Consider the following 120,824-nt stretch of genomic DNA (forward strand, 5'->3'; position numbering starts at 1 on the left):
ACTGTTGGTGTACCGTGCACCCTTCTGCCCAACAGTCTCCCTGCCTGAGCTGACAGAGATCATCTCGGACCTGGTGTTGAGGACCCCCAGGATGTTGGTCCTGGGGGACTTCAATCCCCATGCTGAGACTGGTCTGACTGGGGCGGCTCAGGACTTCATGGCCTCCATGATGGCCATGGGACTGTCTCAACATGTCACAGGCCCGACCCATGAACGTGGACACATTCTGGACCTGGTTTTCTCGACGGGGCAGGAAGAGGGTGATCTGAGGGTGAGGAATTTATGTCTGACACCCCTGTCATGGTCAGACCACTTCCTTTTGAGGTTTGTGCTCGAGAGCGGCCTTTCCCTCTGTAAGGGTGCGGACCTGATTGTGTGGGTCCGCCCCCAGAGCCGGATGGATCCGGATGGATTCCTGAAGGCCCTGGGAAAGTTTCCGGCTGACAAGACTGGTGCTCCTGTCGAGGCTCTGGTAGAACTATGGAATGGGGAAATGACCAGGGCTATTGACACGATCGCTCCTAAGTGTCCTCTCCTGCCAGGCAGAGCCCACTCTTCCCCTTTGTATACACCTGAATTGCGGGCGATGAAGCAGGCCGGGAGATGGCTAGAGCATAGGTGGAGGAGATCACGGGATGAATCTGACCGAACACACTTAAGAGCCTATTATCAGGCCTATGCTGTGGCGGTCAGGGCGGCGAAAAAGAAATTCTTCTCTGTTTCCATTGCCTCCTCATAATGCCATCCGGCGGAGCTGTTTCGGGTGGTACAAGGGCTAGTTCGTCCCGGCCCTAAGAAAGATCCAGTTCCACCCTCGAAGGCCCGCTGTGACAACTTTGCCAAGCATTTCAGGGAGAAAATCACTCAGATTCGTCACGAGCTGGACTCCACTAGTGATTCAGAGGCTTCTGGGGAGATACCAATGTCGCCGTCTGGTCCAAAATTGATGGATGAATTTCAGTTACAGCGGCCTGATGATGTGGACAAGGTGCTTGGATGAGTACGTCCCACCACCTGCCTATTGGTCCCTTGCCCATGTTGGCTAATTAACGACCTAGTGAACTCTCAGAAAGTAGTGCGCACGCGTAATAGGTTCATGAATAATAACTGACATACCTCTCCTAGGTAATGGGCTCATCAGCATGAACATGGGACTTATGAGTGGGAGGGGAAACATATCAGGGAGTGGTATGATGGAGGCGGACGGAGAAGACTGTGATCTCTTAGTAACCCAGCAAGTGGGAGGAAAGAGGCAGGGTCTGAAGCCAGGAAAAGGGAATAAAAGACAATGTCTTCTGTGAAAACGGCTCGCTACCTGTGTGGTGGGCTTGGTACTTTGCCTCCCGTATCGTCACTGCTTGGAATTTCAGTTCTAACACAAGGGCCCTGGGAATTCTCCACCCTGTTTGTGGGCAGAAAAATTTGGACGGATCATTTTCAGTGTAGGAAAGGAAGCTTCCTTCTTCCCCCATAAGAAAAGCAGGTTGCTTACCTGTAACTGATGTTCTTTGAGTGGCCATCTGTGCAGTCACACATATGGGTGCTGCGCCTGCGCAATGCCTTTGGCCAGAAGATTGATAGCTAACGGTTTTTGGCAGGAAGCTCCCCTCCCCTCCCCCATGGCCTATAAAGAGTGGAGCGTCCGCCATTTGTTCAGTCTTTGACGACCGAACGTGCGCCCCCTTGTGGAAAAATTCTCAGTATGAGATAGGAAAAAGGGATCGGTACCAAGAAAAAAATGGGAAACTTTCGGTACCAATGAATGAGTCCACTCACCAACACCGAGCGGGGCCGGCGGGTGGGTTGTGTGACTGCACAGATGGCCCCTCGAAGAAAATCAGTTACAGGTAAGCAACCTGCTTTTCTTCATCGTGGCCTCTGTGCATCACACATATGGGTAGATTAACAAGCTTACTATCAAAGGAGGAGGGAAGGTGTCCTCATTGTAGGACGGAGGAAAGTACAGCTCTACTGAAGGAGCAGTCCCGTCGGGCTCGAACATCGAGACGGTAGTGCCTGGCGAAGGTGCAAGGGTTCGCCCAAGTAGCGGCTCGGCAGACGTCATCGATCGGAACTCCGGATGCGAATGCAGAAGACGTAGCGACAGCTCTAGTGGAATGGCCTCGGGGAACTGTAGGCAGTTCGAGCTTAGCTAACTGATAGCGCAAGGTAATAGTGTGGACTATCCACTTAGAGAGCCTTTGAGGAGTGACTGGGTCGCCCTGATCCCTAGCCGAATATTTAATGAACAGTTTATTGGATCGCCGAATAGACTCCTTTTGTGATTGATAAAAGGCTAAACAACGCCGAACGTCGAGGGAGTGCAAAGAACTTTCCAAGGGATTCGACAGCGATGGAAAAAAGGCAGGCAGTACAATGTCTTGTCCTGTATGGAAAGTTGTAGAGACTTTGGGCAAGAAAGATGGGTCGAGACGTAAAACGACCTTTTCTCTGTGGAAGTTTGGATAAGGAGGGTCGATGCGGAGGGCGCAAAGCTCACTGGCTCTCCGGCCTGATGTGACAGCTACAAGGAACGCCGTCTTCCACGAAACTAATCGGAGATCCACAGTCGCCAAAGGTTCAAAGGGGGCCCTCATAAGCCTACAGAAAGGCTCCACGTGGGCATAACCGGTCTAATTGATGGATTAAAGTTATACAGTCCTTTCAAAAATCTCTTGAGAATAGGATGAGAAAATAGGGGTGATCCGTCAACTAAGCCACAGTAGTAGGCTATTGCGGCCATATACACTTTAATAGAAGACGGCTTCAGTCCGAAGTGATGCAACTCCAGAAGGAACTGAAGAATTTGTTCAATTGATGAGACAAGTGGGGAGAACGAATGAGACTCGGCGAAGGCGGAAAACTGCTTCCATTTAGCTGTATATGACTTTCTTGTGGACGGCTTTAGAGCAGCGTTGATAATATGCTGAATCTCAGGGTGCAAGAGTGTTGGATTCGAATTCGACGGGGTCTGTCTCGAACCGGATGGTACAGAGAGACTGTGGCAGTGAGAAGCACCTGCATGGTTGGATTCGAGAATCGGAGCCGAAGCGATCGAAGTGATCGTCGATACCGATGAATTAATAGAAGCTGTAGGATTCGAGGCTCTCGAATCTGTTGCCGGCCCCAATGGAAGGTCAATCATCGAATCTGCCATGCTGTCGGGTTCAATGAGAGCAAGTCCGGGTGACGAAGTGTGCCGTCCATTTGCGTTATAAGATACGGAAGTGTCGGAAGATGAAGAAACTCCCCGCGGGAGATGCTGAGCAGTTTCGCAAACCACGCTTGGCGTGGCCACTAAGGGGCAACTAGTATCCCTGATGCATGGTTGCTCACTATCTTCGCTATTACCTTCATCAGAAGAGGGATCGGAGGGAAAGCATAAAAGCTGATGTTGTCCCAAGGGATCATGAATGCGTCCCCTAGGGATGCTTGTCCGATTCCTGCTCTCGAACAGTAAGTCTCGCACACCCTGTTCTGTTGGGTAGTGAATAGGTCCACATCGGGAAACCCCCAATGCCCGAACAGGTAGTTGCGCATGCGAGGATCCAGTTCCCACTCGTGAGAAATGAAGATGTGCCTGCTGAGAAGATCCGCATGCACGTTGTCTGTGCCAGCCAGATGAACGGCCATCGGAGTAATGTGTCTCGGAATGCACCAGTCCCAAATCGTCATAGAAAGCCTGGCTAAGGTCGGTGACTTCGTCCCTCCTTGCTTGTTCAGATAAAAAACGGTCGCTATATTGTCTGAAGTTATCTGAACGATCCGATGATGAAGGAGGTCTTCGAAAGAACGAAGGGCTTTGAAGACTGCCAGCAGCTCTAGGAAGTTGATATGATTCTTGGACTCTAGACGAGTCCATGTTCCCTGGGTAGACAGGCCAGAGCATATCGCCCCCCATCCTAGGAGAGACGCGTCGGTACTGAGAGTTATCGAAGGAGGTTGCGCCCTGAAGGGGACTCCCACCACAAGATTGGTCGGCTTCAGCCACCAGCACAGGGAGTGGAGCACGGAAGATGGGATCCGAATCCGTTTCGACTGCGGGTCTCTTTGTGGATGATACACCTTGTTGAAAAATAATTGTAGTGGGCGAAGCCGAAGTCTGGCATGTGGAACTACGGCAACTGTGGAGGCCATATGCCCCAGGACCCTCTGGACAGATCTCGCCGTAACCGTTCCCTCTCGTCGAATTCGATGGATATGGCGAGCTAGAGTCTGCTGTCTGTCCTGAGGGAGGAAAGCTTTCTCCAATGTCGAATCCAAGCAGGTTCCAATGAAGGTGAGCGTCTGTGTCGGAAGAAGAGAAGATTTCTCTGTATTAATACGTAGACCCAGACTATCTAGTAAGGCATGGGTTGTATGGATGGTGTCTAGTAGTCCTTCTCTGGATTGCGAGACTAATAGCCAGTCATCAAGGTACGGGTAAAATGAAGGCGTAGGAAGGCACAGACAGGAGCCACACATTTGGGAAAAATTCTCTGAGCTGAAGCCAGTCCGAAGGGTAAAACTTTGAACTCATAAAGTTGGTTTGCAACAGCAAAATGAAGGAAACGCCTGTAAGTTGGATGAATTGAAATATGAAAGTAGGCGTCCTTCAGGTCCAGTGAGGTGAACCAATCCCCTCTCCTTAACAACGGCAAAATGTTTTGAAGGGTGGTCATATGAAACTTTCTCGTTATAATAAACTTATTCAAGTCCCGTAAATCCAAAATCGGACGTAGACCACCGTCCTGCTTGGGGACCGTAAAGTATCTGGAATAGAATCCGTGGAGTCCGTCAGATGGGAATACTTGACGAATCGCTCCTTTAAGGAGAAGTTGATGTATTTCGTCGAGAAGTACCGGCAAACATGAAGTAGACCGGATCGGACTCGATGGAGGGATGAGGTCGAATTCTATTCAATAGCCGTGTTGAATGAAGGATAATACCCACCGGTCAGATGTGATGGACTCCCAAATGGGGAGTCGGCTTCAGAGCCAATCCCCAGATGAGAGGGGGGTGGGTATTAGAGGAGCATGAGGAGTGGTTCGCCAGTTCCGTCAGCACTGTCTCCGATCGTCGAAACGACGGCGGCCCTGTTGGAAGCGCTGTTGGGGCTGAGAGCAGTGGCGCTGCTGCTGTTGTTGCTGGCGGTGTTGCGGCAGCTGTCTCTGTTGGTATGTCTGCCTGTAGGATGGCCGATTCCAGGACCACTTACGTCTGCTATGTGACTGGATCTCCATCCTGCGCGCCGTCATTCTTGACTCGTGTAGTTTCTTGAGTTTATGGTCGGTACGTGAATGGAAGAGTCCCGAACCATCAAAAGGCATCTCTTCTATTCGCCACTTCGTTTCCTCCGGGAAATTACAACTCTGAAGCCATGGGTGTCTCCGGAGGGAAATGGCACTGACCAAGGCCTGGGAGTCATTGTCCACGTGGTGACGTGCCGTGGACAACTGCTGCACCGCAACCTGCATGGCTTCTTTGATCAGGCCCTTCGCAAGGTCACCCTGGTGGTTTGGGAGGGTGGAGGCTACGTTGTGGAGGTGCTGCATAATAAAATATTGATATCGCACCAACGTCGCCTCGTGGTTAGAAATGCGAAGTCCTAAGCCCGAGGCAGCATAGACCCGCCTGGCCAGGGAATCTATTTTCTGGCCCTCCTTATCCCTCGGCGCCGTATGTCCCCTTGCCTCCCTGCCTTGCAAGGATTCGACGACCGCCGAGTTTGGTTTCGGGTGCTTTAGCAGGAAGGGGATGTCTTCTTCCCTGACCCTGTACATAGATTCATATCTCCTGGACGTCGGTTGAGGATGTGATGGTAGGTCCCAGGGCTGTGTCATCGCCTGCCGCAGGGTAGTTATAAGTGGCAGAACGATAGAGGTCGATTGCTCCCCGTGGACGACGTCGTAAAACTTGTCCGTAGACGGTCCCGGGCGCTGGGCAGCGTCGATGTCCAGGGACTGGACAAGCCTTGACATCAGCTCCGCGAAGGAGACGTGTGACTCATCGGGTGACGAAGGATCCTGGGATGTCACCACGACGTCCAGGGAGGTTGAGTCTACATCAGAGTCATCTGAATCAGCACCATAGTATGGCGGGGCAGAAGATGATGACTCTGCCGGTGATAAGGAGCGGCTGCTTCCGCTTTGCAGGGATCGAGGCGGTACCCTCCTCGAATCCACAGACTGCAGTTGGTCACGGGGTGGAGGTGAGGATTGTGCTCTGGGAGCAGGGTAGTATCCCACAGAGAGCGGGTCTCCCCAAGGTTGGCAGTAGGGACGACGCCAACTCTCTGGGCGTTGCTCTACTGAGCGGCTCCACCGATTCCCTGGTGGGGACAGGCCAGCTTCTGTCTCCAATGTCACCGTGGGCATCGGTGTCGGTGACCTCGCTCTAGGAGGGGAGTCCTGGATTTCCCCATCCGAGATAGACCCCCGTAGAGTTGGAAGGGGTGCTGGAGGGAGGTCGACTGCACGTCGGGGAGACCCCTGAGGGGTGACCCACATAGCCTCTTGAAGGATCAGTTTGGGTGGGGTCGGTATCGTAACTGCCACCGGTACCGAAGGGCCCGTCGGCTCCGAGTCCTGATTTTGGGAACGATCCGTAGACTTAGCCTTCTTTGGAGGCTTAGAGGCCTTTTCCTTTCTGGCCTTCTTATGGCCTGCCGGCTTCTCTTCGGCATGTTTGCGCTTCTCATGCCTCTTTTTGGTGAGGCAGAGGGGGCCAGCGAAGCGGACACACCTTCATCCGAAGGGCGTGAGGGTGGAGCCACAGAAGCGGAGCCCGGTTTTGGGATAGAGATGAGCGGGTCTGATTGCATCAGGGCCCTATCCCAAAGGAGCCTCCGAAGCCAGTTCTCGTGGTTCTTCCTGGCCTGCTTAGAGAAGGCTAGGCAATGAACGCTCTTATCCGTCCTATGCCCCTCCCCAAGGCAGAGGAGGCATAGGTCGTGCTGATCAGTAGGTGCCATTTTTGACCCGCAGTCTGCACATTTGTGGAAAGCCGCCCGCTGCGCCATTGCAGAAGAAGGAAGAAAGAGAGATAGTGCAGAGGGTAAGCATATATTTTTGGTTTTGTTTTTTTTAGATCGAAGAAGAAATGAGAGAAAACTACACAGAATGGGAAACGAAGTAAGGGGAAAGTAGTTTAAGGGCAATATATAAGGAGAGAACCAAGAATAGCCAAAGCGAAAGTCGAAAGCAGCACGAGGCACAGCGAACGGCGGTCGCAAAGACTGAACAAATGGCAGACGCTCCGCTCTTTATAGGCCATGGGGGAGGGGAGCGGAGCTTCCCGCCAAAAACCGTTAGCTATCAATCTTCCGGCCAAAGGCACTGCGCAGGTGCAGCACCCATATGTGTGATGCACAGAGGCCACGACGAAGAGATGGGCTTTCTCTTTTGTTCTTTTAGCTGTGAGGGCTCTTTTAGCAGTTTGGCCACAATTCTGTGCTCTTTATACTGGCCTGGATTGAGTGTGGATGGGAGAGACTGCTCAGACGATGATCTCCCACCCATATAAATGGTGGAAAATGCTTTTTAGGCAATGGTGTGAAGAGGCCTGTTTTTTTGCCAGGGGAAACAAGAAGGAAAATCCCCATGATGTCCCCAGTTTAAGCAGGTGTGTCTGTATGGGTATTTGGGAGTGAATCCAGTGGAGTCCCAGCTCCAGCCTCAGTGATGCATTCCAAGGTCAGAGGTGAAGTCCAGCTGTAAGTGCCCACCCTCAGCCCTTGCAGCCACTGTGGTTCTTTGCGCAGCAGCCAAGACCCCGGAGTTGCAACTCAGGGCTGGTTGCATTGCAGGGGTGGATATCTGCCAGGATACAAGGATTTGCAGCTGTGCCAACCCCACTTTCCTGTGAGCATGTTGAAAGACCCGGTAATCAAAATGTGTCTCTGTGTGAGGTGGGAAAAGCACACAGGCAGTTCCTCCTGCATGTGTGAATGGATTCTGGCAACTCTCTGCATTCAAAGAGTTGTGGGCAGCCACACTGGATGATACTCCTCTGATTGCTTGTGGTTGTAATTTTATGAATTGTGCATTTTCAGAATGCTTTAGCTATTGGGCAGTAAAGTTTTGGTGAAGTTTTCATCACCAACCTCTAAGAAATGTTAGCTTGGGTTTTATAGAGACTAGTCTTTGGACTGACCAGGGTGATGGCAGCTTCGATGGAGCCAAACCATCGGTAGAAAAGATAGTTGGTGTGAAGATGGAGCAAGCAGGAGGTCTTCGAATAATCCAAGCTTCTGCATGGCAAGTTGGTTGCCTGCAGAGAAAAAAATGCAGCAGGATAGGTGAGAAGGCAAACACAGAGACTGTAGGTGCATACAAAGAGTCCAGATGGTTTTCTTGACTTTGGCCAGCGTTTTCACACCTGGTATGATAAATACCTCTAGGAAGTCCAGAAAAAGGACATGAGTATGACAAATCTCCCATCTTTCCCACAACTGGCATTCAGAGATAGAGTGCCTTTGACATAGGAGGCTCAGTTGAGCTCATGAGACCACAAGGGTCAGGATCAGAAGGGATGGGGCTTGACACCATGAACCACTCCAACAAAGCTCAGAATAAAAGTGCAATGGGATAGGAGCCCCGAGTCTCAGTCTCCCCCCCCCGAATAATCCCATTTCTAGCAATGATGGAGAATGAACTCTCCTCTTTCCCACCATCAAAAAGGAGCTGCAGGAGGAAATGACAACTAGGACTGTGGGAAACGCCTTCACCTTTGCTGTCAGCTCCAGCTGGGTCTCTTGAAAATGCTGGTGCATTCTCTGAGCCAAAGAGGCTGATTCGGGGCTCCCCAAAGTTTATGGTCTAAGAAGTCAGAAGCAGAACAGTGTGGCAGTGAGAAAAGCAGTTGCTCTTGCAGTGCATCCCCAGGGCCTCCTGAGTGGGAGGCGCAGGAGGAGGCAGGCTTGGAATGTGGGCGAATTCCAGATGTTGGGAGGAGGGAAGCAAGGCCTTGCTTCTCTCAAGGCCAGGCCTCCCCCAGTGCTTCGGAATAAGTTTCTGGGAATAACCAACATGCACCGTTACCGGGAGGGGTCACTTCCTGGATACAGGCAAGGCTGGTACAGCTCTCCACCCCATGACGTGATGTTGACAGAGGCTGGCAATCCAATTGGAAGATTGGTGTTCAAAGGGGGGGGCACGCAATTTCCAAAAGGCACTTCCTAAAAGATGGGGTCCAAACACTGCCACAAGGACCTTTCCGTTCAGGTCCTTCTCTGCTAGCCCTCTCTGAAAGAGGTTAGATCCAGGGAAGGCCTTCTCAGGCTCTGGAATCTCCTGCTCAGAGAGGTGTGATTGGCACGGATACTTTATCCATTTTGGCACAAGGTGAAAAAACTTTTTATTCACCCAATATTTTAATGGTTGATTGGTTTTTAATTTATGAGAGAGAATTCTTTTACAGTATATATTAACTGTTGTTTTGATTATGGACTGCTTGTTTTGATTTCTGTAAGCCATCCTGAGACGCTTTACGTAAAGGACAGAATATAAATATTATATGGGAAATTTGTTTTATCTAGTGCTGTCATGGACTTGGTCTTTTGTAAGCTGTCTAGAGATCCATTCTCAGATACAAGAAGAGGTATAAGTGTTCTAGATAGATAGATAGATAGATAGATAGATAGATAGATAGAGTTCTTGGAAGTATATGTTGGCAACATACAGGTATGTGAGGGGATGTCACACGGAGGTGGGTAGACACCTGTTCTCCCCTGCAGAGGAAGGCAGGAGGTGCTCCAACGGAGCAAAGCTCAGGGAACCCAGGTTCCATTTGGATGCCAGGAAGCACTTCCTGACAGTCAGGACCCCGAGGGTGTGGAATGGGCTTCCATGGGAGGTGGTTGAGGCCCCATTGGTGTGGGCGTTCAAGGATAGGCTGGGCATACACATGGTGGGCATGTTGTGAGCAGGGCCAGCTGGTGCGGGAGGTCAGACTAGATGGCCTGGGAGGCCCCTTCTGACTCGCTCTGTTTTCTATGTTTCTATGTTTCTAAGTAGATACTAGATTGGGTTCAATGAACTACTCTGTGCATGCTCAGAGATTCCTTCTGTGTGCCTGTGCTTCTGGGATACTCTTTGGTCAATAAAGAACATTTTGCAGGAAAGGTCTGTGGCTTTGCACGTGCACAGGGAGGAGTCCTTGCTCACAACGGAATGCTATGAGGGCTTTGCAGGAGCAGGGCAACAAGGGATGGGCCAGCATTTTATAGGGGGCCTTGCCCAAGTGGACCCATGCCCCATTGATGCATGTGGGAGCTGCAATTGGAGCTGGGCAGGTTGACAGCCTGACAGATCTGAGCACAGCAGTCCCCGGTGGCACCCCATGTGCCAAGGAGTAGCAGTGGCAGGGCTGGATGGGAGCCATTCTGTAAATTCCCCACAATGCTCCTCCAGGTAGCTCAGCTGCTAGGTACTGTGGGAAATTAAAATGGTGAGCTTCCATTTGGCACTCCAGTTCAGAGACTGAGGGATGGCTGAGTGCAGGAGTCAGCTTGTCTGTCTCCAGCAGTGCTTTCTGGGTAGCATCACCAGTGAGCATTATGGGAAACTCAAATCAGAAGCCTAGAAGAGGAGAGATGGGGTGGGCATCTCCTACTGATGTGACCAGCCCAAGCTAAGCTCCCAGCTGATTCTCCCTCTGCCCAAATTGAGACCCCACCTACAAACTGGTGGTGCAACATGCCCACAGCCAGAAGGGAACCTCAGGTCATTGAAGACCCTCAGCACCATGTCTGGCTCCCCTTCGATGGCATAAATCCAGAATCCATCCCATATGCTCAATGGGTTGTCTACTTTCCCCAACAACAGAAGGATGCTGTTGTGGTCAGAGAGTTGGAATGGGAATGGAGGGGCTTGGGTTCTAGTCCCCACTTGGCCATGACGTTTATGGGATGATTTGGGTCTGGCCCTGATTCTCAGCCTTTCCTACCTAACAGTGTTGTGAAGATAACAATGGTGTGTAGGAAAAAGAGTGTGTGTCCTGCTTTGGGCTCCTTGGAGGAAAAGAGAGGATATAGATTTTGTATTGTAAGAATAAAATGGTGATTTACTCTATTTCTGTTCCGTTTTTTATGAATTCAGAGCAGTTCTGTCATTGTTAGTTATACAAAATAATTCATTTGGTCGACTGCAGGCTGAACATGAGCCAGCCGTGTGATGCGGTGGGCAAAAGGGCGAACACCACCCTTGGTTGCATAGCCAGAAGTGTGGCTTCTTGATCAAGAGAGGTATTACTACCACTCTACACGACTCTGGTGCACCCGCAACTGGAGTATTGTGCTCAGTTTTGGGCCCCTCATTACAGGAAGGTTTTAGCCAGGTTAGAGTCAGTGCAGCGTAGGGCCACAAGGTTGGTGGCCGGTTTGTGGGGGATGCCGTATGAGGCGAGACTGAGGGAACTGGGTCTCTTCAGCCTGGAGAAGGGGAGACTCAGAGAGGATCTGTTGGCGACATACAGGTATGTGAGGGGGTGTCACACGAAGGTGGGTAGAGACCTGTTCTCCCCTGCAGAGGAAGGCAGGACGTGCTCCAATGGAGCCAAGTTCAAGGAACCAGGTTCCATTTGGATGCCAGAAAGCACTTCCTGATAGTCAGGACCCCGAGGGTGTGGAATGGGCTTCCACAAGAGGTTGCTGAGGCCCCATTGGTGAGGGTGTTCAAGGATAGGCTGGACAGGCACATGGTGGGCATGTTGTAAGCGGAGCCGACTGGAGCTGGGGGTCAGACTAGATGGCTCGGGAGACCCCTTCTGACTCGCTCTGTTTCTGTGTTTCTAATAAATATATAAAGGAGTCACATCCTCTGCATCTGAATGTTACTGGGCTTGGGACGGCTGTAGAAGATGCATGGATGTTCCACAAGACTTCAGCATTCCCAACTCCAAAGAAAGTTTTTCTAGGTATTGAAAAGCCAAATTATTAATGGAGAGAGAAAAGGGTTAGGAATTTGGGAATGCTGGAATCACCTAAGTCACTCTTGTGGTGGATGAGTGAATGGCCTGGAAAAGTCTGGTTGGCGACAGGCACTCCAGCGGTTTCGATATAGTAAGTACCATTATTCTGCATCTGGATAGACCCTTCAAAAATCCTCCAATGATGGAGCCATGACAGAAGGAGCCTGGCTCTCCTGTTTGAAGAACAGAGCTGTTATGTTTTCACAGGTTGGGCTAAAAAAACCAGAATGCTGACCCAAAGAAAGATAAAATTCTGCAAGCTGCACTTTACAGTTGAACTATGCAAGGGAGGATGTAATTTTCATGAGGAATTCTGCTGATGTTATTAATCAAGAAAGGCAAAGTGGCATGCAAGTAATTGTCCACCCTGGTTCCTGTGTTTATGCCAGTCCTTGCCCAGGCACGTTCAATCCCATGCCATCTGTCATAAGGACTAGAAACATGGTTTTTCTAAAAGAAAAAAAGTGCATATGTTCCAATTTCTACATTCTGATATACATTCTGATCAATAATTATTTATTAAAATATCCCTATGTTCTTTTTCAGCCAGTAAGGTAGTGTTTAAAACAAATCAAAACCTGCTATCTGCTTAAAGCAGAAAGACAGAACATATATGTATGAAACCTGCAATTAGGTCTTCATTAACAACAATGAAATGCAGAGCAAACCAAGAGTATTGTCTATTTTTGTAATGGAGACTCTTTCTAGTGGGATGCTGAAAATATTGGAGACCTACAAAATCTGGGTTCCAGTCCCCATTTGGCTGCAAAACTCATTGAGTGGCTTTGGCCAAGGCACTGCCTCTCAATCTAACCTACCTTACAAGGTTGTTGTGACGATAAAATGGAGCTATGTAAGTCACACTGGATTCCTTGCAAGTGGAAAAGGCCACAGTATAAATGCAGAGGAATAATAAAATAATATCTCAACTGCTTGCCAAAAGGCAAACAATTACTGGATTTGTCTGACCCCCATAGGAAGGGAGTTCTGTAAAGTGGGTGCCCTCACAAAGAAACCCCTGTGGCAGGTTTCATTCTAGACGGGAGGTGAGGAGAAATAGAGAAGAAATGAAAAGGGGTGGGAGAGATGGTCAGGAAAGACAGATGTCTTCTGCTCATTTTTGTTTGTTTTGAATTTTGAGAAGCAGAAATCTTCCCAAATGCATAGGGTTTTTGTTTCTCACCTTCCAGGTCTCCAGAGTAAATGAAAGAGGCACCCACAGGCACTGAGGATCCCTGCTGATCTTGACATCCCTTGCAAAACACTTGCGTCCCTCCTGAAGATGCTGCAACACAGCTATTACAAAAATGTGTTGTCAACTCGTGGATCTTGTCACTGAACTCATTTGCAAGCCAGCACGGCATGGTGTTGAGGGCGGTGGAGTGGGACTGGGACAACCCAGGTTCCAGTCCCCATTCAGCCACAAAGCTTGCTGGGTGACTTTGGGCCAGGCACTGATGCTCAGTTCATGCAAGCAGCCTGGGTTCCTGGCAAGTCGGGAAAAGGCATGGAAGTGTCGTAAGAGGCACCACTGCAATTGTGTAGCTTTTGAACTTTAAAAAAGAAGGAAAAGTTGTAGAGGGGCAAAACACAGTTCGGGTTGGCGAGTCAACTTTGCCCCTTGACTTAGATTTCTGCAAGAAGCACAGTGTCATATTTCAGAGTATCTCTCTGTATATATGTAATTCCCTGCATGCAATCCCAACAGCTGAATCACATTCTTGATCCATCTGGTGGAACATTCACTGCACCAGTGGTGTTTAACCTGAGGTCAGTGGACCAGCTGCAGGCCTCTGAGTTTCTTTGGTTGGCCCTTTCCCCTGGTCATGCCTTCTTCTCCACCCCTCCAAACATGTGATCGTTCCTGGGCCTCTCCTTTGGCCTTCAGCCCTTAACCACCACTGAAATGCAACTCCTGAGAGCTTCTCAGATGCAGAATTGAGCCCTCTGGGGTGAATGAGGTCCTGTAGCCCAGTTGTCAGCCTGGTGCTTCCCAGAACATGCTGACCCACACTCAAGATTTAAGTATGAGTTGAGTATGGGTTGCCATTGAGCTGTGGCTTGTTGAAATACAGGTTTTCATTTTGTCTCATCCCAGTGAGATAACAGGCCACGGCAAGAAGTTCATGAGGCAACAACAAGCCATGGCTTCTCCTCAGGGGTTGTTCGTGGTCAACAAGCCAGGGCCCTCAGGTGGAGATGGATGAAAACAACATACCTTCTGAGATATGAAACAAGGTGAACAGGGTGATAATTTTTTTCTCTTAGTGTTTAATGTCTAATGTGGAAAACCCACTGGATATTTATTTAGGAAGGAAGGAAGGACGGATGGATGGACGAATGGACGGACAGATGGATGGGCAGATCCTCCATTCAAAAGAACTGCTGTAGAAATGCTGCTGGAGTACCGTTGATAGGCTTGGAGTTCAAGAAAGGGTCTCTCATCATCCTCCTCCTTCGCCTCTTGTCCAAGATGCTTCTGTCATAAGAAAGCAGCTCATGGTACTTCACAAAGGCCCTTCGATGCCCGGCCTCATCGGCTTAGGCAGAGAGGGAGAGAAGTGAGTGCACATGACCCTGAGCGACCAGCAGGCCTGTGGAAATTAGCTGGCAAATTAAAATCAAAGACTGTATTCAGCCACCAAGATAACCTCCACTCCAGGATTGGTTATGAGAGGTTGTTGAACCATGGGTTATTTTGTTGTCTGAATGCAGCTGAGATGGCAAACCATAATAAACAATCCACCATTCTCACCCAACAACCAACTGTGGGTTCTTTCCAGAGGTTATTTGTGGCCAACAAATCATGGCTCATTAGCAGGTCTGGGCTACATTTCATTCACCACCCACAGCTCTGCAATGATGCAGTTTCAACCTCTGAGTGTGATTGTTGTGTTGTGTCCTGATCTGTGCTTCTCCCTCCTAGCAGGCATAGTCTCACCAGCACTTCTTTGCAAACGTCTGTATTTTACATGCGAATCTCTGAGCATGCCCAAAGTGGAATGTTGAACCTTCTCAGACATTCTTTACCCAAAGCTTTCCTTATGAACCCTTCTGCATCTCTCTCTCAGGGAGGAATTGTGGCAGAACTGGGCATACCGCCTCTCCTTTCATTGTGTCCCCAGCTGGTCCACCCTGCAATGGTGAAGACTAACTATCGGGTCTTCCTGATAAGGGGATGCAAGTGTTGTGAGCCAGGTGCCCCTTCCCAATGAAAGCAATCACTCCAGCAAATATGACCAACGTCTTTATTCTAAACAGCTACAAACCACTATGAACACATACAGAATAGAAAGAGAATAGAAAGTTGACCTTTTGCTTGACTAACTTCACCCCACGCTTTGCTTATGAACCCTCAAGAGCACACTGCTTTTTCATTCCCTTTTGGCATTCTACAAGTTCCCACCCAGATTCTGTTGCCAACACCTTTGCCCAGAGCAATACGAATATTCACAGACACTCTGTGATGTCACAGCAGCATAGCCAATCAGTGAAAGGTGTTCAGCAACAGGGCTGGCTGGCTGGCTGGCCTCCCTCCCTCCCTCCCTCCCTCCCTCCCTCCTTTCCTTCTTTCCTCCCTCTCTCTCCCTCTCCCTCCCTTTTTTTCTTTCCTTCCTTCTTTCCATCACAAACACATGTGCAAGGACACCTGGGTCTGGTTTGCACAAACCATGGCTTGTTTATGCTGCACTCTGTGCTGGGCACCATTTGCCTAGTTACCCACTGTTCACAACATGTCTGACCATGGTTGGCATAATTTATTGGAGTCAGAAACAACCCTCAAATAACCCATAGACTATCATTGGGTTATTGGAGGGTTATTTACCTCTCCAACAAGCTGTGCTACTAGAGTTTTGACCAAACAACTGCATCTAAATGGATGTTTAATTAGGCAAATGGTGCACCCAGCACATACCGTGGCTTTTTAAAACAAGATGCATCAGACTACTTTCTTGCTAGATTCAACAGTTGGCAAACATTTCAAATTATGTAACTCAAGCCAAGCTATATTCATAAGCTGAAGCACCATAAGAAGTTTGAATGAGAATAATGTCTAAATGGTTTTGTCAAGGATTAAAAGATTCAGGGCTCGCAGAGGGAAACATGCATAAATCTGTATAAAGTACCCAGGTCAGCAGAGAGGAAGTTCTTTAACTTCAGGGAATTAACAAAACGAAACAAAACTTCAGGCAGAGAGATTCAAAGAGGAGCAACAGGAAGTGAAGCACATGTGGGCCAAAACCCAGCTAATCTGGGGGCTCAGATCCTCAGGGCCCCAAAACCTTTATATCAACAATTGCCCATGGACAGTAGGGTAGAAGCACGGGGTCTCAAGCCCTTATGACCCAAGACCCATTCCTAATGCCAGCTTTGGGAATTGCTGATAACATTGAGGTCTACCTTTTTAAACTCAAGCTTTGAATATAAATTCCCTTGCTCTGCCTGCCAATTTATGCAGCCCCTGTGATGGCTTGCCAACCTTTTAAACACTTTTAGATTAATAAACACAACCTGATGCCAGATCAAGCAGCTCTGAAAGATTTTGGACTGAACACCTCCAATGGTTCTTAAGTAAAAAGTTACAGCAAACCAGTTGTGTGCACATACTGCAAGAGTAATATAAAAGTTCTTCACTTGGTTCGAGTCAACAATAGATTTCTGACAATGCTTCAAAGGACAATAGCAAGTCACCAAGAATGAAAACAAAAATCCTACCTGTGCCAGTAGTTTGACAAACACACACATTCCAAAAAGGTACATAAAGCATCATGGCTCTAAAGAAAGAATTCTTGCTCCCCTAAGGTGTGTCAGAGCCAACTGATTCCTCACTGGAAGACATGCTTTGGAGAACAGGGAGGCCTGTGCCAACTTATTTGTCTGCCTCCAAGACTAGTAAAGGCTGAGCCAGGTTGCATTCACTTCCACAATGCCCACCTTTGGGGTGGAAAACCCAGAAAACAAAGGTTTCTCTTACCAAGTGCTTGATTGTCCTGCAAACTGTAGGTGGGGGTTTGCAAGTTTTTAATGCCCCTCCATACCATCCCTCTGAGAGCCCTTCTGCTGCCAATCTACATGTGCCTGCACTTGGCATTAGAGCCATCCGTGAAGAGGAAACAGGCCTGGGCTTTGTGGCTGGATGAAAGAAACCTTCGCAACAGGATACCACCTGCCTTTGGAATACTTGATTTCACTTTAGCAATTACCCAGATGCCTCCCTGCTTACCCCACAATTACTGAGACTTTCACAAGAAAATATTTCCATGAAGATTCAGTTCTAAAGAAAATTAAAGCCTATTAATTGTCCCAGCAACTCAGCTCTGATCAGGGAAATGGGGATCTGATAAAATATTAAGACACCTCATCGTGGCTGTGGCCGAGACTCAGGCTGTGGGTTCAAGGGGAGGTTCAGACAATGCTTAGCTGACCCCTTTCAGCCTGTGCACACCTCACCTAGAGAACATTTTCATGTACCATCCTTTAGAAACACCTCATGCCCAGCGGTAGTGTGATTATTTTATACATTGGTCTTAGAGGGTCCCTTGGATGGCCACGTGTAGTATATAAAACGCCAGTATCCAATATTGTCACCAAGCTTAGCAACCCAGATTTTACAAACCCGATGTTCCAAGCACACCACATTTTGCATTTCCATGACTACAGGAATAAAACAAAATTAGCTCCACTACTCTGCAAGAGCTGTGGGGCCCTGGACTGCATACACGCTTCATGTGGAAAGTAGATGAGATGAAAGATGGCAGCAAACAGGAGAAGAGAATAGTCTGTCTACAAGCCACGATGTGCAAACGAACTGCAGTTCGGGATGGCCTCTGCATGGTTGCATCCAGCTGCGTTCCCTTCAGGACCAGCCCAGAGCCCAAATCTCAGGTGGGCTCCTTGGAGGCGGAGCACCTTCCTGCTGGCAGCCGTATACACAGGAAAGAGAAATGTGGGCCCTGATAAACTCCCAAACCTCCTTGCCCAGCCCAGTTCTGAGCAGACCTTTCAAGGTGCTGGGCCTCTGTATGCCTTAGGGAAGCATGTTGATTCTACTACATGTACACAGGCCAACTTGTCACTGACTGGCATGCACTGGTGCCGTAATTTCCTGCACACAGAAATTCTCTGCATGGGAAAAGTGTCAAGTTTCTGAACAGACTTCAGAATCAATGGCTAGGTAATTGTAAACTGTTTATTTATAGAAAATGGAATGCCTCATAAAAGAAACATGTTTTATTTTAAATGGGGGTGAAGGATGAGTGTGTGCACGCGCATGTAGGGGTAGCACATGACAGAAACACATTACAAAAAACTGAATGGCTTCACACATTATGCTAGGAAGTAAAACAACGAAGGTTAACTTGAAAAGTCACAGTCGGTCAGTAGTGTGATGTTTTTCTTCCCGCATCTGTTGCCATTTGTACAGTTAAAAAATGCTAAAACATTCAATAGCGGCGGCTAAACCGAGGATCACTGGGCCTGCTTCCCCTGTCTTGTCCAGAGAAGCCTTCTCCATGTGAGGCCTGGCCCTGAGGACCACTCTGCATGAATCCTCCCCTCCTGCAAACAGACCACAAAGAAAGAAATCTGTGAGCGAACCTGTCTTGACATTATAACCGTCCAGGGGTCAAAGCTGCAACAGGTCCTGGAGCTGGGGGCTTTCTCTGGAAGGGGTTGAACTGGGCACTAAAGGAAGGCACTGCAGAAAGAAAGGGCAGCAATTCAGGCCAGGATGTAAGCCAGGGCAAAACACGTGCTGCTCCCTGGCTCAGAATCTACATTTTCGGAACAGGCTCACAGGTATGGGCAACTGTGAAGCTCCACAGAGCTACACTCCCTCTGCTCTGCTCCCCCCACCTCTGGACTGGTTTTTGCACTCCCCTTTTCCTCCAAGGAGCCCCTCCCCCTCCTCCCTGTATTCTCTCAACCCTGTGAGGTGTGTTGGCCGGAGAGTCTGCGACAGGCCAAAGTCACCCAGTGAGCTCTATGCCCAAGTGAGGATTTCAGCTTGGGTCCAGGTCTCCACAGTCTTGCTCCAACACTCTAACCATCCCAGCACACAGCTGGAGGCAAACTGGGTAACATTCTGAATTTTTCCTACCTTGTTTTTTTCATCGCAAGTTCAAAAGTAAAAGCGGCCCAAAGCAAGCTTTCAAATTGTACATTATTCTCCTGCCACAGGTCAAAAGCAATTAAAAGAAAGCTTTTACTAGCAGAGACTAATGATCACTATGGAACAGGGCATGGTTTTTTGCTCTTAAAAGTGTGGGGTTTAAAAAGGAATGATAATTGGAGTGTAGACAACTTGGCCCATCCTGGTTCCATGGCCTACCTCCCTGGGAACAAGGGACAAGAAACTTCCATCTGGTTAACATTCGACCAGGACACAAGGTCACACAGGGAGTTTCCTACATCTAACACTGCCCTAGGCCTCACTGGGGCCTGTGAAGGAGGACTTAGGTAACACAAGTAAAAAGAAGTAAAGAACTCCTTGTATGCAGACAGTGTTTTCCCGAGTGGAGGAGGAAGGGCACTGGAGCAACGGCATCTGATGCGGAACAAGGAACAGCTGGTGTTATTCTGAATGCAGAAGGCAAGGCTGCGTCATACCCAGACATTCCACCTCGCTGCATTATGTGGCCGCGTCTCCCTCGGGTCCCACCTGGAAAGAATGGAAGAGTTTTAAGGACATGCTCCTGTTACAAATCCCAGTTGTTTTAAAGGCAGGGCTCACTGTTCTTCATATCCCCTGAAGTAAAATGGACGAGCAATTTGGCTCCAGAAACAGGGGACTGTGAACCAACACATTTGGCCCTAAAAGGTGCAGGGAGGCACCCCCCCCTTTCGAACAAGGACCCAGGGACTGGCTTATATAAACAGAAGCCGTGAACTACCCAGGGAGCTCTGGTTATGGAACACGATAAAAATGAAATATGGATAAGCCTCCTCCAGAAATGGAGACAAGGAGAAGGGTGAGTGCTGGACTAGAAAATCTTACCTCGCCACCGCTCATGGTCCCGCCCCATGGCTTCCCCATCGCTGTTGCCTTGCCAGGAGCGATCTGGATGGCCTTCAAATTTTCTGGTGTGATCTGCCCAGTCACGCCCATCACTGCAAAAGAAATGATCTATAAGCACAGCCTTTCCCTCCCTGTAGAGAGAATCCCCACAAAAGCACATACATATTGTAGAATATCTTGTCACCGGGAGCACGTGATGTTTCTACTTTCCAGTTCCCCCAGCTATATTTCAAAAAAATGTAATTGCGTGCACACGCACGTGCACACAGAGGGAGGGAGGGAGGGAGGGAGAGCGCGTGAGCTGTGAGCAGTTAGTCCATTAGCTGCAGCATGGAAGTGGGTGGGGGTGGATGGGACGCAGACACACACTCATCTACTCGGCAGCAAGACTGCTGAGGCCCCTTTCCCCAAATTGATTGTCTCACCAGGTCATTACAATAATTTTAACTATTTAAGAATGGATGCTCAGCTGGCTTCCCACTCCACTCCGTTTCTGCCATGCCATTTATACTGAAAGCCTAAGGACCTCCTTGTTTATGACCTGCATCAGGTATTCTAGGAGCATTTTCAGCTGAAGAGTATGGAGAAAATTTTTTTCCCCATTGGACTGGTTTGATGAACCAGAATAAAAGACGATCAAGACTAAAAAGGTACCACAGGAAATTGTGCACGTTTAAAGAAACCCTTTTTAAAATGCATCCCATCATGTCTTGGCAAAGTCCCAGATATTGTGCCAACCACCATCACCACACCTGGGAGTAGTTCCACACTCAGCCCAGCCTGCTCCACTGCACCTTTGACAAGACATTTAAGAAGCTGCCACATGAAAAAAGCACAGCATTTTTAAACTGGGTATAGCACGAGTGTATTTTTTTTTTAGTAGCATCATGTTTGTGCTCATGTTCTAATTTATTTTGGTGGTTCAATACAGGCAGCCTTTGCACACGACCTGCCCCAATCTTTTTCAGACCTATTTAGGTAAGAGACTTAAGCACCACAATGGGCTGACTTACCGGGACGGTGGGGGCATCCCTCGACCCTCGCTCATGCGTCGATCAGAACCATAGTTTCCCCAGCCATCCCTTGAATGGCGATCCGGACCTCCATGTCTTTCATCAGTGTAATGCTGAACAAGGAGACAAGAATGACATTTATGCAATGGTTATCCACCAGATAAGGTGTGCACAGAGGTTTGCACAGCGGACTCAGAGCATTAAGTGACAGAGAGCTGCTCTCATTTCCTTCTCTGGAGAGGCTGTACAGAGGTAGGCCCATTCCTGCAAGGTCCTCATCACCCGAAGAGAAAAGCATCAAAGCTGTGAGAGATCTTACCAGTCCTTGGCTACTATTACAGAGGTGGAAAATAAGAATGGCTGGGGGGTCTGGGAACTTGAAGGCCACCTTTGCCTTGAAAGGTAAGCTGCAGTTCAATATGGAGGAATCTACTCTGGGTGCTGCTGACAGTAAAAAATCCAAGAGCAGGGTCTTTCCAGTGGTGATGCTGATGCCATGGAATGGCCTCTCCAGAAAAGCCCCACTGGCTGGACTCACTGGCTTTAAAGGCCCCTTCCAACTCTACTCTTTCAGGATTTGCCAATATACTGAATACTCTCAGGTGCTGGCTGGTACTGACTTGTGCAATTTTGCAGTTGAGCCTGCTGTGCTTTTATATGCTGGCTAATACTGTTATTTTTTCCTGTCTTTCTGGTACAATGCTGATTTTGGTTATAGCTCAGTGCTGAGCATGCATACGAGTATTATCAGAAAACTTTCTCAAATAATGCTGGGTGGTACGCCACTGACATAAACTGGAATAGAAGAGTATGCCCACCTTAGGCTCCTCACAAGAGGAATAAAGGCAGGATGTAAACCTTGATGCAAAATGTGTGTTACCTTGAGCAAGCTCAGCACCTGACCTCTGCAAAGGAGCAGCTATCAAGTTTATTCACAACCCTTACCACTACTGAAAATCAAGCTTGACCTTAGTTACAAAACAGGCCTGTCTGTTAATAAGAAGTGTGTCTTACAGAGTCTTCCAAAAAGCAAATGTCATTAGCCTTAAGCATTTTAATAGCACCCAATCCACAAAAAACCAATTTACCTGTCCATCTCTGTCTCCCATCATTCCACGTGACCCTTCTCTCCTGGGAAAAGTAATACAATCACAGTCAGATCCTCATGCTGGCAATTTTGCTGGTACATATGCAGGAAGGCAAACGAATGCAAACAATCTCTTTCTATGAGTATCACCAACTCTTGGAACAGAACAGATGCATGCCTCACTCACTCTCAGGACACCCAAGACCCTCCAGATGTTGGATTAGCACTTCATCACTCCAAACCACCACGGACAATTGCTGGGGATTGTGGGAGCTGCAGTGCAATATGATCTGCAAGGTCACAGGTTTTTCAGCCCTGCCCCACTGCAACACTGAATGGACAATGACATTTATATGCATGCTTTCCTTTGTATCTAGGTGCATTTCTGAGAGCTAATTAAATTCCACAGAAACTTGTGAATGTTTGCACACCAGAGAGAGAAGGAGGGCTGACAAGCATCCCACCCCACCCTTTACACACTCAGAGCATATCAAACTGTGGTGAGGGGGAAGAGAACAGGCGACGTGACAAGACACATCACACTTGAGCCAGCAGTCATGCCCACACAGAACCTCTTCTGACACATTCTGGATGTGTGGGTGGTGGCAGTGGCAGCAGCAGCTGGGTGTGGGGGTGGGTCAGCAGAAACCATCCTTCTGCCTCTCTGCTGCTCCCTAGCAGCTGTTGAAAGAGCTCTCCCATCCAGAGGGAAGGAACAGACACAGCAGCAGACAAAAGGCACATAACTGTAGCATGTACTGCTCTGACACAGCCTGAAGCATGCGGGTAAGTCTAGTCCTGGCCAGAAAGAAGCAGACCTGTCCTATTCTGCCCCAACAACATGAAAATAGCAACTGTGTTGGTAAGGAACAAAGCCTCACTACAAGGAAACCCAGCAGCTTTTTAAACAGCACCCCTCCCTAACAGGAGGGTGACGATATTCCCCTCTACCCTTTCTCCATCCAAGACACCCTTCCTGCAAGTGTTGGTTTGGACAAGAAATAATGCAGGAACCCAAGTGTATCCTTCGCCACTGTTCTGAAAATGTTTTTGTTGAACGATGGAACATAAGTCCTCTAAGTAAAATCCCCACAGCATGAGGGAGAACACAGCAAACTACACAGCTGACCTGTCCAAAGAATAGTCTTGGTACCGTCCACGATCCCTGTGATCGAAGTCATGGAACCGATCCTGGCGGGAAAAATCTGAGCGATGACGGTCATCCAGGGCCATTCGTTTTGCTTCTGGCCAGTAGGGGTCATCCCTCCTGCAAGGCAAATGCAGATGAAGAAATCAGGACAGATTTCTTCCCCCGATGCCATTTGTTGCTGGTGCACCCAAGCAAGATGAGATTCCGGGAGAGAAAAAGATTCAACAGACCACAAAATTATTTGGGGGAAAAAAATTAGAGGAATCGGAAAAGAAGATAGCAACTACTACAGAATACTCCCTACCTCTCCCACCCAGCACTTCCAGCTAGATGAATGCTAGAATCTAAGAGTGACTGAATACTTTAAAGCACAATGCTATGTGTATTTAGACAGAAAAAGCCTAGAATTCCCAGCATGCATACCAATGAACACTTAATCATGTATTAATTCATTATTCCGCAATTTAACAAGTCTATGCAATGTCAAGTTACAAGCTGTTAATTTTTTAAAAATCTCTTTTCTGGAAGCTGTCATTTCCAGTAAAGGGACAGTTTTTGATTACGTTTATACTGCAATTATAAACATAATCCTCTTCCTCTTGCAAGGGACCCAAGAAAAATTTCAATGGTCTCCTCCTCTAAATGTTAATAACAACCTTGTGAGTTAGGTTTGGCCAAGAGTAAGTACTGGCCCAAAGTCATGGTGTGAGAGAGGACAACAGCCATCATTTGGGTAGCATGAGAAAGAGCACTTAACAAGTGACAGTATTAAAGCATATGCTAACAGCTTGATAAACAGTCTGCAATCTTCCTGAGAAAAGATTAAGTCAGGGTGGCTACTGCAGTTCCTTGAGCCATTTCTCTTATGAATGTATGTGTGGGGTTGGCACCCCAGACTATGTTCCTTCTCTGGAAATTGGAGCAAAGAACTCTGAAATTCAATTAGAACCATGTTGTGGCTTTAGATCAAGCTGGTCCAGCAAGCCTAGCATTCTGTTTTCCACAGCAGCTAGCCAAGTGGCTCTGGAAACCATGCAGACAGGGCATGATGGCTATCCTGAACATCTGTCATTCAGACATACCACCTAATAACTATAACGTTCCATCACATTACTGTGACTCACTGACTTACCCTTCCATCTAGATAAGGTTGGGAAGAATCTTCTGCCCATATGCTTTGTCGGCAGAAGATTCTATTTCTTCCACCTCCAATGGAAACAGCCTTTCCTAACTATGGACAGCCATCCCATCAACCCCAGACAGCATGGATAGTGGGCAGGAAGTACAGAAGTTATTATCCAACACCACCTGGGGGCTCAAGGTTGAGAAAGGGGCATACTTGCTGGCACCTGCCACTCTGGAGAATAACTGGCTACCAGGCCAGAAAAGACCAACCTTCTCAAACCTGGTGCCTAGAGTTGGACCAGGACCCCCACTACTGTAAGTCAGCTGGTCCCTGGTGTGCTGGCTGGGCAAGATGTGACGTGCAGTTTGCCCCATCTGGAAAGCACCAAGGTAGTGATGCCTGGTGGAGGTAACATGCTGGGTGAGGCCAACCACCTTTCCGTCCTGATACAAAGCACCTTTCTATGTGTTAATGCCAGAGAAAGAGGGGACACCCACAAGGCTCCAGCCAGTACAACGGAGGTATGAACCCACACAACCTACTGTGGTAAGCTCACTTGCACATAACTTCCCCACAAGACGGAGCTTTCAGTGAACAGATTCCTGTGGGAAAAGTGCAGGAAAGGCCCTGCTGAAGATACCCCAAGCCTGCGCATGCGAACATGGATGTTCACTCATTTGCACCTCCTATCCACGTCGTAAGGCCTCCTCACAGCCACACGCCTCTCCTGCTCATAACGCAGCTGCTCATGCTGCCGCCGCAGCTCCTCCCGCTCCCGCTGGATGCGCTCCTGCTCCCGCCTCCTCTCATGCTCGATGTGCATCCTCTCTCTCTCCAGCCGCTCCCGCTCCATCCGCTCCCGCTCGAGGCGTGCCCTCTCTATCTCCAGCTTCTCTCGGGTGATTGCCAGCCGCTCCCTCTCCTCTTGCTCCCAGAGGGCTTGCAAGCGCTGCTGCCTTTCCCGATGATCCCGGGCGCTATCAGAAGAAGAGGTAGAAATATCAAAAGACAATGCTGCAAATTATTCTGATACTTACACTACCAGCCTGATCACCACTGGTAAGCAGAAATCCCATGCAGCGGAGCACATGCAATTCCCTTCAGGCAAGTAAGCAGGCAGGCCAAGGAGGGCCAAAACACCCATGCCCTGCTTCACCAACTCAGCCAGCTGCTTTTTAAATTTTATTTGATAAGGTACAAATAAAGAGAAAGAAAAAAATGAGAAAAAGAATACGAAGGGATAGCACAGAAATATAGCATGTAACTTCAACATCTAGTAAGTTCATGAAAAAGCAAAGATTTCTCACTCTTCTATCCACAGTTAATCAGTTCTTCACTGATATTTGCTAACAAACTGATATAATTTATCAAACATAAATAACACCGTAGCTTAACACTGAAGTACAAACAGTAATACTTTTTTAAGACTTCTATTTTCCTGAATATTAAATTGTTTAAAATAAGACTTCCCATTTTTCATGCCAACTTTACATTACTGTAATGTGGCAGACTGTGAAAGAGCAACATAGCACCTGAACAGCCTGCTGAGCAGCCTGCTGAAATTCCAGCCTACCCGATGCTTTGACTTGTTTTTTTAAAGCTAGTCCATCTTTTACTCATATTCTGCAGGAAGGCATGGCTGGCCTGTTGGGACCAGGAGCACATGGCATCCAGTGTCCAATTTATTTATATATTTAAAACATTTGTATGCCACCCAATTGTGCCACAGCACCTCTGGGCGGCTCACAAACCACAGGATTAAAAACAGGTTCCCTATGACGTGGGTACAGCATTTACAACTGAAGATGAAGATGGGCAAGCAAGTTTTACTGACAAGAGAGGAGCCTTTGCTTTTGCATCTGGATCTTACCGGCGTTGTTCTGCAGTCACTCGCCTCACTCTGATCTTGTTGAAGGGCACAGACCCTTGCCTCTCTCTGCTCTTTTCTCGGCTCTCTGATTTGCGATCCTGGCTCTTGATGCTCTGCATTGAATGTTAAAAGTTGTACAAGTTACGGGTAGTTGTAATTCAAGGATATCTTGTTTTGGAAATGGAACACATCCATTTAATTCAGATTCCCACCAAATTTGTCTTTTGAAAGTTTATAGCTGCAAGAGTTTCGTCCCTACACATCACTACTCGCTTCCCAACCAGCACACACCCAAGGATCCTGAAAAATCCTGAGCCAATGCTAAGAAACAGACTTCATTCAAAAAATATGGGGAAGGAGCTTGTAATTCTACCTACATCCACCAAAAAAATGTAAAGTGCAATGTACTACATGAACTAAACCATACAGGATCAGGCTTTTCACAAGAATATACTCCGGCTAGATCAGACTCCCAGCCAATCAATATCCTTGAAAGACCACAATTTCTGGAATTAAGAAGAGGAAGAAAAATTGGACTTCCGGTTGATGTCACGACGAGACAGCTGTGGAGAACGGGGAATCCGTACTTCATGCTGAAATCCGTTCTACAGAGGGCCCTGGGAGGCCCATCCAAGCCCTGTCGGGGCAGGGATTAGAAGCCCGAGCACACTTCTGGCTGGTGGGGGTGGTGGTCCCCGATCCATTGGGAGAAACTTGGGGAAATTCTCAGTGAATGGAGAGACAGGGGTGCATTTCCCCTTTGCAAGTTGCTGGTGCTGGTTTAGTAGCGAAGAAAAAAGAAGCTTAAAAGTGGACAAGGAACCTGCTGGGTGAGCAATCAAACTCTTAAATTACTGCTCATGAAAGAACCTGTGAAAATACTATCAAGCTGAATAAAAAAAGAAAGGCCCTTTAGACAGAGGGGGACCCCCCCCCCCGGTGGAGTTCAAGTGGCAACAAATCTAGGGGAGATTAAGTGAGACTCGGGAAATTAGAGACCTGGAAAAGGAGAGATACTTTAATCTCCCCAAGGGCTGAAGAATTAAACTAGAGCTTACTGTATATTAATTGGTAGAAAAAGTCTTCTTTCTGTTTTGTTTTTGTATGCCTCTTTCGGAGACGACATGGCGATTTGATCTTGTTAGTTCCTGTACGAAGTTGAAGATCTTTCTGTCTTCCTTATACTACCAAATATCTTTTTGCTGCTGCCACCGGGTGGCCATTTTACCTTCAACAGATACATTGTGTGCCAAAAAAAACCCTTTTTCTCTCTCTCTTTCTGGGCAATTTTTTGTTGCCATCTCGTGGCCATTTAGTAACACAACGGGTAACTTTAAAAAAAACTCTTTCAATTAAACCCTTCATTGTCACCATGAAAAAAACTCATCCATCATCTTTGGCACCTGTGTCTGCCTCGCAAAGTCCAACACACCAATCAAAAACTGTGGATTTGGAAAAATTCCAAAAAGACCTACAAATGACACTTTTGGCAATACAAGCATCTCTAACATCTATGCAAACATCTCAAGAGTCTATGCAAAATGCTATACAAAAATTGACATCGGAACAAAGGAATATGGCTTCGGAACAAAGGGAAGGAATGGACAAATTGGACAAATTGGATAGTCATGTTGTGGATATACGTAATCAACTTGCAGATCCGACTTAAAACTAAACAAAACGAACCAAAAATACAAGTGGAAAAGAAAACTGCTGATACTGACAAGAAAACTGAAAAGATAGAGATACAACAATTAACACAAACAAGTAAGTCATTATGGGATTCAGTTGCTGTACTGCAGATGGAGAAGGCATCTAACTATCTAAGATTTCAGAATATACCAGAGACAAAAAATGAAAATCTAAGGGAATTAATGAATACTATGCTAGCAGACGCTCTTGATTTGGAAAATGAAGAGATGGATAAAGAGATCGACCTGGTTTAAAGAGTTAACTCAAGCTATGTTAGAAGACACAAACTACCGAGGGCAGTTCATGTTAAATTTGCAAGATCTGTAAGAGATAACGTTCTGAGGGTCGTACATGATAAATCATTAAGATTTAATGATCAACATGAGGTGACTGTTCTGAAACAAATACCATGGAGGATTAGAGAAGGACGGAAGAAGTACCAATTTCTCACTTCGAAGCTGATAAAGAAAGGAATTATGTTTAGATGGATAACACCAGAAGGGATATTTCTCACTTGGAACTGTACAAGATACAGACTGGATTCAATTTTCAAGGCCCAAGATTTTTATGAAAAATTTAGAAGCTCATTTGAAGATGAAGAATCGACTGAACAAAAAGGAGGGGAAAATGCTGAGGCAATGGCTGTAACAACCTATCACCCTGAAGAAGAAAAAACAGCAACTACAGACCAACAAGAAGAACAGCTATCAGAACCAAAAGAAAAGAGAAAAGGTAGAAGCGTGAAGGCTAAATATAAATAGATAAATATATATTTAAACTTTTAAAAAAGACAGATGATTATGGTGAAGTTACCGGGATAAAAAGAGAAAAGACAAAATTGCTAGTGAAAAATCTTACACTGAAGCAGAAAATGATCTTGATTGAACAAGTAGATCTTCAAATTGTTACAAAGGTTAAATATTTGGGAATTTTTCTTACAGCTAAATGTACATTGAAAGAAGACAATTATGTTAAACTATTTAAGGAAATTAAGAGTGATGGGCTCTTAATTAAGAGTGATGGAAAAGTGAGCTAATTTACAATTATCGTTGTTTGGAAGAATAGCAAGTTAAAAATGAATGAATAAATGAATATATTACCAAAGTTCTTATTTTTATTCCAAACAATTCCAATAAAAATTGATAAAAATTTTTTTGATGATCTAAACACCCAAACTTTGAGATTTGTATGCCACAAGAAGAAACCAAGGATTAAATTAAAAATGCTGCAAGAGGCCAAAGGGAATGGGGGCTTTGGCTTTCCTGACTGGATGTTGTATTATCAAGCTTCTGTCCTAATGTGGTTAAAAGAATGGATAACCTTAAGAAATAAGAGAATCCTTTATCTTGAAGGGCATGATCTACAAATGGGTTGGCATGCTTATTATATGTGGTATGAGAAGTGTAAGACACATGGTTGTTTCTTAAATCATTATATCAGAAAGTCATTGTCAGTGTGGGAAAAATTAAAGACAAAGCTGTATACTAAGTTGCCAAGATGGCTTTCTCCTATGGAAGCTCTTGTATATGCAAATGCATTGAATTTTGATAGGATTGTGAGATATGATGATATTTTGAATGATGGAAGACTGAAACTGAATCAAGAATTACAAGAGCAGGGTATTGATATCTCTTGGTGGCACAAGGTTCAAATACAATTGAGATAAAGATTACAAAATGTGTGGTTTTTATAAGGATTTAACAACATTTGATCAAATGATTTTAAAATCATTTAAAGTGAGGCTTCGACGAATGGGGCGGCATAAAAATGTTTTAATAAATAAATAAATAAAATAAAAAAATCAGATGAAAAAATGATTAAAAGACTATATAATTTTCTTTTGGATATGAGAATGGAAGATGAACAACTTAAGGAAACTATAACATGGGCACAAAATTTTGGATATAATATTGAGTTAAAGAAATGGCAAAAGTTGTGGGAAAGAAAAAATAACCTCAGCAACCTCATATAAAGAAAATCTTTATAAAATGTTTTATAGATGGCACTTATCGCCAAATAGATTAGCAAAAATGTTTCCAAATATGTCAAATGGATGTTGGAAATGCAAACATAAACCTGGTACTTTTTATTGTATTTGGTCGACTTGTGGTAAGGCAAAAAAATATTGGGCTAAAATACATAAATGGCTTGAGGAAATGTTACAAAAACCTTTAATAGTTAAACCTGTAGTCTTTTTATTAGGCATTGTGTCTGATGATGTTTCTGATGATGTTGACAAACAAGCAACGTATTTGATTCTACATGTAATTACTGTGGCAAGGATTGTATTTGCCCAACACTGGAGGAGTGAAGAACCACCCACTGAAGATCTTGGATTGTGCTGAAATGGACTTGGATTGTGCTGACATTGTCTCTGAAGGAGAAAGAGGATACATATTTCTATCAAACTTGGAACTCTTTTTATTATTGGCTGAACAAATGGGACTATGCGTGGATCTGAATATGCCTATGGATTGTTATAAAAATAATAATGGGGGGCTGACCCAGTATGTCTGATGTCTTTGAAGAGTGATGTTTTTAGGTTTTTTTTAGTTTGTAGAAATAATAATAAAACTTAATAAAAAAAAAAGAGGAAGAAAAATCCTCCCCCCCAGCCCCACTCCTCTCACACAGTGTGTGATTGTGCCAGTTTCAGTTCTGTTCCCTCCATCTTCAGCTCCTGTTACTAAGCTAGAGCTGTGCTGAGCCAAACTGAAGCAGGTCCAGCATGCTGCTCCCACCAGGACCAATGAGTTGTTTCTTAAGAGGATGACAAGAGGAGATGAGGGTGGCAACGGCATTCTCCTACGTACTTGTGTTCCCTGCTACTTGATCTTAGGAGGCCTCCTGCATTCGATCAAGCAGCCCCAAACAGGCCTTGTCTTTCTCTGCAGGGAATGTGCTGCCGTGGATGATCATTCTGTGCTTTCCCTTTTCACACTTAAGCCCTAGCAGCAAGCAGTTTCTCCAAGATATAAAGACGAGAGGCTTTGTGGGCGGCTAAGGCAGCGTGAGTCCACTGCCATGCTGAGATTCCTTCCTGGACCAGATAATTATGGAATAAGCCAACAGAGGGAAAAGAAACCCACTCTTTCTATAGCTTATGCTCCACTCCAGGATCTATCTTTTTGATCACCCTGAAGCCCCAAAGCTTCTGTACTGGAGTTGGATGTCTGAAGACCTTCAGTTTGAAAATACAATACCCCTCCAACAATTTAAAAACCACTCATTATGGTTAAGGAAAGTCACCATTTTACTCACTCTCTCTTTTGATCTGCTTGTCTTCACGCTAATAACTGGTTCACCTTTGGATTTATCCATGATCACAGTCCTTTCTGTTCCTTTGCTTCCTACACAAAGCAAAGGAAGGGGGTGTAAGATGGGCAACACAAAATGAGGTTTCCCAGTGGTCACAGCAGTTTGCCATGTATGCTATCCCCACCACCCCCACGAAACAGCATAGCAAATTACCTGATTTTGAAGTCTTGGACTGATCTGCCGAACCAGATCGCAGCTCCTCTTTCCCCTTTTCATCCTTTTCTTCTGCTTTCTTAGCATCATCTTTTGGGTCAGTCTTCTCGAGCTTTTTTATGCTAGAAGACCTGCAAAATGGTTGAATTCACCATGGAAGAAAATGAATGCAAATCTCTTAATTGAGCCGCTGCAATATTATTGCATGTTTGTGAATACTTTTAAAAGACTCCCCAGGGCAAACAGATTAGCAATCGAATGTCGCCAAACAGCACTGCTCCTGCAGGTACAAAGAAGGGGTCCATTTGGTAGAAATGGAAATACTGGGATGTCTGCGATTGCAATACTGAAGGAAGATTCACCCAGAGCACCATCCTCAGAATGCAGACAAACGTGAACGACCACTTCACATCAGCCTCTTTCTGCACCAATAAAAATACACCTCTGCAAGGAGGAGCTTGGGGTAGACCACTTCCCTCCAACATGGTAGTCTTGGGGAGGCAGAGCGCTGCACAGTGCAAGCCCCAGAGATTGCATCAGGTCCTCTCGCAAAGCATGCAGGGAGGGCCACAGAGCTCTGCATTCAGACATCCACTGAAGTAGTCTTTCCAGAATGTACCAATGACTGAATCTTTTCCTCAGGACCATGTCAGGATCAAGCAGCATGGTGGTGCATGCCATCTGATTGCTCTAAGCAAGACAGGCTAGATGGATTATAAATCCTCCATCACTGGTTTATTGTGAGACGTAACCAGGAAGGCCTGGGTTATTTCCCTGTAAGCAAGTCAGAGTTGTGATCTATGGTTTGTTGTTGCTTGTTTGCTGGGGTTGGATATGAGAGAAATGTCAGAAATTCTAGTTCAGACTTCCCAATAAACCATGGGAGAAGAGTGTGTGTCTTGGTGTGCCTGACCGCATAACTACCTGCAGCAGCGTGGTCGGTCTGTCATGATGGACAAACCCAGCAGGGGTGGTTGTTTGTTGTTGGTGCAAAGCCACCCAGAAGCCACCAAAGTTTATTAATCATCCCATATCTAAAGAAACCAGAAACCTGTTTTTTAGCTGCTCCTCCCAGAAAGAGAAGTCAAGTGGGGATGTTTATGCCATATTCTCCCAACATACTAGTTCAATCTTCATCAGCTTGGATTCTCTAGCTTAGCGTAACATTGGAACTAGGACCCTTATTTTGTTATTCATCCATGTTATACATCTATCAAGAGCCCTGTAGCAAGGAGTGTGTGCTTCAATTTTAAATTACTTTAGATTTAAAGTAAATTTGCATTTTGTTGCTTTGCAACTAAAAGGCTTAAAAAAAGAAAGTAATCCTGATTTTGGTTACCTTTCACTGGCTGAAGCTTCATTCTTTACCTCACTGTCTTTTTTATCCAAAAGCTTCTTTGTGGCAGGTTCGTTTTTCGCCTGAAATCATCAGGAAAAAATGAAGTTAAAAGGGTTTCATTTTGGTTTGAAGAAAGGGGAGTCAGGGCTGGATAGCAAGGATCAGAAACATTACTTAACTCTTTCCACAGATATTATCTTCCCATGCAACTCTGTTTTATGGCAATGGGTAATACATTTTGTGGCTTCTTCAGCTGCAGACATTGTCACGAAACCATAACATCGGGCACCTGGACTGCGTGCATTGGTCACCACTTTTGCACCAACCACCTTGAGAAAAGGAAGCACATAACATTTAAGTATTTTGTGGAAACACGTTAACGTACAAATCCATGCCAGATGAAATCAAAAAGTCCTCCTGTCACAGCATCTTGCTTTTAACTAACCCTAAGCCTAAGCAACTCTGGGGCACAGAAGGCAAACAGCCCCTCTTGTCTACCCCTGGCATTTGGGAAATCAAAAGTGTGTCTCTGCATGGGGGAGATTTTACAGATCCCCACGCTCCATCTCATTCTGGGTAGTAGTGAGGTCTGCAGTCAACAGGCTGATGTGGCTATTTTAGTGGCACGGTCACAACAATCCAACTCAGAGAGTTTTATAAATATTGCATGTAACATGACCAGAAAGTGAGATCTAACACATTATCTCCTTTCTATGCACTGGAAGGGCGCAAAGAAATTGTTGTCTGCATTTATTCCCTGCAAACCTATTTCCAAACGGAGCAAATAGCATGATTGTCTGTTTCTGCCTTGCTACTTTTCTGCATTCTTGGCGGCCGGTTGTGGGCACAGAAGGGAGTCTGCTGTGCCTTGGCCTACCAAGTGCCAGGACTGTACCTTTGTGCCTCTGATTGCAGGTCTGAACCATCAGAGCACGCGAATGTGCAGAAGCGCTGCCTTTTCCCTTTCTGTTTCATAGGTATGGGCTACATCATTTGCCCCCTGGGCTCAAAGGATAACAGAATGGGGGAAAGAAAGACTGCCCACACAGTGAGAGAAAAATAATGGCGATGTTAAAAAGAGAGAGATAAGTTCCAGTAAGAAGGCAAAACAGGAGTCCAAAGAATAGCTGTGAGGAAAAACAAAGTCAAAAACCATGAAAGCTAGGATAAAGAGATGAATGGGAGAAGAAATAACAGGAAGTCAGAAAAGTTCTAAGCTATGTAAAAGGCAGAGATGAACCAGAGAGGAGCATGGCATGTTAAGGCTGTGAGAGCGCTCTGCCTCATGATCCCTACCTTTCCTGGTTAACTGGTTGGATTCTGAGGATGCCTTCTCATACTAACTAGAGAACAAGAATGGCTTTGCCACATACATTTCCTGAAATGTTTCAACACATCCAGTTTTGTGGCTCCCAGCTGACGTACTTCCAAGAACAAATTATCATGACTGTTTCACACACAGTGAAGAGGAAAGTGTGGTGCTTCGTACACAGCCAGAGACTCAACAGCAAACCCTCTGCAACTGCATATTCCAGGACAATGTGTTTTAGTACATCCTGTGGCACCCAACAAAATAACTTGTTGTTACAGCTGTTCAATTTCATTCCAAGTCAAAATTTTCCACAGCCTCTCTTGGGTGACAGCAAATCTGAGTGGCAGGTGCAGATGGAGAGAGTCAAGATTGGGGTGGCTAAGAAAAAGAGAAGGTGATAGAAACAAGGAAGCCAGTGTGGTGTAGTGGTTAAGAGCATGGGACTGGGACTCAGACAACCTGGGTTCTAGTCCCCACTCAACCATGGAGCCAACTGGGTGACTTTGGGCCAGTCATAGACTCTCAGCCCAACCTACCTCACAGGGTTGTTGTTGTGGGGATAAAATAGAGGAGAATGATGTAAGCTGCCTTGAGCCCTTTGTAGGAAAAGGCAGGATATAAATAAAAAATAAAAAAAATCCTGCTGTTTGCAAAAGCACAAAGCAGAATTTAGAAAACAGTCACAGAATCTTTACTGGAAAAGAAAACAAGAAAGCAGGGTGTCAGAGGGGTAGACAGAGAAGAATGGCTTATCCTGCAGGATGGCATCGCTGGCTAGAAAACCTGCACAGAAGCACTGCAGTTCTGGGGCTAGGACCACTGCTCCTTGGACAAGGGTCACCCCCATTTCTCTATCATACAGCTTATCAATGCAGCCTTACCTTTCCATATTTGCTAAAGAGGTTCTTCAGGTCCGTTGCTCTGGTGGTGGAAGCAAGGCCACTCACCCAGAAGTTTCGACCAGAACTGGCACTATTGCGACCTGGTTAGGAATAGGAAGGGAATGTTATGAAGCCGCAGTACTAGAAAGCCACCCACCACACCACCTAAGATGATCAGCGCCAGGAAAAGTGCACACTTTTCAGGGGATACCCAAGGTACTGGCAATAATTCCAGATCCCAAGTCAGTCTTCACTAGCATGCATACCTTCAGGCCAGACACCTGCTGGTGAATGCCAGAAGTCTCATTTAGACTCAGCAGTGAAGGCTGACTGTAAGTTTCCGGGTATTTGCAAAATGCTACTGGCACATCATGAATAATAATGATGCTCACTCACAGGAGTTTGGATGTTTGCGGCAACATGTGTGAACATCTTAATTTAAAGGTCCTCATGCCAATTCCATATGGGGTCCCAAGTGTCCCATCTCTCTCCTTTGATTGTCTGGGCTTATTGAGTTTGCAGGACCATATCTCACACTGCAGACCAGGAGCAGCCAATTTGTAGTCCTCCAGATGTACTGGCCTACAACTCTCATTGTCCCTTGCCAGCACAGCCAATGGTGTAGACTGATGGGAGCTGCAGACCAAGACATCTAGAGAGTCTGCTTCGCTTGCTGGAATGACAGCTTGGGAAATCACAGGTGCAGAACAGCACTGGGAATAGGAATTCTGGAGGAAGCCTGCACAGCACTTGAGGCTGAAGCCTCCGGATCATCTGTGCTGAATGTCATTACACTGGAAATGGGAGCCAGCTGAGCTAAGTCCACACAGAGTGCACCTTTCAATGCAGTTTAGCAAGGACTCCTTAGGAGTCCTTCTTAGGTCTGAAATTATTGGATGTGCTATGTTTTGTTATCATTGTTTAGGGCCTTATCTGATCTCCTCTTCAGACATTTGGATACTTCACAGTTGTAGAACTTCAGCCTGTGAAGATACAGAATGAACACCCAGAGATGGACAGTTCTCCTTTCTTTAAGTCAAAAAGGCAAGGCTGACCTGTTTACAGAAAATTTTATGCGAGGCTACAAACCTGTTTCAATTTGTGCAGTTGTACTGATTCTGAATGCCTTTGGCAGGTATTTAAAAATACAAATTTTGCTTCTGAGAAAACAGCACAGTAAACAGCAAATTTGTACTGAAGTTCCAAGTTTGAGGAAGGGATGACCACACCAAGCAAACAATTTCTGCTGTCTTTTAGTAAGCACAAGCTATACAGACACCGAACAATGCTGTGCCACACGTTAGCAAGTATCTAACAACTTATATATACTTGTATATATACAAGTATATGTATATTTCAATAGCATTTTAAGACATTCTTTGGAAGGACTTTTAAGAAATTCCGCCTGTCATAGACAGCTTTTGACCACATGTGTCGTAAGTGCCGAACAAGAGCATCAGTAATTACTGGCTGGGGTTGCTTTCATGTGCTTCAATTGCTCAGGACCACCAACCTTAGATCCTTACTTACACTCACAAACTGGACTTGTAGGAGCTGACAACAGGTTTGCTTTTTTGGCCACATTTAAAATGAAGCTATATGATACCCTCCGATAATTATGGAGGGATCCCAAGTTGCAATTGGGCTTTTAAAGAGAATAGCATGACCCAATCCATAACAAAAAAAATATTTTCCTGGATTGGTAAGAGACTGTCAGGTCTTCCCAACAGTCTTCTCCTAACAGCCTTCAAGGCAAAGCAAGGAACACAAGGCTCAGGTTGTGCTGCCTTTGGCCAAGGACTGCTGGACCACCACCTTCTGATTAAAGTGGCATTACTGGAGGGCAGGTAAGTAAATTATAGCAAACTCCAAGTGATGGCAGAGGTTGAGGTGGCTGGATGGGGTCACTGGAGAGGTGGGTGTGGGCTTGGGTGTACTCCAGGGGATGGTGGAGGACAGGAAACCTGGAGGAATGTTGTTCATTGGGTCAGAGAGAGCCAGGCACAACTTTGCAACTAAACAGTAACAAGAAGCCTCCTCTGAGGATTCCAACTGGCATACATTCAACTGTCAAAGGGTAGACAGTTGAGGCAAATCCTAATCATTCCTAGCCAGGGCATTATTTGATTTGCTTCTCAATTTGGTGACTAAGAGCAGGAAGCAGGCAACACTCAGGAATTACGTCTGTAGTCTTTCTCAAAGCCACCTGTAACTTTGGTAGATAATCAAGAGTTAAGACAAGAAAGTCTGTTTCTTTGTTGGAAAGAAGACGATTGGAGGCTGCTTCTGCTAAATATGTAAGCAACTTTACCACAACATGTTCGTAAGCCAGCAAAGTGGTATCTCAAAATAACTGAAGCATTTTATGGAGCACCAACAGGTAAGGCACAGTATACCAAGTGCTGGAGCAATTCTTTAAAATCAGATCATCAGATTATACGTTTGGTTTGCTGCCAGCCTTTAGAAGAAAAATAGTATCTTCAGTCATCTGGGAATGGGAAGTGGAGACTACATACTTTCCCAGTTTAAACACTATCCAGGCACTGTACATCTACCGGCATTCATGTTACTGGGGGGCACCCAGCTAAGCATTACAATTTTTCCTCCGATCAGTCACTTTTATTGTTAAGCAGAAAGAGGAAATAGTACAAATAAATATGTATGTCATCATGGATAGGTCATTTTCCTCTATAAGCACATATATAAATACTTTAGAATATATACCTTTCTCCTCTTTTGAAGCCGATTTGCCATCTTTGGTCTCTTCAGAACTAAAGGCAGAAAAGAAAAAAGAAAGAAAAAGTAATCAGAAAAGAAAAAGCAAACTGGTGTTAAATGTATAAAATACACTAGATTCCAATACCTACCCGACTTAAGTTGTAAAAAGAAAAACAATAAAAATTAAAAAAATAATTTCTTATTAAAATAAGCAACAAGCATGGGTCAACCTCTGAGACCAAACATCTTACAGACAATTTACAAAATGAAGATTTAAGAAAAACAACCCATGAAGGTTGCAAAGAAGAAATCAAACACTGTTCTTTAAAAAGTGTGCAAGGAAGGAAGAAAACAAAACCTAGAAGATGGCTTTTAGAGAAAGGTAACAAATTCAAGTCTTGCAGGCCAATTTGAAGAAATACACTGACCCGATCTCAATCTCTTAAAGACCAATGAGATTATTTTTTTAAGACAGCATCTGGTCTAAAACGGAGAAAAAACAAACCTCGTGTTCTGATCACCGCCCTCTTTGGCAGAGGACTCTCTAGTGGCAGAGGACTCTTCCTCACAATTAGCCTTCGCTTCCATCTTCTCCGCATCTTGGCTAACCACTTGGGGACCTGTGTCCGTCTCCGCAGTTTCCTCACTACTGGCTTCCAGAGTTTGGGCTGCTCTGCTACTCTCACCTCCACCTCCTCCTCCACCACTCCTGTTCTCTACCGCTAAAGAATCAGAGTCCAGCTTGGTTTCCTCAACTGTCTGTTCGCTTGGCTCCCCTTTTTCTACCACTAAGTGCTTTGCTTCCTCCTCCTCCTCGTGCTTGGCCAAAACCTGGCCTGACTGGCTGTCCATTTCTAACAGGTCTTCATCCGGCTGAGCAGTGGTGACAAGCGTGTCTTCTTCTTCTTTTTCTTCCTCTTCCTCGGCTGCCTGTTTGCCCGGAAACGGGTTATTCGCTTCCTGCGCCTGCTCCGCTTCAGAAGCGTCTTCTTTAAGGGGCTCAGATTTACAAGTGTCACCCAAAATGTCGAGCATTTTCTCATTTTCTATGGATTTAACAGGAATAGAATGGCACAAGGTTTAATCACCAGGGAAACATAGCAAAGACAAATGCGGGACAGGCATGGCTGCCAGACTAACACTGAGAGAACGGCTAAGGCTACACAGAGATTGGAAAACCCTTGGGTACATCACATTCAAATGCCTACAGCTATCTAGACATGGTTTACTAAATCAAGATCATAAGTTATGTAGGGAAAAAAATGACCCTATTACTTTAATGAAAACCTTCTGGCTTGTTCTTGACAGGTCTTCAAGAGGTTCATTCTTCCAAATTCCAAGAGGCTTAAACGGAATGAATCAAAGAACACAAAATTCCATTTCAAACTTTGAATTTCATTTTCTCTTTTGTTTTTGTTTAAAGCAGAGTGGTCCAACATGAAAACTGGAACATCTTCTGATGACTTGTGAACATTGAAAGTCCAAGAAAGTAAATAGTATCTTATGGAATTTCCACGTGGAACCTCGTCTTCCTTCTTCTGTTATGCCGTAAACTCACATATAACTTTGCACTTCCCTATGATAACTTTTTAAGCTGGCTTCGCTATTCTACCTGACCACGCAATCATATATTACAATATGTTCTATGCCACACGTCTATGGGTAGAAATCTTTTGCTTTCAAACTTGACATTAACATCTTCTAGTGTATTCATGAAGCTAAACAGAAGTTCTTATTAAAAAAAACAGGTCTAGAAAAAGCACTTGCTAAGTGGCATCACTTTGGAATGATTTGGATTAAGCACTATGCAATTAAGTAAGATGTTTAGCAAGTTTAAGTCCTGGGCCTTTCCCTCCACCTCAATAAAAAAATTGGCTAGAAGAAAGGAATTGAAAAATACCTGGCTCTGTATGTTGCTCTTCCAAGTCCTGTAGAAAAAACGGGAAGGGGAGGGAGCAGAGAAAGGTTAAATGGATCAAAGAAAATATGATGTAGTTACAACTATTTTAACTGTGCAATCTTTTGCAAGTTCACTGAAAAGACATACAGAGTTCAATGGGACTTACCCCAGGTTAGTTACACAAGCCACCAATGGATACAGAATTTTACAGAGTACAAGAGGAAACGTCCTGCTTAAGGAAATTATAATTTAAAATTCAATACAGTAAAAGCAACAGAGGAACGGAAGAAAAGTAGAGGGAGTGGTAAACAAAGGAAGAATGTGCAATTATTTCAGGCTTTGTTACAGTAAGAGTATAGAAGCTAAAAAGCTTTATTAAAACTGTTATCTCCAATAAGAAAGCAAATTCCAGTACCAAGGGCCGAGAAGGCTAGAACTTTCAGGGAAGCAGAGGATGACTAAACATTAGGAAAAACTTATTGATAAAAAGAGCCGTTCAACAGCAGAAAAGTCTGCCCAGGAGGTGGCGCACTCTCCTTTGCTGGAAATATTTAACAAACCCTGAATGTCTACCTGCTGGAAATGCTTGGTTGCAAAAAATGCAGCAGGGGAGAACTTCCGTGAAGCAGGACAGTAAGGCTTAACATAACTCTTGGATTTCTAAGATATACCATCTAGTTTGTACACACCTAGGATTTTTCCAGCCCTAGCTATAAGCAATTATACAAACAATAACAGGATTGCTGCGGGGATGAAGATACTATATATTTTGAAGCAGGAAGGGACTGCTCAATCTCTAAATAAGATTTCCAGTAGTACTTCTCACTCTATAAAAATATTTATTCTCTTTGCATCTTAACATTTGCCATTATCAATTGTGGGGTGGGGGGAGAACATTCTTGTAACTGGTACAGGTGGCAAAATCCAGCTTTCCTTGGTGCAGAAAAAAATCACTCTTGACTACAACTACAGAAACAGAGGTTTCAAAGTGCCCATATCAAGACACTTGCAAGAGCAGTTTGCAGTATTTCTTGCAGCAATTAATCATTGCTGGGAGCTGTTATGATATCTTCCATCTATGAAAGCTTCCAGTGCCTGGCATCAGAGCACAAGCAATGGAATGTGGATGTGCAGTATCAGTTGAAGAGTGTGTATGCGGCCAACTTTTAAGGGGACAAATAACCTATTGGCCAGGCTGTTTCAAAAATGCTATGCACCAGCTGCTGGAAGGAGTGCTGCCCTACCCCCTTCCAACAAAACTGGAACCCTTCTCAAGTATTTATTAAATGCATTTTGTGCCTTTCCATCCCACTCAAGGTGGTTAATAATAAAGTGCAAGTAAAACAAAATCTCCACAAGAACACAACAAAGCCAAAAATGCCTGAATAATTTTAATCTGCCCCAAAATCTGCTTCAACAAACAGGTCAGCTTAAATGCTAGAAGGCTGAATAAAATCTTATTTGCCTGCTGGCAGAAGGACATCAAGGATGAAGCCAGCTTAACATCCTTTGGTAGGGAGTTTCAGGGCCTCCTGGGAGAAGCCACTGAGCAAACCTCTCTTGCATTCCGACCAAATGTGCCTCTGATGGTGACTGAACCAAGTGAAGGGAGCCTCCAGCCCTAACAGTCAATGCTTCCAGAACAGTGAGCAATTTGGGATGGGAACTGCTCACACTCTGAAGCAGTTTGATGGGAAGGTTAAGTTTTGCTTTTTAAAGCTGGAACAGCTTGAGCCAAAAATAGTGATGTACAACTGAAAGACTGGTGAAAACTATGGAAAGCAAAAGAACTATCCTTGGTTGCCAACCTCAAGTTTATGCAAAGATAACACATGTTCACCAGGCATGAGCCAAAACCCAGAGAAATTTTAGTGACCCACTGAGCTGCCTGATAAAACTACTATTCACACTGAAAGAGAGTCCCTTTTGCCTTGGCTTGAGTAGGACTCAGCCTTTCACTGGTGCCTGTGTTGAAAGTATGAACCTGTTCAAAAAAACAAAAAACCCCAACTGTCAGCTCAAGACTCTGGAATGGAAAGAGGCAACAAGCTGACTGTCTAGCTCTCTGGGAGATTAGAGGTCAATTGGCAAGGGAGTCTGTCTCCTAGTTGTTTTAATAGTATGGCTAATTCCACTTAAATCAGCCTACTGAAACATGGAAAGATTCAAGTGAGCCACTGGCTTCTGTAGAAGAGAGCTATGAACTGAGTTCCATTTTGGTTCTTAAGCTTGGAATGTGCTCAGAGATGTCTAATGCAAATAACATGTCTTTTGCAGCTGATTCTGCTCTTTGGATCTTTAGGTTCTAGCACAAAATGATTTTACATGAGTGCAATATCTGTCCATGTGTATTCTAGAATATTAAACAAACCCATGAAGGAAAACCTCCAGATTACCTTCAGAGTTGCTAAATCAGGAGAAGCAGCATCAAGCTGGTCATCAAAATCTTCACCATTCTCCTAAGAAAAATAAAGAGATACACATTCATTGCAGAAAGTTGTTATTGCTGCATTCCCTTGAGAAAAGAAAATAACCATGACTAAAATGTGCACACCTGCTGCACAGTATTCTAATTGGCAAGGCACTACAGCAACCACACAGTATTATACAGAACAGTTAACAACTAACTGTGATGAGCTAGCATGAATGGCTTGACTTGTGTGACATTAAAGAATGTTTATGAACATTCCAACTGCTGCAGTGAATATGCCAGTGAAAGCATGCTGATACACTTAGCCTGGATAGTGCAGCTGGCAGTTAAAAAGAGGAATATATGAACTCTCAGTCAGGAAACTCCAAGGGAAGAGTTATGGTTATGTACATGTGCAGAAGGTTGAATTTCATACAATACTTTTAACAAGCTCAAGTCTTTGGTTACAAATCTCCAAATGCCATACATAACTAGAAATTGTAAAAAAAAAAAAAAAAAAGAAGTTACTACCAATTACCTACCTCACTCTCCATCAATTGCTCTGGAAGCTCTTTCATTTCTGCTTCAATATTTTCTTTGTCAGACTCAAGGATGTCCTCAGGACTGTAGTCATCTCCACAATCAACAGCACTAGTGTTATCTATTTCAGCTTCATCTAAAATGCTTATATCCATCATATCAATATCCTGCAAGTTGTCTGAACTTGCTTCAATATCCTCCTGCAATAAGGATGAGGCAAGTAAGACCAGGTTATTGTTGCTGTGACTTGGAACTTGTGTTTAAAAGAAAAGTTAAATCATATATTCCATTCTCCCATACCTGTCCATCTCGTGAGTTTTCCTCCAATCCATTGTCATCACCTCCTTCTTCCTCAGGTTTGCGCCCTAAAAAACAAGTGTACAGATTCAAAACTAACAGGTGGTTATTTTCATGTATTTCTTTTTCCAACTTGGGTCCTTCTTGAATACATCCTTGAATAAAGTTACACCCTAAAGCTTAAAAGCAGGGATAGCCCCCTAGCTGCCTTATAAGCGGAAAAGAAAGCCAAATGTTATGTTATCTTGCCCTTGAGAACCCTAATAATTTTTTATCACTGTGTGGTGAAAGGCTTGGTTCACTGCTGGGAGTGGGGGTGGGATGCAGGATCCACATGAGGTTAAAATAAACCCACTCATATTAAGCTGTTGGATTTTGTGCATTTCATGCACAAACCATATCTTTGTACACCTGTAACTATGTTGGTAAGAATGGTCAGTTTTTGCTTCTTAGATTTTAACTAGAGAACAGAACAGCTCCAAATATTTTTTTAAAATTACCATTCCTGGCTCAAAGCATATAATGTGAATTCAGAAATTCCTCAACAACACAAATGTGGTTTCAACTTAAATGACATACCCCAAATTACTTAAACACACGATTATCATTACTCCTTCCAACAGCCAAAAATGGGGACACCAAGAATTGAGAGGAAAGAATAGCATGTTTCGATGAATCTTAAGGTTTGCAGAAGTATTTTTCTACTGAGAGCACAATTGTGCCTAAAGCCCTGGAAAAGTACATCTGTTATATCCTAGTCTGTTTTCTCTGGGACTTTAGAATTGCTCTATAAACCAAGTTTGGTAGCATGAAATTACATCCACATGAAAGGAGTGAACCAGAAAAAAAAGATAATAATCCTGGCAGCAACCCCAAAATGCATGCCAATTTATACCTTTCACGGTTCTTTTGGGAGTCCTCTTGCTAGTGACTTCTGAAGCCACTGGAATTTCATCAGGATTTCCTCCTTCTTCCTCAATGGCCTATTTGGAAGGAGCAAACATGAGAATATTAGCAAGAGCAAGTGCCTTACCTTTGATGCTTCTTGTACTCTTGCACTATAAAGAGACCCTGGTCCATGAAAGCCAAGCTCTTCTGATGTGCATTTTAGAAGGGATTAACTCCCTTGGGCCATATTCAGCCTCTCAGTCCCAGATTTTCACTCCTCCTTTGCCTCCTTGAATTTCAACTCTCCTTTTCCCTCCTAATCCTTGCTTGTGTCTTCCTATTACCTACTGCCTCGCCAATCTCTAATACTTAGCTTTTATTCTTTCCCTACCTTTGCTTTATCCCTGCAAGTAGCTCATCACCAGTTTCTCCTCCCTGTCTCCCTCCCAGGCATGCTTCATCTACCCCACAATTTTCCCAATTCCCTCCTATGGGTCTTCCCATCATTCATCTTCATTTCCCATCTACTTTCTTTGTTCTTCACATCAATGTGTGCAGACTGACTTCTTTTGGAAGTTCATATTTTCTAGATTTTTTTTCTTGTGAACTGCTTCATGTCGCATGAGGTAAGATGCAAAATGACTAGGCACACTTTGCTTCAACTGGCCCAAGTACCCGCACTTCCCCATATCCCCCAAATATCTAATCTTCCAGTTTTTCATAATCCCCCCACTCACTATCTCTTCTCCTCACATGGATACCCTTTGCCTCCCTTTTCTATCCCAGCTTCTCATCCCTTCTGTACTCTCAAATACAACTTCAGTGCACCCCACTGCCCATTTCCCCATATTCCCCCATGCCTCCATCATTATCTTTTCTCTGTCCTACATGCTCCTTGTGTGAATTCTCCCCTAACAAATTATTTTAACGCTTGTTTGATATTTTACTTTAATCTGAATTCTATTTTGTATTTCATTGCTGAAATCCACCCAGGAGTAGGTTAGAAATTCGATCAATCAATAGCACCCTTCCGCCTGACCCGACTCATCCTACCCTGAGCCGTCTGTCCTTTTCTATTTCTGCCTGTCCTCCGCTTAACTCCCCCCCTCGCAGGACTGTTGTGTGGATGAATAAGAGAAGCTGCTCTTCCTTCGCAGGGTTGTTTTGGCGGTGAAATAGGAAGGAGGAGCTGTCGCAGGGGGGTTGTGAGGATGAAATAGCGGAGGCCAAAGATGGAAGGTGGCGGGAGGACATAAAGAAGGGGGGGGGGAGTTGGCGGAGAAAGAAGTGGCGGAGCCAAGGAAGCGCGATGGCCGTGGGCGGCGGCACGGCCCGGCCTTGCCGTGCGCGGCGCGGGGGGGGGGGGCGAAGCCGCTCGCAAGCCGCGGGAACGCGGGGGGCCGCAGGGCGAGGCTCACGCTGCGGAGGCGCTCCAGGAGGACGCTCTTGTTGCCGCCGCTGTCCAGGTTGCGCCGCTTCAGCTCAGCGCGGAGGTCGATCACCCGCAGGTCGCCCAGCCGCCGCGTCGCCGTCCCAGCCGCACCGCTGAGGGAAGGCGACGGAGCCACCGCCGCCTCCTCCCCGCTGGGCCCGGGCAGCCCTTGCGCCGCTTCGGTGGTCGCCATCCCGACGGGTCTTCGGAGGCGCCACGGCCTTGTCGGCCCGTTCCTGCAGCGGATCCTTGGGGAACTGGATCCTTTTCGGGGGTCCCCTCAGACAAAATGGCGGAAAGGCCTCAGACACCATAGACAAGGCACTGCCGAGGGCAGAGCGCTCGCACCGCGCATGCGCGCCGCCAGCGAGCGAGCGGCAGGGGGCCCGCAACGACAAAAGGGAGGCGAGCCGAAAGGCGGCGCCTGCGCAGGACGGAGGCGCGGGGCTGGAGACAGCACTGCGCGCGGAATAACTAGCGCTGGTGGGCAGGGATGGAGCACGGGGCGTACACGTAAGGGGGACGGTGATGTCTCTCAGAGGCTCGAGGCAGCACTGCGCAGGCGCAGAGGCGACGACGAAAATTTGGGTCCAGGCGGGAATCGCCGCGAGCACGCGCAAAAATAAAGGTTGCGAAGGAGTGGGAGAATTATAGAAACAAGGGAAAAAAGGAACGGGAGAAAAAATACTGCGCACGCGCGGAAATGGGGGAGGGGAATACAGCACTACGCACGCGCGAGGGAAAGGGCCCCGGATACGATGGCGTGCTCCGTGCACGCAAGAAAGACAGGGAGAAGCATTGCGCAAGCGCTGCGGTCGACGGCCATTGCTGTCTCCCACCATAGAGTCGGTCCTGACTGTCCTTTCCTAGACGTACCAGTTGACTGACTGCTGGATTGAGTATTCCGCTTTTCCCATGTAGACGTTCTAAGTGTCTCATCATTTTATATATTTTGTTGACTAGTTATGGCAATATTAAGGCAGTAATCCTATGCACACTGACCGGACACTGAGACCTACTGAACTCAGCCAGGTTCTGAGTAAGCATCAATAATCTCAAAGCCAAATACCTAGCCTTCCCTGCTGTTTATGTTCAACGAAATGTGTTGAAAATAATTCCTTTTCTCCGATTTTTGGCGATACCAAGAATAAAGGCCCTCCAGAATGGCCTGTCCTTAGCAATCCTCAGCTCTTGCCAACTCAAAACTAACGGAGTCAAAACACCTCTTACTTGGACTTCCTATTCTGCCTTTGATTTCCCCCTAGTATGATTGTCTTCTCCAGAGAGTTTGAATTCTTGTTGTTAGTCACGAAGTTGTGTCCGACCCATTGCGACCCCATGGACAACATTCCTCCAGGCCTTCCTGTCCTCCACCATCCCCCAGAGTCCACCTAAGCTCACACTGTGTCGGTGGCTCCATCAAGCCACCTCATTCTCTGCCCTCGTCTTCTTTTTTCCCCGTCAACTGTTCCCAGCATTAGACTTCTCCAGGGAGTCCTTCCTTCTAATTAGGTGGCCAAAGTATTTGAGTTTCATCTTCAGGATCTGGCCTTCTAAAGAGCAGTCAGGGTTGATCTCTAGGACTGACCGGTTTGATCGCCTTGCGGTCCAAGGGACTTGCAGGAGTCTCCTCCAGCACCACAATTCAATGGCCTCAATCCTTTGGCGCTCAGCCTTCCTTATGATCCAGCTTTCACAGCCATACATTGCAACTGGGAAAACCATAGCCTTGACTTGTACGCACTTTTGTTGGCAGGGTGATGTCTCTGCTTTTTAATATGCTGTCTACATTTGCCATAGCTTTCCTCCCCAGGAACAAGCGTCTTTTAATTTCTTGGCTGCAGTCACCGTCTGCAGTGATCTTGGAGCCCAGGAAAATAAAATCTGTCACTACCTCCATTTCTTCCCCATCTATTTGCCAGGAAGTGAGAGGACTGGATGCCATGATCTTAGTTTTCTTGATGTTGAGTTTCAAGCCAACTTTTGTACTCTCCTCCTTCACCCGCATCAAGAGGTTCTTTAGTTCCTCTTCACTTTCTGCCATTAGAGTGATCGGAGGTTGTTGATATTTCTCCCAGCAATCTTAATTCCAACTTGTGATTAATCCAGCTCTGCCTTTCTCATGATGTGCTCTGCATATAAGTTAAACAGGCAGGGGGGCAATATGCAGCCTTGCCATACTCCTTGCCCAATTTTGAACCAATCAGTGGTTCCGTGCCCAGTTCTCACTGTTGCTTCTTGACCCACATATAGGTTTCTCAAGAGACAAATAAGATGGTCAAGTACTCCCATCTCTTTAAGAACTTGCCTCAATTTGTTGTGATCCACACAATCAAAGGCTTTAGCATAGTCAATGAAGCAGAAGTAGATGTTTTTCTGGAACTCCCTAGCTTTCTCCATGATCCAGTGTATGTTGGCAATTTGATCTCTAGTTCCCCTTCCTCTTCGAAATCCTGCCTGTACTTCTGGTAGTTCTCAGTCCACATACTGCTGGAGCCTAGCTTGAAGGATTTTGCGCATAACTTTGCTAGCATGTGAAATGAGTGCAATGGTGCGGTAGTTTGAACATTCCCTGGCATTGCCTTTCTTTGGGATTGGAATGTAAACTGATCTTTTCCAATCCTGTGGCCACTGTTGAGTTTTCCAAGTTTGCTGGCATATTGAGTGTAGCACTTTTACTGCATCGTCTTTTAAGTTTTTGAACAGCTCAGCTGGAATATTGTCACCTCCACTTGCCTTGTTGTTGCTCAGACTTCCTAAGACCCATTTGACTTCACATTCCAGGATGTCTGGCTCGAGGTCAGTGACCACCCCATCGTGGTTATCAGGGACATTAAGCTCTTTCTTGTATAGTTCTTCTGTATAATCTTGCCATCTCTTCTGCCTCTGTTAGGTCCCTGCCATTTTGGTCCTTTAGCATGCCCATCTTTGCATGAAACTGAAACTTTCCCTTCATATCTCCAATTTTCTTGAAGAGATCTCTGGTCCTCCCTATTCTATTGTTTTCTTCTATTTCTTTGCACTGTTCATTTAAGAAGGCATTCTTATTTCTTCTAGCTATTCTCTGGAATTCTGCATTCGGTTGGGTGTTTCTTTCTCCCTTGCCTTTTGCTTCCCTTGTCTCCTCAGCTATTCGTAAAGCTTCCTCACACAGCCATTTTACTTTCTTGCATTTCTTTTTCTTTGGAATGGTTCTAGTTGCTACCTCTTGTACAATGTTGTGAACCTCCATACATAGTTCTTCAGGCACTCTGTCTATTATTATTATTATTATTATTATTATTATTATTATTATTATTATTATTACATTTCTATGCCGTCCCTTGCCAAAGCCTCGGGGCGGCTTACAACACAATAAAATACATTAGATCAGATCTAATTCCTTACATCTATTTGTGAACTCCACTGTATATTCATCAGGGATATGATTTAGGTCACCCCAGAGTGACCTAGTTCTTTTCCCTACTTTCTTCAATTTAAGCCTAAATTTTGCAACCAGAAGCTCATGATCTGAGCCACAGTCAGCTCCTGGTCTAGTTTTTACTGACTGTATAGAGCTTCTCCATCTCTGGCTGCAGAGCACATAGTCAGTCTGATTTCTGTGTTGACCGTCTGGTGATGTCCATGTGTAGAGTTGTCTCGTGGGTTGTTGAAAAAGAGTGTTTGCTATGAGCATCGTATTCTCTTGACAAAATTCTACCAGCCTGTGCCCTGCTTCATTTTGTACTCCAAGGCCAAACTTGCCTGTTATTCCAGTTATCTTTTGGTTTCCTACTTTAGCATTCCAATCCCCCATGATGATAAGGACATCATTTTATGGTGTTAATTCTAGAAGGTGTTGTAGGCCTTCATAGAACCAGTCAACTTCAGCCTCTTCAGCACCACTGGTAGGGGCATAGACTTGGACTACTGTGATGTTGAATGGTTTGCCTTGGTTTCAAACTGAGATAATTCTGTCATTTTGGAGATTGTATCCCAGCACTGCTTTTCCTACTCTTTTATTGACTATGAAGGCTACTCCATTTCTTCTGAGGGATTCTTGCCCGCAGTAGTATACCTGATGGTCATCTGAATTAAATTCACCCATTACTTTCCATTTTAGTTCACTGATTCCTAAGATGTCTTGTCATCTCTTGTTGACCACATCCAGCTTGCCTTGATTCATGGATCTTACATTTCAGGTTCTTATGCAGTATAGATCTTTACAGCATTGGACTCTCCTTTCACCACCAGATACATCTGCAACTGAGTGTCCTCTCAGCTTTGACCCAGTCGCTTCATTCTTCCTGGCACTACTAGTACTAGCCCTCCGCTCTTCCCCGGGAGCATATTGGACACCTTCCAACCTGAAGGGCTCATCTTCCGGCGTCATATCTCTTTGCCTCTTGATACTGTCCATGGGGTTTTCATGGCAAAGATACTGGAGTGGGTTGCCATTTCCTTCTCCAGTGGATCACGTTTTGTCAGAGCTCTCTGCTATGACCTGTCCGTCTTGGATGTCCCCGCACAGCGTAGCTCATTGCTTCATTGAGCTACGCAAGCCCCTTCGCCACGACAAGGCAGTGATCCATGAATGAGGGATTCTCATTAAGTGCCCAAAATATGACAACCTCAGTTTTGTCAGCTTTGCCTCTAAGGAAAGTTACAACTTCATATTATCTGTGACTCACTTGTTAGTCCATGTTATATGCAAAGCTCACCTTCAGCACCATGTTTCAAACAGACCCATTTTCCACCTGTCAGCTTTCTTCACTGTTCAACTTTCGCACCCATGTGTCAGTCTCAGAATTGCAGTCATAAGGACTGTGCTCAGATTCACAGGGGAACAGATTTTGTAATGAACCTCAAAAGAATTATTAGATTGAGCCCTCAGGCACCCTCTGCAGAGAGAAACCTTATAAACAGCACTGCTGGGTAGAGGTTGGAACCAGTTGCAAGCTTTAGAATACATACATAGTGTTTTATAGGTTCTAAGTCACATGGGACCAGTAGCTGGGCTGATGTTAATGAAATGAGGGGAACACAGTCAAAAGAATGTGAGAGATCTGAGAGGGGACAATAGCACTGATTACAAGAGATTGAGTTAACATTCAGGAAGTCAAGGATTTAGCTATGAGTTTGATCATGCAGATTAGAGTGATTGCAGTGCTACTAAAAAAAGCTTTTCTGGCTGCCTTATACGCTCTTGCTGATCAGCAAAAGAATAACGAAGGATTTACAGCCTCTCAGGCAAGCAGCAGATTTCCAATCTTAAAGTAACAGCAATGCTAAACAGTAGCCTGGCTTGGAATTCTGCTAGTTTAGAAAGGATCTGGATCCTTTAATGGTTTTCTATGTAGTTCATTGTTTGATCCTGCTCCTGGAGTTTATTCTGGTTCCTGGATCACTTCAATCTGTAGTTAAACCTGCATGGATGAATGGTCCATTATAGAACAGCAACATAAATGAAACATTTATATTTCCACATCATCTCCAGCCAAGACTTGCCAAAGAAAGGAATTAACCCACTGGATGGAAGTCTTGCATCAAGCCTTCACAAGTGGTTGGGGCATAATTCTGAGTTGCTGAGGCAGCTGGGAATGATGGCACACTTTCCCTTTGGCTTGCTGGGACAATTCTAACAACCAGCCTGGAGGTTATCTGGATAACCTTAAGAAGAAGTGTAAGGGGCAGCAGCCAGAGATGCCCCAGAACTTCATAGTTAGGTGGCTTCTTCATAAGTCACCTTTGTCATGGGCTTGGATCAACATCTTGCAAATTGCTGTTTAAGTTCAGAATAAAGTTCAGAATAGATGGTGTGCGTCAGTGAATGCAAAATGGATTAGCGCACAGTTAGGTATTCTACAACTTGGCTGTTGTAACCTTTTCTTGTAGAAGCATTTCTCCAGGCACTTGATTGTTTTCCTGCTTGGGCAGTGTGTGGAAATCTGACAGCCTGTCGCCATGTAGGCTCCGAGGACAGTTTGCTAGCTTCGCACTGGCACTGACTCACCACTGCACAAGCCAGCACAAGAACTTCTTTCACCAAGAAAGACCGTGGTTTATACAGTAAGGAAATGGGTGCTAGTTATGTGAGAACTGCGTAGCTTCCAGCTTCCTCAGGTCCAGCTGCCCATTGTTGGAGAAAACACCCCCTAGGCCGATACTGCCATACTTTGAAGCGGAACTGGGAGCCCTTGTGGTGTAGTGGTTCAGAGCGCAGGACTGGGACTCAGGTTCTAGTCCCTGCTCGGTCCCGGAGTCCATTGGGTGACTTTGAGCCAGTCGGAGACTCTCAGCCCAACCCACCTCACAGGCTTGTTGTTGTGGGGATAAGATTGAAAGCAGCAGGAGGAGAAGGATTTAGCTGCTTAGAGTTGGTAAGAAAACCAACAAAGGGATACAAATCTAATAAAACAAAGTGTTAAGCCCTTAGACTCTCCATGGCAGGGAAAAAAACCCCAACACACCCCAGTGCTATCAGATATGATGCTAACATTTTAAAAAGGGGGAAATCTTGGGACAACTTGAAGCTGCAAGTGCATAGGAGAAATATCTCAGCGGACCTGCTTTCAATCATAAGAGCAGAAGGGAGCGGGAAGTCTGCTGAGCTGAAATGACAATCAGTGTATCTCTTTCTACAATATCCCTTGTAGAAGGGATAGAATTAGGATGAATGCAGAGAGAGAGAGAGAGAGAGAGAGAGAGAGAGAGAGAGAGAGAGAGAGAGAGAGAGAGAGATGGATGTATGTATGTATGTATGTATGTATGTATGTATGTATGTATGTATGTATGTTCAGGGATATCAGAGAGTCAGGCTGCAAAGCAGGTTGTCTTCAGCTAAGTTTCAGTCCTTCCTTTTAAGATAAAAGTAAGATTCTGGTTCTCATGGTTCTGAATAGGGATGTGGCCCAGGAATCAGGGGGTTTTATTCATTCCTCAGGATCATTCCAGCCTAAATTGGAAGGCTTTATCACATCTATTTTATTTATTATATATTGAACATTTTGTATACTGTTGTAATAGCCTTTTGGCTCTCTGAATGGGTTACATAATAAAACATAACAATGCATAAAAACTACATAAATAAAGCACTTAAAGCATCAATACCTATATACAATAAAAGAATACAACATCCCTAGCACAACAGGGGCATTACATTTATATCGCACTTTTCTTCCTCTTGCATAGAACCAAAGATGGGTTACAATATTGTCCCCATGTCCATTTTATCCTCACAACAACAACCTTGTGAAGTGGGCTAGACTGAGAGTGAGTGACTGCCCCAAAGTCATCAGTCAACTTCATGGTTAAGTAGGAGCTCACACCTGGATCATCCACTAGGATCTTCCAACATTCTGGCCACTAGACCACACTGCTCCTTGAAGCAGGCCTGGGGAAGACGCCTACCCAAGATCCCCAAAGATGCTACCAATCCAGATAAGCAGTAAGAGGTCCAAAAGACCCATGAGGTCTCTCAGCTTCCTTTGCCCCTTTTGCTTGCTTTGATGCACAATTTGCACATGTGAAATTTACCATCATAAGTTAGGAGACATTTTCCTGGATGCATCCAGTATAATCTGTCGCAGCCAACACACAGCTGCTATCCGTGCATATTTACATGGTAGACTGGGGCCGGGGCAGGCTGGGTCGGGCAGCAGCCAAAGGTCCACACCACAGGCTTGTTGCTGCTCTTCTGCCTTGCAACCTACTTGCTTGCTTGCCTATTGCCTACCTTTCCGCCTGCCTGTCAGCAATCCCAGGAAATTTTGGAGCTGAACCACAAAGTGAAAATGTTTCAGAGAGGTCCATGTCATGGTTGACTATAGGTCCATCTGCTGCCACCTTCTCTTACATGGTTGGGGCAGAAGAGCAAATTGGGGGTCCACATTGGCAGGTCAAGTTTTTTGCGGGGAAAACTTTCCACTGGGAATTAGCTATCCCCACCCCATACCCCCAGGAGAAGTTGGATAATTCCTGAGTTAATTTTGAGCAGGATAGATCCCAAACTTCACTTGTGATGGGAAAACTTTCAGGCTCAGACACCAGAGCACTGTTTCTCCTCCCCAACCCTACATTGGTGATGGGAATTATATTCCAACACATGTGAAAGGAGGTCTGGTTGGGGGAGGCTGGGGGTAGATCATAGTTGGCTAGATAGACCCACTCAGTAGAAAGCAGAGATACTTATATGCTTATGGGGTCAGCCCCCATCTCAGGGGTGAAGGATAAGATGGGATTAGATGATAAGGTCTTCCTGAGAAGGAGTAGCTGAGAGCCACAGAAAAGCACTTGGTTAAAGCTTGGCTTGCCATTATTCCAGTTTAAATCAATCCCTTATTCACAACCATAAGGAGTAGAATTCTTTATTTTTCAGAGACGACCCACAAGTTTGTGGTGAAGTTTTACAGAACTTCTCCAGCTCAGTCACTGGGAGCTTTGGTTTAAGGGGCCGATTTGGTGAGGAATGTGTGGGAATTAGCGCCAAGAGAGAGGTGGACCTCTTCAGGAGGAATATTGAGTTCTGCTGAGAGTAGCTGCCATTTAAGCCTCATGTAATCATGGAAAGAGATTAAGGAATGGCTGAAAGAGACTAAATTAGAGGGGGGCAGATAATAGAGGTCTTACAAACCGGTAGGAAGTGATTTGGGATGTTTAGAAGCTATTATCAAATCATGTAAGCTTCTATGTGCTTTAGGAGAAACAAGATTATTGTCCCTGTTCTTTTTAATAACACTGTGAGGCGGAGGAAGAGGAGGAAGGCTTAATCCCAAGGGGGAACTACTAAACCTTGTGCAGCAAAAAGAATCGTGGGATGCAGCTGTTAGAGGAACTCCCTTGCCCCAAGAGGAGACCCAGACTGGTTTTCATCCACTCCTAACTACAGCCTTCTTCACTGCATGCAAGCCCTCCACAGGTTTTGGACTACAATTCCCAGCATCCCTGACTGTTGCAAAAGCTGAAGATGCAAAGGTTCTCCAGATTCCTCAAAGTCCATCCCGTCTCATGGCCGTGTCAGTTTGTGGTGGCTTTTGTTTTGCTTTCCATGTGAAACTTTTTCCCACAGGTTATTCAAAATGAATGCCCCTTTTGTGCACATCTTTGAAATGTACACGTTCTTCTCGGACTAATTAAAGCACATCTGTGCTTGTTTCCAATGCATGCATTTTAATGCATATTTTTTAGAGGGATGTGTGCTGTAAACACATTTTGCACATGTGTGCATGCATGTGTGTGTGTGTGTGTGTGTGTGACTCACCCTCAGGCTCAGAAATATGCGGGGCTTCAACCAATATGCGTGACACCAAATGGAAACTTGCTCTCCCTACCATTGGCTATGCTGGTGGGAGCCGATGGGAACTGCGATCCAAACCAACTAGTGTGTCCCACCTTCGGAAGGTCAAAAAGACCATTTGGTCATAAATGGCCATTTTTCACCTCAGAACACATTTTTTCTTTGCTTTGTTTCTCTTTTCTGTTTCCTTCTCTGGATCCAAGCAGAAATCAGTTATTCCATCCATGTTTTCTAAGAGGCTTCAGTCCATCTTGCTGCATTACTGAAACCACGTTGATTGTTTTACTATCTCAAGGAATAACACTGTGTACTTTTGTAGATTACACCATGTTGTTACTTAAAGTTAATTCCTGTGTAGTCATGATTTTGGTGTTCTTAATATTCCACTGCTATCCTTCTTTTGTCTTCTTTCATTTCCAGCAAGAATCTTTTCAAGTCACTTCTGCATTCTGTCAGTAAGTAATAAGGTATCCTTGACATAGCTTAATTCTCTATAAAAATGTCCCCTATTATGGTGGTTCAGAGTATGGATCTTTACATAGTTAAATGGATACCAATCAGAGATGATATCAAGCTTGTACGAACCCTAGGGTTTGCATGATTAAAAAGGAAAATGGGGGAGTCCTCTCCCCAAACTCACCCTAGAGGACTCGACAAAATCCAAGACTATAGGATTATTTACTGGTAGACTCTTGCTGTGTCAGAGAGTTGGAAACCAGGGTGAAAGGGGTGATGAAGGGGGCATTATGGCTAATTGGGTGAGAAAAAATTAAACAGAAGAAATGGCACCTGGCATTCTGATCTTGTGGGACATCTGCTTTGTGTGTCCTTTAACCTCTATACTAAGGGTTAATTTTGTATTAAAGAGACTGACTTGATAAACAACATTCATGGGTGTAACAAGGGTTATTGAAATACATGCTGTCAGAACCCATCCACACAATTTGTTACCCATAAACAACCCATACCATAACAAATCATGGATAGCTTATGATTAATAAGCCACACTTTGTTAGCATGACTGGGTTCTGATAATGCTATAACCCACATTCAGACCAACCCATACTTGAAATTTGAGTGTGAGGTAGCTTATTGTCTGAACCCAGCCAATGAGAAAAAAACAAAGGCTAATCGCCTTAAAAAAAGAATCCAATAAACAAAAACGGAAATACTTCAGAGTGTATGTGAAATTAATTAAAGCTAACAAGTGGGGGCGGGACTACAGCAGAATGCAGGCTGTAGCTTTATTTTTTTAAATTGATAAACTCGCTATCCACATTAGAGACTAAACCTTTAGGCGAAAGTGTCCCTTCTACATTTTCCTGTATTTATAGCGGCCCCCATGCATTGCGTCAGAAAATGTTTCGAGTGCATGCGCGGCTGGCGTCGCTCCTGATCCCTCCGTCGACCTCAAGGCAGAGGGAAGATACCTCACATTTTTCTCGAATACGCATGCGCTGCGACCGACCTTTGTCCCACTCCCAACCTGCTTGTTCGCTCGGCGCAGGCGCATAGCTTTCCTCCATTTCCCCCCCCTCCGGGGGGGTGGTCCTGTCGGGCGCCTGCGCACTGAAACCCACGGCCGCCATTTTGTGCCTTAGCAGAAGAGGCGCGCGCGCTGGGCAGTTTTTTTTAAAATAAAATTGATTTAATTATTGTTTTAACTGGGTGCAGTATAAATTATTTTAACAAGCGGGCGGAAGTCCCCTTCCGTAGCTGCATGGCGGCAGAAAACCAGGCTGGGCTCGCCGCTGAGGCGGCGATTTCCTTCAGCGGAGGTGGTCCGGATGGTTTCAGAAGTGGCCTCGGTGGCGGGACAATGCGGCGTCTCAGTGACTTACGAGTGATCGACCTCCGCGCCGAACTGAAGCGCCGCAATCTGGACACAGGCGGCAACAAGAGCGTCCTCCTCGAACGGCTGAGGAAGGTAAACGAATGCAGGGGACGGGAGCGGTTCGGGAAGGGTTAAATTCTCTGCGCATGTGCCGCCGCCGGTGTTTCTCGGTTCATAGATTCCAACACCCCAAGACCTCTTTCTGCAGCTGCTCTTTCCGGGTTCACTGTGACACTTCTGGGGTGCTGAGGTTGCTTTTCTCGTGCTGGAGCGTCCATATTGCAATTCCCAGCGTGCCTACTCCGGGTCTTTTTGCTGTCTCAGTTTGCATACAATTATATCTTAAAGAATAGTGGAATTGTCCTGCTCGATCACAGTCAGGATCCATTTATCCAGTATATTATTCAGGATTCATTTATCCAGCTATTGTTCACACAGAGGACACGATACCTACTCATTGAAACAAACGGGACATTCGCACAAGAACGCCTTCTCATTCATGTTCCCAGTAGTTGGAATGCAGAAGCATGCTACTTCTGATGTTGGAGGTCGCCTAGAGCCATGAGGACTAGTAGTCTTTGACAGCCTTCTTCATGGATATGTTGAATCCCATTTCAAAGTATCCAAACGGGTGACTGTGCCTACCTCCCATCCCTAAGAAACACTTTTCACACTTAAAACCTAAGAAAGTCAAAGGAGCTCTGCTGAATCAGACCCAGGCCAGCATTCTGCTCACTATCTCTTAGCCTTGTGGGAGACAGCAGCACAGTGTGAGTGGGGAATGCTGGGATAAGTGGGACTTTTTTCCTGCCTTGCTTGCCTGCAATTGTGCCTGGAGTAATTTAAAGTGTGGTGCATCTTAATGTTTGCTACTGAGTGCTTGTTTGGTGCTGGGAAGAACTTATGAGTGAGCCAATTTTGGTGCTTTGTTCCCTGGGTGTTGTTTGTGCTGGATTTCTTTGGTCAGAACTCAGATCTGCCTCCATTCTACATTTAACCAACAACGTTATCAATGGGAAACCTCACTGGGCAGTTCTAAGCATCTCTTGTTAATCTCCTCTCTTTTGGTTTGCAATGTAAAATTACAGTTACAGTCTGTATTAGCATCAGTAGGATAATGTGTAAAATCCAGGAGCCGTATTTTGTTCTTGAAATGAGACCTGATTCAGGAAAAAATAGAACTTTGGCTATTGGATAGTATAGAAGCATAATATATCAGCCATGAATAATTGCAATAATATTTGCACATAGCTTTTAAGGGCTGTGAAAGAATTTTCCATATTATCCCCCAGCATCTCTTAAAACACAGGAAGGTTGGTTTTGTGAACAGGAAATAGCCCTGAAGGTTTTTTGCTCTATAATTGTTGGCACAGGCCACATTGTTTGACACCCTTCTAAATGGGTGCTGCTGCTGCTGCTGTTGGTTTGGAGTGTAATGTTTTTGAATTCCACCATACAGCTTTGGCTGTTAGGCAGTATAGGAAAAAATAGTAAGTACAAATGCATTTTTAAAAGCCTGATAATTTTATTTCCTAGAATATTTCCTGCAAAATGCAATGATGCTTTATTTATAAATACCAACTTTGTGTTTTTTAAACAGGCTATTGAGGATGAAGGAGGAAATCCTGATGAAATTCCAGTGCCATCAGAAACAGCCCCCAAGAGAGTGCCCAAGAGAAGTAGCAAAGGTATGTAAAATAATACAGGAGGATTTCCACTGTTAAGTGAGAAATTGAGTTTACCTGCAAAAATTGAAAGTGTAGTGTATTCACACAATCCTTCTGGTAATACAGGTTGCCTGAAAAATAGCATGTTTACTCAGGAATTCACACACCAGACAAAGTTGATTTTGCTGTGCTGTTTGTTTCTTGGTGTTCCAGCAGATGTGGCTATAGATTGATCCAAATGCATCTATGTTGAGAAGAAAATCCTACAATGCTCAGCAGGACATACTCTCTAGAGAATATAGGTGGGATTGCAGCTTGAAGCCCAGGTCTCACAAGTGACAGATGGGGAGGCAAACATGTACTGGGGCCTCAGAACTATGGGTGGATCTGTTATACAAATCCCTGCATGAGGAAGGCTGTTCTAAAAGCTTTGCACCATATTTCCTTCACAGAGTTGTGAAATTAATATTTTGTAAAAAGTTTCTACTGACATTCTAGGAGGCTGGTATAAGATGCACTGGCTAAAGACTCTCCCAGAGAAGGAAGGTTTAACTGACAACCAGGGCAAAATGTTATAATGGCCATGTGTTTTGTTAGGGAGACACTGGTACCAAAGGTACAGGAGGGCCAAAGAGGCTCCAGGAATGCCAAAGGGAGCCAAGTGGGTGACTTTGGGCCAGTCACAGACTCTCAGCCCAACCTACCTCACAGGGTTGTTGTTGTGGGGATAAGATGGAGGAGGACAATGATGTAAGCTGCCTTGAGCCTTTGTAGGAAAAAGGCAGGATATAAATTGAAAAATAAATAAAAATAAATAAATACTGTTAAATTATATCCAAGGAGAGAGGAATTCATATTCGCAAGGACAGGACGGGATTGGAGGACAATAAGAGCAAATTATCTTCACCTGGAATTGTCCATGTGCTATCACTCCATAAGCTATCTGGTTGACTGGGGAATAAAAAGTCAGCCCACAGGAGCTCCATGTACCTCTTTGAGGAGAGGTTTCATTCTCGCGGCCGGAGGCGCTGACGAAGAATGCTGTGCTGCATTGTGTGTTTGATTGCTATGATGACTGCTTTAGTGTTTGTGTGTTTAGCTAGGCTAGGTAAAGCTTTGTTTTTGTGTCTGAGGAGACCAACTGGGTTTGGGGGCTTTGACTGGCTGTGAAGTGTGCCAGTGCCCCTCTCCAGTTCCTCCTTTCCTTCACCTCCCTCTTTTGTGTATTTGGTGTCTTGTTTGTTTTAGTACTCTCCACCCCTATCTTTTAACCTCTTAATAAATTCTTTTTTCCCCAGTGCTTGCACTGTCATGTGCTGAATCCAGAGTCAGGTCTGGGGTTTGGGATCAGGGAGAGTCTGGGTGGATTTTAAAGCCCAGCTGGTGGTGGAAGTGGGGAGTGTGGGGCAGCTGTCTGCTGCAGCTGGTGAAAGTATACTGGACTATTAGTTGTGAGAACCAGCCTTTATTTCTGGTTCTGAAACCTGAAACTATTCATATTTTAATTTGCTTAGTAGGATCATCCTGTCTTGTAAAGGCTCATAATTTGTATATTGTAATCGAAATATTTCAGGTATTTATTCAACACGTTTGTATTCTGCAGTTCAGTCATAAGACTACTGAGAGCACCTTACAGGAAATAAGAATCAGGCATTCCCTACCTTTGGGCTCACAATCTAAAAAGGCATTGGGGGGAGGGGAAATGAAACACCTGATGGGGATGCTTGACTCATTTGCATAGGTGGCTGGCGATGTACTTGTTGAATTTAGCTCTTATTCTCCTTGCCTGGCCTGTTCCTCTTTCTTTTCTTAAGTTTTTCTTCTTTTGTCCTTAAGTTTAATCTATATGTTCTCCCTTCTCTTCCGGGTAAGATGCTTCCTCAGATGCAGTTTCTCTGGCAGCTGGGAAGGGAGAAACCATCCCAGGTCCTCAGATTGGGCCAGCTGCTTTTCCTGTTCAGGGCAAGATGATCCTTAAAGCCCTGAGGAGACCAGAGAGGTCCCTCCCTTTAAGAAGGCTGCGCAAGCAGTTTACAGAGATCCATAATAAGTCGATTCTTGCCTGGAGGTTTATGGTGTGAGTCTTTAACACTCTCATTTTTTTAGGGCGTAGACCAGAGGAAGAAGGAGTTGAAGACAATGGACTTGAGGATGACTCTGGAGAGGGGCAGGTATGTCTAACTGCACTTGCAGCTGCAACATAACAGTTCTGAGTTGAAGTTCAGGCAACTATCATATCTGGCTTTTTCTCTTTCTGCAGGAGGATATTGAAACAAGTTTGGATAACTTGCAGGATATTGACATGATGGATATTAGTGTGTTAGATGAAGCTGACATAGATAACGGCAGTGGTACTGAGAGTAGACTGGGCTCCCTCTCTGATAGCAAAAGAAATGCTGGTGCAGAAAGGAGAGACCTTCCAGAACAGCTTGCAGGATGTCCCGTAGGTAACATGGAGACACCTCCACCCTTGTCAGATATTAAAGAAGAACCAAGAGAAATACTAGTTGCCATGGTATGCATCTCTTAAAATGTGCAGAATCAGCTCCATAATCACCATTGTGTTATTTTATTCAAATAAAGATAGCAGTAATAATCTGGGTATCTACTTATAACCCCCATTAAACCCATGCTTTTTGGTGGCATTCTTGGCTAAAATCTGTAAGCTTTAAATGCATGTTTATAAATATTGTCCATAGTAATAAGAATTCAGAAAGAACTTTGAAATCAAAGTTGAACATATGTTTTTTCCATATGCATTTCCATTGCTCATTTTCCTCAGTGTTAGAGATGGGTGGTGTAGGTATGGAAGCCTGGGTTAATTGCAGCCCATTTAATGGCTTGATTAGATTTGCATATTTGTATAACCCTATTTTCTGCGTATTCAGCTGAAAGTTGGGGTAGTTTGAACCTATAAGGAAACGCCCAGGGGCCAGGTTAGGTACTCTGTATAGTGCAACTAATCAAAGTGAACTGATACCCATTTTATAATCTCAGTAAACAGAAATTCTCAGGTTTCAGCTATTTCAAGCTGCTGTTCTAAGCAAGCTGAAAAGTCATTTGTGAACTGATTCCAGAATAAAACTTAGAACTGGGATGCCACTTGCAAGGAACAAGTGTAACCTGTAAAGTGTTTGAATGCATGTGAGATCCTAGGTCAGGACAAGGCAAGTTTATTGAATGCGGAGTTGTATTTGGATGTGGGAGAGGTGGGCTTGAAGTCCCTCTTCTGCAGGTTTCCATCTTGGCCAATGAAGAGTGCTCTCCAGATGTCACTTTTGGAGCAGTGGGCAGTTTGCACATAATGCTGAGGCAGGGTGAAGAGCAGGTTTGGGTGAACAAGTGGATGTGCCAATTATGTTCTGAGGAACCCTGGAGTTTCTTGCAAGCTTTTCAAGGCTTCTCCTGGCTGAGACAGCAATGACACGTAACCTGCGTTAGGCCCCTTTGCAGCATATTTAGGGTATGTGGTAGATGCACCTGAGTTCCTTGCTAAATGGGTCGCTCTGGCTGGCTGTGCATGCTCCTTCGTGGCAGATGGGCTTTGGACCAGGCAACTTCCCTAGTCTGGGGTACGTGGGAGAGGAGAGTGTAGGTTTATGAAACCTCAACAAGTTTCGCTAACCACTCCTGGATGGGGAGAAGCCACCCAATTGTTGCAGAACATGAGCAGGAGGGTGCTGCAGTTCTGCTCATGTCCAGCTTTTGGCCAAACAGAATGCTAGATCTGATAAGCCTCGGGCCTGATCCAGCAGGGCTCTTCCCTCACCCAAGAGCATCCACAGGACTATTCCCTGAAGGCAGTAGGACGTTAAATGTGGCAAATTGTGCATCCCTTAGAAAAGAGAAGCTCTGTTTCTGTCTTGTCCCAACCATGCATACCCTGGGGGACTGGGTAATTTTTCTTGGCAGAATTAGTGTAAAGACTGCTTACTTCATCGAGGTAATGAACGAAGTAGGCTACATTTAATTGGGATAGAAGTAAATGATGCCAAAATTGTGTTGTCATCAATATTAGGAATATGATTACTTTGCTAATGTTACTTGTTGATTTTGCACTGTAATGAACATCCAGAGAGCATGTTGCTAACAATAGGTTGCTAAGGTATAGAGCACATGGAAGCAATGTTCTCTCTTTTTCATGCTCTCCCTGCACCACACACTGGGTATGGACATGGGAGAGCGATAGGGCAGCTGTGGCAAACCCATCCTGCACTTTCTCTCTCTCTCTTGAGTTCATCTCCCCTCCTATCAGCATGGTTAATTCTTGGCAGCTTCAAAGCATGGGACTTGTGGGAACCAGGCAGATGATAGACAGCTATTCTGGCAGTAGAGTTGATTGCCCATTGAGTTCCTTCAACCCATCTAGTTCTACTTTGTTGCTTCACTCAGTGAGTGTAAAAGCCAGTACTGAGTGGTGGGCTGGTGTACGCAGTGGAATAGGTTGTTCCACCAAGTAGGAAGGTGTTGTATGCAGGAATGATTGTGGGCATGATCTGCTGAGGCTGCAGTTGCCTGGTTTCCCCTGGTGTGTTGACAGAAGGCAGAACAAAGCGGTGTTTGCCTCACCAACCTCAACCTGGGGAAGGCAGGTTCCCTCCCTGCTTTTTGTCAGCACACTGGGGATTGAGACTGACACAACCTGGGTGCTTTGGGGGTTCTCCTGATTAAAGCAACCAGTTTTCGATCTCTTGTGTGTGCCATTTCGCAACCGATAGCTTGTATGCCAGTCATGCTCTCTTGTTGCATATGTAAAATGGGATCCAGCAGAAAGAAAAGGTGATGGAGAGAGAAGAGTAGGAAAACAGGTAAAGCTCTCCCAGGGGACAGAACCATTCACCATTGTAGCAACACCACCACCACACTCAAGAATTCCTGTTGATTTTCATCATTTTTTAATTTCCCCAGTTCCATTTATTGTGATTTTTGCAGTGCTAGCAAATACTTGTTGACTAGCAGCTAATTGTGTGTGTGTGTAGCAGGGGGTTAAGGGTTGCTGGATGAGGGGGTGCTAATGAGCAATTTTGCCTGTTTCTCCTTTGGAGTTAATTTTAGTAAAGGTATGTGGCTTTTTAGGAAGATTGACATTGTTGTTATTTCTCTTAGGCAGAGGGTGAAGATGCTGGTGACGTTCTCGATCGGGCATCCTCTGACTTTACACATTTGAAGGTAACACTGAAAAAGTGATGTGTCTGTTTAGAGCTTATCATTCAGGACAAGGCTCGATGTGGCTTTCTGGTTTGAGATCAACAGCAAAGAGCCTCCCTGTTTAAGCCTCAGTTGGTCCTAGTCCTCTTTTATCCTCTGTCCCACTTTGCACTAGGAAGCAGGTCATGAGGAATGGTAGAACTGGCAGAACTGAATTACCTCTTGTTAGCCATGCTCCGGTGCAGTTGTTACATTCAAGGTCTGGATAATTTCTCATCCAGTGGGTGCTTTGACTTCCATTTTTGGAGTGCCTGAGAATCTGGTAGAGTCATGGTTGTTTTAAATGAAACAAGAGGAATTTTTAATAACTTAGGTGTCAGAAATGAAATGGGAGCTTGTTTGTCTCTTGCTGTCGAGGATGTTTTCTGAATGGTGGATGGAATAATGGTCAAATTACCCAACTCAGTGTGCATTGTGGCATGTGCTTCTCACAGACCCATTTTAAAAATATTCATGCTTTTTTTTTCCTTTCTTTTAATAAGCACTAGTGGAAATTTCTGTCCAAATCAGGGTTATTTGTTGCTTGTTTTCCCAAATGAAGGGAAGCGAGCTGCTGTTCTGTCTGGTGTAACACTGGTCCTTTGTCTAGCGTTCTGAACCACTTGATGGGCATTTGCTGCAGTCATGAACTTCTGCGCAGCATTTCTCTGACTGACTCAAGTCTTGGGAAGGGCCTAACATTTTTGCATTGGTTGGAGATTGAAAGAATGAGGCAAACGCCGCCCAGAGGCTGGTGGTCCTCCTTACAGTTGTGAGGAATAAGAGCTGGGCAGGAGAGGCAAACACAAGAAGTGAAGCAGGGCTCTTGGGGGCAAAGGGCTTGATCTCCCTGTGGCAAAGGCCAGAGGGTGCCTTCCTCTAATTTTGCTGCCCTGCAGGGATGGGCACTTTTCCAAGAGGGAGGATGCAGCTAGCCCCCATCAGCTGTGCCGCCCTTGCTGGATGAGGGGGCTGGTTGGGCTTTCCCCTTACTACCCTTACCTTGGGAAGCAAGGGAGACAGCGCATCACTGCTGCTGCTTTCTCCTACAAAACGGCTGGAGAATGTCCCATGCATCCTTCTGACTGCTCTCTTGCTTTTGTTCTCTGCTTGTCACATGAAGTGTTATAACATTGTTTTCTTGTTTGTTTTAATAGGAACTTGAAGAGTTTCCCTTGGAATCAGGTACTGTTCCTTAAAAACATGCTGCGCCTCACGCGTCTGTTCTGAACTTTCCACATGGTTTTATTCCATTAATATCTATAATTCAATACTCTGACTGGTATGCAAACCAGTTCAGAGGGAAAAAGCCACAGAGATTGGAAATCTGGTCATATCACCAGATCTGTAAGAGCACCCTCTATTCTTATTTTACAAGATCAGTCTCTTGAGAATGAGTGACTTGCTTTAAATCCCTTAAATGGGGAGCAAACAAAACCCCACAAGCAGCAGCCCTGTGTGCAGAGCAGATCTTGTGATAGTATGCACTGCCTTTGCACTGTAACTTTGACTAGAAGTGCAGTAGAGTATAAAAGTAGGGACCCAAAACAAAAGTGGATACGTGAAGACAGAAGATGGGCTGGTCATGGAAATTCATTCCACTTTGCCTTCTGCACGACAAATGCATTCCGATTCCATCTGAAGTTGTTCCAGTGTTCTCATGTGGACTAGTCAGTAAAATCTGGAAGCTGAACTGTGACAAAGAATTGATACAGTCTGTATAAGCATCCTGGACTTTGGAAGCTAGTTTCTGGAAGAATGAAAAAGCTGTGCGACTGTGTGAAGACAGCCAAGGAAAAAGCTGGGAATGCCATGATAAAGGTTTTTCTTCCTTCTCTCTTTCAGGCAGTGCTCTGGTAGCCATGTTAGACTGCAATGAGTTGTAGGCGTTTGAATGTGATGTACCCGAGGGTTTTCCAATCTCTGTGTAGCCTTAGCCGTTCTCTCAGTGTTAGTCTGGCAGCCATGCCTGTCCCGCATTTGTCTTTGCTATGTTTCCCTGGTGATTAAACCTTGTGCCATTCTATTCCTGTTAAATCCATAGAAAATGAGAAAATGCTCGACATTTTGGGTGACACTTGTAAATCTGAGCCCCTTAAAGAAGACGCTTCTGAAGCGGAGCAGGCGCAGGAAGCGAATAACCCGTTGCCAGGCAAACAGGCAGCCGAGGAAGAAGAAGAAGACACGCTTGCCACCACTGCTCAGCCGGATGAAGACCTGTTAGAAATGGACAGCCAGTCAGGCCAGGTTTTGGCCAAGCACGAGGAGGAAGAAGAGGAGGAGGAGGAAGAGGAGGAGGAGGAAGAGGAGGAGGAAGAGGAGGAGGAGGAGGCGAAGCACTTAGTAATAGCAAAAGGGGAGCTGAGCGAACAGACAGATGAGGAAGCCAATCTGGACTCTGACTCTTTAGCGGTAGAGAACAGGAGTGGTGGAGGAGGAGGTGGAGGTGAGAGTAGCAGAGCAGCCCAAACTCTGGAAGCCAGTAGTGAGGAAACTGCGGAGACGGACACAGGTCCCCAAGTGGTTAGCCAAGATGCGGAGAAGATGGAAGCGAAGGCTAATTGTGAGGAAGAGTCCTCTGCCACTAGAGAGTCCTCTGCCAAAGAGGGCGGTGATCAGAACACGAGGTTTGTTTTTTCTCCGTTTTAGACCAGATGCTGTCTTTTTTTCTTCCCCATTGGTCGTTTATGAATGCAAATGCATTGTGATTCCTCAAATGACCCTGTTGAGGGCCTTAATGAGATTGTAGCTTATTATAGAAGCTTCTTTTAGTTGTCCTTGCACACTTTTTTGGTAGAAGATGTTTGTTTTTTTCCTTTCTTTCTGAAACAATTTATGTTATATGTCTCAATCTTCAAAGGTTGCATTCTTAACCTTTCTCCTGTAAGCAGTTAGTTCTGTTTTGGTCATCTCTGACCTCCCTGTTGAGGTTTGGAAAGCATTTCTCCCCGACTCCCTTACCCAGATGGTTAATTCTCCTTTCAGAAATGAGTGTCCTGGTAGGTATCTGATCATAGCACATGCAGTGTTGCCTGCTCTGTCTCCATATGGCCTCTTTCTGATTGAGTCACAGTCTATTCTTTTCTCTTTTCTTTTTCTGTCTTTAGCCCTAAGGAGGATGCAGAGGCTAAAACTGCTTTGAAGGATGAGAAGGGTAAGCTTTTACCAGTATGATGTTTTTTCCTGGCATGGCAGCATTCAGTTTTCTTCTGACTTCAGTGAACTTCCTGGAAAAACAATGGCCTTTTTTCTCCCAGAGCATTTCCCCCAGTCCTTCTGCTTCCCCACCCTGCAGTGTTTTCTCCTGGTTTGGCAATGCGGCCTGGAGCTGATAAGACTTGGTGGCCAAAATGTACGCAGGGCAGCATGTTGGGAAGGCTAGACTAAGAGAAAGCATGATTGGTTTGTGTCTCGCACTAAAGCCCATGGCTGCTTGAGGGTTTGAGACCCAGTCAGTCCATTGTAGATGCACCATCACGTTGCTTGATAGAGCAACAGTTGGAATTGGAGGTGAAGTGCTCCTTTCAGTGCCCCTTCTATGCTGGAGCATCTTGTCTGCAACCTGAAGAGACAAGTGCCTGTTGGCCACTATTCTTTAGTAAGGCAAAGGCACACTTCATGTGCTCCAAAACACATTTGTTTGTTCTCTTCAAAAGTGGTTATATGTACAAGGAATTAAATGGGGATGAAAAGGAGGCTGCGATCTCACTTTGACACAAGAAGCTAGTCACGTATTGTGAATAAAAAAAGCCTGCTATAATTATGGGGTAAGGTTTGGGGAGTGTGCTGTTATTGGCATTATAGTTACATCCCAGCACTCTTCCCAGAAGTTGAAGTCTGTCCCGATCACATCCCATTTTATCTTCACAGCAATCCTGTGTCAACAGGGCAAGAGAATGTGTCTGTGAATGTTTTAAGGTCCCCCAGCAAGCTCTGTAGTCAGAGATCTGAACTTCAGCCCCACCAGTCTCAAGTCTCAAATTCTTTAACTGTTACACCACAGAAACAACAGAGTTTTGTAGCACCTTCAAGGTGAACAAATTTACTTGGGCAAAAGCTTTTGTGGGTACTGTCCACTCCATCAGATGCTTGGAAGTTTATGCCATAATAAATTTGCTAATTTTAATTTGGCGCATGACTTTTTTTTATCCCTCTGTCCCCGAGATGAAATAATCTTGGCTCTTATGTCCAAAACCAACTGTCTGTTGCTGTGTTACAGACTTCCTGCATGGCACCTCCAATCCTGCATGCCATCTAAAATTACTTATTAATCTATTAATTTATATGCTGCTATATTAGCCCACGCTTTGGCTCTCTGAGTGGCTTATAAAAAAACAGCCTACCTTTCAAGAAGCCCTTAATCATGCATCACTTTCAGGTTTGCTTGCTTTTTTCCTTGCTTTCTCTCCCCACTTTCCATCTCAGATGTCAAAATATTTAACTCTTCTCTCCACTGTAACACTGATGTAGGTCGCTCCAGTGATAGCCCTGGCAGGAACCTGTGGGTTAGTGGTCTTTCCTCTTCAACCAGAGCAACAGATCTGAAGAATCTGTTCAGTAAATATGGAAAGGTACAGCTATCAAAACCTATAAACCTGTTGCTTGTAAGGATTCAGTTTTGTCTCAAGTTTAACTGGATCACCATTCTTCTTGCTGTCTCTTTCTTCTTCATCTTCCTGAATATCAGCAGTCTCTCTCCAAATTAGTCTGAACCACATGGGCAGAATCGGCTCCTTCAAGCCAGGTGCTACGACTGGCTCTGTAGGAACATCATGCTGCAGCGCAGGAGAGTTCCTTCCTGTGTCTCCATGCAGTTGTCATTGGGTCCAGGGACTCTGCTGCCATCATTCTTGAGTGCTCATGCTGGTGCAAGCACTCCCTCAGTTTCTCCTGGAAATTGTTTTCCCCTGCAGTTTCCACTCCTCTTTCTCTGTAGCCCTCTACGCCACACCAAAATTCTCTCTGGAGGGTTTCCTGGCCCCTTGGAGCAGGTGTTGGGGTGAAACATAGAAACAGATTGAGTCGGAAGGGGTCTCCCGGGCCATCTAGTCTGACCCCCGGCTCCAGCCGACTCTGCTTACGACATGCCCACTGTGTGGATGTCCATGGGTGGGAATGCTTCCGCTCATGAAACACTTTCCATCAGTGGCAGAAGAGTTGTTTACAATCCTGTGAGTATCACCATAGCTTTTTAAAAGTTTTTTTAAGGTTTTTTAAAACATCATTTTGTAGTCTAATAATGTAATTGGGCACTCACTCATCTTCTAATATCATACAGTGCCAGCATTTTGATTAAGATGTGGATTTTAGAAGATGCCAGCCAGGCTCTGTTTTGTGGAATAGCTCCCTGTTTTATTTATCTTTGCTTTTGTTACTTCAGTAGATACTTCGTTTTCATTAGAAGCAAGATTTCCCTGCTTGCTTGCTTGCTTGCTTTCTTTCTTTATTTAGCGGACTGATACGCTGCCCATTTGCCTAAGCCTTGGGGCAGCTTACAAATAAATATCATTATTACAATAAAATACAATTGGAGACATCCTGGCCAAAGTTGTTAAAATCGATAAATAAAATCAACAATTAAAATACCGTTTAAATAAAAAGGTCTTGGCCTGGCGCCAAAAAGCAAATAACGACGGTGCCAGGCGGACCTCTCTGGGGAGCGCATTCCATAGATTGGGCGCCACCGCAGAGAAAGCCCTCCTCCAGGTACTCACCCTCCTAATATCCTTCACGGAGGGTTCCCAGAGAACGGCCTCTCCCACTGATCTCAAGGGGCGGGAGGGCATATATGGACGCAAGCGCTCCTTTAGGTAACCAGGACCCAAGCCGTTAAGGGCTTTATAGGTGATAACCAACACCTTGAATTGGGCCCGGACTTCAGTGGGGAGCCAGTGAAGCTGATGGAGGACTGGAGTTATGTGAGCACAACGCCCAGTCCCCGTCAGCAACCTGGCAGCTCTATATTGCACCAATTGAAGTATCCGGAGCGAATTCAAGGGCAGCCCCTCGTAGAGCACGTTATAGAAGTCTAGTCGGGAAGTTACCAATGCGTGTGTCACTGTCACTAGGCAGTCGTTCTCCAGGTAGGGACGCAGCCGGTGAATCAGCTGAAGCTGAAAGAAAGCACTCCTCACCACCGCTGTTACTTGAGCTTCCAGCAAAAGCTCTGGATCGAAGAGCACTCCCAAGCTGTGGACCTTGTCCTTCAGAGGGAGTGCAACCCCATTCAGGACAAGGTCAAAGTCCCCTTCCCCGAAACCCGAACCGCCTACCAACAAGACCTCCATCTTGACTGGATCGAGCTTCAGTTTATTGGCCCTCATCCAGCCTATTACCTCGGCCAGGCACCGGTTCAATACAGCCACTGCCTCACCTGTATTGGTTGAAAACGAGAGGTAGAGCTGGGTATCATCAGTGTACTGATGATTCCACAGCCCACACCTCCTGATGACCTCTCCCAGCCGTTTCATGTAGATGTTAAACAGCAAAGGGGACAAAATGGAGCCCTGTGGTACTCCATGGCATAGCTGCCATGGTGCAGAGCCATAGTCGCCCAGCACCACCATCTGGGGTCGGCCATTGAGATAGGAGTGGAACCACTGCAAAGCAGCGCCTCCAACCCCCAGTCTCACTAGCCTATCCAGAAGGATACCATGGTCGATGGTACTGAAAGCCGCTGAGAGGTCCAAGAGGACCAACAGGGACGCACTCCCCCTGTCTCTCTCCCTGTACAGGTCATCATACAGGGCAACCAAGGCAGATTCAGTACCATACCTGGTACATTAGTTTGCCCAGTGGTGATACATGTCCAACCCTCTGCTCTCTTTCACTCAGCATCTGGATTAACTCTCATGGCAAGCATTACATGGATTCTAAACTCAGGATATTCTTCTGCTACAGTAAACCCCAAGAGGAAAACAATTTAGCAGCAGAGCAAAGACATTTAAGTTAATTATCAAAGGACTTCCTACTGAAAAGTTTTGCCTTTATCTCAGTTTCTGCAACAGATGAAATACATTTGCCTTAGTTCAGAACTACATCCTGACAGATTTATGTAATATTTGCCAGATTAGTGCCTTCAGTTTTTAGTTCAGCAAAAATATACCTTCACCCTGCAAAATGTTTGGAGAAGATGGTCAAGTTGCTGAGAGCAGGCAATTATTTTTTGGAAGCTTTTACCACTCTATGTGCTTTTGACGTGTGGTGCAGGCTGGTTCCATTTTACTTCCCTTCCTCCTCTTCTCTCCCATTCTTCCTTCTATAAGGTGGTGGGTGCCAAAGTGGTGACAAATGCCCGCAGTCCTGGCGCTCGCTGTTATGGCTTCGTCACTATGTCATCTTCCGAGGAAGCAACCAAATGCATCAGCCACCTGCATAGAACAGAACTGCATGGGAAAATGATCTCTGTGGAAAAGGTAAGTTTCACAACCACATGTGATGTGGCAGAGACCCCCAGGAATCCTTGGCCAATGTTGGCCTAAGGCAGTGGTGGAGAAACATAGAAACATAGTAACAGCGAGTCAGAAGGACCCCCCGGGCCATCTAGTCTGACCTCCAGCACCAGCCGGCTCCGCTCATGACATGCCCACCATGTGTATGTCCAGCCTATCTTGCACTGATAGGGGCCTCAACAACCGCTCGTGGAAGCCCATTCCACAGTCTGGGGGTCCTGACTGTCAGGAAGTGCTTCCTGGCATCCAAGTGGAACCTTGGTTCCCTGAGCTTTGCTCCATTGGATCGTGTCCAAGGAGCGTGTCCAATTGGAGAAACCATGGCCTTCTCAATAATATTCAGCTCAGACTGCCTTTGGCCTACCCGGCATGGCCAGTATCAGGGATGATGGGAATTGTAGTACTGGCAGCATCTTTCAAGGCAAAGGTTGCACACTCCTATAGTCATGGTAAAGTGTTTTTGCACTGTATCCCTTTGTGCACATTTCAGTTACAAATTAAAAATGAAAATACACTCCTGGAAGAAGGTGCAGCTACCCTTTCATATCTTTAGAACATTCCTTTCTTGGGCATTCTGTCTCACTTCTTTTCTTTTGTGGAATATGTTCAAACATGCTGCTTAAGCCTCTGCCCCTACCCAATTTATTTATTTTATTCATTACATTTATTTACCAGCCCATAACTCAGAGGGCTCTCTGAGTGGCTTACAATACTATACAATAAGATAAACAGTATATTAATAGCAAATAATGATGCAGGACATAAAAAGTCTCCTGATTGCTCAGTCCTGCTGATGCTGAAATGCCAACTCCAAGCCATCTGTGTAATTCCAGGCCAAAAATGAACCTGCTGGGAAAAGGGCCATATCTGACAAGATACAAAACGAAGTAAAGAAAGAGAAGGACAGACGCCACTCAGCAGACTCTAGATCGGAAAGGTAAAGTTGTGGTAATTTCCGCAGTTCCCCATGTGTGTCAAGCATTAAGGTGAAAAGTGGCCTTTTGCCAGCTGTGAGCAGGGAGAGAAAATAATGCCCGTTTCCCACCTCTGCTTAATTCAGACAAACTGTGGTTTGACCGCAGTCTCAGTTCAGATGAGATGGCAAGCTGTGGTAACTTGAAAGGGTTAGCACCAAAAATCTCTACCAAAAGAGAAAAGTGCGCAGGACAGTCAGCCAGTGCTTCAGAATTACGTCCGGCCGCAGCCTTCTTTAAAGAGACTTTTGGAAGTTCTTACGCTTTTTCATATTACGGTTCACACAGTTATTTTAGCTGTGCCTTTAGTTTATGGTAGGTTTGAGCTGAGATGTGTGTGTGTGTCTGGCCATTTTGGGAAGTGCTCATCTTGTTCTTGTAGATCCCTGAGCCTTAAAAAGGAAGAAAAAGTAGACAAAAGGGATGATTCCAAGAAACTGGATGGAAAAGATGGTGCAGAAGAAAAAGCGGGGAAAGAAATGGAGGAGTCCAAGGTGGTATCCTCTGGACGCTCACGCTCTGTTAAATCTGGTAACTAAAACTGCTGTTACTTTTTTTCCTTTTAAGTGATACAAGCTTGGTGTGGGATGTGTGTGGGAGTTACACAAATCTTAGTGTTTCATAGAGGCTTTCCAAATGGCCACATCCCTTAGAAAGATATGGAAGGAGGTTCTCCACCCCTGTTTCAGCAGAGATCTCTCTCAAAATAATTGAAGACTTTTGGTAGAGGAAGCATGTGGTAAGGTCAGTTTAGGGAGTTGAATTAAAGCATTTGTGAAGATGCTTACACGAAGAGTAATTTGCAAGTTGCTCCATCCATTGCCAACTGTTGCCATACCATTATACCATTGAGAAGCCCTTGGAAGTTCCAAAAGCTCCAGAGAGAGACAATACTCCAGCCTGGCCTCATTTCAGATTTATTTATTTGGTTTTTTTAAAAAAAATCCTGTCCAATTATGTTGTATGTCTCTGGACGGCATAGTGTGTCTCTGAATTCAGTATGGTTGTGGTGTGTTTTCTTGGCCTCTGGCTTTTTCATTCACTCCAGCCATTCTAGTATGACTTAATGCAAACACCTAGTTCTTTTATTGGTTGTCCCTACTGGATGGAAAGGCTTGCTTGATGCTACAATTTATTGTTTGAATTATTATATTTCGTACTTGGAGTATTTGATTCTCTGTAAGTTGCCCAAAGAGTGTTGTTTGGTGGCCATGCAAACATAATCCTTAAAAACCCATTTTTTATCCTGATGCAGCAGAACGATCTTCCCTCAGAAAATATTCTTTGTTGTGTCTCTTTGTGAGTAACAGTTCTGGATTTGTTTCCATCCAGTCAAGAGGCATGTTCAGAACAGTGAGGCACACAGAAACACATTGCTGAGACTCGTCTGAGGCTGGGTAAATTCTGAAAGCAAACTTTTCAGGTCTGCCATTGAAGCATGCTCCCAATTTTGAAAGTGGGCTGATGCTCTTGGAGCTTTGAGAAATGGGGCTTTACATGCTGGGGCATCTCCGAGGAACACTCACTGGCTGTGTGTTTGCATTAAGAACAATCAGTTACTTCCTCTCCAGCTTCTGTCAAGTCTTAAGACTGAGAAAGGTGCCAATTTTGTGTCATAACATTTGAGCATTGCTGTATAAGAGCCTCAGAAATAGGCCTAGCTTGGGTTCTTTTTCCTTCCACTAAACAGTAGGATTGCTGACTTGTTGCTGCAAACAGGCATTTGAAGTGATTTGAAAGCTGAATTGGCCGTGGGCATTTTAAGAGAAACCTGCCTGATTTCTGCAGTGGTTGAGAGTGCAGGGGCTGCCTATTAAGTTACAGTTTTGTGTCAATGCAGCAAGCCGCGGAACTGAGCGGACTGTGGTCATGGACAAATCCAAGGGCGAGCCTGTTATTAGCGTGAAAACCACGACCACATCGAAAGAGAGAGTAAGCCTTTTGACCTTCAGTCTCTGAAACACAGTGGGGTGGAAAGTGGGGAAGTGCCACACTGCACCCTTGTGGCCCTGGTCTGCCAACAAGCGCAGCCTTGCCTTGGCGTCAGGTGCTGCTGCAGCTCTTGTATGTTGGTCTCTCAGGCGATGCAGCCAGCCCCTTGTGTGTGGCTTTCAGCTGAGAGGCCCTTGCCTGGCAGAGACTAGCTTTTCCGAGCGCATGTGTTCTCTCCCTGCATGCAAAACTAGGGTGAGGAACCTGCAGCCTTCCAGATGCTGGGCTGCAACACCCACCTCCCCTGCTTGTATATTCTGGCTGGGGCAAATGGGAGTTGGTGGCCAGCAACACTTGGACCGCCAGAGCATTGCCCTTTGGTTTACAGCTTTGAATGAAAGGAGCCTCTGTTTTCAGGCACCAGGCTAGATGAGCTGTTGGTCTCGCCTGCTGGGACCAGGCTTATGTTCCCAGATGCACCTTGAGGTCATGATGTGGGGCCTAAAATAGCCCTGGTGGTGGTGGGGAGGCTTGAACTGGGTTGCTGGAACACCTCTCCAGAAGCAAAGGTGGGAGCAAATCCTTGTACTCCTTGTCACTGCTGGAAGATGGGCTTAGAAGACTTATTCTGTTTCATAATTTCGCATCCCTATCACCTTCCTCCCTCACCTAACTTCAGAGCACAAAGAGCCACGATCGCAAATCTGAGAGCAAAGAGAAACAAGACATTCTATCTTTTGATAAAATCAAAGAGCAGCGTGAGCGAGAGCGGCAGAGACAACGAGAACGAGAAATTCGAGAGACGGAACGACGAAGGTGGGTTGAAACTCGCCATCCCATACCCCTCAGGCAGGATTTTGGTCTTCCAAAACTCTGATGGACAATCCCAGGCTCTGAAATTTCTTGCCCTTCCACCTAAGCAAGTGTCTAACAGTTCCCTTTTTTTTAGCAAAAAGCTATCTCCTGTTACGGATCTGTTGCGAAGTGCTGCAGTTACTGTGCTTGGCCTGTGCGATTAAGGAAGGTACTTAGAGATACCTCTCTCAGGCTGTGTAATATTAAGGAAAATATAGCTTCATTTGCTTCAGAAGGCTGGTCTGGGTTCTTGGAAGAATGCAGAGGCTTCATAAAGCATCACAGAGCTTGTGGCATAAAGCATCACGGAGCTCGCCCTGTCTTGAAGCAAGACATTCTGCATAGAAAATTGTGAACTCCCAGTTCCAAGGCCAGTCAGAGAAAGCATACATACAGCTGGAAGGGGTAGGAGCTCCTCTCCATCATGGCTCTGCCTTTCACAGGAAGTGCAGGCTGGATCAGTGGCTCTTCTGGTTCAGTTTCAGCATAGCAAATGTTCCTATCTTTTTCTGCACTCTCTCTTAGTTCTTTTTATTGTTGTTTGGGCTTATGGGTTATCAGAGAACTCAAACTGTCTTTTAGGGCCAGGTTCTCAGAAAGCAGTGTCCTCAGCATAAGTTTCTCAAGATACTTTAGATATGGTACTTCAAATGGTGCAATAAAGGAAAGGCAGCAGTAAACGCGTACATTTGCAGGGACCTCTTAGAGGCCTGTAGTGGAGGAGCCTGGCGTATGCTGGCTCAGGACAGTAGTTGTCTTCTGTCACCTAGGGAGGACACCAGCTTGGAGGGGCGGTATCCAGCAGGATCGATGTAAGCCTAAAAGTGGAGCAAGAAAGAAGTTGAAGGGCTGTCTTGTGTTACTGGGGTAGAACTAAAGTAGTTCTAAAGGCCACCTTCACCAGCCCAGGGCAAGTTGCTGCAGCAGACTACAACAATGGATTTCTCTCCCTCCCCACTGTTTGAAATATTCCTGCATTCCTGTAACAGCACTGTTGGCATTATCTGTTACACTGTTGTCACTTGCCTTGGCATGCTTCCGTGCTATCTGCTCAGTTTTAATGGGGCATGCTTAGGAGAGTTAAGTCTCCTGCGCATTTCCCTACCCTCCAACCATCCCATTGTTTCAAGTCCATATTTTAAAGAGCTTGTTATTATGCAGGAGTGCAGTCCTTTGTCTTCTTAACTACTTGCAGGTAGACCAGTTTGAAGATTTTCTCTTTGTGTTCTGCTGATTAAATGCTGCTGATGTAGCTTTTTGTCTTTCCTGAAAAATTCTCATTGCAGTATCTTCTCCAAAAGTCTTTCTACACTCCCTTCACCCATATATTCGCCCCAGCATTTTGCATTTTCATTTCTCTTGCCCTCCCACTCCCGTAATGTGTGTTTTCTTTGTCAAGACTTGCAAGCTGCACGCTGGAACTGCTCAAGTACAAAAGCTCTCAGGTTTTCTTTCTCCCTCTTCAGCAGTAGCAGCTTTCCAACTCTCAGTCTTCAGGGAGCCCTCTCTGCAGCTGCTCACCCGTCAAGCTGTTGTTCCCCACTCTGCTGCAGAGCATTCTGGAGAGGTGGTGGGCAGGTGTGGAGCCCATGGTGAAAGGGTGGCTTGGGGGCAGAGCGGGTTTCTTTTCTGTGGCCCCTGACCTGGAACTGCATGGCAGCTCCTTCAGCAGAGAGGTTGCACACCCCTGCCCTAGAGCCGAGCCAGCACCCTTGTGTAGACAGCACGGGTGCATGGGAAGTTGGGTTTCAGCGCGACAGGCTCATCACTTGGGGAAGTGTCTGCCCTTTGTCTGGTGCATTAAAGAGGTTCTGACTGGATTTGGAGAAGGCCCAAGGCATTGGGTACTGGCTCAGTCAGTGGCTGGGGGCGTTTGTGGAGGTCTGGAGATTTACTCTGTGTCTTTGACCCACACATGAGCCTTCAGTAGCCTGGTGCCCTCCAGATGCTTTGGGCTATTACGCTTATCACCCCGTCCACTGAACACACTGGCTGGGACTGATGGGAATTGTTATCCGAAGCTTGTGGAGGGCACCCCAGACAAAGAAGGTCGGGAGTAAGCCCTATTGAATTCAGTGGGGAACAGGATGTTGCTGTATGTGATGAAGTTACAGAGCGTGACGTTTATTTAGTCTCATAAGCATCTTGGTAGGATCTCAAGATGCCTCTGTATCTCCCTTTAATCTGAATCCGTAAGCAGTCTCAGAGCATTGAATTGTCTCTAAAAGGCCCTCTTGTGTCCAGTGTGGGTATGGTCAGGAGTTGGAAGCATGAATAATTCATCTTAAGAGAAGCAGCCCCCACTGCCACCCAAAATGGAAAGTGCATAGATGCTTTTGGTTATCTTTGGGTGGACTAGGAGCCATGTGGATCTAAGTCACTGCTCTTGTTTGGCAATCCTGCAATGTTTGTTGCTTTGTTTTCCTTTCTTTTCCTAGGCTGCTGCTTTTTATTGCACTCCTGGTGTTTGTACTTCTTGCATGGAATCGTTTTCCTGATTTACTGATCTTTCCCTGGTGTTGTAAATGCTGCACAATAAAAAGACTAAAAAGCAAAATAGCAAGGCAGGGAAATAACAAGGAAAGGGCACAGTAGTGTGGATGTGCAGGACTTGTGCAGCCTGAAGCTTAAGGAGTGCCTGGAACATGGGACTGTGTGTGTTTATGTGCGCACACATACATGCATACGGGAGTAGAGCTGCCCTGCCACAACCCAGTTGATGTGCGCTGCTCACCAGATTTCCCCATTTCCGTCCTGCTGAAAAGGTGTGTCTCCCTTGGGTGCAGGGAGCGCGAGCGCCGAGAGCGGGAGCAGCGCATCCAGGCCGCCCAGGAGTGGGACGTCCGGCAGCGGCTGCAACGGGAGCGAGAGCGGCTCTACCTGCAGCGGCAGCGGCTGCAGCGGGAGCGGCTGGAGCGGGAGCGGCTGGAGCGGGAGAGGATGCACATCGAGCAGGAGAGGAGGCGGGAGCAGGAGCGCATCCAGCGGGAGCGGGAGGAGCTGCGGCGGCAGCAGGAGCAGCTGCGCTACGAGCAGGAGCGCCGCTCTGCTCTGAGGCGGCCATACGATTCTGATGGCAGGTGAGCGGGCTGGGCTGGGGCCCAGAGGAAAGGGGTGTCTTGCAGGGACGGGGGCTACCGTGGCAGCTGCCCATTTTTCAGGAGTGAAATGGTTTGGAATCTACAGTTGCATGTGGAACGGGGAGCAGATGTAGATATGCCTGGTTCAGAGTAACTCTCTGGCCGGGGTGTGTGCCCATCCATCATCTCTCTTTCAAAAGACTCTTACCTGAAATCTTGATTTCCCTCTTCTAGTAGGCTCCTGCATCCCCTCTCCTTGACATTGTGCCTCTGTGGAGCCTCTACCCATCCTAGGGCAGTTTGCCCAAAGTGCCTGCCCCGCCTCCGCAAGCCAGAACATAGCACGGCCACAGGGTGTTGCTACCGAAAGAGACCGCCCTTGAAGAGAGGATGCTGCGAGAGCAGAAGCAGCATGCACTGAGTACTGCAAGTGTCCTCACATGCCCAGGCTAAGAGGATGGGAGGGCATGCATACTTTTAAGCAAATAAACACGGGCACATACTCTGGGTGGCTAGTCAGGACTTTTCATCACTGTTGGAATGCCAAGCAGGATGCCCCTCTTGTAAGGGTCTGTCTCCTTCCTTCCTACTTTCCCACCCTCCCCCGTCCCCCTCCCCTTTTGTAAGGTGCGGCTTAAATATCTCTTGACCATAACAGTTTAAAACCAAAGCAGCCATTAGAAATAAAAGCCTTCAGTGAGTTGTTCAATACACTGTCCCAGCAGGCGTGACGATTCTTACTGGCCAGAGCCAAAGCGGATGACCGTGGATGACAGATACCATTCTGACTTCAGTCGACAAGACCGCTTCCACAGCTTTGACCACAGGGACCGCAGTCGGTACCCGGACCATCCAGTGGACAGGTAAGGCTGCCTCCCCTGGCTGCAGTGTCAGTGGAGGCCATTGCAGTGCGCATTGCGGGAGGGGGTCTGGGTCTTTTGGCGTCACTGGCACGCTGTCCTGGGCAGCCCTTTCAAAGGACTGGATGGGTCCGCAGGAGCGCAGGTACATTTGGTTAAGGATTCTTATCCTGGCACCTCCAGTGAAAAGGGGCAGGTAGCAAGCAGTGCGGAGAAGCCTTTCTCAGCAAGAAACGCTGGAGAGCAGCTGTGGATCCTTTTTGCTTTTCACGCCTATGGTATTAACTTTCTACCAAAAAATCCACTTTACTATATTCTAAGTCTCATATAAATGTCATCAGTATACTTCAAAATGCAAAGTGTGAACCTCCCATTCACGTACTACGAAAGCAGAGAAGGCGTAATGGCTTCATTTCTCCCTAAGCCATAAGTCTTCACATCCCTGATAGATTGAATGGTGATTGTGTGATGTGTCCAGGTGTAGGTAGCATTTTGAGCGTTCTTAGCATCCAGGTTATTCCATTCCAACCCTTGACCAGTTCTCTCTTCAGAAAGCTGCAGGTGTAGTGCTAACACTTTTCCTGTTGAGTTATCCTCAGGCAAGAAGATGCATCTCCAAAGCTTTATCCATTTATGCATATTAATACGGAATTCTTCTCTGCCTGTCTCTCCCTTCCCTCCTTCAGGAGAGAGAGCTCCAGGACAGTACCCGATCGAGATGGACAGGTAAGTCTCTGTTATCTGGTATGCCCTTTGCTGTGCCCCAGAAGGCTCCAGCAGGAGTCTGTGGTATTTTCTGCAACCTGGTACCCCCTGGAGGGACTTGACTGCAACTCCCAGAATTCCTAGCCATGACCATTGTCCTATGTCCCTTCTCACATCTATTCAGTAGTTTGCACTGCCGAAGCAAGGAGTGTTTTTTCTTCCTCTGACTTCGCATAATGCTCCTGCCTTCTCACACAAATTTAGTTTCATTTCAACTACTTTCACTTTCCACTTTTTCCACTTCAGAGCTTCCCACAATTACATTAAAAACAGTGATAGCAATAACCAAATTGACAGTTGCATGACAGTAAAATAGCAAGACCCCAGGAAGCAAAGCATAGCAAAAGCTTATAGCAGACGGGCGAGCACAACCAGGGCAGCAGCGTGTTGAAGCCCAGCAGCCCTGTCTTTGGCTCTCAGCCAGGGAGTCCACAGTTGCCCTTGCTGATTGTAACATTTGCTTGGCATGCAAACAAGGCATTGTGGATCAGGTAGCAGAATTGACTCTCTCTTCATCCCCAGTCAGGTTTGGGTTCATTGGCATGCACATTTCCTTTGCTGTGGCTCTCCAAAATGGGTTCACCACTGACCAAGGCACAAATGTATAATCATAATCTGTCCATTCACAAAAGAGCAAGCATGGTGCTGTTCAATGGAGCTGATTTGCCTGGCCGGCTATATGCAGTCGAGCAGCAAGAAGGCATCAGGGTGGCATGAACAGCCCCTGGGGAGAAATGCCTGTGGTGGCACTTTTAGGGCTGACATGGAACTTCCTCAGGTGGGCAGTCAGGTGATAAACCGCACCTTGTTCTGAGCCATGGTAACAAAGGCGGTGGGGACCCATCTGCTGGCTCTGTCCACCTGTCGGCACAGCCACCCTGCTCTTCTAAGGCTGAGGGTTTGCATCGCACAGCTTGCTCTTCAGTTTGTGGAGCCTTCCCTTTCAGCGCTATCCTGATGAACGACACGGAGGGCCCGACCGCCACTCCCGGGACTCCCGGGACAGCTGGGCAGGTTACGGATCAGAGAGGAGGTTAAGCAAAGGACATGGATTGCCACCCCCGTCCCGGTGAGTGTGTCACAGGGGACAGTCATGGGCTGGGTGTGATGCGCTTTCCAGAATGTGGCTGGGGGGAGTGGGCAGGCATTCCTAGTACCACAATCCAGAAAGTCTGAATAGTTTGCTGAAGAGGGAGAAACGGAATCTAGGGGTGTGTTCCAGAATGGCTCGCGAAGATCCATCACTAAAGGAGAAGGCCGTAGGAGACAAAAGTGGGGGGACAAACTCGGGTGCTGGTCCTGAGTGAAAAGTCCTTCCATGCCAGCAGATTGGAGCTGAAGGTTTCTGGTTTCTCAACAGAGCAAAGGGTCTGGCTCTGTTTCTCTTCTCTTGCTCTGGCCCAGTGAAGTGGCTGTTGCCAAGTGGTGGTTGATGAAATGAGAAGCCCCACAGAGATGGCTTCCCCGTAGAGCTCATGGCTGCCCTATTTCTCTTAGTGTCTTCTTCTAGGGCCAAATGTACCAGTTGCTGCTGACTGGCAGCCACAGACACATCTCTCTGAGTTTCCCTCAGTCACCCTTTAAATTGTCTAAACTGCTGACCATCCCCATGTCTTATGGACAGTGATGTCCCTGAATTTTAATTACATGTGTGAGGAAATTATTCCTACTGTTCCAAAATCTGCCTTGCATTGCACAGCTTTTTCCTTTGCACTGTGTATTTACCATACAGTCCTGATCCCCCTGCCCCATTTTGTGTAGCTCAAGTACTGAAGTAATTCAGTTACGAGGAAGTGGGAGGCAGAGTTTGGACCTAAACATTTCATTCTCCCTGTTATATCATCCCTGATAGTGGGGCATTATCTGATTTGTCTGCTAGGAGGCAGTTCTTTTGATGAAGGACTTGGCTGGGTTGGTCTAGGACAGGGGTCGGCAACCTTTAACACTCAAAGAGCCATTTGGACCTGTTTCCCTCAGAAAAGAAAACACTGGGAGCCGCAAAACTCTTTGACCTCTAAAATGAAGATAACACTGCATATATTGTTTTTTACCTTTATGCTGTGTATAAAAAAAACTATAGTGTGTTGCATTTATGAAACAGATTGGGGGCTGTGGTGTGCCGGCGCAGGTTGCACATCGGAGGCTGTGAGCGATGGAGCCGCAGCAGTGTGATTCAAGAACCACGTGCGGCTCCGAAGCCGCGGGTTGCCGACCCCTGGTCTAGGAGGTCCATCCCAGTTCCTCATGGGGGGCACTCTTCTTTTCTGCTTCCAGATGTCTGCCCCAGGAAAAGTGATGCTACATGCAGGATAACCTTGCACTGTGGACCGTGTTATCCTGTTCAGGGTTCTCAGGGGTAAAACCTAAAAGGCCATGCCCACCCAGCTGTTAAGATCTGGGTAGGAGGCACCTCTGAAAAAGCCATTCCTCAAGTAGGTGAGAGGGATGGTAAATGGAAGAAGGGACTTTTTGGTGCCTGCCCCCCACCTATGGAAGAGCTTTCACAAAGATATTAACCTGGTGCCAATGCTATTTGTTTTTCAGTGCCAGGCAAAAACATTTTTCTTATCCACTCATTTTAATAATTGATTTTAGATGCTTATTAATTTTATTGGGATTTTAGTCAATTAGTATGGGTATCCATCTCACCTTGATGTGTTTTAGAATAACCTTTGTTACATTATTAATTTAACAAGGACTAATAAATTTGTTGTTTATATTTTAATGATGGTTTTTAATGTGTTACTGCACATCTGTAATTTTCTGCTTGTTGTATGCCACGTACGAGAGTCTTTTTGGACTACTTGGCAGCTTATAAATACAAAAAAAAAATTAATAAAACCTGAGCTGTGCGTGCAGATGTTGCCAGTCCTGTGCCTGGCAGCATCTCCAAGGAGCGCAGTGCACTGACCCCCCCCGTGGGGTTTTCCTTTTCCCCATCCAGAGATGGGCGCGACTGGGGGGATCACAGCCGCAAGGTCGAGGGGCATCAGGATCGCTCATGGCCGAGTGATGTGGATGGTGGGATCATTGGACGGGATCATGAAAGATGGCAAGGTAGACATCTGCATTCTGCTTACGCATCAGCCTTGTGATGATCCTCCTCTCCCACTCTTAAGAATGTTATTTCTTGACACGTTCAGATGGCACAAGTTAGCATAGTGTTCCTGGAAGTTTTTCTGTCCGAAAAGGATCCTTGCCCCCCCCCCCCCCCCCCCGCCCATGAGTTCAGGTCTGTAGGCAAAAGGGTCCAGGGTATAATGAGGTTCGCATTCCCAATCCATGAGCATATAGTACAGTGCTTATTTTTCCTGAGAGTGTTAAGGTTAGAAGTCCAGGGTTGACTCCTCATGCTTTTTACTTGGCCAGCAGGCAGTCCCAATCTTGGCACACACCTGCTTGATACAGTTGCAAATGGAAACTACTTGGAAAGGCACTGGCTTTTGCTGTCATGGCCAAGATCCCCACCAGTTTTGCCAGAGACCAGTTCTTAAGCAGGGAGCCCTTCTTAGAAGCAGCTGCAGATCATTGGTAGAACCCCAGGCTGTGCACAAGCAAGGTTCTAAATCCAGTCTGTGGCATCACTGCTTTAAAAAGTGCCTTGGAGAGCCATCCCTGGCCTGGGTAGCCCATTCTGGGCTCTGTGGACAAGCACGCCTGAGTCTATTGAGTAGATGCTTCCTTGTTCTCCTCGACACATCAGGAGGCAGACCACAGGGCCATGCAGGATTTTATGGGCACAGACCTGCATAAGCCTTCAGAAACCTATTGCAGAACCTGGAGGACCCATCCTTGGAGAACGTTCTCCTGGTGGTTCCACATGGACCTTTGGCTTTACCAGAGTCTAGTAGAAGAAGAAACTTCAGTGTGGCAGCCCCACATCTGTGCCAAGTCAGGCAAGCACTGGCACAATTCTGGGAAGCATTCTTTGCTGACCTGCCCTGCTTTTCATGTTCTGTTTTTAATGCATTATTTCTTTGGGTTTTAATCTCCTCTTTTTCCTTGCATTGTTCAATACTGACATCTGCCTAGACTTTGAGACCAATTCTGTAAATAAAGCAACAAGTCAATGAAATCATCCTGAGTCCCCACTCAGAGGGTTTAAAACAAAACATGAAGAACAAGAATTTCTTTGTTGGCTGACTGTCCCTTTTCCTTTTCCTTTGCTAGGTGACAGGAGCATTTCCAGCCAATCAGGGCCTGGCCACATAATGAACAGAGGAGGAATATCAGGGTAAGAGGAGACTTAAAGGGTTTCACCATTTCCATTCCCATCTCCCAGATTCTCTTCACCAAGAACTCAATTTCACAGAACCTCAGGTCACTGCTGAAGTTGTACCATCTTGGGAGAAAAATGTGTCACGTTTCCAGTGAGCTGAAAAAATGCGCAGTACGGGCCACCCTTTGAATAGTTTCTCCATAGGTTGTCTTTTCCTCCAGGCATCCTTTTGGCTGTTTGTGTGATTTTATCCTGGGGACCTGTGTGAGCTTCCTTGCTGGACTCCAGATCTGCATGGGTCAAGACAGGTGTTCCAGGGAAACTAGCAGGGATTCATTCTGTCACCTCAACCCCCTGCCCCATTGCTTGGCTCCTCCAGGAAGATTCCTTAATTTAGGGAGGGTTGAATTGTACTCCCTAGCTCTCCCGGCAGAAAACTTTGGATGGCTCTGTCCCTTCCTTGCTCCTGTTGCCTTGCCCAATTTGACTCTGCAGGAGCCAAATCGGACAGCAGTGTTTCAGTCCCCTTCATGCACCTGTCCGAGACCACGAGAACTGCTTCCCTGTGGCGGGGTCCCATGTTGCCGGTCCAGCCACACGGGGGCAGCCAAGGATGTGGGTTTCCCCCAGGCAAGCAAGTACCCTTTCCCAGAGTAATTGCCCAGCTTGCTCCCATTTCGTTGACATGTCCTTGCATTCTGTATTGCAAGAACCAGCCCAAAGTGCTTCCATTTTCACACTTGTGCTTCTCAAGGTGGGCAGTCTCTTTTCTGCTCTGAAAGCTGCAGAAGTGCAAGTATAGGATGATGGTTGTGGGTTTTATACAGGCAAATTTCAGCCACAAACATACATTTCAGTTCTCACAGCCAGATTCTGTGCACGCTTGCTTAAGAATGCTGGATGTTGTATAACCTAAGCAGAAAGTTACCTTTTGACTTTTGCCCATAGGCGTGGAGGGTTCATGCAGGGTGGAGCCCAGAACCCAGTGGCGCAAGGAGCTAGTCTGCAAAGCAGCTTTGCTAGCCAGGATAGAACGAGTCGACCCAGCGACCCTCGTTTCACCCGGCGCTACTGAATGTTCTTCCATTTTGAATGCTGTGTGGCCACCGCATTGAATTTTGTTCCCTGGTCATCGTCGTGAACATTCACTGCTGAAACAGGAAATCACAGCACCCTCCCGTAGCTTGCACCCAATGTGAATTCAAGTGTGTGTGTTTGTACTCCCCAGGCCAAATATGTTATTCTCTGGATACTGCTCGATTGTTTCAGAGGAAACATTCCATTTTCCATAAACAATAAAGCTGTATTGTATTGTGCTTCTCCTGATGAAGTCTCTGGTGCTGATGGGCTGAGTTGCAGGAATGGGCCAAAGGCTCAGAGAATGTTAAAGCCTTCACAGCCCATCTGCCACAAGGGAAGAGAAAGTTGTCATTCTGGCTGGGATTAAAGTCTTCCACTGCATGGCTGAACAGTAGGAATAGGTTTTACGTGTTTGTAGGAGTTCAGAGGCTGAAGTGAGATGGTATGGACAGTGATCCAAGAGAGAACACCTTGACAGAAAGGTTAGGCAGGGAATGCAGCATGGAAAGAAGGACAGAGAAAGTTAAGGAAGTTGTGGCAACAGGATGCCCCACATAAGAACAGGAGAGCGCGCTTTCCTTGCAGGGAGGTAGATGACTGAGGGACTGGGTGGCTAAACAGCTGGATGTGGCCTGGATAGGAGGAAACAAAGGGGTGGAAATAATGTGGGAAGGTTTCCTCAGCTCAAGACTGCCTTCTCAGACTGTCCGTATTTCCACAAGGTGTTTGGCAGAGGAGGGCCCCTGTCCATCACCTGCTACTTTATTGTTTACGTTGTTTAGTCGCAAAGTCGTGCCCAACCCATCGCAACTTCATGGACAACATTCCTCCAGGTTGTCCTGTCCTCTGCCATCCCTTGGAGTCCACCCAAGCTCACACCCACTGCCCCAATGACTCCATCTAGCCACCTCATTCTCTTCAGTCCCCTTCTCCTTTTGCCATCAATTGTTCCCAGCATGAGGGTCTTCTCTAGTGAGTCCTTCTCAATAGCTGGCCAAAGTATGTGAGTTTCACCTTCAGTATCTGACCTTCTAAAGTGCAGTCAGGGTTGCTCTCCTCTAAGACTGACTGGTTTGATTTCCTTGCAGTCCAAGGGATTTGCAGGAGTCTCCTCCAGCACCACAAATCAAAGACCTCAATTCTTTGGCACTCAGTCTTCCTTATGGTCCAACTTTCACAGCCATACATTACGACTGGGAAAACCGTAGCTTTGATTATATGCACTTTTGTTGGCAGGGTGATACCTCCGCTTTTTGGTATGCTGCCTAGATTTTCCATAGCTTTCCTCCCAAGGAGCAAGTGTCTTTTAGTTTCTTGGCTGCAGTCCCCATCTGCAGTGATCTTGGAGCCCAGGAAAATAAAATCTGCCACTACCTTCATTTCTTCCTCATCTATTTGCCAGGAAGTGAGAGGAACTGATGCCATGATCTTAGTTTTCTTGATGCTGAGTTTCAAGCCAACTTTTGCGCTCTCCTCCTTCACCCGCATCAAGAGGCTTTTTAGTTCCTCTTCAGTTTCTGCCATTAGAGTGGCATCATCTGCATATCTGAGGTTGTTGATCCTTCTCCCAGCAATCTTAATTCCAATTTGTGGTTCATCCAGCTCTGCCTTTCTCATGATGTGCTCTGCATATAAGTTAAACAGGCAGTGGGACAATATGCAGCCTTGCCGTACTCCTTTCCCAATTTTGAACCAATCAGTGGTTCCATGTCCAGTTCTCACTGTTGCTTCTTGACCCGCATATAGGTTTCTCCCATCATCTGCTACTTGGTTCTGGGATAGATTGTGGCGAATAGAGCCATGTAGATACACCTGCAGTGAGCCACCATCTGGAACATTTAATTTCTAAAGTGTGTGTTTTGCTCATTAGCCCATACTCTGCTCCTAAAAGCCCTTAGGATAAATGAAATATGAAATTAATTGGAGTGGGGGATGTAAAAACATTAGTCTGCAGCAACAGAAGTTAGGCTTTAAATTTAATTTTCCACACTGTCCATCAGCCAAGATGGCTTTCTGGGAAGTTTACAAAACATAATACCCAAACATACAATGAAACAGTGATACTAAATCTATGTTCATTCTAGGTAATAACAATAAAACCCCACAGCAGTCATAATTTAGATTAAACCAAAGGTGCAATAGCACTAAAATACAATAACTACCATATCTTTAAAATTACATTAACTATTAAAATAGTGGGCAAATAAAAAAGATTATTGCCTGGCACTGGAAAGAGTAGAAAGAGGGTGCCAGGTGAACCTCTCTGGGGAGTTGATTCCAAAGTCGGGGTGCCACCACTGAGAAAGCCCTTCCCCTTGCAGCCACCCTCTTAGTTTCCTTCAGAAGGAGCTCTCTTGACCACCTTAAGATACAGGTAGGCTTATATGGAGAGAGGCGATCCCTCAGACCAGTGGTTTCCAGCCTTTCCACAGCTGGGGACCCTTGAGTACAGGAAAACCACCTCGGGGACCACTGGGGCAGAAGCAAAAAGCACCATACAACCATATGCATAATACAGTATTCTGTGTATTAGTTTCCAAACAATACCAAAAAGGAAATTCTCCAAAACAACCAGAAACCAAGCAACAAAAAATGCCAACGAAAGAACAAGATACTGAAATCAGTGCAGCATGGCTCCCATCTGGCTCCCACGGAACTGTGCCTCCCTTTCTTGCCCCCCCGGGAGCACTGGTGCACCCCCCACAAACATGATGCTACCGAGGAAGAGGTGGTGGAGCATAGCCAGCCCTCACACCAGTTTGTGGCAAGTGGGATGTGGCCCCCACCCACGGACCAGAAGAAAATCTGTGGACTGGCACCTGAAAACCACTTTTAGATAACCTGGCCCCAAATCATTTAGGGCTTAAATAACAATATTAGAACTATGAATCAATTGGTAAGCAGTGAAGCTGATAGATGACTGAGGTACAGGTTCATATCATCCAGTCCTCGTCAGCAGCCTTGCTGCCCTATTCTGAACCAGGAGGTGTCTCCAGACCATCTTCAAAGGTAGCCTCATGGAGAGCGCATTACAGTAATCCCAGCCAGAGGTTACCAGAGCATGGATTAATGTTGGTAGGTTCTGTCTGTCCAGATAGGCTCACAGTTGGTGAATCAGCTTAAGCTGTCAGAAGGTCCTCTGGAACATGATCCCACAACATACCGTGTTTCCCTGAAAATAGAATCTAACCAGAAAATAAGCCCTAGCATGATTTTTCAGGATGCTCCTTATATAAGCCCTACCTCCAAAATAAGCCCCAGTTAAGATTGTCAGCCAGATGGATGGGGAAACACGATAGTAGGTCCGTTGCAACACACGATAGATGTATTGAATTATCAAATAATAAGATTAATATATAATTAAATATAATAATACTTAAATGATAATATAATTGTTGTCGCTAGTCGCGAAGTCGTGTCCAACCCATTGGGACCTCATGAACAACATTCCTCCAGGCCCTCCTGTCCTCCACCATCCCCCGGAGTCCACCCAAGCTCACGCCGACTGCTTCAGTGACTTCAAACGCCTATGTAAACAGATGAATGTGAGACTTCTTGCAAATGACCAATCAGAGTACAGTGTGAGGTTCTGGGGCAGCACCAGGGCTCCCCCTTCTGTCCAGGGACCAATATAGCAGCTCAGGTCCTGCAACCACCCTGGTGCTGCCCCAGAACCTCACAGACACAACACAATAATAATGTTGTGTGTTGTAATGGACATATTTAATGCATGGATGCAAAATGTAGGATGGCTGCAAAAAGAAAGAGCTATTCTGTTGAGTACCAGAAAGGAATCATGGAGGACTCTCAGGGCAAGAATCTTAAGGCTTTTGTAAGAAAAAAAATAAGACATCACCTGAAAATAAGCCCTAGTGTGTCTTTTGGAGCAAAAATTAATACAAGACCCAGACTTATTTTTGGGTATTAGGTCCTGGTCAGAATGGAAAATGTTGACTCTTTTTGCCCTCCATCTCCCATCTCCCAGGACCAGTATTGCACATGGTGGGCATGTCGTGAGTGGGGCCAGCTGGAGCCACAGGTCAGACTATATGGCCTGGGAAGCCGCTTCTGACTCGCTTTATTTCTATGTTTCTATATGACCAGGCAGCTTCAGAGGGGGAGCTGCAACTCCAGCCTCCACCCACCCACCCTTGGAGCTCACTGTCAGTTTTGAGGTGGAGTTCTAGAGCTCGAACCTTCAGGGGCTTTTTAAAAATTTAAGTCCAGCACTTTGAATTGTGCCCTGAAGCAATTTCGTTTCTTATATTTCCCTTCAGCCAAATGCATCCAAAAGAACGTCAGTCATCATAAATCCAGCAATGAAGTATCAGTCAAAGTAGATTAAGGCAGCATCTGAAAACCCTGAGCATTTTTTAACACTGCCCTTCACCCAGGCAATTCTTTCTGGGGGAAGGAGTTCTGTAAGAAGGGCTCCAACCAAGGAAAGACCTTCTTCCCCACTTGCTTCCTGCCTTCCCAGTGTTGGTGACCTCAGTGAGAATGTGGAAGTTAATGCTAACCCTGGAAATTTGCCCAATTTCTGAACGCTCTTCAAAGGCAGGCCTACTATAAAGCATGCATTCTAGTTGTCCAAGTAGGAAATTCACTGAGAAGGTGAGAATTTCCGGAGAAATGTTATTCCCATCCAGAAAATGTTATTCCCCCTCTTCTAACATAGAAAGCTAAAGCTGTGCATGCAGTCAGACAACGTGGGCTTCAAAGAGTTTGGACTGATATCAACACCTCTGCTTTTCAGGAGGTCTTTGAGACCTTGCTGGAATTTGGTTGTCATCTTCACCAGGGCCTTTTGTAGAATTGGGACTATGACTTGAATGCTTCCATGTTCCATCTTGAATAATTCTGTTCAGTTACAGGCCTCATTTGGTAAGGCTCACTCCATCCCAGGGCTTGCTTTCTCCCATCCAAGAATCCTGGAATTTTCTAGGATTTGTGAAGTTGAAAGTAGGCTTGGATTGTGGGGAAAAGAATGAATTGATGCTATCTATGAAGACACTGCAAGTGGCAAATACGTAGCAGATGAGATTCCAGGCCAATAGCTGATATCTCTCGCCAGGGCTTAGAATGGAAGAATAGACTGGGAGTCCCTGGGTAAAATTTAGTGTACACGGAGACTGACTTTGGTCCTTCAGGTTTCCCCAGAAGGTTACACAGATCTTCTCCCTAGCCATTGGTGTTTTTCTGTCTTGCACAGTTTCCTTCCTGTTCTGAATGCCTCTTCTAAAACAGTTACAGGCAGTAAGAGCTTGACATAAAAATATGTTGGGTATTTTCGCCCCCTTTGCCTTCATCCTATCCCATTACTGGAGTGTTGTCCCCAAGAGTTCCTCCAAGATGGGCGTAGAAAGACCCCTGTCCATTGGAAAACTGCTGCCCCCCGGTGTCCACAAGCCTCTGCCAGATGTGTTGGTCTACAATTCCCAGCATCTACATCAAACATGGCCAGCAGATAGGCTGGCTGGAAATGGTGGGGTTTGTCATCTCATTGTGGAGGGCTGGTATCGGTGATACTAAGATGGGCAGATAAATAGCATGGTTGAAACTCAACGTAGCTCAATGAGTGAAAGTCCTGTTTGGCTTACAAAAGGTTTTGGGTTCAACTGGCAGAGGTCTCTTAGTAGGGCTGGAACCTTGGGCAGCCACTGGCCACCTGTGAAGTAGACTATGCCGGATGAGGTCGACCCAAGCCAGGACATTACGTTTCTTGAGAGCCATGGCATTTTTAGCCATGGCTCACAGGTTTATGGGAGGGTCATGGGGTGGGATTACTGAAAGAGATTTTTCCATTGTCCTTGGACCCAGCTGAGGACATCAAGGGCTGTCCAAAAAATCTGCAGGGGACTCAGGTGAATTAATATCTAAGAATCTCACCCGTAGATTCTGCAGTGGACCTATTTTTTTCCCCAATGTCTGTGGATTTATGGACTTTTTAATTTTTTCAGAATTTTATGCAAATATAGTGGTAGAAAAATGCAAAAAGTAACACCAAACCCGAATGTGCATTTCTCCCATAAGCTAAGATATGTGTGTGTGGTGGGGAAAAGCAGAGGATTTGGGGAATTTGTTTGCAAATGGATTCATGCAAACTTTGATTCCATCAATGGGCAATTGATGGAACTTGTTTGAAAGTGCAAAATGTCGACAGAATGGATTTTACATCGGTACATGTCTATGCCTTGCTAAATCAATTACAAACCCTCCTACTCAACTCGCAGCCCAGTTCCTGTGTGCTCTTTGGTGTCATGTTTACCTTTTTGTGTTTGCAAACCTACAGATACTGATGCTGCTTTTCTCATTATAGGAAGTCTCCTCTTAAGTACTTAATAATATGTATATATAATGTAAAACTGTCTGTGCTGTTGGATTACTTCTCTCTTACAGGTGAAAATAAGAGCCTTAAACCTCCACGCTCTCAAATCCTGTGCACTTGGCATAAGCGAACGGTGGAACCCCCTTGAATTGGCTGGTGATTGAACCATGTAACGGCCGCTCAAACATTTTCTGAATTTTGCAAAATCTGGTGTCCTTGATTCATCCTGGGTGGATGTGTCAGCATGCAAAATTCCGTGGCTAATCCACGAGCTTCTTGAATGCAGCTGCAATTTTCAAAAAATGTTTTGGGTTGTGACATGGGGGGCTGGTAGGATGGAGATCTTGAGATGTCATGACCTCCAGCCAATCCGTGCAGTGCACTGGCAGCGGAAGACTCACGGAGGCCGTTTGATAATTTCTTCCAGGGCTGGACCGCTTTCACTCAGAAAGCATTTCCCACCAGAGCAAAGTGTTATGCTTTCACCTTTATTTGTCTTTTTAAATCTCTCCTTAACAGGCTCAAGAGCAATTTCGGCACGAATAAAAGGAGACGACTGCATGGCAGTTTCATGGCCAATAATAATGGCCAATAGTTTTATTATTTATTTATTTGAAAAATGTGTAGGCTGTCCATCACTATCATCGCTGGACTTAAGTTTTAGGACTTAAAATGAAAACTAAAGCATTCCTCGGGGTGCTTTAAACTCGAGGGAAAGGTGGGATGCCACGGACCCTGTCATTGCAGAAATGGGGCCATGCCATGAGGGTTGAAGTTCAATTGACTTCTTTGGTTAGCTTTTGTTTTGAGATGCCCTCCAATTCGAAGAATCGTGAGAGTAGGCAGCAAAGGCTTCAGGGGCTGTTTGCCAGAGCCTTCCTGTGATGCTGAGATTCGCTGAAGCCCTGTTCAGCCCACCTGGGGGGCGGCGGGGGGGGGGGCTATGCAGAGTATCAGAGTGTCAGCATGGTGTAGTGAAGGGTGTCCTGCCTTTTGGCTTCTCTGGGCTGCGTTGGAAGAAAAAGAATTGTCTTGGGCCACACATTAAATACACAAACACTTAGAAAATCTGATAAGCAAAAAAAAGTCTGTGCATAATTTTTGTGATATCTGTCACCACAGATAAGCAAAATGTTCTCACATAACCTTAGTTATGTGGTGCCCCATTCGAAGAGTCTTTTAAAATTGTCGAGCAAGTCTGATGTTTGTGAGCTTATGTTGTAAGCCGTCCTGGCATGTTTGAGAAGGACGAGGTAGAAATACTGTAAACAAACAAATAAAATCACTAATATAGTAAATGAACATATCTAAGTAATAAAATGTCATTTATTTTTATTTTTTATTTTAAAAGTAAAAGAAAAGAGGGCAACATAAAACTAGTGGGATATTTGACATTGTATTTGAGAAATTAATGCATCAGTATCTGGTTCAATGGAAGTAGCTGCAATTCTCAGTGAGTTCTCAAGGTGCTCATCAGATATTCTGGTTCTAATTTTACTCTTAGCATGCTTCATTCTTGAAAATAGTTGCTCACTAATGTAGCTGCTTCCAAAAAGTGAAGACATGAATAAGGCATGTTTGTGAAGCAAAGGATATTTGTCTCTGGGTTGATAGGACCCATAAAAGACCATGATCAAATTTTGAATGTCAGATGGCAGCTCTATACATCCCATTTGAAAACTGGCAGGTAACATATTTATGTTGACTGAAAATGGAGTTGCAAATACACCAAAATAGTGCTTATTTTCCCAGAAATCTTGAAATCTGTTTTCAAATTCTTGTATCAAATTGAAAAGCAAGGCTGCATATTTTTCATTGTCCACAGGGCTACATTTAGCCAATGTATTGAAATGTATAAAATTGTTTGCAATGGTAGGTTGAAAGATGATTGATAATAGCTGTGTTTCACTTGCCAAGTCACCATGAGCATGTGTAACGTCTGATGGTGTAAATTTGACTGCCTGCACTTGGGAGATAGCACACAGGAAGCCACAGAGTGCCGTCAAACTGAAGCCATGCATGTGCTCAAATAGTGAGCGCATAGGTACATTTATTTTACATGATATTTTGACGCAACATTGTCGTCTACAAAGTACACAATGGAGAACTGTGCAATTGAGTTAAAAATCACACAAAACTCATAATGTTTTAAGTAAGCTTATGATTTTGTGTTGGGCCGCATACATAGCCTTCTGGGTTGCAAACGGCCCCTGGCCTGCGGGTTGGACACCCCTGGTGTCGTGGTTGAGAGCACGGGGCTAGGACTCGGGCAGTCTGGGTTCTAGTCCCCACTTAGTCATGGAGCTCACTGTATGTCTTTGGGGCAGTCCCAGACTCTCCACCCAACCTACCTCACAGGGTTGTTGTGGTGAAGATAAGGTTGAGAGCAGGACGGAAGTGGGGCCACCTCTGTGCAAAGTAGGGGTTGTGTCACTCACATGGCTGCCACAGGGAATTTTGATGCCTGAGGACAGTCTCCTTCCCACTCCATGCTCCAAAGTGGCTGGACTGGAAGCTGAATGCTTCTTCAGCGCTGTTAACTGTGCCACATCCTCAGGTGTGCCCGAAAGGCAGATGGCTAGCTTTTGCAGAAGAGCGCACGTTTCCTGGGTTCTCTCTTCTCCATCACCTTGTTACCACCTCCCTGCATCTGCCACCTGAGGGGACTGCCTCACCCTGCCTCATGGCAGGGCCAGCCCTGGAGATGCTCCAAGCCCCAAATGATACAGGAACATGGAAAACTCTGCAGGATCAGGCCCGGAGAGTGTTCACCAAATCCTTCCATTTGCTGCTCAGATTTACAGTGGCTCTCCAAGATCTCGGGCAAATGAGGGCCTTTCCATCCCCTGCCGATTTCTCTACTTGGATATGCTAGGGACTGAACCCTCTGCCTCCCTTAAATATCAAGCTAGGTTCCAGCCCTCATTGTTTTAAATCTAGCTCATATTCCTGTACTCTGGCCGGCAGTGATTCTCTGCTGTCTGAGGGGATTGGGGAGGGGAAGCAGAGAGTGGCTTTTTTCCATCACCTGGTACCTGATTCCAGATGGGAATGCCTTAGCTTGAACCCAGGATCTTTTGTATGCAAAGCAGCTGCTTTTCTCATGTGCCAGATTCAGGAGACTATGCAGCCTTCGATGAAATAGAATGACCTCATCGTCTTTGGAGTGTCTTCCAATTGGTTGGGTTCCCCCCACCCCACTGGCACACACACACTGTAATTTCTTTATCCACCATCAGGTGGCACTCTGTATCTACAAATCTGCACCCATTCAAACAAGTGTGTGTGTGTGTGTGTGTGTGTGTGTGAGTTGTGTGTACACACACATCAAAGAATAGGAAAAATCCAGTTCTCTCCAGTCCCTGTCCCCATGGATAAATTAGCAAACGATGGTACTCCATCAGGCTACAACAACAGCCATCATTCAATAGTTGTCCTCCAAAACAAAAAGACTAGCAAATAGATCGGATGAGGGAGGTAAAACAGAGGCTCTTGCATACATAAAAAACTCTACCATCTTCCTCATCCTCCTCACATGGAATGATTCTATTTTGCAGCCTTTTCTGAAGCTTCTTCTTGTCTGGCCGGCCACCCTAACCCTGACCACAACCCTGTGAGGGAGGCCAGCAGAGGCAGGTGTAGGAGGAGGTTTTAGGGCCGGAGCTGTACTCAAATCAAAGTGCAAACGGTAATTTTCTATCCATTTTTAGAGAACCCTGCTATCTGGAAATGCTCTTCCATGGTTATTGAGTCTCGGATACTTAGACATAGCCCACAAAGTTGTCGTAGCAGCAGCATCAGGCAGACTGCCCTCTGAGAGTGGCCACCTTTTTCTGAAGCTTGGGCTGCAAAAATCAGGAGTAGCACCTGGCAGGCCTTGTCTGGATTCCAGCAGATGTCGTGGGCTAAACCTTCCAAGTGCTTTGCAGGAATGGCCCCAAGGAATTTGATTGCAGAAAGGCTCTCTGGGCCAGAAGGAATATAACCTGTGGGAATTTAGCCCTTTCCTTTGGCATGCCAGAGCCAGAGCCTAGCACACTGGAAGACCAGCAGCTCTGTGCAAGACATCTGGGGGTCACTCCCTGTTTGTGCATGACCCCGGTCTGAAATCCTGGAAAACCGCCACTGGACAGCTGGTAGAAAATGGTGGACTCTGTGCTCTAAAAGCAGTTTCTTGCATTCCTGCCTAGATCAGAGCTTTACCCAGAACAATGAGGACTGGAGTCTTATTTGTTCTGCAGGGGAAAAGTTCTAGCTGAATGGCGAGAGCACCATTTCTACATGGGGGTGGCTGGAAAAGGGAGCCACACTGCATCCATCTAGTCCAGAGGTCTCTTCACACAGTGGCCAATTGGTTGCTCCAAAGAAACCCACAAGTGGGGCATGGGGACACAACATCCCCTTTCCACGCTCCCCTGCAACTGGTATACATAAGTGTGCTGGTTCTGATAGGGACATACTAGATGGGTGCAAAATGGTGCACCATGCTGAGAAGCTGGGTAGGGAGAACCCATTTTTCCCTTCTGATCCTGGAACCCCGATGGGCCATCCCATGGAATTGGTTGGCAAGGGATTCAGGGCAGTTCAACAGGAGTCCTTCTTCTTCTAGTGCCTAGTGAAGCTCTGGGATTCACTTCCACGAGATGCAGCAATGACCACCCATGTGCATAGCTTTGAAAGGGGCTGGGCCAGTTCATGGGGAAGAAGGCTGTCCATGTCACTAGTCCTCATAGCACTACGCTACTTCCAGGATCGGAGGAGTGTGTTGATGTGCACTAGACGCTGGGGGCATAGGTGGGAAAGTGCTGGTGTGTTCACGGCTGATCTGTGGGTTTTTCATGGGCAGCTGGTTGCGCGAACAGAAGGCTGGGTTGTACGGACGCAGGGTTTTTGTCCAGCTGAGCTTTTCTTATGTTCTTATGTTTTCCATGCTACAAAGCTGTTAAGAAAAGCAGCAGATTCTACTTTCTAAGCCCAGGTCCAAAGTTCATTGTCAGACACATGCTGTTGATTATGCAAGCTTTGCCAAACAATCAAGGATATTTATTTATTTATTTATTTCCTGTTCTTTTTTTTCTTGGTCTTTTTTTTTGTTTGTTTGTTTTTTGAAAAAGCAATATGGTAAGAAGTTCTCTCTCTTCCCTCGGCTGCCCCTTGATCTTGGCTCTTTCGTAAATCTCGCAGCTGCCGCTGTCTTGGCAAGTTCCTGGATCTTTGGCGACAGCAGCAAAACTACCCAAATCCACACATTCATTAAAAGAAATCCATTTATATCAAATTTCTCCTTGCTTCATGGCATGACTTAAACTCTCCAGTCCTTGAGGGATCAGAGATCAGAGGCAGAGAAGGGCCTCTCTCGGGTCTGTTGGTGCAAGCCATGCCCCTCCTCCCCCAGTTAGAAGGACCATGTCATGGTCTCCCTTGGAATCTTCCCCCAAGAATGGGAGCTGATGATCAGAGTCTACTGGAGCTCATCCTCCAATAGGGCCCCGAGCCCACAGTTGATCCTACTGAGGTCCCAGTCACTGAGACCAGAGTGAGAGGCCATGCTCCAGAGGAGGGCGCTCCCAGGGAATGACAGCAGACTTTGCATATTGGTTGGCACTGCTCCTTTTGGGCAGGTGTGCAGAAACACCTTTGCCCAAACCTGCGCAAGCACATGGGTGCAAATTCCAAAACCAGCACAAGTGGAAGCCACCTCCAGAGCCACAAAACCTGCGTGGAGTAGCTTTTGCTCCATTCGTGCATCTCAGGGCTCCCGCTCTTTCTCCCTTGCAGGGCCCAGCCGGGCGTCCTGCATTGTGGAGGGCAATCTTCTAACCTGGATAGCTGCCCAAGGATTGTTTTCCATACAGAGATAGGCCACCCAGGGCATGTCCAGTGTACAGATCAAGAACGAGTAAAAGGGAGTTCTTTTTATTTTGGCAGTGAAGTTTCTCTACCTATTCTATTAAAACCCCTGGAAAAAGTTCAAAGGAACTATAGCCATGTTCCAGTAATGAATGAAATCTCTGGCATTCTGCAGGGTAGCTTAGGAACTGTCTTGTACGTGTGTGCACGCATGCATGTGCTTGCACATGCACATGTGTGAATACGTGTGTGTGTGTGGAACAGGACTTTAAAACCCCTTTCCAGGGCTTTATCCAGGAGAATAAGGAGTACATGGGGTTTAGGCATTGCTGCTATGAATATGGATGTGGTGTTTTCCCCTTTCCAAGATAGCAGCATGTTATCTCTCCCCGGCTGCCTTCGTTTTAAATTGCTTTTCTTGTTTTCCTAATGTATGTTTCTCCTGCGATGCTCCCACCCGTCTCTTGTTTGTCTTTGGGAATAGGGAAATGCGTTGAGTAAATATGGCACAATTTGATTTGTAAATAACACCAGAAAGGGGGGAGAGAGAGAGGTGCAATCAAACAAACGTCAGGTTTGTCCTTCCCATCTCTGTTTTGCACCGGGTGCACCTAACAGCACAGGGGCACCAGAGGTTCCAGCAAGTTCCACAAGGGTGAAATGGAGCCTCCACATTCAGGGGCAGTGAGTCTCCCAGTGCCAGATGTTTCAGGAGCTTTTGTCTGTTGTGCATCAGAAAAGATCTGGGAAACGTTATCTGAAACTCTGAGGGCCAGTTTAGTCTGCAGACCTGATGCTTTGCACCCTTGTTCTAACTGGGCCGTGTGTTCTTTTTTCTTTTGTTTGGCCATGACGTGGTTTGCCCCTTTAGGACTTTCTTTGTTTCTTTTTGTTTAGTCGCTTATTAGATTTATATCCCACCTTTTGAAAAAGAACTCAAAGCAGACAACACAATTCTCTTCCTCTTCCTCCTCTTGATATTATCCCCACAACAACAACCCTGTGAGGAAGGTTGGGCTGAGTGTCTGGGGCTGGCCCACAGTCAACCGGCTGGCTCCATGGCTGAGCAGGGACTCAAACCCGGATCACCTGAGTTCCCATTCTGTGCCCATTTCCTATGAGTTTCAGAGTTTCCCACTGCATAGGAATCCTTCCCTCTTGCTTTTTAGGGGATATCATTCTGACTTCAAGTCCACTGAGGCATGGTACCCAAAGAAAAACCATTTCCATGGTCAATATGGCTTGAAGATGTTATGAGATGTCCGAAGGGACACTGCTCTTTTTCCATCACACTCTGTTGATCCCCAGGAACACAGTTTTGAATTCCCGTCAACACACAGAATTCCCGTCTCAAGTGTCCTGCACATGGTGGGCATGTCATGAGCGGAGTCGGCTGGAGCCGGTGGTCAGACTAGATGGCCTATGATGCCCCTTCCGACTCACTCTGTTTCTGTGTTTCTAATCCACCCCACCCCCTCCCCAGTTAACCTGTGAAAACCATCCTGACAGAAATAGGTTTGGGCAGCTGATAAAACATCCGCAGGCAAAATGAGGGTAGTTAATACACCGCCCAAGTCAAATCCTCTTCCTTCAACTGTCCCCTTGCTTTTTAATAATGGTTTAATGAAAAATTCAGAATTAATTGAAACTGGCGTTAGGGCATTTGCTGTGGAAATTGCGCAGTTTCGACGCTTGGGCATTTCAGTGCCCTGCTTCCCTGAAAAATTTGCAGAGTCCGAAAAGCAGAGGGAGAATAGCTCCAAATCAGAGTTACAGTCTCTATGCTTTCTCCACTCCTTGCAGGTGGGCAGCAATTCGACAGGTGCAGTATCCTCCATAATGCATTTAGGACATTTTACTTCCTGTCCCTTTTCTGAGGAGCTTGCTGTGCTGGACGCCTCCCCTCCCGCACCCCAATTTTATCCCCACACCAGCCCTGTGAAGAAGACTGGACGGGCTGGTAGAGATTGGTGAAAAGGTAACCACAGGGCTTCCTGGCTGAGCGGGACCTGGAAGCAAAGACTCGCTCTAGCTCCTGCACCAGGAATGGGGGCTGTTTTCGTGCTGGAGGCTGCATTTCCTCCAGGGCCGTCTGTTGATGGCCTCGTGCTTGTGGTGGGGTGAGGTCACCAGTGAACTGGGCACACCCAAGTGTGGGAGCAGCTTCCTCTCTCGCTCTTCCCTGTCGCTCCCTCTTTCCCTCCCTGCAACCTTTGTTTCTCTCTTCTTCTGCATCAACAAGGTGATGTGGCTGAAAAAAAGCACAAATGCAATCGCACAGCTGCATCGGCCAAGTATCACTCCTAAATCTTGTGAAGGGCTAGTTCCCCCTTACTCAGCATTGGCTGGGGTCCTGTGCCCATTTGTGGGCATCCCGGTTGAAGAAAGATGCAGACAAGCTGGGAAGGGTCCAGGGGAAGGTCCAGGGACTGGAAACAAAGCTCTGCAATGAGAGACTGAAAGAACTGGGAGTGTTTAGCTTTGAGAAGAGGAGACTCGAAGAGAAGAAAACAGGCGCTCTACTAGCACCTCAAAGGCTGTCGCAAGGAGGAACGAAAATACCTTTTCTCACGCATCCAGGAGTGTGGGATATGGGGAAAGGGCTTGAGTTACGGGAAGCCATGATTCAGCTGAGCATCAGAAGGAACTTTGTGGTGGAGCAGTACAAGAATGGAAGCCGTGACTGAGGGAGCTGGTGGGCTCCCCCTCCCTGGAGGCTTCAAGATGCAACTGAACAGCCGTCTGAGAGGGAGGGTGTGACTGGGCGTCTGCACTGAGCAAGGGGTTGGGCCTGACGGCCCCCGGCCCCTTCCAACTCTACTAATCTGGGATTCCCTCTCTGAACTCCACCCCCACCCCTCTCTTCCTTCTCATGTAGGAGGGAACCCAGAATCCAGAAATTCAGCTGAGGGCTGTCCCTCCACCACACCAAACTTGCCCCCACTGGAGCGTGCGATCTTGTGAACCTCCAGAAGCACTCCCGGGAAGCCTAAGAAGCAGATTGACTTCAGAACTCTCTGGTGCTCTTTGCTAGAGTTGCACACCATTAAGAGAAGTGTTTTACTCTTATGTAAGAAGAGTCTGCCTTCGAGGCCACAAGTAGAAAATGGAACTATATTTAGTGTTGCTCTGTAGTGTTCCGAATACAATGCGTGCTTTACCTTGTGCCAAGCCTGGAAAGTAGATCATTATTATGTTGCCTGTTGGAGTGGAGGAACGGGGTTGAGAGCTGGGTGGCTCATCATGACAGAAAACAGAGACGAGGTTTAAGGCTTGGATGCTTCTCATGTCTCAGCCGAACATTGTGCCAACATTGTGCGCTTTCCTTCCTACTTCAGATTAGCAGCTGGTCAGGATTAGGGTCACAGCAAGGATGCTGCTGTTTTCTACCTTTCAAGGTCTCGTTGAACATCCCCTCTCCAAAATTGTTCCTTGTTTACAGAGGACGCTGCAATAACCGATGCGATTTCAGAGGCAGGAAGCTGAGCAGTGGGAGATTTAGGACAGATGCAATTCTGGGCTTCTTCACCTCCTGCAGAGTTAAACTGTGGAAGCCCCTGCTGCAGCCGCCACATTTCCGGTCTCCCACAGTTCGTGAACCTCCCTCTGGACCAGTGATGAGGAGAAGCATCATTGTGGGCTTGCTCCCTGCCCAACAGGAAATGGTGGCCATGAGAAGGAAGAGGAAGAGCAGCTGGTGATGATGGCAGGAGTGGGCAGAGGATAAGAAATCTGTGAAAACCTGGAGCTGGCACTGTTCAGCCCCCCCCCCCTGCAAGTGGCCCCAGACCCCCCCCCCCCAAGTGTATTTGCATCTCCCTGTTTTTTCTTCCATGGAACTCAAGGCAGCTTCCGTCATTCCTCTTCTCTCAATCTTACTGCACAAAAACAGCCCTGCAAAGTAGGTTGGGCTGAGAATCAGTGACTTTCCTGAAGTCACCCATGACTCAGTGGGGACTAGAACCCAGATCCCCTGAGTCCCCGTCCCGCATTTCTAATCACCACATCACGCTGTCTCTCATCATAACCTTCAACCCCAGCTGTAAGCAAATCTAAGGGAGTACCAGGTTCTAGTCTCCACTTATTTTATTAATTTGTTTTAGTATTGATATACTGCTCCTTTCCCATAGGGCAGATCATGAGAAGGTAAAACTTGGCTGGGAAGCTCACAGGATGACTGAGGGCCAGTCATGGACTCAGCCCAACCTCCTCACAAGGATGTTGTTGTGTGGATGACATGGAGAAGAAGAGAACTTGGGTTCCTCGCAAATGGACAAAAGGGGTATAAATGCAATGCCCTCATCTTAATCATTTAATACATGTAAGCTGTTGTTGTCATATGAAGGGGGGAAATGTACCTCCTTAACACTCACTTTCTGCATGCCTTATTATGCGAAAAATGCGCTCATATGGCCAAAGCACAAAGCAGGCCTGGCCTACTCTATCTCTTTAAATGTTTGCGATCTCTCTCTGCTTTGTAGCTGGTGTCAGTGGATTTGCAGGCAGTCTGTTTATCTCTGAAATGGGGCTTTAACTCAGATGAGAAGAAAAGATCCTTTCCAATTCTCCGGGGGACTGCAAAATGCAAAAAACAGGATTGTGTTCTTTGTACTGACTTCTTTCATCACCTGTAAATACACAGGCCCTGTGCTTTGTTTTCATGCTGGAGAAGGCTTTCCATGGCCAGTTGGTACAAAGGCCATTCATTTCTAGGCAATCTGAGATGCAGCATGAATTTTCTCGGATTCATCACCTGCAAGCAGACGTCCTGCTGGGTGCCTGGCAGTGTAAGTGGACCAGATGAAGCGAAGGAACTGATGCTCAGTCCAGACAAGACTGCGTTGCTGTTTCTGGTGAGTGTGTGTGTGGGGGGCACCCATGCCTGGATGGTGGGTGCTCAACTTGGGGGCTGAAGAAGCAGGCTTATGGCTTGGGGGGTCTTCCTGGAGTCATCTTTCTCAGCGAGGTTCAGATGGCCTCCAAAACACCAGGTGCAGGAAACCTGGCAACATATCTGTGGATACGACAGAAGTGGGCAGACCTGCTCAACGGAAAAGCTACATAGGTTAAATGCCAGGTGTTTCAGAGCTGCAGATGGGTGCCTGTGGGGTGACAGCAAGAGGAAATGGCAAGTGGGCGCCCGTGAGCGCTGTTGTTGGGCAGTGATCAGCAAGTGGGTGCCCATGTAGCTCTTGGGCAGTGAGCTACAAAATAATCTCAAAGAGCTGCAAGGGGCTCATGAGCTTCAGCTGGGCCACCCTGATATGTAATAGAGCTACATAAGCTTCTGTATAGCCTGGAATGCCTGGTCCTGCCTTATCTTGGAAGCTAAGCAGGGTCAGCTCTGCTTGAAATCTGGATGGGTGACTCACTGTTGTGAACTCCCCAAACAGCTATGGGGGTACAGAAAGGTAATGAAGAATAATTTCTATGTGGATAGGCATAGCCTGGTTTCAGACATCTCCACCCTAGAAATTAATTAATTGTTTGTTTTATTAGCTTGATATTCTGCCTTCAAAAAAAGAGAACTCAAGGTGGCTTACTGCGTTCTCCTCCTGCTGCACTCAATCTTATCTGCAGAACGCCAACCCTGCGAGGCAGGCGGAGTCTCTGACTGGTGCAAAGTCACCCTGTGAGCTTCATGGCAGAGGGGGGACTCCTCTTGCCCCAGGTTCCCAGAGCAATACTCTGACAGCATTCCTGCACTGTACCATGCAGGCACACTGGAACAGCTTTTCCCAAGTTTCATGGATCTGACACTCTCAGGGGCCATTTCATTTTTACTTTTCAGAACCATATGCAAATTAGGCATAAAAATATGCTTTTAAAATATATTTTAAAAATGCTTTTTAAAAATATTTAAAATTTATTAAAATATATTTTAAAAATGCTTTTTAAAAATATTTGAAATTTATTAAAATATATTTTAAAAATGCTTTTTAAAAATATTTAAAATTTATTAAAATATGCTTTTTTGTAAGCTGTCCAGAGATACATAGTAATTGGATGGGTTAGAAACATTCCATATAATAGATAGATAGATAGATAGATTTTTAAAAGTGAAGGAAAATGCACATCTTCCACAGGCTAAAATGTGAAAATATGCATGAGGCAGACTGGCTCACCTAGGGGGCATTTGTGCACAGCAGGGGAATGGCACATTTTTAGACGTGCAGCTACACATTTTTCAAATGCTGCTCAGAGATGTGGAAGCACGCTTTGAAAGCTGTGCTCGTGTTTCTCTTTGGGGTGCGTGTGGAGCAGGTACTCACAATTTGCAAATGGAAACAAAATCCTTACATGTCCCTGGGTGCCCCAAGAGGGAGCTGTGTGGAGATCTTTCGTGCCTCCTGCTCATGGAGATCTTGGGGACCAACCCAAGGCTCTATGCATGCAGAGCACACACTGCGCCTTCTGTACGCCTCAAAAACAAGCAGGCTGTGACACTCCCGGGACAAGTTGCTCTCTTCCTCGGAATGAGAAGCATGCAGCTCCACAGTCAGCTGGAACCGGTTTAGCCAGACCTGAAGGGTGGTAGTATTCTCTTCCGAAACCTGTGCTGGGAGTTTCTTCTGTCCTTCCTAGAGCAACTTCATGCTTTTTTCTGTGGCCATCTGAGCTTCTTTTCCAAAGCCAGAGGGAATGGAGACACTACGGAGGAGCCTCTCCCGTTGGAAGAAGTACCACATCAAAGTCCACCTGGCTGAGGAAGATCTGCTGCTCCCACTTACTGTCCGGCCCACGGATAACATGATGGACTTGCGGGCCCTTCTGGTCCGGGAGGGCATCACCTCCTGGAAAAAGACGTTTTATTACAATGCCCGGCAGCTCGCGGAAGATGAGACGGTCAAGGAAGCCCAGATCCAGAATGGCTCCGTCCTTTTACTCCTCAGCGACAACAGGTAGGTCTTTTAGGACCACAGGGAGCCAAATGACGGAGCAGAACAACCTGCAGTCTAGCTCTGGCCCTAGTGAGTGACCAGGGGCCACAGGAGGGCCAAGCTGGAGTTCCTGGCCCTTTCCAAAATTCAGTTCAGAGCGCATTTTAGGACCGTTCAAACAGCAGGAAATGAAAATGTCAGGATTGTGCAGTCCATACAGAAATCCAGTACTTGGAATGTCATATTTGTTACAACACCCAAAGAAGCTACAAAAACAGGAAACCCAAATGATTAAGGGAACGGAGCAATTCCCCTACAAGGAAAGGTTGCAAAGTCTGGGGCTGTTTTGCTTCGAAATGAAAGTGTGTGAGGGGAGTTGTGATAAATGTGCACAAAAGGATGGATGGTGTGTAGAAAATAATACTGGGACCCAAAGGAATCATCCCAGAAAATGGAATAGTGGGAGATTCAGAACAGATTTTTATTGATTATTTATTAAATAATTGTTTTCTATTGTTTTGTTTCTACTGCCTGATAGCAGAAGCTCTCTGGGCAGTTTGCAAAACAATTGGAACGCAGAAAATACACCCAAAGTATGGTCTAAAAGTGTAAATAGTTACAACTGCAGTAAAAAATAAGAACAAGAACAAGTTTAAGACCTTAGAGCAGGACACAGATTTAAAATATGATACAGAATGTAAAAGGCCTGCAACTAAAATTTGTGGGCAATAAGGAAGTCTTTTCCTGGTGTCACGAAGAGTGGAACGTAGGTGCCAGGCGAGCTTCTCTGGGAAAATTATTCCATGATGGGGATAGTTACTTTCTTCACCTACCACAGAGTCAAACCATGACACATTGTGAAGATTGCCAATACAGATGGCTCAGGATAGGACAAATACATGGAGGAGAAACATTTCCTAATTATGTTCTAAGAACTTCCAGTGCTTTTTATGTATGCCATGCAGTGACAATTTGCATGGGTGTAAAAGCTGACTGAACAGAGCCATGGAGGAGAAGTCTATCCTAAGCTGCTAGTCCTCATGGCTCTAGGCTACCTCCAGTTTCAGAGGAAGCATACCTATGAATATCAGTTGCTGGGGAACATGGGTGGGAGGGTGCCGTTGCCTTCCTGCCTTGCTTGTATGTGGGTTTCCATGGGCTGCTCGTTGGTCACTGCGTGGACCAAATGCTGGACTGGGTGGATTTAGCACAGCTCTTGGGTTTGTCTTTATGAAACCTTCTTCCAGCAGCAGGTCAAGAGGGTCATGGGATGCTGCTTGACCCACAGAAAAGCTCCTGGGCCCATCGGCTCCCTGCCCTCCCCTTTCCGTCTGTCCCCCACAGAAGGCCAGAGTCCATGAGCCGAAGTTGCAGGACTGGAGGTTAAGGACTTATTTTAGGAAAACTGGATGTGTAGCTAGGAGAGTTTGACAGCTTGGGGCATTGTTAGCTCTGGATTTCCTGCCCCCAGCATGGGGCTGCTAGTGAGTCCTTCAAGACCCCCCCCCCCCTTCCCAGCGATGCTGACTTGGACACTGTCTTGTCAATGCCGCATCAGTTCCAGACTTTTCCCTGTCAGTGCCTTTATAGGGCTGCTGCTGAACCCACTCCTGGTAAATCCTGGTCCTACTCTTGCCCCAGCATTGGCCCTTTATGGGAAGCCTCGTTGAAACTTTGCCCTCTGGCCTCTGAGGACACGAGAGGCTGCCAGAAGAAAGGGGTCACCGAGTGCTTCTTGGTGGGTTGCACTCTGTTGTCATATTCCTGCGTGAAATGCAGAGGCAGGTCTAATGCTCAGCTGGTTAATGGGCAGCAAGACCCACTGTGAAGCTTGCCTGTCTGAGCCTGTGTTTGAAGCTGCTTGTAATATCGATCCAGATCCTTGCTCTGTATCCAGCCCAATCAACGCTGGATCAGGGTTGCTTTTCAGGGTCTCAGGCAGAGAAACCCCCCCCCCCACCATTTCCTGCAGCTTAAACTTTCTAATTGGAGATGCCCGGGATGTGTTCTGTCCTCATTAAATTGAAAGCAAGGTTCCAGTCCTCATGGTACCAAACAAAGGGCTACTTTCAGTAGGAGCAGAGGAAGCTGTTTTCTTAGGCCTCCAGTCCAGTCCATTTAGCTCAGTACCAGTGACAACTGGTTTCAGCTAGAGGTTTTCCCTGCCCTACCTGGGGATATCCGAGCATGAAACTCAGACCTTCCGAGCACAAAGTGTGTGTGCCGGAACACTGAGTTCTAGTCCTTCCCTCACGTCTGTTGGCCTCCATTTTTGAGGCCTCGTGGAGAACGGGTGAAATTCCAGAGGACTGGAGGGTGGCATCCGTGGTCAATTTTCAAAAAGGGTAGCAGAATGGACATGGGGAATTACAGACCCGTTAGCCTTACGTCCATTGTAGGAAAAACTATAGAAAAGCTCATAATCGCGAGAGACCTAGTGATGCTAGATAGGGAAAGGAGGCTGACAGCCACACAACACGGCTTCTGCAAAAACAGGTCCTGCCAGACAAACCTCGTGGAATTCTATGACAAGGTTTGGAGGTGGCTGGATGGAGGGGATGCAGTGGATGTGGTTTACCTGGATTTCAGCAAGGCCTTTGACAAAGTGCCCCATGATATCCTGGTGGAGAAACTGAGGAGTTTTGGGATACACCAAAACACTGTCTGGTGGATTAGGGCTTGGCTGACTGACCAAAAGCAGGAGGTAACCATTAGAAGGGGTGAACAGTCTGCTGATCAAATTTGCAGATGACACTAAAACTGGAGCAGTGGCCACAACTGAGGACAGACGATGGAAGTGGGCAGGAGACAACAGGATGGTGTTCAATGTGGATAAGGGCAAGGTCTTGCACTTGGGGCATGGGAATGGGTGTCATAAGTACAGGTTAGGGGACAAGTGGCTGGAGAGCAGCACTTGTGAAAGGGACCTCGGGGTGCTGGTTGACTGCAGGCTAAACATGAGTCAGCGGTGGTCAAGAGGGCGAACGCCACCCTTGGTTGCATAGCCAGAAGTGTGGCTTCTAGATCAAGAGAGGTATTACTACCACTCTACACGACTCTGGTGCACCCGCAACTGGAGTATTGTGCTCAGTTTTGGGCCCCTCGTTACAGGAAGGATATGGCCAGGTTGGAGTCAGTGCAGCGAAGGGTCACAAGGTTGGTGGCTGGTTTGCAGGGGATGCCGTATGAGGCGAGACTGAGGGAACTGGGTCTCTTCAGCCTGGAGAAGAGGAGACTCAGAGGGGATCTGTTGGCAACATACAGGTTTGTGAGGGGGTGTCACACGGAGGTGGGTGGAGACCTGTTCTCCCGTGCAGAGGAAGGCAGGACACGCTCCAACGGAGCCAAGCGCAGGGAACCCAGGTTCCATTTGGATGCCAGGAAGCAATTCCTGACAGTCAGGACCCCGAGGGTGTGGAATGGGCTTCCACAAGAGGTTGCTGAGGCCCCATCGGTGCGGGTGTTCAAGGACAGCCTGGACGTCCACATGGTGGGCATGTCGTGAGCGGAGCCGGCTGGTGCCGGAGGTCAGACTAGATGGCTCAGGAGGCCCCTTCTGACTCACTCTGTTTCTATGTTTCTATGTAATTACTGTGGATGATGGGGGACCGACAACAACCCCAGGAGCAAAGTAGCATCTCTTGGAGACACCCAAATTTTTGTGTTGGCTCTCCAACCCTCATCCATTGCTCATCAATGTCATGCAACATTTGGATAAACAGTAATTATGTTTCTTGGCCAAAGATTCTGCCTCTTGTGTTCTGTCTCTCCTGACTCAACAGTTGGGTATGTTTTGCAAATCAGCCAAGCTGGTTTTTCTAGCCTCTTGGGTTCTCCCTTCTTGTCCCTTGCAGGATCTCATCTCTGGTTGCTGATTTTTAAAAATATCATTTATTTCAATAAGGAGACCATCTTTGAGACTTGCTTTGTCTGGAGGGGATCCTCTTTGCCACCTGGATTGCAGAATTTAAGGCAGATCTATGCCTTCCACTCATAAGATTATACCAATTAGATTACAGACCTGAAGCTAATGATGGGGCCAATGCCACTGGGCTTTTCATTTAAAGCTCCCAGAGTAGCTCTGGGACATAAGAAATAAGGCAGTCCTAAGTTCCTAGGCTGAAAATCAACAAGACATGGCACAAAAGGAAGCAGGGAGGAGAAGGGAGGAGGAGAAACAAGCTTGGGCATTAGCTCTTATCAGCAAAGTTCGGGCTGAGGAGGAGCTGGATCCCAGCATGGTGGGGCGGGGCTGCTGCTTCCTCTCCATCTGGTGGCTTCTGTGATGACAATTTGGTTTCCAGAGGAAGCAGGGAGCCCGTCTAGCTCAGCCATTATCCTGGCAAGATGGAAGAGTGCCATGCTGCTGTTACCTCTCCCTCTGAAGGGAACTAAACTGATTGCTGCTACTTTGGTCTCCCTTGAGTTCACCTTGGTTTTCTTGCCTCTCCTGATCTGCCACCCAAGCGCAGCTTTTTCTGTCCTCCAAATCTCCTCTTCCATTCTCACCCCTCCCTTCCTGCCACACCCCGCATCGCTGACCCATGTCCTAATCCCAGGGCCACAGCACAGGGATTCAGGCCTGGGAAGCCCATAGATTCCTCGACTGCACATTCTGCCTTCCCCAGCCAGTGATCAGGGATGATGGGAAGTGTAGTCCTACAACATATGGAGGACCACAGGCTCCCCTTCCCTGAGCCCTGGGTGAAGAGAACACAAAAAGCACCATCCGGGACCTGTTGCCCATGGGAAACCCACAGTGTGCGCCAGCACCCTCCCACCCATGTTCCCCAGCAGCTGGGGCACATTGTCATGTCCTCTCTGATACTGGAGGAAAAAATCTCCAGGACTTGTATTCAGGGATACATCTTACTTGTTTGTCTACGCTGTCCTTGTGCTTCTCAAAGATCAGGTCAGAATGTCCAGCAGAGGCTTGGGTGAGGGATTTAACAGGGACTACTGACAATCCATGGTCTTGACTTGGCCCCACAAATTCTGTTCTGTCAGTGCCTTGCTGGTGCCCATGTGTCCTGACCTGAGTTGAGCCAGCCATGTGGGCTTTTGTTTTCAAAACAGGCAGCACTTAATTTGCACTTCTTTTCAAGCCAGGGAAACTGGTACCAATCTGAAATGCCCAATGTGAGGACTTCAGGGTGGGCGCTTATTCCTGGAAGGGCTTTGGGGGATCTCTGGGAAATGCATTGGGATGATACAAGCACACAGTTTGTATCAAGACTCTGTCAAGCTCAAATGGGGCAAGTTTTGCAACATTGCACATCCCTAGCACACAAATCTCAGAGGGGACTCAGCCAGTGGCTTTAGACGACTGATGGCTGAGAAGGTGGACATGCATCTGGCACACACCCTGTCTGTGCTCAAAATAGGAAGAGGCTTAAATAGTTAACTAAAAGATTCCTTTCCTTGGAGGGTTGGGGAGAAGGGTGGTCTTGTGAGCTTCTGGGCCCATGAAGAGTCTTGGATTTACTGTGGCAGGGAACTAGGAGGACAAAGCCTTCGAGGATGATTCTTGAGAACTTATTCCAAATCTGTTCTTCGGTAAAGCTTTACAAAGATGCTCCTAGCAGTGGGAACTGGAGGACATTGCACAGCTAACTGGAAGCAGCAATGGGGGAAAAGCAGGGCAGTTGCAAGGGGATGGTGGCATTGCCTGGACCCCCTGAAAAATTCCTTGATCGGGGGTTGCATCTGGGAGGACCCCAAGACCTGGCTGCCCTTTCTTTTCCTACAAGCACCAACTGAATATAACAATGATATTAGTAAAAACATCATCATTGTTGTCATCGTCATCATCTTCATAATCTTATTTCTTTATTGCCTGATAACCTAAGCTTTTTGGGTAGTTTGCAACAATTCATAAAATGCACATGCACACACCAAAAATACAAGGGCAGTGCAAGCCAAGGGGATAGCCCAGAAGCCTATAAAACTGGAGAATTATGCGTATCCCATGTGTGCCAGAAGGAGGAAAGAGCCAAGGTCTCCTTTGTCCTCCTCCCACACCGCAAAAACTTTGACAGCTGCTTTCAGCCCCAGAGTGTGAGGCGGGGAGGCGACCGTCTCTGAAAAGGACCTTTCACGCTGCTGGAAGCTCTTCCCTTGAATGGTTGTTGATGTGTAACCCACCTCCCTTCCTTCTGAGGCTTAATTTGAACTGAGCAGAGGATCTGCAAATGCAAGATTTAGCTTTGGCAAAGGAGGAGATATCGCAGTGCCTCTGTGTATACGCAGGGCCACTGAATGGCCAGGCCCCGTTCCTTATAGGGTTGGCTCCAAGAAGACGCTCAGAGAAACAAAGGAGGATTGGGATTCGAGTCATCCCCACACTGCCCCATTAATAGTCCTAGGTGGCTTCCTATCCACTGCAGCTTTTTTTTTTGAGCCTTACAGGAACAAACCTGTTTTGGAATGGAGCTCAGCATCACAGATCTCTCCTCTAAAACACAGAATAAAAGCTGCACTGGGGTCCGAGGCCTTCTTACCCGGTACCCACCCACTGCCCCGTGATCTGGCACTGCAGAGAGTAAAACCAGAGCGGCATCCGCCCTCCACACACGGCGATGCTTCTCCCCAGCAAAGTTGGTGACCCCGTGTCATGCCCATGAATATTTATGCTGGCATCCAGCACAGGAGCATTTTCCCACTGGCTCACGAGGCAGTTTTCCTCTCAGCACAAGAAAAGCAGCGGAATGACCCTATTTTTCATCCTTGCTTCCCCTTTTTAATGCATTCGTAGATAATTGGCAGTTAACAGGTGGCCGAGTCAGTGTCCCTTATCCGCAGTGCTTTCCTGGGGCTCGATAATGCTGGCCATAAAAATTCACTTACGGCTGGTCCTTGGAAATGGCTGGTGGTGTGGCTGGGAGAGCACTTAGCTCTCTCGCTGGTACCTGGAGTGTCTTTGCACCTTCCTGGCCCGAGTGTTCTTCAGGGAACTGGCTGGGTGCCTGTGGTCAGCGGGGTGAGGTCTCCTCCTTACAAGCCTACAAACAACCTTGACAGCATTTTAAAGCCAGTGCTGATGGCTGCTGAGGTTGGTGGGATGGGAGATGTCGGCACTTCCACTCCTCCCAAATTGCACCTAAGCAACTTTTGCATCCTTTCATTGAACATTAATGTTTGATGGCTTTCAGCTACCTTGAGTGGTTAGTCAACTGGTGTTTTGGGGGGCTAGCGTGAGTCATTGCAAAAGGAAACGCAAATTGAGGCTTGCAATGCAAAGTTCAGTACTGAAGTGCAATTTAGTTGAACATTTTCTTTAGACCTTTCAAAGGAACGCGTGAAACCAGTAATTGTCAAATGATTCATTTGCCCAAATATCAGGGCAGTAAAAGCTCAGAAGTGGGCACATCAACTCTCAGTTTGCTTGATGGCATTTCCAGGATGAGGGTTCTGGTGACCCTGCAAAGGCTGGGTCTTTTGATGAACTCACGGATTCTGATCTGGTGCTTGGAAGCAGGCTGAACAGGGCCTCGACAACTGGCCACGGTTTGTGCATGTTTAAAAATGCTGATGGAATTTATGCAAACCCAAAGTTGGAAGCAATTTTGTTCCCAAATGATTTGTGCAAATTGCAGTTGAATGGCAGAGCTTTCAGCCTCCAGTTTGTGCAAAGAGTATGTTGATGGCCTGAACAGTAGCTCTGCATATGGAGTGGGATGAAAATCTAATGGGTGATTTTGATTTGATTCAATAAATCCATTTGATTCTCAGTGCCTTATTGGGTTCATCCAGTTTCCCTGACCAAGGTACACCTTCCTCCAGGCCTCACCACTTTCCCCAGTCCCTGATTGCCCAGTGGCTTCCTGGCATTTGTGCATCTAAGCCCCCCCCCCCCCCCTGCTAAAAGGAAAGTGAGTTAAGCAAGCCTTGGTTACTGGCAAAGTTTTACGTGAAAGTATGCTGGTGTGTGGCTTTTGCTACCACCTAGCACTGGGAAGTGAGCCTCCCTGCACCATTTCTCCCAAATGGAATCAACCCTCAAGTTGACATAGGCCCTGCGTCCTTGTTACAAGGCCTTGTTGTGTTTTCTGCAGCAAATGGGAACTCTCTCATCTTTTATGCTGCCAATGACACAGGATCCAGTTCCGTCTGCAGCTCGTTCATTCTGTCCGAGGCTACTTAACTGTCTGACAGGAGATTTGAACTCAGGGCTTCCTGGTTAGCATCTCAGTCTGGTGAATCAGATTTTTCCAGGAAAATGATTTGGAAATATCATCTTCCTATCCTCCCACAATTCAGAGTTGACAGGATGGCCCAAGACTCATACAGGATTACTGTCAGAGATCACCACATCACTTGAGACTCATTTCCTTCAGGCTGCATCTATGCAATTTCTGTCTTCCACCATGTTTTTTCTTTTTCCAAAAACAAAACAAAACTTTATAAAAGCCAAAAAAGCATGAAGCTCACGGAGTGACCTTGGGCCAGTCACAGACCCCAATCTAGGCTGCCTCACAGGGTTGTTGTTTTGAGGAGAAGGGCCATCTTGTGTTCCTTGCTGGAAAAAAGATGAGATCTGAACATTTCCACTAAACCAGTCCAAACGAATATGGTCAACTTACTTGCTTTCTCATCTCTTTGCATGAGGTGGCTTTCCCTTCATTAGTTCTCTCCAGGCTTGGACCTTATGGAAAGAGGGTTTTTCCTCTTTCTTCCCCCTTCCTTCCTTTTTTAAGAATTAGATCCTTCTTTCCAAAGCAGGAGGACCATGCATTTTGAGAGGGGGCAATTAGCTGTGTTTGCTAAAGTGGGATTTGCAATTTCAGTGGTGCTGAACTGTGGACTATTTATTTCTGTGCTTACCAGATTCCTGCACCACCATGTCTCACAAGGCCCCAAGCTTCAGATAGCTTTCAATTGTAGCAGCAGCAACAACAACAGAGAAAAATAAAGGTCTGGTGTGGCTCGGTGATTGGAATGCTGGACTGGGAGCTGCTCTTGGGAGCAAGTCTGAAGGCTGGCATGGGCAATTTGGCCGATGCACCTTCCAATTCGGAAGAGGAGTGTTTGATGGGATGGAAGAGCAGGACTTTGTTCAAGCCCCTGGATGCAGCAGGAAGCAAAGATGTTGGCCATCAGCTCAAAGGCTGGTGAGGGAACAAAGGTGGAGTTTGACTCTGGGGACCATGCAGAGGGACAGGAAAGGGAGGGGCTGTTGCAGCTGGGGCACCTTCCAGTGGAGGTCAGCCGCTCCCCTCAGAGCTAGCCCGGTGGCTAGCGGCATGAGAAGCTCTAGTGGTTAAGAAGTGTGTAGAAAAATGGCACACTGGCTTTCTCAGCATCCCTCCCTGAGGGCTGGGTCACAGATGTGCTCATAAGGAGAGTTTTGGGTAACGTTTGCCAGGCGGGCTCCAACAAACCAATTCGTGCATGTTCAGAGACTGGACTGAATGATTTACATGTAGAAACAATAGAGTTTTGTCGAGAACGGCTTGAGGCTGGCGATTGTCAGAGGGAGAAACACAATTCCTGGGAGGTCTGGGTGCAAGGCAGATCTGCTCAGCTATGATGCTCCCTGGGTGACTTTGGGCCACTCGCTGAGTCTCAGCCTAGCCTACCTCACAGGGCTGTCATGAGGATAAATGGGAGAGGAAGAGGCTCATGAGAGCTGTCCTGGTTTCCTGGCAGGAGAACAGGCAAGATGGATATAATAAATCCATTAACAATGACATGCAGTCACTGTCTGGTGCTTTAGTGTCCATGGTGAACATGGACCATTTGGCATTGGCACTTGAGGTAAGGGACATCCAGCCGCTGCTCTGAGGTGGAGTGTGTTGCCTTGTTTTGTATGCAGAACATCCCAGGTTCAAAACCTTCCACCTCCAGGCTGGCCTAGGAAAGATTTTTGCTTGAAATGCAGAATATTTGCTGCCAGTTGGTGAGGTAGGCTGCAATGAGCTGGAAAGACTCAGCCAAACACAGTTTCTGACATTCCAGTTTCAGCAGCCCTTTATTCAGAACCATGAGAACTAGAATCTTAGCTTTCAGGGAAGACCATCACTCAATGGTAGAGCATTTGTTTTTCATTCAGGTGCGGCCCAGTTTTGATCATCCAGTGGTATCAGGAAATCTCTTAAACCTGGTGTCAGTTCTGCTAGCCGCTTGGCTGGCCTTCCCAGGAAAAGGGTTCCTATTGTGACACATCTGTGCATCATGTAAAAATAAGGAGAGAATGACTAGGTTCAGACAATACAATAACCCACACTCAAGGGCTGAATCCATGTTCAGTCGAGGTCGCTCCACCATGTTGAAACATGGGTTATTGAGTTGTCGAATTAACAAACCAGGATCTGGCCACCATAAACAACCCATAGTTCGCAGCTCAAAAACAAACCATGGATTGTCCATAGTTCATTAGTTATGGCTTGGTATCGCAGCTGGGTTTAAACAACCTGAGTGCCCGCAATTCAACAGCAGCCCATCCTCAGACCATCCACCTATAACTGTGTTGTCCAAACACATCCCATACCTCTGTGGTCCCCCACCCCCGCCATGTCTGGGCTATTTGCAAACTTCTGCCTCACTCTGTCTCACGGCAGGACTGGCCTTGTGCACTGCAAAGTATGATTTGAGGGTCTCCTGCATCTGCAGTCCTAGAATCCTCAACTGGTCGAGCTGGAAGGGCCCATAAGGCCCCTGATCTGACTCCACATAAAGCATGGAGAGAGAGAGAGCCAGGGTGGCGTGGTGGTTAAGTGTCGGACTGGAACTGAGGAGATCTGCGTTCTAGTCCCTGCTTGGCCATGGGGCCAACTGGGTGACTCTGGGCCAGTCACAGCCTCTCTGCCCAGCCTTCCTCACAGGGCTGTTGTGGGCATAAGACTGAGCACAGCTGGAGGAGAATGAGGCCAGCTGCTATGATTTCATTGTAAGAAAAAAGGTGGGATATAAATCCAATAAATAAATTGATGATGATGATGAAGAAACTGGTAGGCTGGCAAAGTACAAAGCCAGGTGCCACTCTCTGGCATCATCTTTATTTAATTTAACTGAATTTGTTTAAAAGCTACCCTCTAGCATCACACTCTCTGAATTATGTGGATTCAAAATAGAGCTTTTGTGCTTTGTAGTTCCAACCTTTCTTCTATCTTGTATTTAGGCTCTTGGCTAAGTATTTTCCTTTTATTTCACCCATTTGCTTTTTGGAAAAAATGCTTTGTACTCGACCTGCAGCATGGCAGCCATTTTGTGAAAGGGTGAGTCAGCCACAACAGGAGCCCCAGTGAGAAGCAATGTGCTTGGCTAAATTTCTGCATTCTTCACTGATGAAGTGAGGGATTTCGTAGTGGAAGAGGCATGTTGTATCTTATTTGTTTATTACATTTCTATCCCGCCTTTCCACCATGGTGGAATTCAAGGTGGCAACAGGCGGCTCCCAAGAGGTCTCCCCTCCAAGCTCAGGCCAGCCCCAGACCTGCTTAGCTTCAGCAGGTGGGTGGCTCACGTGCCCATCAGACCATAGGTTTGACAGCTCATTCTGGTGATGGCCCTGCCCTCTCAGGTTTTCCAGTGGATTGCGGTGAAGTTGATGTACAGGCTACAGGCTCAGCCATTGCTCAGAGGATGGGTCCATGGAAGAGCCTCCTTCTTTCTAGCCTTGCAGAAGTCCCCTACTATTTTAAAAAACCAATCAAAGACATTTGGAAATCTAATTGGGGTATAACTGACCACATTGTAAATACTGTACATAACGCATTATTGACTTTAGCTCCCTGCTGAGACTACATCTTCCTAGTGGGAAAAAGTCCCAGCCAACAGAAAACACTTGGAGCTCTCCAAGGTCCTACCTGCTTCTGGCCTTCTCTGGAGAATCTCATGAATCACAGAAGAAGGTATCAGCCAGGCGGAAACCAGGGTGCTAAATGGGGGGCACTTTCTTCCAGGTGTTCTCAGGGAGAAGAGAGGGGAGGAGGCAGACTGCATGTGCAACTAGGAAGTGATGCTTAAAAGCATCAGTCAAAAAGGAGTTGCCTGGAACTTCTGGGGGCCCTGGGAGCAGATCCTGTCATGGGGAGGAGAAAATGGCAGGGTGCTCTTGGCGGATCCTCCAACGGAGGCCATATCACTACATTGCCTGAGGTGCCTCTCATGGGCCCAGTGCAGAGGTTAACCTGCTTTCTGGTTTAAGCTGCTGCTGAATTTTAACCTGTGTTTTTAAATGCATTTCTGTTCCTAAAACACCTCGTTCCTTGGGAACTGCTGACTGCCCATAAAAGGGTGGAAATAACATACATTTTAGAAATAACAAATGCTCTGTCCAAAAATTCCAGAGTTGTGCAGCTTGTTTCTTTACTGCCATTCACGTTGGCCAATGGCCAGCTCTCTATGGCTTGCCTTCCACTCTCCATTCCCCCTCCTGATGTTGAAATGGTTGTGAACATGCTGTGATGTGACAGAATTTCAGCCAATAGCTGGAATGAATGAATGAATGAAGGAAGGAAGGAAGGAAGGAAGGAAGGAAGGAAGGAAGAAAGAAAGAAAGAAAGAAAGAAAGAAAGAAAGAAAGAAAGAAAGAAAGAAAGAGCTCACCCATGGCCCATCTCCATGGAGATGGATTTGTCAGAAATATTCTTTTAGCCAGCACAATAGAGTCAAGACCTGTTCCTTTTCTTTCTCCTTATTATATATTACAATTTATTATTATTTTGCTCCACAGGCAGAAGGAATTGCAGACAGGAGCAATCCTCCACTGTGATGTGGGTCTGATCTGATGCACTCCTGGCCCCTGTGGTCATTTTTTGATCGATGAGTCTGTGCTTCCTAACAATCCTCTCTTTTTAAACACAGGTGAGGTTGCCGTGAGAGGCTGAAGAAAGCACCCAGTATGGGGCCATCATTCAGGAAGAAGACTTTTTTTGCCTCTCTCCCCAAATTCCTCCTCCCCAAAGAAGCAGACGAAAACTCTCAGCACGTTCAAAGTGCCTAGAAATTATTCAGAGGTAAGGCTTGTCTTTTGCTGATGTGACGTTTTTGTCAACTTTGACTTGAGCTTCGCAGGCACGGCCTGTCCCAGTAGGGCCCTGGTTGGTCCTGAAGTGCTGACACATGTTCCCATACCCAATGCACAAGAGCCCCAAACTCCAGGCAGCTGCACTGATCCATCATCCCCACACCAGGTCCATCCTTTGCAAAGCGAACGGCCCTGTGCTGCCATTTGGGCCCAAAGGGAGAGTTGGAATGTCATGCAGGGAAAGGGACCTTTAAAAAAAGTTGGTTGCTTGTTTGCAAATGTGGGTGGTGGAAAAGGAGTAGAGAGTTTAAAAGGAACAAATCAGCAGGTCCTTCTGCCCCTTCCCGTGCGGAAATCATGGAGAAGGAAGAGGTAAGGGATGGGGGTGCTTCTTGCAGATGTCTCCTCATCTTGCCGAAGGGAGCAGGGCCAGGTTGTGTCCCCATCCACCTGAAAGCCCGCGCATGCAATGCTTCCCTTAGCTTTTCTCACAAGCAAGTGTCACTGAGGTCATGCAGATTTATTTCTGAGCAGACGCTCATTTCAGCTTGTTGATCAGGGATGCCAGAGGGCACACGAGACAATCGGAAAGGCTGGAAAAGACCCTGCAAACTTTACTTTTTCAGAGGACAAGGGAGGGGATGCTGGAAGCCCCTTGCACCTGCTCTCCAGTTCACAGGGAGGGAGCTGCAGGTGGGTGTGAGTCGGGGGGTTGGAGCTGTGGAAGGGTTTTCTTCAAGGCTGCAGACCAGTGCGGAATGGTGGAAGGTGTGTGTGGGGGGCAGAATGCCTGGCCATCCCCAGCAATAAAATGTATTTTGTTTGTTTGTTTATTTATTTCAAGGTTTTATATTCCACCCTTCGCAATGTCTCAGGGTTGATGTTAGGGTGTGTGTGTTCATTAATTTTATTGCTGTGCTGCCAACTTTGCCAATATTCCCTGGCTCACAATGGGAAGAAACACAGAACAAAACCTTTAATGTTCCATTTCCCCCCTCTTTTTTAAGCAAAGTACAATATAATCAACTGGCCTGGAGGAAAAGCCCTGTTTTGTGTTGTCAAATGCCTGGGGGCAGAGGAAAGTCTGAGCCTGGTGCTGGCAAGACGACTTTCTTGGCACGCAGTGGACAACTGGGGGCCTCCACGGAGAAGGCCTTCCTGGTGTTGTTCTCTGAACCTCCCTCAGATATTAATGTTATATGTAGGTGGATTCACTCAAATAAACTCAAAGCACCACCAAAAGAAAGGACAAGGAAACTGGAGAATGAGGCAGAAAGACAGAAGCATCTTCTGTGCAGAAGAACACCTCTGGAAAATGGGAGGGCCAATTTCAGCCAGTGCAACTTACAATAGCAAAATGTATCCTCCTCCTCCAGGGGCAGTCTATCTTAGATTAAATAACATAAGGGTAAAGAGACACAGGAGTGTTGGGGAAGCTGTTCCCCGCATGCCCTGCTCACAGATTTCATGGATGCTTTTGGTAAAAGTCTGGTGCCCAAAGTAACTTTGCTGTATTTTTTTCAAAGTCTTGGTATGCAATCGCTTAATCTGGCTCTCCTGCTTCCTCCCGGCTAAATGACAGGCGCTGTACATGAAGGAAGAGGAAGACGAGGTGGCGGCGGCGAAGGCGGCCCAGGTGAACACCCCTTGCGTTCAGCCTTGCCACCGGAGCAGAGGTGCTGGTGCCAGCAAGTGCTGGACCAGGCCAGGGGTGACGCTGGCGACCGATCCTGGGTGCTGCACAGTCCCTCCCGTCTTTTGCGCCTCCGGTTTCTGAGAAGCACCTCCTGGCCAAGAGGCAGAAACAGGTCTAGGCAGGTGTTTTGGCTGGAATTTCGTGCTCCCGGCTGCGAGCAAGGCAGGGTGGCGGAGGCAGCTCTTGCCCTTCTGCACAGCAGGGGGTGTGGGGCTCCCAGGCGCTTGGGGAAGAGGCCTGAGCCGAGCAGCAGTGAGGGAGCGTCGTAGAAGAGGTCGCAGCTTCACCCCTAGCAGCTCCAGGCCAGGCTGAGGGATCATCCCAACTGAAATGCGGGGGAGTTACTCAGGGTGGACTCTTCTTGGGAGATTCATCCAGCACTCATTTGATAAGAGGCAGCTTATTGTTTGCCTATGCAAATAATCCTGAGATCCAGAACCATGAGGACTGGAAACTTAATTAATATCAACTTAGTAATTAAAGGCACAGTAATATCAAATGATATTATCAAGAGAGCTTCAGCTGTGGGGCAGTATAGACGTGCAACTGATTGATCGATTGATCAATCAATGTGATAATCAATATGTAATTAAAATTTCAGTGCTATAGATCAGTAGGAGGAACAAACGGGCTGTGCTGGCCCTAAATGATGCTGCTGAAATGGCGGATGCAGCCGTGGACTCAGGTGCGTGGAAGAAATGTGAGCTCCATTTAGTGTGGTCCTCAAACCCTGGGATGAAAGAAGGACACAGGGTGCAAACCCATGCATGCTGGGAGGGAAAGAAGTCCTGTGATGCTGAGCATTCCCCAGAAGAGCATCCTGGGACCTCCAGCAATCCCTGATCAGATGAAAAAAAAGATCCTGTGATCCCTCATTCAAGCCTAGGGGGTGCAGGATTGTTTTTCTGTTTCAGCACGTATAGGATTCCCCCAAATAATTCGAAGTGTGTCTTTTTTTGCACCAGACTCTGGTTTTAGGATCTTGTGGTTCCAGAGCTTGCAAACCATATTCCTGTCCTGGTGCTGACATTCCTTTCCTGGATAGTCTGAAGGTCTGGTTCAATTTAAGGCATGGGTTTGATTTCCATTTTCTTGCAAAAGAACAGCTCACACACCAGCTTTATCCTCAGAGGCAATAAAACAGGCCACTTTTCCCCTTCTGGATCGAGCTTCAATTTGTCCACTATGTTTACAGAGGAGGAGTGTTTGTCGAGAGAATTTACTCTTTGAGAATTGCGATGCCAAACCATCCCATGTGCGCTGCAGGGACCAGCACTCTGATTGGGGCTCAGCCCCCCCCCCCCCCCCCAATTTTGCCCTTCGCTGAGTGTCACTGTGCCATTCTTGGTGGATTGGATGTGTTGAGATGCATGTTTAAATGGCGAAGAAAAGGATGCCTTGAAGTGGGTGTTTTCCTAACACACTTCAAACCCTCAACCAGGAACGTAACAACCTGTTTTGGCAGGCATTGACCACTCCCACTAAGAGAGAGCGACGTAGGAATGGAAAGGGAAGGGAGAGAATCATGTGCAAAGCATGTAAAGTGATGCAGGCCAGAAACAGCATCGTCCATTGTCAGCTTTGCAATTCACCTTCCACGCCTTTAATTGGGATGAAGGATCTGAGATAAGAACTGCTTTCCGCTGGGCTAACTAGTTCTGTAATTTAGGTGCAAGGGACAACCTCTTCTCCTTCTTGTCCGATGAACAACAATCATTCCCTTCTCTCTTCAAAGTTCATGCGCTACATGAGGTAGTTTATGTGGCCAAAAGACACCACCCTCCCACAAGGCTTGGTGGAAACTCTGAGGATGCGAGAAGTGGAGCCACATGATAAAAACCTCTTTCTGGGAGGAAAAAAAATCAGAAGGACTGGGGACCTTAAAAACAGCCCCATGAAAAATGAGTGTTGAAAACCCACAGGTGAGGGGAATGGAGGAAGTGCTTGGAGTACCAAAAAGCAGCTCTTCTTATTTCAGGACTGCTTCGTATCCCTTTTGCCCAACGCTTCTGCTCCTGCCCTGGTGCTGCAATTTCCTTCAAAGGCTCTTCTGGGGTGTTGCGGCCGAAGTGGAGTGACGGAGGGCTCCTGGGGAAAGAGCTTCTTGGTGATGCCCTGTCTGGTGGTGGCAGTTCTGCGGGAGATCCACCCCGTTGGCCACCCCGTAGGTGCCAGGCTGAGATGCACAGCGGGCCTTGTTTGTATTAGCCCTCAGCTGTTTTGAATAGTTTGATATTTGTGCTGTTCTGATTTAGTTATTTTTTGGGGTTCCTTGTCACTGTGCTATTGCTTTTGTTTTAGGATTCTTGAATTGCACTGAGGGCGTTTGCTAGTTGAGCAGTATTCAAATAGGGGAGTGTCATTTTTAAAGATGTTCTTTTGTCTTTTGCTTTTTAATTGTATTCTTCTTGCATTTTTTGTGCTGTTGTAAACCTCCCAGACAGTATCAGCTATTGGTCAGTATAGAAATAAAAAATATAATTAAGTATAAGAAATATTGTGGCTGGGTTGGTCTAGGACAGGGGTTGGCAACCTTTAACACTCAAAGAGCCATTTGGACCCATTTCCCACACAAAAGAAAACACCGGGAGCCGCAAAACCCTTTTGACATCGAAAATGAAGATAGCACTGCATATATCGCTTTTTACCTTAATGCTATGCATATCTTCATTATGATTTAGCTGCAGCTCTGCAGTTCAGTCACTAAAAACTGTTATTTTTAATCTTACATTATAAACTAGTAGGACTCCTTTCATATATTTTGAATAGGAGAACAGCTTCCTGCAGAGTCAAAGTCAGTGCTAAAGGGCTGCATGCATTAAACAGCAA

The 120,824-nt window shown here is 46.3% G+C and overlaps 3 protein-coding genes across 7 annotated transcripts; 2 read left to right on the top strand and 1 right to left on the bottom strand.

The window, feature by feature from the left end:
* Positions 1–18,121: 18,121 nt before the first annotated feature.
* Positions 18,122–45,480, bottom strand: SAFB (scaffold attachment factor B). Its single transcript, XM_044417524.1, has 21 exons — positions 45,079–45,480; positions 43,668–43,755; positions 42,776–42,840; positions 42,478–42,675; positions 41,922–41,984; positions 39,526–39,553; positions 38,131–38,671; positions 37,632–37,678; positions 34,908–35,008; positions 32,894–33,043; positions 32,715–32,794; positions 31,376–31,506; positions 31,166–31,254; positions 26,213–26,325; positions 25,026–25,319; positions 23,196–23,333; positions 22,068–22,110; positions 20,980–21,092; positions 19,946–20,058; positions 19,558–19,609; positions 18,122–18,507 (listed from the first exon to the last, which is right to left on the bottom strand). Exons 1-21 carry the CDS (start codon positions 45,283–45,285, stop codon positions 18,393–18,395), a joined length of 2,769 nt encoding a protein of 922 aa, XP_044273459.1. The 5' UTR covers positions 45,286–45,480; the 3' UTR covers positions 18,122–18,392.
* A 10,464-nt stretch (positions 45,481–55,944) lies between these two features.
* On the top strand, positions 55,945–84,506 carry LOC123016859 (scaffold attachment factor B1-like). Of its 5 annotated transcripts, none has more exons than XM_044417545.1 (21): positions 55,945–56,293; positions 57,801–57,888; positions 59,974–60,038; positions 60,128–60,382; positions 62,974–63,036; positions 64,212–64,239; positions 65,099–65,681; positions 66,162–66,208; positions 67,525–67,625; positions 70,320–70,469; positions 71,339–71,442; positions 71,862–72,010; positions 73,320–73,411; positions 74,091–74,227; positions 77,053–77,346; positions 78,069–78,209; positions 78,893–78,932; positions 79,919–80,040; positions 81,916–82,028; positions 83,142–83,205; positions 84,139–84,506. In XM_044417545.1, the coding sequence occupies exons 1-21, from the start codon at positions 56,087–56,089 to the stop codon at positions 84,263–84,265; spliced, it is 2,970 nt and encodes a 989-aa protein (XP_044273480.1). In that variant the 5' UTR covers positions 55,945–56,086; the 3' UTR covers positions 84,266–84,506. The 5 variants fall into 5 exon arrangements, with proteins under 5 accessions (XP_044273480.1, XP_044273481.1, XP_044273482.1 ...); XM_044417546.1 differs by having other exon boundaries at positions 78,072–78,209; XM_044417547.1 differs by having other exon boundaries at positions 60,128–60,310.
* An 18,584-nt stretch (positions 84,507–103,090) lies between these two features.
* On the top strand, positions 103,091–103,354 carry LOC123016853 (ubiquitin domain-containing protein TINCR-like). The gene has a single exon (XM_044417526.1). It carries the CDS (start codon positions 103,091–103,093, stop codon positions 103,352–103,354), a length of 264 nt encoding a protein of 87 aa, XP_044273461.1.
* Positions 103,355–120,824: the final 17,470 nt, after the last annotated feature.

The sequence above is a fragment of the Varanus komodoensis genome, unplaced genomic scaffold (assembly GCF_004798865.1).
Source record: "Varanus komodoensis strain SLA01 unplaced genomic scaffold, ASM479886v1 scaffold89, whole genome shotgun sequence".
Taxonomy (NCBI): domain Eukaryota; kingdom Metazoa; phylum Chordata; class Lepidosauria; order Squamata; family Varanidae; genus Varanus; species Varanus komodoensis.

Bases quoted from the DNA above. Each gene is read 5' to 3' on its own strand.
- LOC123016859 (XM_044417545.1), top strand. From the start codon at position 56,087: ATGGCGGCAGAAAACCAGGCTGGGCTCGCCGCTGAGGCGGCGATTTCC. The intron at 63,037-64,211 runs GTAACACTGAAA...TTGTTTTAATAG, and splicing joins CTGACTTTACACATTTGAAG to GAACTTGAAGAGTTTCCCTT. The intron at 82,029-83,141 runs GTAGACATCTGC...TTCCTTTGCTAG, and splicing joins GGATCATGAAAGATGGCAAG to GTGACAGGAGCATTTCCAGC.
- LOC123016853 (XM_044417526.1), top strand. From the start codon at position 103,091: ATGGAGACACTACGGAGGAGCCTCTCCCGTTGGAAGAAGTACCACATC.
- SAFB (XM_044417524.1), bottom strand. From the start codon at position 45,285: ATGGCGACCACCGAAGCGGCGCAAGGGCTGCCCGGGCCCAGCGGGGAG. The intron at 42,841-43,667 runs GTATAAATTGGC...CTTGTTTTTTAG, and splicing joins TCCCAAAAGAACCGTGAAAG to GGCGCAAACCTGAGGAAGAA. The intron at 37,679-38,130 runs GTTTGTTTTTTC...TTCTGCCTTTAG, and splicing joins GGCGGTGATCAGAACACGAG to TTCTGAAGAGACCAAAGATG.